At 34.2% G+C, this 135,911-nt stretch overlaps 4 protein-coding genes and 1 pseudogene across 11 annotated transcripts; 1 reads left to right on the top strand and 4 right to left on the bottom strand.

The window, feature by feature from the left end:
- Nucleotides 1-24,452: 24,452 nt before the first annotated feature.
- Nucleotides 24,453-25,530, bottom strand: LOC145800236 (uncharacterized). The gene is made up of 3 exons (XM_082889893.1): nt 25,444-25,530; nt 25,208-25,274; nt 24,453-25,120 (listed from the first exon to the last, which is right to left on the bottom strand). The coding sequence occupies exons 1-3, from the start codon at nt 25,528-25,530 to the stop codon at nt 24,453-24,455; spliced, it is 822 nt and encodes a 273-aa protein (XP_082746019.1).
- Nucleotides 25,531-53,686: 28,156 nt separating this feature from the next.
- Nucleotides 53,687-59,093, bottom strand: LOC114266983 (putative zinc transporter At3g08650). Of its 2 annotated transcripts, XR_014341856.1 has the most exons (5): nt 58,826-59,093; nt 58,215-58,278; nt 57,478-58,118; nt 56,178-56,379; nt 53,687-53,824 (listed from the first exon to the last, which is right to left on the bottom strand). XR_014341856.1 is itself a non-coding variant. In XM_082891139.1 (4 exons), exons 3-4 carry the CDS (start codon nt 57,940-57,942, stop codon nt 56,374-56,376), a joined length of 471 nt encoding a protein of 156 aa, XP_082747265.1. In that variant the 5' UTR covers nt 57,943-58,118; nt 58,215-58,278; nt 58,826-59,093; the 3' UTR covers nt 55,991-56,373. The 2 variants fall into 2 exon arrangements, 1 of the variants encoding a protein (XP_082747265.1); XM_082891139.1 differs by lacking the exon at nt 53,687-53,824 and having other exon boundaries at nt 55,991-56,379.
- Nucleotides 59,094-73,685: 14,592 nt separating this feature from the next.
- Nucleotides 73,686-97,090, bottom strand: LOC114266957 (putative LRR receptor-like serine/threonine-protein kinase At1g06840). Of its 3 annotated transcripts, none has more exons than XM_028207927.2 (21): nt 96,855-97,090; nt 95,865-95,967; nt 94,530-94,680; nt 94,200-94,271; nt 94,030-94,101; nt 93,539-93,682; nt 93,374-93,445; nt 93,170-93,241; nt 92,638-92,712; nt 91,150-91,218; nt 90,938-91,006; nt 90,479-90,550; nt 90,121-90,207; nt 89,930-89,998; nt 83,018-83,535; nt 82,554-82,712; nt 82,164-82,450; nt 77,877-77,928; nt 76,236-76,486; nt 75,117-75,251; nt 73,686-74,251 (listed from the first exon to the last, which is right to left on the bottom strand). In XM_028207927.2, the coding sequence occupies exons 1-21, from the start codon at nt 96,900-96,902 to the stop codon at nt 73,907-73,909; spliced, it is 2,922 nt and encodes a 973-aa protein (XP_028063728.2). In that variant the 5' UTR covers nt 96,903-97,090; the 3' UTR covers nt 73,686-73,906. The 3 variants fall into 3 exon arrangements, with proteins under 3 accessions (XP_028063728.2, XP_028063727.2, XP_028063730.2); XM_028207926.2 differs by having other exon boundaries at nt 96,665-97,049; XM_028207929.2 differs by having other exon boundaries at nt 96,624-96,951.
- Nucleotides 78,317-79,452, top strand: LOC114299170 (trans-cinnamate 4-monooxygenase pseudogene; annotated as a pseudogene). Its single transcript, XR_014341857.1, has one exon. The product of XR_014341857.1 is annotated as a trans-cinnamate 4-monooxygenase pseudogene (transcript).
- Nucleotides 97,091-108,958: 11,868 nt separating the features above from the next.
- On the bottom strand, nt 108,959-119,874 carry LOC114266958 (HAD superfamily, subfamily IIIB acid phosphatase). 4 transcript variants are annotated; one of them, XM_028207931.2, is made up of 4 exons: nt 119,653-119,874; nt 113,245-113,626; nt 110,122-110,334; nt 108,959-109,220 (listed from the first exon to the last, which is right to left on the bottom strand). In XM_028207931.2, the coding sequence occupies exons 1-4, from the start codon at nt 119,756-119,758 to the stop codon at nt 109,043-109,045; spliced, it is 879 nt and encodes a 292-aa protein (XP_028063732.2). In that variant the 5' UTR covers nt 119,759-119,874; the 3' UTR covers nt 108,959-109,042. The 4 variants fall into 4 exon arrangements, with proteins under 4 accessions (XP_028063732.2, XP_028063735.1, XP_028063734.1 ...); XM_028207934.2 differs by having other exon boundaries at nt 113,245-113,651; nt 119,653-119,798; XM_028207933.2 differs by having other exon boundaries at nt 113,245-113,665; nt 119,653-119,798.
- Nucleotides 119,875-135,911: the final 16,037 nt, after the last annotated feature.

Here is a 135,911-nt window from a genome sequence, read left to right on the forward strand (position 1 = left end):
GCGCAGATTCGATCCAACCGGGATGATGCCCGACTTCAACTGATCATATCTCCCCCACCCAGACCTGGCTCTAGGAGATTCTTGAGTGCAAAGTGAAGCCCCGGAAGTAAGCTTTCCGACGGTGGTGGCCCCATAGCTAAACTCTAAGTGTACAGATAGATAAGCCCGATTCAGCGAGGGCTGCTCGACTCGCTTCTACCCGGATTCATGCCGAACTTCTCCCAAACTAGTTTTCTCCTCTCCTTTCCTCTTTTCTTCAACTCCAAAACCCTAAACAAAGTGTTTTGAAAGATTTGCCTCTCTTCTAGCTGAAGAAACTGATTTTTTTTCCCTGCACATCTCTCAACACCGAGCAAACCATCAGTAGTGCCCAAGTCTTAAGGGCGGTCAAAAATGGGGTGTCTACACCACTCAATGGCAAAATTGTAATAAACTCAATCCAATGTAAATTATCATTATTTAATCTAATTAATCATACCAAAACACATTTCAATTAAATCCACCATAAAATCACATAAATCCTAATTAACATAAAACACCACTCGATTTCTGATTCGGTCGTCGATAGGACCTTCAATTCGCAATTCAAAGATAAAACATGAACAGATCATTTAATAACTAACAGATAGAAATGCATTTAAAACAGTATACTCTTGCAATCAATTCAGAATCTCAATCAAAACAGTTACTTATCATTCTCAGTCACAGTTTAGCATTAATCAAAGGTGAGGGTTGTCATAGACATCTACTATCCCTGTTTAGTTCATCTTCAACACACATGCCAATCAAATATGAATCGTACTCATCTTCCTTTCTTCTTTCATAACTATAATTAAGTGATAAAATTCGACTTGAAGCTATTTTTAATGTGTATCATACAATATTAATTTATTAGTGATATTCAACTTCATAATAATCATATCTTCATGTTTTGCTATGCAATGATGGATTTGTTTACTTTTGTTAATTTAGTGATAAAATTTGCTATACAATGACAGATTTGCTTACTTTGCCTAATTCAGTGATAAATTTTTTAATAAGAATGATAGATTTGCTTAATTTTCCTAATTGAGTGATAACATTTGTTATACAATGATGAATTTCCTTACTTTGCCTAATTCAGTGATAAAAATTGTTATAACAATGGTAGATTTGCTTAATTTGCCTAATTGAGTGATAAAATTTGTTATAATGATGGATTTGCTTTCCTTCTTCTTTCATAACTATAATTAAGTGATAAAATTTGACTTGAAGCTATTTTCAATGTGTACATATAGTATTAATTTATCAGTGACATTCAACTTCATAATAATCATATATTCATGTTCATTTGCTATACAATGATAGATTTGCTCACTTTTGCTAATTCAGTGATAAAATTTGCTATACAATGACAGATTTGCTTACTTTGCCTAATTTAGTAATAAAATTTGCTATAACATTGACAAAAGGAGTTGACTATGCAACCTATGTATATTTAAATGACATTGACAAAATATTGAAGGGTGAAGATTTAGCAGGCATTGTAAATTGAATTTGTAACTCATTAAAATAACATTTTAGTTTTTGATTTATATTAATTCCTTATTTTGTTTTTTGTTTTCAACACAGGTAATAGACGCATATGCAGAACACTTGCTTACACAAAAACAAGGAACAACATCATTCATATTCATTTTAAGTTCCCATGTAAGAAATACATAGTATTTGTCATTTTTTTTTCCAGATATTTATGTATTGTTTAATGAAAAAATTCTTTGTGATCTTCACGACATCTCATCTATGCTAGGAAATTATTCAAGAAATAAGTTTTATTAGTGTATAATCTCTGTTTGCTTAATTGAGTAATGAATTTTGCAATGCAGTGATAAATTTTGGTATAGAGTGATAAAATTTTGATCACGGTAATAAATTTACTTAATTTTGTGGTAGCAAATTATTTAAGCCTTTCTGTTTATGTTGTGTGGTTGAGCTCATTGTTGTGATTTTATAATACTTGGTTTGCTTAATTAAGTTAAAAACAAAGTACTATAATTGATATTATAATACAAGTACTTCAATTTATCACTATAAATTGCATACTTGCCACCTACTTAATTTGAGAAAGCTTAAATTAACATTATTTTTTTTTATTTATATAGTTAGCACTTGTTGACAACAAAAGATGAGGAAGCAACAAAGAGAATGCTGAACAAGTTGATGCCTGAAACCATGAAAGGAAGATACCTTCTCTTTCCAATCCACCAAAATTTTCATTGAACAATACTTGTCCTTGACATTGAAGAAGGTTCATGGAAATTCTACAATTCCATGAGACCAAGAGGTGCAATGCGTAAAGATCCATACTTCAATGCCGCAAATGAAGTGGTAAAAATATTTTCACTATCAAACTTACCATTAATCCAATATATCAATCCTGATACATGCTCAATTATACATCAAAAATTTATACAGTGATATATTTTGTCATTCTTTAAATCCATGGTTTCTCATTAATTGTTTCAACTGACTTTTTAATGAAACAATTATACAAATCTATATGTTATACAGAAAGATTATTGACAAGTACATAAACGAAGAGAAGCCAACTCTCATCGCCCCTGATAAATTTCAATAGGAGACAGAGAGAGTCATCAACAGCCCACAATAAGAAGACACTTCGTAAGTTGATCAATAACAAAACATTCTTATAAAAAAAAATGCAGCGAAACCAAATTATAATATTTTGTTTTCAAAATGTTTTTGCAGGCTTGATTGTGGAATCATTGTATGCTATATCATGAGCCAATATGTTTCCAGCAACAACATAATGTTTAATTTTTTCAAGGAAGAATGCAATCAATTGAGAGCCAATATATTAACTATCTTCTTGACTGACCAACAAACTGCTCAACAATAAATAGTTAATGAAAATATTGATGACTTGCCTTTGCAATAATCAACAGATCTGGAAGAAAATAAAACATTTTGCTTGTTTGTTTGTTACACTAATCAACAGATCTGGAAGAAAAGAAAACATTTTGCTTGTTTGTTTGTTACAGTGTTACAGTGTAACAAAAAGGAAACATTGATTCATTTAGTTGTTAGAATGTGAATACTTCATACATTTGGCTTGTTTGGCTGTTACAATGTTATCTATATTTTGATCATTTTGGTTCGTACTTTACTTCAATGAATATTACAATGCTTGGTTGTTACAATGTCAAAATTACAGACAATACACTAAATGAAAATTCAGTCTTTTTTAGCTATATTTTTACCAGATTTGGCTTTGATATCAATCTTACTTTATGCTTAACAACAGGTTTGGATCCCTTCATTTACTAACATGACATTTTTTTTACACTGATAAATTTATCACTGTTCAAACTAACAAAAATCAACAACTCTCTCTCTCTCTCTCTCTCTCTCTCTCTCTTCCTAATTCAAGTAAACAAAACAATATAAAAAATAATAAACAATTTACCTAAATTGAAAATTAAAACACAAATACTATTACATTGTCCAAATTGAAAATTAAAACACTGTTGCAGTTTGTAGATATTTCCAAGTTTGGGAATGAATGTAAGAACATGCCATTCTGGGTATACAGAGTGGAGATAAAGTTCTAACAATAAACCAAAAACAAAAAAACCGTACATACATTTTAACATTTAACTCCAAGAACCAGTTATTTATGAAGAAACGTGATCTTATTCAAGACTTGATGATAATCTGTTGCACCTAAAGCATTTCTTAGACTAAAATTTTGAACAATTTAATCTGAAAATGAATTGCAAACTCGAAATATTTTGCTTTAAAAATCCCATTGATAGTTAATTGCATAGTGGCAGTAATGTAGCACAGATTGGGAAACTTAGTCCCAAACTACCTACAATTGATTTTTCTTGAGTTTAAGCCATTGATAAATTTATCACTGTAAAAAAGAACATTTGGTTGGATATAACAGTGATAAATTTATCTACTACTTACATAAATGTAATAAACCATCAACTCTTTCCATACAGTCAGTTATAAATTTATCATTCTTAAAAATAACAAAATTCAGCAACCCCATTAATGCTTGATTGTTTCCTTCAGACAATGGTAAATTTATCACTCTTAAAAAAACATAATCCACTAACTCATTCAAACCAACCAGGATAAATTTACCACTGTATAAAACACCAAAAACAACAACTATATTTAACCAAAATCAAAGAATATAAATATGTGAAACTTAATCTTGTAAAAATATCAACAAAAAATATAATTTCCGTTCAAAAAATTCCTCAATCATCCAATGCAACTACTGAAGATGTATCTTTCAAAAAATACTCAAATATTCAATGCAAGTAACACCTCTCAACTCTCAACAAAAGTAATTCAATTAAAATCAATACAACTAAAGCAAAGCTTCTTTACATGTCTTTCGATTATCAGTTCCCATCTTTCCACACCTACTGCACCTAATTCTCTTGATTTCACCCTTCGAAGGTATTCTCTCTGTTCTTGGATGTCTAGCTGGTCTCTTACAAAGAGGAGGTAAAACAACGCCATCATCAAGAACTACATTTGGCTTCCACATACTAGGAACTGGATAAATAGAATGCGAATAAGAATCACAATAACTACAAACATGGTAGTAATCATCAAGAAAACAATTTAGATCGTTCTCATTCCTCTTTATAGCACAAAAACCATGTTGGCAAGGAAAAGAATCAATTTCCAACAATTAACAAGAACAAGACCGTTTCCCAATATCAACCATAACTGAATGATCCAATTGGATTTCATGAATATCATCACTACATTTCTTAACTATCCATGCCTTTGTATCATTAAAAGCTTCTTCCAACTTTTTCTCTGCAAAAGGACAAACAATACGATTCCACTTATTTCTAACTTCTCTCCTTTTTGAAAATTGCTCCATCAGTTTCACCCGTATAGCATTAACAAGATTAGTTGAAAATAAATAGCGCTTATCCTTAATCCATGAATTAAAAGATTCCGCAGCATTTGTGTACATTTCACCATACCTCTTGCCTTGAAAATAAGCATTACACCAACACTCATTAGGCAAATCCTCAAGAAACTTCTGAACACTACGACCACAACGACCCTTAAATTCTTCAAATAGCTCATTAAACAACTCAATAGTAGGAGCATATGCACATTTACTAAAAAGAGTGAGCAAATACTATTTAGATTCGCGACTCTTCACTGACAAATAAGTCTTCAAGTTTGTCTTAAATGCATTAGACAAAAAGAATGAGAAGAAAACGGAAAGACCTCGGCTAAAGCTTTCAGCAAACCTCCATGCCGATCAATAACAAACGCAATATCCCTTCCTGGAGTCAAAATAACAAATAACTTTGGCAAGAACCAATGCTAATTGTCATAACGTTCACTATCAACAATGGCAAAACATAACAAATATAAACCTACAAACAAAATATATACTGTGGGGACATAATTTTTGAATGACAACACGTGGCCGAGGTGTCATCGAAGTGCCAGCCAAGGTGCCATGTGTCCTGGTCATGACGCTGAGATCATCTCGGCTAGGCCGAGGTTATCTGCAAAGATATCGGAATTCGGGATAAGCGGATAAGGGACAAGAGTCTTAGAATGAGAGAGGACTTCAGTTTAGGTTAAAATAAGACTCTTAGAGAGTTTATCCCAATCATACTGGAAGTCCAAGATTAGCAGTAATCCTAAGTCCATTGAAGCTAGGCTTCTATTGGGACTAGGTTTGTGTTGGCTATAAAAGAGAGGCACCCTCATGGGTCTAAGGTATGCTTTTTATGCTCTGAATAGTGAGTTAAGCACTTTTGCTATCTTTGAGAGATAACTGACTTGATCGTCGGAGTGCCCCTTGGTGGACGAACCACCGCCGGAATCTCTTCTTTTTGTGACAGGTCGTTCAGGTAATCTATTCTGTTAGTGTTCTCTAGCTGAGTGCTTGATTGGCAGTGTGGTCGGAAATTGACACACACATATACACATTATCCGTAACAAAAAAAAAAGATTATAAAACAAAACTAAAATGCAAAGTATATAACATATAGCACCAACCATAGATAACTTTATCACTATATTACTATAACAATTCAATAGCAACATACAACATATAGAATCAATGCATAATAAATTTATCACTGTATAAATATAAAAATTTAACAAAAGTATACGGCATAAATTTATCACTAATTGATTGGCTATACTCAATAATCAACACTCTCCAGTAACAAAAATGATAAAATTACACTACAACAAAAAAGGATTTTTACGGCGCACAATGCACGCCGTAAAAACCCTTCTATGACATGCAGCGCGCGTCATATTATGACCAGTCATGGAAAGTCATTCACTTTCAACGACATGCTTCGTACGCTGTTAAAAATTATTTAATGACAGATTTTGTGCGTCGTTGTTACTTTTTCTACGACATGCTATAGTATGCCGTTAAAAACTATTTAACGGCAGATTTTGTGCGTCGTCGTTATTTTTTCCATGACTACTTTTGCACGCCGTTAATTGGTGAGACAAATAACGACACTAATTGCATGCCGTAAAATATATAATACAACGACTTGCCCAGCCTGCCGTAGATAAGTAGAACATACCACGGCGTACATGGAATGCTGTGAAATATTTCATATAATGACCTAATTTGCTTGCCGTAGGATGTGCATTTTTTTTTTAAATTCAGCAGATCCTATATTTGACCTATTTTGTACAATCTAATATTACAAACAAGATTCACAAAATATCAATCAACCACTAAAATATTATTTCAACCATAAAAATAAACTATTTCTATAAATTATAAACATTAAAAAATTATCAATATATATTCCAAACATCCAAAACCTAATTGCAAGTTCAAAGACATCCAAAAGGACTGTCCTTAAGTTCTAAATTATCCAAAAAGTTATAAATCATCCAAAGCTGCACATATATAAGTTTGTAAACATTATCCAAAACTATTCAAAAATTATAGAAATATATTCATCAAAGTCCTCAAAAACTATCCATAGATGTTAAGCCTAAAACATGGGTTGGCCAAGCAAAGTCCTCAAATGGGTTGGCCAAGCAACAGTGCTTCCAATAGCATCCTCAAGCACGAACATCTCACAATTAGGACGAAATAATAGCGCATTGACTATGACATAGTTAACCCATACTTTCCAACACCTAGGGCCAAGAGGCACGTGATGTACCAATGCTTTAGAGTCTGTTGATGCAATTGTGCCTTCCGCAACCACCACCTTTGTTCCATCCCAATTCAACAATTTGCATTTGGCATTCTCCAAGGATCCACCATTTCCAGTTTCATTTGTATCATGCAACTATCATGAAAGCAATACATAAGATAAGCTAATGAATTGAAGACAAAATTAAAGTTATTATTAATGTCATATAAAATTTATCCAAATATCTTCACCGTCTTCACTATTTTTGTCACCCTAAAAAAATTGTAATACAATGTCAAGTTATATTTGTTTACCCAAATTTAGTAGACGATGTGGGATGTATATGAAAATTTGACAAAAGCTCGAGTAGAAAAGCAAGTAAGCAAACAAAAGCAGAAGCACGAGAAAAATACAAATGAGTAAATTAATAATGCCATACAAAATTTACCAAAATATTTTGTTGTGAGTACATCCTACGTTCACCACCTCCATGCACCCTATGTTCACCTCAACCGTTTTCCTCACCCTAAAAAAATTGTAATACAATGGAAAGAAGCATTTGTTTACTTAAATTTAGAATCTTAATGTAATCCATATGCAAAATGACAAACTTGAGTAGAAAAGCAAGCAAGCAAAAGCACAAGCATGAGAAATGTGCAAGTTTACCTGGGTTTCTCCATATGAGTGTCCATTTGCCCCTTTGCTTAGCTCCTACAAGTATTAATCAATTTTTTTATTTTTACAAACTTTGTGAAATATCCTTGTATCTAAGATGGGAAACACAAAAGTAAAAAATAGTTAAATTTTATAGGAAGACAGATTTGTTCACCCAGTGCTGTAAAAATAAGAAATAGTGGATTTTCACAAGTTGAAAGTAAATGAGCTCTTAATCTTTTCCCATATAAATAACCCAAAAAAACTCACAAATTAGTCATCATGAATTTTGGTGGCTCTAATATTTTGAGTTGAAGTGAAAAATTCAACATGGACATTGGACAATGATTTCCCATCCATGCATATGCTGCTAGTAATTAATCCTATATTTAAATAAGAAGTCTATGGACTGTGTAGTTCTCTTCATAAAATTAGAAACAAGACAGAGAATTAGAAAAAACTACCTGGGTTTCTCCATGAGAATTTTTCTTGCCTGTTGCATCTTCGCTTGGTTCCTACAAGTTTTAATTGAAATTTTTTTAGGAATAGCTATGAAACATCAATATATATATATATATATATATAACATATATTGTCACATTGTTCATTTTTTTTTAACCTCATTTTGCCTTTTTCCTTTTAACATTTCAACTTTCATCTCCCAGAGTTCTTGTTCTAAGAGCAACAATTTTTGATTTAGTTGTCTCATATTTTGATTTTGGTATGCTTGTGTATCAACTTTTGATGGCAATGCATCCATCAAAATGTCTAATAGCCTGAAAAAAAAAAAAAAAAGAAACTATTAGATGGCTATATACTGAAGTATCAGAGATTGCACAAAAATGCTATGTATATATCTACCTCAAACAGAAAAAACACAAGGTAAATATGTTGTCCTCTTCAGCCATTGTGTTTTAGTTTTTTGTTGATTTATTGGCAGGCGGGGGAACATAGACCATTGGCATTTTCATCATTACTGTCCAGTCTTCAACACAATAAGTGTACAAAAGTTAAACGAAATTGTCTACTGAAGATTGTCAAAGACTGAAATTATCAAATCTGTATACTATGTCCAGTGAATTTGGAACAGGCTCAAGCACTTATCCCATTTCTGCCATGTCATGCAAGTAAAATAGTATAGAAACAAAACAAAGCATCAAACCATGTTAGAGCTGTGACATTTCAGCATGAAATCTTGATCAGCTCAAACTAGTTGGTAGCAAATCAAATATAATAAAGAAGCGATCTATATTTCTCCGTCACCATTGGTGTCACGACCCAAACCCGGCCCTATGGGTTTAGCACCGTAACCGGCCAGTAATCCGAGATTACCGAAGGCCTGCTTAACAGTAATACAGTAAAACAGAGTACAGGGCCTGGCGGAAGCCAATACAGTAAATAAACAATGTCCAATGAGCTGTGACAGTCTGTATGCCAAAAAGGCTTTTCATACATTTATACATAAACAGTACAGAACAGTATACACAATATTTACAATCATTCAGACTAGGGACTCGACCCTATATAACAGTACAGTAACACTCAGTCTATACAGAACAGTTAGACAGTATGAAGACAGGCGGGGGAAAACAAACAAAACACCCCCAAGCCATAGCATGGCAACACGGAACCTCGCAGTGAGGCACAAAGGCTGGCTTGACAAAACTGGAGTTACCCTGACGCTCCTAGCTCCGATCTGGTGCCTGTACACCTACATATATATATGAGCAGTGAGCTAAAGCCCAGTGAATAACATAAAGCGTAAAGGGGTTTAGAATGAATGTCCTTACAGTAATGAAAACAGTTCAATTCAGTCAGTAATTCAGTTGTTCAGTACAGTAAACAGTCATATGTGGTACATCCATTAGCATAACAGTGACAGTAGGTCTTAAAAGACCGAACAGTAATGATGGCCATCAGTCAGTAAACAGTAGTGGTTCCACGAGGGAACCGACAGAGAATTCTGTCGCAGTAACAGTAAACAGTAGGTACTAAGGATGCCACAGTACAGTTCAGAAATAAAGGACATACATTCATTCAGTAATACCAGTTCAGTAAACAGTTCAGTTCAGTATTCAAAAGATATCAGTTAAACATATCTTTACACAATTGTTACTCACAGAGTTCTGGGCTACAGTATGCTAGAGCGTGTCTCCCCAGTTGCCAACCCTACACAGTTCACAGGTTGAACACACACTAAGCTACACAGTTGGGAAAAATCATAACTTAATCCCTAATGCCTCGGCGTGTTCTACATCTATATCCTCAACAAGATGCCTTAAACTAGGCCTAAGAATGCTTAGAATGGGATGAGGATGCAAAGATGTACATTTAAAAGCATGTTCAGGATTTTCAGAAAAACAGAGTCCCGCTCGAGCGCAGGTTTCCCCGCTCGAGCGTACAGGCAAACAAAGGTACAAGCTCGAGCGTAAACTTTCCCGCTCGAGCGTACTGTAAAAGTACTGGATGGGTGAAATCCCCGCTCGACGCCCGCTCGAGCTTGAGACATAACTCCGCTCGAGCGCCCAATCCTCCGCTCGAGCGGACTGTAAAACAGTGCAAGATGCTGGAAGCTCGATTTTTCCGCTCGAGCGGCACTTCCCCCGCTCGAGCGGAAGACTGAAATCTGGAAATCCCAGATTCGAGCTCCAGGTTCAAAACCAAGCTCAAAAGCATCAAAACCAATCCTCTTGGGCCCATTTTCTGGAAAACATTTATAAACACATAGAACATCATGTTTCAAAGCTCAATTTTAAGAAATCAAAGCCCAAGGGTGTTTAATTCAAACTCAATTTAAACCATTTTTCAAGCACAAGATGAACATGCAAACATGCATGGATTCAAACCATTTCAAAGCTTCGATTTGATGCTCTAAGGAGCCAATTCTTTTCAAAACATGATGAAATCATGGACTACACTCAAGACATGAACATGCATGTAACATTTTGCCATGAAAACAACTCAAAATCCAACAATACTACCATGCATGCAAAGATTGGGCTTCAATTCACCATTAATGAACCAATTCATGACTTAGCTCCTACAATCTAACCTGGACCATGCAACAATCAACTCAAAACATGAACAAGAAGACAATGGAGCTACCTTTAGTCTTGTAGTTCAAGAAGGGAGCTCAAATATGCAATCTCCTTAACAATTTCTTCAATTTCCAAGCAAAACCAAGCCAGAAGAGGTGAAATCTAACTCTCTCTCCCTTAACTCTCTCCCTCTAGTCGGCAAAAGCAAGAAAGGAGCTGAGCAAAATGTTTGATTCAAGCATACCAAGGCTCTAACATGTTATAATAAGGGCCCACTAACGATGGCAATAAGGTAAATAAGGCAACTATTGCAATTAACTCATTTTAATCTAATTTAATCATACCTAATCAATTTTCAAATAATTATACTATAAAATCACATAAATTATGATGATCATTAAACATCGATCAATTCCGGATTCGGCCGCCGATAAGGCCTTCAATTAGCAGTTTAAACACTAAAATACGAACAGATCAAATAAACAATCAACAGATAGAATGCAGTTCAAACAGATGTATTCATTTAATTCAGTTTCAATTTCGGTCAGTCAGTTCAGTACTTTAGTCAGTTCAATTATCAGTCAGTTATTAGTCATTATCAGTTCCGTTTAGCAGTAATCGGTGATTATCGGTAATCAATCAGTCATTAATCAGTAAACAGTATGAGGGTTGTTACAGTCTCCCCTCCTTATAAAGAGTTTAGTCCTCTAAACTCGAGTTACCTTCATTCTGGAAGAAAACAGGATTCAATGGAAACAGTTCAGGATATCTTTTGGCCATGTCATCTTCCCTTTCCCAAGTGGCATACACGCCACCGTGGTTTTGCCAGTCAACTTTCACTAACGGGATTTCTTTGTTCCTCAGTTTCTTGATCCGTCGGTTTACAATCTGTATAGGCCGTTCCTCGTAAGTGTAGTCATCACTCAACACTACGTGGGTAGGCTCTATTACATGGAACGGATCCCGGAGATAATCTCTTAACATAGAAATGTGGAAAACATTATGCATGTGTTCCATTTCAGGAGGGAGCGCAACTTGATACGCCACCGGATTAATTTTCTCAATAATCTCATACGGTCCGACATATCTCGGCGCTAACTTGCCTTTGACTCCAAAACGAGTCTGGCCTTTCATTGGTGTCACTTTCACAAAAACGTGATCACCCACTTCATACTCTCTGTCCCGTCTTCTGACATCTGCATAACTTTTCTGTCTACTCTGTGCAGTTTTCAGTCTCTGCTGTATCAGTTTCACTTTTTCAGTTGTTTCATACACAATCTCGGGCCCAAGCAAAGGCCCATCTCCAACTTCTGCCCAGCAGATTGGAGATCTACATTTTCTGCCATACAATGCCTCAAAAGGCGCCATACCAATACTCGAATGGTAGCTGTTGTTGTAGGCGAATTCAACTAAGGGCAAGTGACTTTCCCAGTTTCCCTGAAAATCAAGGACACACATTCTCAATAAATCCTCCAGAGTTTGGATGGTCCTTTCTGATTGGCCATCTGTCTGAGGATGATAGGCACTACTCAGTCTCAGTTCAGTACCTAGTGCCGTCTGTAGGCTTTGCCAAAACCTCGATGTGAACTTCGAATCCCTGTCAGAAACAATAGACACAGGCACTCCATGCAGTCTTACAATCTCATCAATATAGATAACGGCCAATTTGTCCGCATTATAGATTGTCTTGACAGGTAAGAAGTGAGCAGATTTGGTTAGTCTATCAACAATAATCCAAATTGAATCCATACCTTTTCTGGAGCGAGGCAATCCGACGATAAAATCCATCGTGATATGCTCCCATTTCCACTCTGGTATGGGTAGGGGTTGCAATAGTCCAGCGGGTCGTTGATGTTCCGCTTTGACCTGTTGGCAATGAAGACATTTGGACACAAAGTCGGCAATTTCTTTCTTCATTCCCGGCCACCAGAAATTCTGTTTCAGATCTTGGTACATTTTCGTATTCCCCGGGTGGATAGACAATTTCGAATTGTGGCCTTCTTGCAGAACTCTTCTTTTCAGTTCAGTATCATTTGGTACACACAGTCTTTCTTGAAATTTCAGTACATTATTCTCAAATTTGAATCCCGGTCTCGGTTTAGATTCTCTTTCTTCGATGATCTTTTTCAAGAAGTCATCCAGTTGCTGTTTCTCTTTAATCTCCCCAATCAGCGCCGGTTGAGCAGAAATAGCAGCTAAGATTCCACCCTGTTCTCGTAAAACAATTTCGATTTCAGATTTTTCAAGGTCACAAAGCAACTCTTTCTGTCCTGTAAGCAAACAGGCTAAGTTTCCAATCGATTTCCGGCTCAATGCATCGGCAACGGTATTGGCTTTTCCCGGATGGTACAATATCTGTAGGTCATAATCTTTAATCAGTTCTAGCCATCTTCGCTGTCTCATGTTTAGTTCTTTCTGTGTGAAGAAATACTTTAAACTCTTGTGGTCAGTGTATACTTCACATGTCACCCCGTACAGATAGTGACGCCAGATTTTCAGTGCAAATACTACTGCAGCAAGTTCCAGATCATGGGTCGGGTAGTTCTTTTCGTGCGGTCTCAGTTGTCGGGAAGCATAAGCAATAACCTTCCCATTCTGCATTAAAACACATCCCAAACCCTTATGAGAAGCATCACTAAATACAGTGTAACCATCCGTACCCGAAGGTAGAGTCAAAACCGGTGCAGTCACAAGTCGAGTTTTCAACTCTTGGAATGCTGATTCCCTTTGGTCAGTCCAGTCAAATGATGTCCCCTTTTGTGTTAACTGTGTCAGTGGTAGGGCAATTTTGGAGAAATCTTTGACAAATCTTCTGTAATATCCAGCCAATCCCAAAAAGCTTCGGACCTCAGTCACATTTGTTGGTCTAGGCCAGTTCACTACAGCTTCAATTTTCTGCGGATCAATAGAAATTCCATCTTTGCTAACAACATGCCCCAAAAACATAACATGGTCAAGCCAAAATTCACATTTAGACAGTTTAGCATACAATTTCTGTTCTCTTAAGGTTTGCAGGGCAAGTCTCAGATGATGTTCATGTTGTTCTACACTTTTGGAGTAAATCAATATGTCATCGATAAATACAACAATAAAGTCATCAAGGTATGATTTAAAAATTCTGTTCATAAGGTCCATAAAGGCAGCAGGGGCATTCGTGACTCCAAAAGGCATAACCAAAAATTCGTAGTGTCCATACCTTGTTCTAAAAGCAGTTTTATCAATGTCTTCCGGTTTAACCTTCAACTGATGGTATCCGGATCTGAGATCAATCTTGGAAAATACTTTAGCACCCTGTAACTGATCAAACAGGTCATCAATACGCGGTAATGGGTATTTGTTCTTTACAGTTACCTTATTCAGTTCACGGTAGTCAATGCACAGTCTCAGTGAGCCATCTTTCTTCTTGACAAACAAAACAGGAGCACCCCATGGCGAAGTGCTAGGTCTGATGAACTTTTTGTCTAACAGTTCCTGCAATTGCACTTTCAGTTCTTTCAGTTCAGTTGGAGCCATTCGGTAAGGAGCTTTCGAAACTGGTTGTGTTTCGGGAATCACATCAACGGTAAATTCAATCTCCCTGTCAATCAAATCCCCTGGCAAATTCTCTGGAAAAACGTCTGGGAATTCTCTGACTATAGGAATACAGCTTATATTAACATTAACATCAGTAGATACAGTTAATACAGAACACAGATATCCTTTACATCCCTTTCTAATCAGTTTAACAGCTTTCACAGACGAAATCAGATACGGAGGAGGTACTACTCCACTCCCATTAAACACAAATTCAGGCAAACCGGGTGGACGAAAAACAACTTGCTTGGTCACACAGTCAATAGTGGCATGATATTTTTGTAACCAATCCATCCCCAATATTACGTCAAAATGATCAATGTTCAATGGCAGTAAATCAATAAACAGATGCATATCCCCAACAATGATTTCACATGCGGGGTACATATAAGCACATGTCATGGATCCCCCTACGGGTGATGATACAGCTAGCAGATAGTTCATAGGTTCTAAGGGTCTATTCAATTTTCGTGAGAAAGCATGCGATACATAAGAATGTGTAGACCCCGAATCAATCAGTACATATGCATTTTGAGTATAGATGGAGAGAATACCTGACACAACGGTCTCGGTATTCTGCACATCTCCCGGTACTAGTGCGAACACTCGGCCTTGCCTCATAGGCTCTTTCCCGGTAGCTTTAGGGTTAGGCTTTGGTGGAGCATTTGATGCTGCGCCGCTGGCTGCAGCTTTGCTATTGCCTTGAGGAGCAGAAGGGCAATCTTTAACCATGTGGCCCACCTTGCCACACCTGTAACAGGCTCCAGATAATTTGTGACAAACCCCTTTGTGCCTGTTGCCACATACAGAGCAGGGTGGAATGAACCCACTCCCTTGGCTGGGGCTAGTCATTGATCCCGTGTTCTGTTTCTTATTGGCTGGGTTGTGCTTGCCTTTCTTGAATTTGAAACCCTGCCTTTTTCCATGCCATTCAGTTGTTGGTGTTTCAGATTGTTTCACTGCTGCAATGTTCGACTCGGCCATCAATGCCCGGTCGAGAACACCCACAAAAGTCGGTAATTTCAAAACATTTATCCGGTCAAGTATTGCCACATTAAGGCCACCTTCAAATTTTCTGGCCTTCTTATATTCAGTATCCACCATATGCGGTGCATATCTAGCAAGCTCGGTGAATTTCGTCTCATATTCCGCAACAGTCATTGTGCCCTGCTTCAGCTGTTCAAATTCAGTCACTTTCCTATCCCTAACACACTGAGGGAAATACTTTTCAAAGAAGGACTCCTTGAACTGAGCCCAAGTCATAACAGTATTTGTATCACGGATCAACATCCACCACCTTCTAGCTTCTTCTTGAAGAGTGAAGGTAGCTAACAATACCTTGTTCGCTTCCGAGCACGGAAACACTTCAAATAATTTCTCTGTTTCCAGAACCCAAGCTTCAGCTTTTAGCGGTTCAAGGCCTCCCTGAAAGGATGGCGGTTTCATTTTACTGAACTTCTGGGTAAGAGCAATTATATCCCCATCATTCACATTCACATTAGGTTCCGGCTGAACCGGAGGAGGAGAAGGTGGGGGCGGTTGGTTCTGTTGTTGTTCAAGTCTAGCAGTTATCAGTTCGATCATTCTTTCCATTCTTTCCATTCTTGCCTCAGTAGATGAGGACTCAGGTTCATTTGCATTGTCCATTTCACTATAAGCAGTTATAACAGTTTTAAACATAAGCAGTCATTTGTTTAACAGTTTAACACATTAGCAGATATTCAGTCACAACATAACCACACACTTTTCAAGTTCATGAGATGCCCTAATAACTTTTCTAGGACACCCTATAGCTCATTTGGACACGTGTGTGCGGTATAACTCGTGATAAGTATCGCTCTGATACCACTCTGTCACGACCCAAACCCGGCCCTATGGGTTTAGCACCGTAACCGGCCAGTAATCCGAGATTACCGAAGGCCTGCTTAACAGTAATACAGTAAAACAGAGTACAGGGCCTGGCGGAAGCCAATACAGTAAATAAACAATGTCCAATGAGCTGTGACAGTCTGTATGCCAAAAAGGCTTTTCATACATTTATACATAAACAGTACAGAACAGTATACACAATATTTACAATCATTCAGACTAGGGACTCGACCCTATATAACAGTACAGTAACACTCAGTCTATACAGAACAGTTAGACAGTATGAAAACAGGCGGGGGAAAACAAACAAAACACCCCCAAGCCATAGCATGGCAACACGGAACCTCGCAGTGAGGCACAAAGGCTGGCTTGACAAAACTGGAGTTACCCTGACGCTCCTAGCTCCGATCTGGTGCCTGTACACCTACATATATATATGAGCAGTGAGCTAAAGCCCAGTGAATAACATAAAGCGTAAAGGGGTTTAGAATGAATGTCCTTACAGTAATGAAAACAGTTCAATTCAGTCAGTAATTCAGTTGTTCAGTACAGTAAACAGTCATATGTGGTACATCCATAAGCATAACAGTGACAGTAGGTCTTAAAAGACCGAACAGTAATGATGGCCATCAGTCAGTAAACAGTAGTGGTTCCACGAGGGAACCGACAGAGAATTTTGTCGCAGTAACAGTAAACAGTAGGTACTAAGGATGCCACAGTACAGTTCAGAAATAAAGGACATACATTCATTCAGTAATACCAGTTCAGTAAACAGTTCAGTTCAGTATTCAAAAGATATCAGTTGAACATATCTTTACACAATTGTTACTCACAGAGTTCTGGGCTACAGTATGCTAGAGCGTGTCTCCCCAGTTGCCAACCCTACACAGTTCACAGGTTGAACACACACTAAGCTACACAGTTGGGAAAAATCATAACTTAATCCCTAATGCCTCGGCGTGTTCTACATCTATATCCTCAACAAGATGCCTTAAACTAGGCCTAAGAATGCTTAGAATGGGATGAGGATGCAAAGATGTACATTTAAAAGCATGTTCAGGATTTTCAGAAAAACAGAGTCCCGCTCGAGCGCAGGTTTCCCCGCTCGAGCGTACAGGCAAACAAAGGTACAAGCTCGAGCGTAAACTTTCCCGCTCGAGCGTACTGTAAAAGTACTGGATGGGTGAAATCCCCGCTCGACGCCCGCTCGAGCTTGAGACATAACTCCGCTCGAGCGCCCAATCCTCCGCTCGAGCGGACTGTAAAACAGTGCAAGATGCTGGAAGCTCGATTTTTCCGCTCGAGCGGCACTTCCCCCGCTCGAGCGGAAGACTGAAATCTGGAAATCCCAGATTCGAGCTCCAGGTTCAAAACCAAGCTCAAAAGCATCAAAACCAATCCTCTTGGGCCCATTTTCTGGAAAACATTTATAAACACATAGAACATCATGTTTCAAAGCTCAATTTTAAGAAATCAAAGCCCAAGGGTGTTTAATTCAAACTCAATTTAAACCATTTTTCAAGCACAAGATGAACATGCAAACATGCATGGATTCAAACCATTTCAAAGCTTCGATTTGATGCTCTAAGGAGCCAATTCTTTTCAAAACATGATGAAATCATGAACTACACTCAAGACATGAACATGCATGTAACATTTTGCCATGAAAACAACTCAAAATCCAACAATACTACCATGCATGCAAAGATTGGGCTTCAATTCACCATTAATGAACCAATTCATGACTTAGCTCCTACAATCTAACCTGGACCATGCAACAATCAACTCAAAACATGAACAAGAAGACAATGGAGCTACCTTTAGTCTTGTAGTTCAAGAAGGGAGCTCAAATATGCAATCTCCTTAACAATTTCTTCAATTTCCAAGCAAAACCAAGCCAGAAGAGGTGAAATCTAACTCTCTCTCCCTTAACTCTCTCCCTCTAGTCGGCAAAAGCAAGAAAGGAGCTGAGCAAAATGTTTGATTCAAGCATACCAAGGCTCTAACATGTTATAATAAGGGCCCACTAACGATGGCAATAAGGTAAATAAGGCAACTATTGCAATTAACTCATTTTAATCTAATTTAATCATACCTAATCAATTTTCAGATAATTATACTATAAAATCACATAAATTATGATGATCATTAAACATCGATCAATTCCGGATTCGGCCGCCGATAAGGCCTTCAATTAGCAGTTTAAACACTAAAATACGAACAGATCAAATAAACAATCAACAGATAGAATGCAGTTCAAACAGATGTATTCATTTAATTCAGTTTCAATTTCGGTCAGTCAGTTCAGTACTTTAGTCAGTTCAATTATCAGTCAGTTATTAGTCATTATCAGTTCCGTTTAGCAGTAATCGGTGATTATCGGTAATCAATCAGTCATTAATCAGTAAACAGTATGAGGGTTGTTACAATTGGACACATCATTTAAAAAAAAAAAAAAGGGGTCAAAAGTTCCTTCCACAGTAAAACTTGAAATGATAGTTACCTGACTCCAGCTACCAGGTGCTGCACATAGATCCACCACATGCTTCACTCCTACAAATAATATTTGCATCAACCAAACAGCAAAAGGTGAGAAGGTTTATGTAATCATAACCAAGAAAATGGAACCACTGATGAATAGAAAACAGAAAAAAAAATATTAGAAAATAAGTTTCCATGGTTTCCTATTGGTGAAAAATACAAAATTAAAGCCTACATTTTGCACTAAGTGAAAATATTTTGTTGTTATCCTTAATAAAATATTCTCTTGGAAGAAAAGGAAGACATTATTTATCATTTTGAGAAACTACTTTTAACTTAATAAAGTACAATCAGTCCCCGTTTGTAGTAAAACTGCACTAGGGAATTCCTTCATAACGTAAAACAATTGGATAAAAAAAAGAACGGACAATGTTTGATCCAGCTAATAAAAAGAACCCAGTCCCTAATAATTTAATACCCCGCCATATTAAGGATGGAAATAAATCAACATTAGTAAGATTAGTGTAGTACCTTCAAATATGTTGAATTCTTCATCAATTTGAAGGAGCTTGAAGGCACTTCGAGCACGCCAACCCTCTTATTTTGCTTTTCGGTAGTAGTTATCCTGTCAACAAATCCACCCATTATGAGAAGTCGAACATCAGACAACCCCAGAAATGGTAAAAAAGAAATTCAAACATAAACAAACAAACTCACCCTCTTATCCCTTGATGTTTTGCCTATGTTAAAAATACCTGATTGTCTCGAGGTAGTAAACCTAAACTATAAGACCAATATTTGTACCAAAAAATAACAAAAGGGCGGAACACAATGCTGTGACAAAGCTAGCGCAATTCTTCACTTCCTTTGGATCAATCACAGTTTGTGAAGGAGTAACGAGAGAATAGGTCACAAAAACTGAAGAATTTAGATTTCCCAATCAGAAAGATGTTTAGCAAGAAAATGATGTAAAGAATAAAGTATGTTATCCTCCTTTCCTCTCTTTCAAACATAAGATATTTTCTCTCTCTCTCTCTCTCTCTCTCTCTCACACACACACACACACACACACAAAATTGAAGAATTTAGATTCCTCAATCAGAAAGATGTTTAGCAAGAAAATGATGTAAAGAAGAAAGTATGTTACAAAAACTGAAGAATTTAGATTTCCCAATCAGAAAGATGTTTAGCAAGAAAATGATGTAAAGAAGAAATCATGTTATCCTCCTTTCCTATCTTTAAAACATGAGAAATTGAAAATCCATATGCTAACAATAAATAACACAAAAAATGTTCTAATTTTTCATTAATTTATAATTCCAAATTTTACACTCTACTAAAACTAATTTCTTACCTTCATATGCATAATAGTGTTTAATTTTTTCAAGAAATAATTTCATTTTCACAATTCAACTCATACATCACATGGGTTTGCTGTTAGACATAAACTACAGTAGAAAAACTCAGCTTCCAACAAATTATGGTAAAATCCAAAAGTGAAAATATGCTTCTTTTCGCCCAGGTGAAAGCTACCTAAGGTGAGAGCTACAACAATTGTAGAAGTGTGATGGTATGTTACAGTTGAAAGAATTACAAGACTTGATCTCAAGAGTTGTATCTAGGTCTTTTGGCATGTCAATCAGATTCATAAAACACACATTAAAAAATATTTATCCCCCATTTTATTCTATTTTTCCCCTTAAACTCGAACACCCATGTGAATATTCTCTCACATTAGCAATCCTTATTAACAAGAGTTACACTACTCATATTGAATCAATTTCATACTTTCCATTAACAATAAATGAAAAATCCTAATATGACAATATTTTGAGAACCCAACTTCTAATCAGTCTTTTCTTCAAACACCTTGAGTGCATTTTGAAAATCTACCCCATCCACCTAACCAAATGAAGATCGACGAAGCATAAAACAAAAATTTTGCCAAGGAAAGACAATAGAAATGAAAAACAAAAAAACACATAAAAAAAGAACTTATAGTCCTATGAAAGAATAAAATCAAGTTTCCATGAACAAAGACAAGTCCTAATATGATAATATTTTGAGAACCCAATTTCTGATCGGTCTTTTCTACCTCAGTAACTTAACCAAACGAAGATTGAGGAAGCATAAAACAGAAATTTATGTTAAGAAAAGACAATACAACTACAAAATAGTCCTATGTAACAGACAACAATAATTTTTTATTTTTTTTTTAAAAAAAAAAACCAAATTTCCATGAACAAGGGCACCAAGAGCAAAAACAAAAATCCACAAAAAAATCAAAATCAAAATAAAAAAAAAGTGAAAAAGGTAGAGAACAAAAACCCCAAAAATGTAGATAGATATAGAAGGTGTATGTATGTATGTATGTATAGAGAGAAGAGAAGAGAAAAATAGCGACGAGAAAGGAGGAGGCGGATATAAATATATATATACCGAGAGAGAGAGAAAGAGAGAGAGAGAGAGAGAGAGAGAGAGAGACGAAACAAGGGTTTTAGGAAGAAGGAAGAGAGAGTGCCTTACAAATTGATTCAATTGAACGGATGGAATCAGAAATTGAAGCCAAGTCCAAGTCGAAGCAGATTAGAAATTGATTCAATGGAAAGCGTGATTGCTTTGTTGAGGAAGGAAGCGGACTGCATCAATCGATTGCCATGCGTCTCGATCTTCATCGATTCAATTGATTGAAGACCAAGTGTTTGAAGAACCCTTTCCCCTTCACCTGTTGTGACAACCCTCACCACTGATTACTGATAACCCTACTGATTACTGCTAAACTGAGACTGATTATGATAATTGACTGAATTAACTGAAATCACTAAACTGATTGATTGATTGTGCTAGTTTGAATGCATATCTATCTGTTGACTGTTAAAACTATCTGTTCATGTTTTAAGCTTTAAACTGCAAATTGAAGGCCTTATCGGCGGCCGAACCAGAAATTGATTAGTGATATGTGTTAATCATAATTCATGTGATTTTATGGCATATTTATTTGAAATGTGATTTGGTATGATTTAATTAGATTAAATAATGCCAAATTGCAATGGTTGCCTTATTTACCAAACTACCACCTAGTGGCCACTTTATACAAAACATATTTGACCTCAATACATTCAAACAAAACATTTCATCAGCCTTCTTGAGTCCTTAGCCAACTAGAGAGAGAGGGAGAGGAGAGAACCTTGTTTTCATCTTGAATTTGCTTGGAGGCTTAGGGGATTTGGAAGATAATTGCAAAATTGAGCTTCTAGACTTGGAGTTGGAGACTTAAGGTAGAAGATTCATCCTCTCATTTATATATTCAAGTTAGCTCTTGCATGGTCCATGGTTAATTAGTGAGCTAAGTCAAGAATTTACTTAAAAGTGTTGAATTGGAGCTTATATCATGCATGCATGTCTACATTGTTGCATTTTGAGATTGATTACATGGAATTTGGTACATGCATGTTCATATTATTGTTATAATCCATGAATTCATCTTGTTTTTGGAACAAATGGCTCATTTGAGCAAGTAATTGAAGCTTTGAATTGGTTTAAACTCATGCATGTCATGTTTGAACTATGTTCATAAAAATTGGTTTGAAATTGGATTTAATTGAACTACCTTTGGGTTTTGATTTCTCAAATTGATCTTTGAAACATGTTATATTATGCGTTTTGAAGTGTTTTCCAGAAAATTAGCCCAAAAGGATCGAATTTGGTGCTTTAAAACTTGGTTTAAGCTTGAGGTTCAAATCTGGAAATTCCAGATTTTGGACTCACGCTCGAGCGGAGTTTCTGGCACTCGAGCGTGAAATTCGTGTATCCAGCACTTTGCACTGTTTTACAGTCCGCTCGAGCGTGGTATTAGACGCTCGAGCGAGGACTTGTGTCATACGCTCGAGCGGGTATCGAGCGCCCAATCGAGCGTGATTTTTACACATTCAGTACTTTTTCAGTCCGCTCGAGCGTGAAAGTTTACGCTCGAGCGTACCCTTTTGTTTGCATGTCCGCTCGAGCGGGGAAAGACACGCTCGAGCGGGACCTCTGTTTTTTGAAAATTCTGAAAATATTTTTAAAGTGCATCTTTGCATCCTCATTCCATTCTAGGTATTCTTAGGCCTAGTTTAAGGCATCCTAATGAGGATATTGATGTAGAACCACACCAAGTCAAGATAGGGATTGAGTTATTATTTTTTCAACTTTGTAGCTTAGTGTGTGTGTTCATTCTGCAACTGTGTAGGATTGGCTTTCGGAGACGCGCTCTAGCTTATCTGTAGCCCAGAACTCTGTGAGTAACAATGTTGTAAAGATGTGTTCGAAAATGAATATTTTCTGAATGATCAATTGAACTGTTTTCTGAACTGTTTACTGTTAACTGAATGAATGTTTGTCCTCTATTTTGAACTGTATTGTGGCATCCTTAGCAACTACTGTTACTGTTACTGCTACTGTTACAGAGATCTCTGTCAGTTCCTATTTTGGAACTTATGTTTACTATTATGATGGCCATCATTGACTGTTCGGTCTTTCAAGACCTACTGTTTACTGTACTGTTCTGCTAATGGATGTATCACATATGACTGTTATGACTGAATGACTGATACACTGAATCAATTGACTGTTTTCAATACCGAAAGGACAATCATTCTTAACCTCTTTACACATTATGTTATTCACTGGGCTTTAGCTCACTGCTCATATATATATATGTAGGTGTTCAGGCACCAGACCGGAGTTAGGAGCATGGGTTAGACTCCCTTTTGTCAAAGCCAACTATTGTGCCTCACTGTGAGGTTCTGAGCCTGTCAAGCCAGGGCTTTGGGGGTGTTTTAGTTTTTCCCTTTTTGTATCTGTTATGTAACTACTGTTTAGACTGAATGTTTTTGTACTGTACGGTTTAATAGGGATGAAGTCCCTGTCCTGAATGATTGTATATATTGTACTTACTGTTTTGGTACTGATTATATATGTGTATATGATATGAAAAGTCTTTTTGCATACAGACGGTCACAGCTCATTGGACATTGTCTATTTACTGTTTTGGCTTCCGCCAGCCCCTGTACTTTGTATTATTGTTTGACTGTTAAGCAGGCCTTCGGTAATCAGGGATTACTGGCCGGTTACGGTGCTAAACCCATAGGGGCGGGTTTGGGTCGTGACACCTGTATATGTCTTTCTTCTCCATCTCTTCTTAGAAACTGTGTGTTTTTTCATTTTTTAGAAACCAACCGTTTGAAGAACCCTTTCCCTTCACCTGTATCCGACCAAGTGTTTATTTTTTTAATTTTTTTTATGAATAAGTGGCGCCACAATATTGGGTTTTGGCGCCTGAAATTTTTTGGGCATGCCATTCACGACGCACATAGTAAGTCGTAAAAGGTGACTTATTTTTAACGGCTGGCATACGCATGTCGTATATAACTGATGTATTAACGGCATGTCATATGTATCTCATAGAAAGTTTTATTATTTACGACTAATATTGCAAGCCGTAAAAAAATTATCCTTTTTACCATTAATGGCCTGCGCAATAGACGCGCCGTGGTTAGTATATTATTTACGACATGCAAAAAAAGCAAGTCGTAAAAGTGAGAAATTACGGGTTGCATTCATTGTATGTCATTGATGTGGTGCTGTAAAAAGTCAATTTTGTTGTAGTGTTATCACTGTTTTAATAATAATAACTAATAGTAGCCAATAAACAACCTTTGTGTCTTCCTTTTAAAAAAGTTTCATCAAACATCAACACAGGCCGACAATACTTGAAACCATAAATACATGCCTCAAAAGCGAAAAACAAGCATTTGAAATGTCTTCGTTTACTATCAATACCAAATTCCATATCAAAAACATTCCCCGGATTACAATCAATAATGGCATCAACATACCAACAAAGATCGTCAAATGAAGATGAATAGTCACCAAAAATAACATCCCTTGTTTTTTCAACACCCATCCAAGCTCGCCGATAAGAAACTTTTGTTCCATAATAATCCTTGAAATCACAAGCCACCTCACTAACCGATGTCAAAGCCTTATTACGAACCTCACTTGAAATTAGCCTACCAATCATACTTGAAGTCATCCTAGTATGTTTAATTGCATTAAAAGAAGATCCACACGTATGAACATCATCAAATTGTTTAATAACAACAGCTTTACAAGAATTTTCCACTCTAGCATGTACGCTCCATAACCATTCCAAATCAACCCTTCTCTTACAATGAATAGTGACACAATCCTTGTCATTCTTAACAAAATCAAAATCAAAACCAAAATGAATAGAATACTTTGACAACGCATCTCGAAATTCAATAACTCCTTGAGCAAACCTTTGACCTACTCATTTCATACAATTAACCCATCTATCGGAGAGCAAAGGTTTCCGTTGATTTGAATAAAATGAAGGCAAAAAATCAGTTTCACAAACAACACTACTACTACTACCAGCTTCACTATCGCAAATCATATAACCTTCACCCAAAGAACAACACTTAACAAAAACATCAATAAGATGAATATCACAAGAAAAGTGCGAGTCCAACCATAACCTCCAAATCCTCTTCACTTTGTAGACCATAACAAGAATGTCCAAGCATTGAATATAATATATTCAAAGAACTACCAACTGACTCACTTCACTTTGTACACAATTTATATACTAAATCCTTGAAGTTAAATCCATCATTATACTTGATAACCAATGTCACACCTCTAAATTTGCACATAAGAAACAAAGAATTTTCCATCACTATAAATCTTGCAACAAACAACAATTATATTTCAGCAAACAACTCAAACAACCTAAAACAAAATCTAATACAGTGATAAAATTATCAACCAAGTCAAACACATTCAAAAACCAACAGTGATAAATTCAACAATTAACACTACCAAAGACCAAGAGCATGAACAGTGAATAAGGCTTACACTTATTCGGCATGGTAACTCGATTTGAATCTTACCACTATATTATGCAACTTTTTTATCTCTTATTCCTATACTCACTGATAAATTTATCAGTGTTGAAAAAGTTAATCTAACAACACCCTCAAACTACTTAGTGATAAAATTATCATTGTAGAAATCACAAACCAGCACCTGTGTTCAACCAAAACAATTTCGTAACCAAAAAAATAAAAATAATTCTAATATTCATTACATATACATATCTCAAAGCTTTCAATATCATGATTAAAATACAAATTCAATCGTAGAAACAACAGAATAACAACAATATCACAAACAAAATCAAAATCACAAACTCAAACTAAAAAACACCAAAACATCGAAATTGAAATCAAAATCAAACATACCAATTGAGCTCCCTCCACAAAATCACAAATCACAAAATCTAACTATACACCAAACACGAAATCACAAAACACGAAGATTCACAGATTTATAAAAAGTAAATCACAAATCAAGCTCCCTCCATGAGATCGCAAATCGTAAAATCCAAATATACACCAAGCGCGAAATCACAAATTATGAAACTCCACAATAATGCATTAACAAATCGCGAAATTCCACAGAAATCCAAATCACAAACCCAAACCCAAACTCACATCACAGTATTTTGATGGCAAAAATCAAATAGAAACGCGCCAAAACAGGGGATAACAAAATAGGGGTAAAACAGGTACAAAAAAAAGACTCCAGGACCTATTGGTGCACAACATTAATATTGAGGACTAAGAAGGGAATAACTATAAAAAGTAGGACCGGCCAGTAAAAAACCCTTAAAATTACTCCTAAGTTTGAACTACTCCTAATATAAAAAAGAAATGGAAATCAAGTTATATAATATTGATTTGTTGAAAATCATTACAATAGAGCCATCAACGTCAATCTATAGAAAAAAAACATAAAGAAAAAAATTCCAATAATCACCACCTAACTACTATAACTTGCCAATCTCCCAACTTCTTTCTTACAATGTCATTTTTTTTTCATCCCTTAAATCTTCAAAACTTGTCTTACCTACTTCTAACCTCAAAGAAATCAACAGAATACCAAGTGTCTTGCGCTAATAATACAAATAATAATAATAAAAAATAATAATGTGGTCATATAATCTCTCATGGCGTATATCGAAAAAAATATATATATTTATGGTGCAAAAATATATTTTTTTATTTAGTTTAATGATTAAAATATTATTTTTTTCATTGGTTTTATTTAACGAAAATAGACAAATGATTTAAATTGAAAACAAATTAAAAGATTATGATTTAAACTGACAAAATAAAAAAAACTTATGATTTATTTTGTTAGAATGGTCAAACCCTAGATTTTATTTTATTTTTTGTAATTTTCCCAAAAGAAAAAAACATATTCTATGAACAAGTTGGTTAAAAATATAAGGTAGCGTTTGGTAGAGTTTTCTAAATATGATTTGAGAATAAAGCTATATTTTGAATTTGTGAGTTTTGGAATTTTGATTTAAGTGTGAAAAATTTGTTTGGTGAATGAATTTTGAATTTGGTGGGGAATTTTTGATGTGATGTATGACATTTAATACAAAAACTTACAATTCATAACCAAACACACAACTCAATATTCTATTTAAAACTTATAAAAAATTCCAAATTTTTTTTATTTAAAATATAAAAATAACAGGTGCCAATTATTAAAAAAAAAAAAATTCACTGTTCTGATCAACCGGCCGGACGTCCGATTAGCCAAAACTTTCTCACCTTAAAAAGAGTTTTCAAAAGTGAGTGTTGAATTAATTTTTAAAAACTCCAAACAAACAAAACACTCAAAACAAAGGGTATAAATATGTTTAGAGAATATAATCAAACACAGCCTAAGTTTTTCATCTCACATTTGAGAAATTATATCTCATCTTTTGAGATTTTCAATCACATAACGAATGACCTTCTCCGTTAATTAATTGTTAAGTTAACCTAATAGAGTTTATGACACAAGTAATAAATGTTTTTTAGAAATACTTAGGCCTCGTTTGGGAACAAACTTTTTTAGTAACTTTTTGACTTTTTGACTAAAATATGATATAAAACAAACTAGTATGTTTTGGATAAATTTTTTATTTTTAACGAAAAGATGTGCAAAAAGTGAAGAGAAAAGAGAATTGTTGACTTGGTATAGGTTGTTGACTTTTTAATTTTTTTAGTGACTTTTTTACTTTTAGGCTAAAAAGTAATATTACCAAACGAGGCCTAAATATCAAAAATATTATATATTCAAAAAATTTACTATGTGTGGATCACATGATTTATTTAGTAGTTCCAAAGTATCATGTAATATTTATTATTTACATTACATGGTGTTTCAAATTAATCATGTAGCGAAAAATTTTACAGGTGAGATATGTTAATTCACCTTTATTAATTCAAAAATGCTAGACCCTCAAAATAAATATATAAAAAATTCAATATAATACTCAAGGTATGAGTCCCATGTGTTGTAGTCCCACATCTATATAAATATTGTATTATTATTTTTAATTAATATATACATATATATATATATATATATTTTGAATTCCTTGTTAGGTTATAAAGAAATAACTCATTTAATATATATTCTGAATTTTCATTATCACATAAATAATATCATAGGATGATTTGAGACATCTAATAATTGTGTGAATAAGTGGTTAGTATTTTTATTCCCTAAAAGATTGGGACTAAGTGGCGGGTTTTATCATCCGTTTACTTTTAAAGCATTTGCAACTAACACACACTCTCTCTCTCTCTGTCTCTCTCAATAATCTTAAATTAAAATTGTGGTTTAATGTTGTTGTCTCTCAATATCACACTGCATTGGCATTTAATAATATTCTCATAATTTGGTGGGATTTTTTATCATGGGCCCTGCTTAAATATGGCTTAAATTATTCTTAGAAGTTGAAATTTGGGATTCGCATTTTCACAATTTTTCCAGCAAAAGGAAGAAAAATAGAAAGGAAAAAAAAGAAAAAGAAAAAAGAAAAAAGAAAGATGATGAGTCTGTATGATTTGTACTCTTTGGCAACATCAATTTTTTAACTTTTTCCTTCACTAATTTATTATTGTTATTTTCCTGAAAAATAAAAAAGAAAAAAGAAAATTTGAGAGAGATGATGAGTTTATATAATATGAACTGTTTGGCAACATCAAGTTTAGCTACATTAAAAAAAAAAAAAAAAATTAGTCCTTAATTCTGATATTAAAAAAAAAGTCCGCCAAATTTGAAAAAGAAAACTAAATTTTCTGATTTTTTTTTTTTCAAGTTTAAAACCCGTCTAGTTTAATTAATAAAACCTAACAAAAGAAATTTTGACAAAATCACCCAAGGGGCACGCGTGTGCGTGTGCACGCCCACAAAAAGGAAACAACATAAATTTCCAAAAAATTAAAAATATATTTTTTTTTTGATATTTTTTTGAAAAAATTGGAATGTTTTCATACAATTTTGCCCAACCATTGATTCAAAAAAAAAAAAAAAAAAAAAGGAAGAAGAAGTATGGGTACTATGGCGTTGTATGGAGAAAAATGATATGTTAGGTTTGATTTTGATAATTTATAAATTTTTAAAACTAAAAACTAATTTATTGTAAAATAATAATAAATGAAAAGTAATTATCATTTTTATATAATTTTATCATTTTTTAGAGTAAAATAATTATAAAAAAATTTAAAATATCTTTTTAATATTTATTTTTATCAAATTAATTTATACTTTTAAAAAAATAATAAAAAATAATTTAAAATCTAAAATCAAATGTCTTAATTAAAATTTGAAAAAGGCTAGCAACAATGAAAAGTTGTCACCAGACTTGACACAAAGGCTTTTCCCATATTAAGCCTAATTTGTAGCTTAATTCCCAAACTCGGCCTAGTTTGGACGGAATTCTCAAACTAGACTAAAGCGCTATTACAAATCGCGCTTTCACTGTTTGGAGCCCAAAATGTGATGAATAGTGAAAGCGCTATTGCAAACCACGCTTTTAATTAAGAAAGCGTGGTTGCAAATCACGCTTTTAGCATGAAATTTTTTTCTGAAGAAAGCAACCACGCTTTCACTGTGCATATCAATTTTTTTTTTTTTCCTGAAAAAAAACGCTATTTCCAATCGCGCTTTCAATGTATTGTTAAGAAAACACTATTCTGAATCGCGATTTCACTGTATTTTTAAGAAAACACTATTCTGAATCGCGATTTCACTGTTGATTAATGAAATCGTGGATTAAAACCACGCTTTTAAACCCTTTATAAAACACCAAACTTCCTCATTTGCAATCACGTTTTTTAACACTTTGGAGCCTTTCGACTCTCCTCTCAGACTCCCTCTGCTCTCGGTGAAGTTTCTCGCTCTTGATCTCCCACTCTCTCACTCTCGATCTCAGACTCAACTCTCACTGTCGCTCTCGCTCTCCCTCTGCTCTCACTCTCTGTCGCTGCTCTCTCTCTCTCCGTGGTATGCCATCTAGCTCTGTCTGTATAATCTGAATTTTATGTATTGATTTATTGTGTTTGTGAAAATGTGAATGTGTAGTTGAAAATGTGAATGTGTGTTTGTGAAAATGTGAATATTAGGGTTTTATCAGTGTGGTTATGAAATTATGAAATCATAAAATGTTAGGGTTTTGAATTGTCAAATAAGAAATTATGCTTGTGGTTTCAGAAATTAGGGTTTGGAATTGTTTGAACTCAAAAATTAGGGTTTGAAATTAGTTTATTCAAAGGAAATTAGGGTTTAAAAGGAAATTAGGGTTTGGAATTAATTTTTTTGAAAGTAGTTTACAGTCTTAAGAGTAATTTTTTCAAATTAAGAATAAAATTAAAAAATTGAAAGGAAATTAGGGTTTGAAATTAGTTAATTCAAAGGAAATTAGGGTTTGAAATTAGTTTTTTTGAAATTAGTTTACAGTCTTAAAACTAATTTTTTTTAATTAAGAATAAAATTAAAAAAATTGAAAGTCAATTAGGGTTTGCAATTAGTTTATTCAAAGGAAATTAGGGTTTGAAATTAGTTTTTTTGAAATTAGTTTACAGTCTGAAAAGTAATTTTTTTAAATTAAGAATAAAATAAAAAAAATTGAAAAGAAATTAGGGTTTAAAAGGAAATTAGGGTTTGAAATTAGCTTTTTTGAAATTAGTTTACAGTCTTAAAAGTAATTTTTTTTAATTAAGAATAAAATTAAAAAAATTGAAAGGAAATTAGGTTTTAAAAGGAAATTAGGGTTTGAAATTAGTTTACAGTCTTAAAATTAATTTTTTTAATTAAGAAGAAAATTAAAAAAATTAAAAGGAAATTAGGGTTTGAAATTAGTTTATTCAAAGGAAATTTAGGGTTTAAAAGGAAATTACGGTTTGAAATTAGTTGTTTTGAAATTAGTTTACAGTCTTAAAAGTAATTTTTTAAAATTAAGAATAAATTAAAAAAAATTTCAATTCATATAATTGAGAATTGAGAATTGAAATTCATACTATGAAATTCATGAATTGAGAATTAAGGTGGACTAACAATTCCAATTCGAGGTCCACATGCTTACATATATATGATCATTTTTGTTTCAGAAAATAAGACTGTAAACTGTATGATTGAATTCAAAATCTGAAAATTGAAATGAATATGAAAAAATCAAAAGTTCAGAGATTTGAAAAAAAAAAAATGAATTTAGTGCATAACTGTCCATAAAAATTTCAATTCATATAATTGAGAATTGAGAATTGAGAATTGAGAATTGAAATTCATACTATGAAATTCATGAATTGAGAATTAAGGTGGACTGACAATTCCAATTCGAGGTCCACATGCTTACATATATATGATCATTTTTGTTTCAGAAAATAAGACTATAAACTGTATGATTGAATTCAAAATCTGAAAAATTGAAATGAATATGAAAAAATCAAAAGTTCAGAGATTTGGTAAAAAAAAAAAAATGAATTTAGTGCATAACTGTCCATAAAAATTTCAATTCATATAATTGAGAATTGAGAATTGAGAATTGAAATTCATACTATGAAATTCATGAATTGAGAATTAAGGTGGACTGACAATTCCAATTCGAGGTCCACATGCTTACATATATATGATCATTTTTGTTTCAGAAAATAAGACTGTAAACTGTATGATTGAATTCAAAATCTGCAAATTGAAATGAATATGAAAAAATCAAAAGTTCAGAGTTTTTGAAAAAAAAAAATGAATTTAGTGCATAGCTGTCCATATAACTGATATAGGGGTATTTTTCAAAAACTCAAAATATGAGACGTAAACACCCAGAGAAGACTTCTCTTTATAATAGTACTACATATATATACACCTTTATTCAGTATTTCACTTGGTAATATCAAGGTGTGGTTGTATACTTGAGAAATGGTATTTGAATTTGTCGCCTATTATACTATATGAGAAATGGTATTTGTCACCTGATTTATTTCACTATACTATTTGACCCTCTAGGTGTATTTATTCAATTCAAGACATTGTGCATATTTAATAAAGGGCAAATTTCACTTCAATGTGCATGTGCAAACTACCCATATAATTTGGAAATAACTATAACGTTCTTGTGGTTTGTGGACTAAATGAAATATACCGTCAGACGTTCAATCCAAGTTAACATTAAGTGTGAAACATGTGCTACGTCATAAGGGGGTTATGAGTAAAGCAAAGGAGGTTAAAGTCAATTTCATCTTTCAAAAAAATGACAAATATAATATGAATTTCAATTAAAAATACTAAGTGTATGGAAAGATTAATGTTTTTTCATAAGTTAAATTTCATGAAACTAATTTCTACTAAATGAAATTATTAAAAATATATATATATATATATATATATATATTTAATTTTGACTCTATTTTATTCAAAAAAAAGTATTTTTATTGACTTCAAAATAATAAATGAGAAGATCATGTTCTCTCAAATATTTAATTTTGAGTCTATTTTATTCAAAAAAATATATTTTTATTGACTTCAAAATAATAAATGAAAAGATCATGTTCTCTCAAAATATTTAATTTGACTCGATTTTATTCAAATAAAAATATTTTGGTTTAGTTTCGTTCGGTTTATTTCACTGTATTTGGGGTTAGGCACCCATAATATGATTAAAAATTCTTAGGATTTATTTTCATTTGGGTTTCACTAAAGGTTTCCACTTAGTTGTTAACTATCTAAATCCATACTTTACGACATAACTTATTGCAGGTGTCTACATATAAGCACATAAGCACTTGTAAATTGTATGTAAGATCGGATTGCACTCTGCCCTCCAAGCTAACCAACCAAAAAAATTTAATTTTGGGAGGTGCCACATTCTTCCACAACCATTTCGAAAATCAAACCAAAAAATTTATTTTTGTCAAATTTATTTCTATTTTTTCAAAAAAATCAGAAATTAATTTAAAAAATCAAACCAAACTGCTATATCATGTATTATTTTTAATATACATTCAATAAAATTAATAATTCTTATAATTTCTAATATTAGAATAATTTGAAGACATTTCATCATAAAATACTAACATTTAATTTTTGTAATCTTGTCATAGAACTTTTAAAAATTTTAATGAGCTAAATTTGTAATACATATAATAGCATTATAGTATAAATTAAAATTTCCTCACAAAACTTAAGAAATTTTGAAAAAGTTTTTGAAATAGGTATTGAACGAAGTGACTTATCGCCACTTCCGCTTTGTGACTGTCCACCACCATTGAAAAGGAAGATCTGAACATTATGCTTTAAAAAATTTTATTTTGATTTATATAATTAGAAGTCATTATTACACTAGTTATAATATATGCATGAAAAGAGTCTTAAAATATTCTAATTAATAGCCCATAGCAATTTCGTACGTAAGAAGGACAAAAAAAAAAATTGGCACTTTGATGGATAAGCCTGTGTTTCATAATACCAAATAATTGGTACGGATGGTCCGATAGATTCACATGGATAACTATTCAAAATTTACTACATAGATTTAACCACCAAGTTAAATTTTGTCTCTAATTTTTGGCCATTATAAATTATCTTTGTAATTATTTGTTTGTTTTTGTATGTTTAAGAAAGAAAAAAAAAGGGTAAATAAATTAAATTTTTTTCTTACTTTTCAGAACGAGCCAAAATGAGTTTTTTGTTTTAATTTCATAACAAAGCCTCTATGACCTCTAAAAAGTGGACGAGGGTTACTAGTTCACATAGGAAATACCTGTTATTAAGGTCCCTAATGCCACAAGTTTGAGCAAATCAAATTAACTTATCTGTAATTGTCCATAAATCTGAAGAATTGGATCACCAGTTTTGATCATATTGAGGGAGGGAGGCCCTTGCCGCAATGGTAAGGTTGTTTTATTATACTGATAATAATATAAAATAAAATAAATCTATTATAATTCAAGTGTTATGGATTCAAATCATAGAAATAATGGCCTTGTTTGGTTTGTTTTTCATATAAAAGTTTGGAAAAATTTCTCTACAAACAAATTTTCAAGAGTAATCAAACCAAACAAATTTTTCCAAATAAAATCTCAAAATTTTGTTTGGTTACCTACTTTCCAAAATAACTTTGTCTGTCATACACATCAAATCAATCACTTTTTGTAAAACTCTCTCCCCAAAACAAATTTATGAAAGAAGGCAAACCAAATAAGACCGCATACTTTTTTTTCTCAAAAACACTCTAGAAACACAAACCAAACACACCTCTTTAAGTACTTAATAATACGCATGCATAAATATGATCTTCCTCTAAATTCTGCCATGACTGGAATCTTTGGAATTGTCCCTTTATAGATCTTGTAAATCAAAATGGGTCACTAGCTAAAAATCTTGTAGTTTTGTTATAAACAAACAAAATTGATCATAAAATTGAATAAAAATACATATATACGCATTTTGTGTACAGTTCTATATACATTTTGTGTACAGTTCTATAACCATTTTTGTTTTGTTAGACTTATTCAAAATCTGAAGTTATTGCTGCTACGTGATTCAAAATTTATTTTTCGCCACTAATTCAATAAACATTTTTGTATAGGACATGTATACATGTGTATGAATTCCAAAAATGATCATATGAACAAAGCATATCCAACTTTAAAAAGAATGAGAAAAAAAAAACCAATGACAACAAACAATTAAGACAAGAAGTATAGTTGTTTTGATGTTTTTTTTTTTAATTAAGACAAGAGAGCAATGACAACAGAGAACCTTCATGCAGAAAAGATAAGAGTCTCCACATAGGAAGTAAATAAAAACTCCACGTACAGATGAAATCTCAGCTGTTGTTTTATACGAATAAAAATAAGTGAAAAAAAAATGAGAAAATAGACACTAATAAACAAATTGAGACACAAATATGCAGCTGATAAAATATAAATTGAAGTAATGTTTCACCTCTACAGTTCCTTTAACCCTTGAAAATATAAATTGACAAAAAATGGGAGGGTTGATTTTTATAGGAAAATGTCACTTATGATATAAATGTGACTTATAAGAAAATTTAAATTGTCTCTTCACTCCCACAATTTCCTTTCACCAACTGTCCGCCTAAACAAATTCAAATAACGAACATCAAAATAAAAGCAAGTTAATTTACAAAAATCAAATCAACACTGAAATGTTATCAAAACAAAGAAGAAGAAACATGAAAAAAGAAAACTTTACATTTACCGTGTGCAATAGCATGATGTTAATCATAATAAATAATGGAAAAAACAGAACACAGGAGTTCCATAGACACGCAATTCGAATTAAATGATTTCAAGTTCATATAATTATTTTAGAAGTAGAATTCGTTATATGTATATTGTTGATATTTTAATGTTTATTGTTTCATTGAAGCAAGTATATGGCAACTGTTCCAATTGTCTTCTACTGGGGGAGAAACATAATTCGGGATCCCGATGAAGGTGTGTCATATGATGCTGAGCCGAAAAGGATATATGGGGTGTAACTTGGCACCACACTTAGCAATTTGGAGGAGATATTTATGCCCAAGATGGCAAGTTACGGGGAAACAGTCCGATTGATCTTCAAATATAGATATCCTTATCGACAGTGGCAAGCAACCAGCAAATACAAAATATTACCGATCAATGACGATAAGGCGTTAAACACCGTATTAAGTATCGGTGGAAGTTTCTAACCACCAAATTGTTTGGAAGTGTACATTGAGAAAGAGGTTGTACACAATCTTCCGAATATGACACAGATGGATTCTCATCCGTTCACTACATTGCTGACGCATGGGATTGACACGACAGCGTTTCAGTCTCCTATATACGAATCAAATGAATGTTATGCATCGGGCTACACACAGCAGACATTTCATGGGCATGGTGGAGAATTAAGTTCACGTGGTGGATATGAGACTGAATTTCACAATAACACCGAAGATGTGCCCACCTACAGCCATCATACCACTCCAGTTGAAGTTGCTGGTAATATGGTTGAAACGGTTAATTCTGTGCAATTTGCTGACAGTGACATGTACGGTCCTGATGTCTCCCTAGACAATGACGAGAATGAAATGTGTGATGAAGAAAATTTATTGGGCGGATTAGATGATGATGATGATGATGATGATGAAGATGATGCCGATGCTCCCGTTGATATTCAGAATGCCTCCATTCCACCTAGACCTAAAATCCCTTTCTATGAAAACATTCACATGGGTGGTGATTTTGACATTAGTAACCGCGATATCGTTCCTCGTAACCGAATCTGGAATGCTGAAAATCCAAAGTTGGACAAAGGGATGATTTTCGTTGATAAGAAGCAACTCGTACATGCTGTTAAATTGTACCATGCAACAAATAATTGAGAGTATAAAGTCGTAACCTCCAAGCGAGACGTTTGGGTGTGTGCTTGTAAGCACGATTGCAGATGGTGGTTGCGTGCATCTCTCAGTAGGATACATGGTTTTTTTGAAATAAAGCAGTATAGGGGTCCTCACCATTGTTTATACCCACGAATGAACATGGACCACACTAATATTAGCTCCAGTTACATTGCTTCTCATCTTTTGGGACAAGTTGCGGTGAGTATACAAAATAAATGTTTACATTTATATACATATTTGTTTGTTTAAAGTGTTTACACCAAAATAATCTGACTCATAGGTATTGTCGTATGCAGAATGAACCTGATATGCCCATTAAGAATGTCATCGAAAATATCAAAAAGACCATGAATTATATTATATCATACAAGAAGGCATGGCATGCAAGGGCAAAGGCAATTAGAATGGTATTTGGGGATTGGGATGAATCATATATGATGTTGCCTAAATTCATGCATGCATTACAAACATCTAATCCTGGCACCATCGTGCAATGGAAGCATAGATATACCGGAAGTACAACCATTATGCCCGTCTTCCACTTTGTTTTCTGGTCTTTCAAACCCGTCATCGATGGATTCAGACATTGTACGCCTATTATAACCATAGATGGTACATTCTTATACGGGAAATACACTGGTGTGTTGCTTGTAGCAACGATTGTCACTGCCAATGGCAAAGTCTTACCGCTTACATTCGCTGTTGTCGACAGGGAGAGTTTGGAGTCTTGGTCGTTCTTCATTTCAAATATCAAGGCACATATTGTCATGGACCGACAAGGAGTGGCTTTGATATCTGATCGAGCTGAGAGTATTTTAGCTGCTGTGAGGCGGCATTGGCTGAATCCCTCGCTCCAATTAGTTGGATATCATCGGCACTGCCTTCAACATGTTTGTAGTAACTTTAACACTAAGGTCAAAAATAAGGAGTTGAAACAACTTCTATGGAAAGTAGGGAGTGCTCATCAACGACGAAAGTGTAATGGTTACTTACAAGAAATATAGGCTATTGACCAAGAAGCCATCAATTGGGTTCACAGGATGAATCCCGTGGAGTGGGCCCTTTCGTATGACGGTGGATATCGGTGGGGGGTATTGACCAGCAATGATGCAGAGTGCTTCAATAGCGTCTTGAAAGGTGCAAGGAACTTACCTATCTCAACTATGGTTGAATTTACATTTCGGCGGCTCGTAAAATATTTTGACGAGATGGGAGCCCAAGCTGAAATAGATGTACGAAATGAGTTCTAATACCCTAGAGAGATGCAAAAAACTATTGAGGATGGCATCGCAAGGGCAAATACTTTCAAGTTGATATCGTATGACAGGTTAGTTTGTAATATAAACTAAATTGTTGTTATTATGTTGTGAAGTTAAGTACACCTAAAAACATGAACTTGATTAGTTGCGATTACAATTTTCTGATAGGCCATGCCGCGTATTTGAGGTGCAAACATCTTTTCGCCATGGACGAGGTCGCAATACACAAATTGTGCGGATGAATCAACCCACGTGCAGTTGTGGGAAATATGAGATACGACACTATCCATGTTCTCATATGCTCGCTGTAATGTCTGAATGCGGTGACAATCCATTCGAGTACGTTGATCTAGTCTATAGGCTTCCTGTATACATGAGGGTTTAGGAAACAAAATTCAACAATACCGCATCAAGATTATTGGGATGATCTGCAGTGGACCTTAATGCCTAATGTACTTCGTCTGCGAGAAGTAAAACGGGGTCGTGCATCTATGTCTCGTATTCCGAATGAGATGGATATATCATATAGGCGTTTGACTGCTCGTTGCAGTGAGTGCCAACAGACAGGTCATGACAGGCGAACATGTCCGGCGCGACTTGGTCGATGAAGACTATGTAATACTTACATATTGTAATAGATCATTTTTTAATTCTTTATTTGTAATAGATCATTTTATTCTTTATTTTGTAACTCATTATTTGTAAACGGGGTCGTACATTTAAATAGACCATTTTTTATTTGTAATAGATCAATTTTTTTTTGTTAATTCTTTATATATTGTAATTGTTTGATTTCCTTGACAAAATTTACAACTAACATACTAAACAAATAAATTTAACTAAATGACAATGCAAAAACATTTAACTATACCACATAGGAACTTTCCTATGTTTTGATTTCCTATGACAATGTTTAAAACATTTAACATAGTTCTTCTACATTTAACATAGTTCTTCTACATATGAACTTTCCTATGTTTTGATTTCCTATGACAATGTTTAAAACATTTAACATAGTTCTTCTACATAGGAACTTTCCTATGTTTTGATTTCCTATGACAATGTTCTCCTACATTTAACATAGTTCTTCTACATAGTTCTTCTACATTTAACATAGTTCTTCTACATTATTTCGTACATTTAAAACATTTAACTAAATGACAATGTTTTGATTTCCTATGTTTTTTATTCTCTACTTGATTGAAAATGTCTATTACAAAATTTTAGTAAAAATCACATAGTTCTTCTACCATTTTAAGATTTTAATATTTCGACTGTTGCAAGCATTGTTTACATTTGCAATTTATGAATCAGATCTACGTAATTTACAAATTTTATACTTTATTGGAACTTTTACCATTACAAAATCAATAATGAAGTTTTGTCAAATATGCCATAAATGTAATTAGCAACCTCTTATTGGAAAAAAAATTCTCATTCCATTTTTTCGAAAATATTTATGTACGAAAACTATCTACATGTTACTGGTCATTATTAAGCTTATGTAACTGAGACCCTAAAATGATTTTGTAAACGATTTCTATATTAGTTATAACATAGATAACGATAGGTTCTGTTCAATTGCTTATCATATTTAATGGCACATAAATTGATAAATTTAAATTTTAGTGAATTGTTTCCATGTTAATGGCACACAAATTGATACTTTTAAAATAATCGACCACATTTGTTTTTCAAGTCGTCATGTACGGAATAATTTGAGTTTAATTGTTATAGTTAAATTACATGCTCACCAATACAAATTTTTAAAATGTATTTGTTTTTCAACTGTACAGGCTTCATGGCACATCTACTTGATGAGGTCCCACTTTTGAGTCATCCACATCGGGCTGACAGTATATGGGAGGACCCGGTATGTAATAACGTTTGTTGGACTTCATGCTTACAATGAAAATACCCTGCATTTCGTTTTATATTACGTGATAATGCTATAATTTAAATTACTCATTCTGTTATGCAGGACCAGGCACGCACCGTGGTGACATGCCGGCAGGGAGATTCCGGCCTGTGGGAGCGTCCATTGGACCATAGAGTCTTGCAGTGTCTACTACGCGCGGGATTCTATGGTGTCTATCGTATAGGCCATATCAGACTGGACCACCCACTCATTACTGCTCTCGTCGAGAGGTGGCGCACAGAGACTCATACATTTCATTTCCCGACCGGTGAGGCCACTGTCACATTGCAGGACGTATCTGTCCTATACGGTCTACGGATTGATGGGCGAGCAGTTACTGGACCTGACCCACCATTGACGAGGGACCAGTGGATAGCCCTATGTGCTGAGCTATTGGGAGTAGCACCTACACCTGCAGACTTACAGGCAGGTAGAGTGAGGGTGAGGTGGCTGTCCGAGCAGTTTCAGGGCCATCTTCTAGATCATGCTCTAGATGAGTTAGTGCAGCGGCATGCCTGAGCATATATTCTGTGGCTTATTGGGGGGGTACTTCTCCTTGATAAGTCACAGAATTTGCTCAAGCTGATGTACTTGCCACTGTTGAGAGACATTGATGTGATCGGCCAGTACAGCTGGGGCACCGTGGCTTTGGCATGCTTGTATAGGATGCTATGTCGAGCAGCTCAGGTGGGTGCGAATCAGATCAGAGGACCCCTTGTCTTGCTACAGGTTAGTAAGAATTTTATTATATGTCAATTCATATTGTATGGCATATATCAGTATTGTAATTGCATTCAAACTATTGCAGATTTGGGCGTGGGAGAGATTGATTCGCATTGCCCCGTCTAGGCGGCAACTGGTTGCTCTTGGTGAGGTTCCTATCGGCCTGGGAGACATGCAGTTGCCGGCCGGACCTCGAGGTAGCCGGTGGAGGGTTGACATGGGGCACGAGGTCGTATCGACCCACGTAGTCGTCGTGTATAGAGACCAGCTTAACCGGATGATAGAGGGCGAGGTATCAAATTTAAATACCTAAATTTTAATTTTCATATGGAGTGTATATGTTCATGAGCGATTTTTAATAGACTTGTCGTTATTGTAGTTTATCTAGCAGCCTTATGCTGAGGTCCTCAGAACGCTCCCAGACTATTGCCGACTAGGTGAGGAGATATAGATGGTGAGAGTGCCACTCATTTGTTTTGACGTGGTTGAGTGGCATCTCCCTGATCGTGTCCTCCGAGTCCAGTTCGTACCGGATCGGTGTGACACCGAGTGGCGGTTGCATGCGACTGATAGACGTGGCCGAGCCGGCACTGTCTGGAGTGTGCATCATATGCGATACATACAGCTGTGAGATGCCCGTCGCGACAATATTGTACAGGCTTACTGGAGCGATGGGGTCCTCCCCTCTCCCAACCCTTACATGTTGTGGTATTGGCGACATACACACCTACTTGTCGGTAATCCGAGCCACCTGTCTGAGGCTGGATATCAGGGAGTTGGGCCTTCTCTCGAGGCATTGGTGAGTATCATAGTATGTATCAGATAATTGTTAATATCATAATTGATTATTTTCAGTCAACTATAGCCTAATATATCTGATTTTTTGTTCAGGTGGTTCGAGTTGGGAGGTCATATCACTTGGCTGAGGACGCCCTTTTCAGACGTGATGGACAGCCTGGTCTGCAGGCCCTTGCAGAGATCCGAGAGTTGTTGTACGAGGGGATCCAGCATGCCTATCGGGTAGATTGTCTGCATTTTGGGGACTACGGTGTACACAGTGCAGCAGCTGCTCCAGACACATCAGTCTCGTCCACGTCAGTGCCTCCCACTTCAGCGCCAGCCACAGCAGGTCCTTCGACTTCAGTCACCCCACCGCATGATACCCCATACATTTCTCCAGATTCCCCACACGTACATCCTACCTAGCATGCTGACCCTGATTGGGCACCACCCCAGTTCATGCATGATTTTGTTACCCCACCCACCCAGTTACCACCTGCTTTTCTGGGGACTACTTCGACCGCGCCCCGGTTCATGCATGATGTTGTTACCCCACCCACCCAGTTACCACCTACTTTTCTGGGGACTACTTCGACCGTGCCCATGAGTAGACATGATGCAGTTCTCACTGGCATCTCCTACGTTGACGATAAGGCCCATATTGAGCCCCTTCCAGAATGCGAGGGAGAGGCCGAGGTTATGGTCGTGGGGGACGTCGCGGCCGAGTTCAGGGTACGGGCAGAGGCAGAGGTCGAGGTCCAGCTGCAGATCGTGATACAGTTGCACTAGATGAGGGAGTTTCACAGCTCACAGCAGTATCCGATCTGCAGGTAGAGACAGGATCAGGGGCAGCAGATGCAGGAGAGGGGGGGTCACACTCACAGGCTCCACAGGCAGTTAGTGGAGGGCCACATGCAAGGGAGGGAGTGCCAGATATTCAGAGAGTCTACCGCAGGAGACCGATGAGGGAGGTCCATGGTTGGGGTTGTGGGACTAGGGGCAGGTTAGGGCATTAGCAGTTGTGATATGGACTATATAGTTTTTTTTTTTTTTTTGTAATAATTGTTATAGTTTTTGTAAATCAGACTTGTACAGCTGATGTAAATGTGTCATACTTATTTATTCGCAATTATAATTTCACAATTTTTTATTCTTACTTATTTTGATGAATCACACAAATCTGTTTCACATCTCTACCTCTCTCATTATCCGTAGTCTCTGCATTATTTATAGTAATTTACGTTTTTTCCTCAATTTTACAAATTGAGACAACCATTTATAAAATTGAAGTTTAAATAAATTTTAAGAATTAAATTATAAATCCTAAAACCTAAAATAAAACTAAATAAGGTAGCATTTGGTAACGTTTACGTTTTTGGTTTATGTTTACAAAAAAATTAAAAATTGATTTTTGTTTATTTTTAGAAAAACATAAATTACAAACGCGTTTGGTTTGAACAAAATGTTTAAACAACCCATAAAAACATAAAATAAAAAATATGTTTGTTCATGCTTAAAAAATATGTTTGTTCAAGCCTAAAAACAATTGAAACATCTCTCTTCATTGATAAGTCGTGGATAAGCATTACAAATCCATTACAACATAAATGGTTTGGTCATTCATCAAAACAATTTTATTCATTATCATCATCATCTGACATCTCAATATCAGATTCATACATAACAGCCACGCTCTAGGCGAAGTACTGGTGTGCATCATTCATTAACCCATCTTCGGCACGCTCATTTGCGGTCTTCATTAGTGAGGACCTTTGCAAACGTTGGGTCATGCGATTAACTTCGTCACGGATACGATGCAATGCCCTTTGTAACAACTGTGGAGTGTTAGTTGGCATACGCATGGCTAACCGGCGAGGAAATTTAATATTAACTTCACGACATAACTCAACGAGAACGTTTGCTCGAGTTATGCGAAATTCCCACTCAGCTCTTATGGTATTGACGGTGGCACGTGAGTAACGCAAATTTGGATTTAATGGGTATTGAAATTCATCTTCATCTCCATTGTTGAATATAGAAACCACCGTATATCTCATGATGATATCGCTCGAAATAGCTGTAAAACTTTTGTTGTGGTATGATGCGATATTTATACCATATATACACATGGTAGCTGTATGTATGAAATTATTGTAAACAACTATGACAACTATGCATCAGAGTTGTCACGTCAACTTTGATGACCTGAACAACTATGCATCAACTTGATAGGAGTTGTCACTTCGACTTTTATGAATTGCATAATTTATTGTTATTTGAAAAGAAAAAGTAAAAAAAATGTGAAAAAATATTTCAAGAAATTAATAAATACATGAAAATACAAAAAATGTATTGAATGCTTGTATTTTTTTTAATATTTTTGGTATTTAGTGAATTTTTAAAAGATTTTGTTTACAATTTTTTTACTTTTTAAGTGTATTTATGTTAGGTGTGTCTAAAAAGTAAAAAAATTGCTTAAAATATTAAAAAAATTCAATAAAAACAATAAAAAAAAACACGAAAATTAAGAAAGTAGAATTTTCTGAAAAATGAAAACAAGCAAGCTAATCAACCCACGTGAAATTATAATTTAAAAATCCAAAACAAACACCACGCCCGTAAAATTGGGTAAAAATGTATTTGACAAATATAACTGAACACAGCCTCAATTTTGACTACAATATTGCATTGAAATATACTTACAATTTCAAGTACTAAAATATTTTAATCGATTATAATATTTTGTCTCAACCAATTTATGAGCATTTCCTGTTTGATCACATGGATGCCACTGACCTTATATAGTGCATTCGGCTGCTAGGACTCCACTTTTATCAAGTCATGAACGAATCAAAGGCCTGTAGCATCGGCTGTTGTGTCGCAGATGGTGTCAGCCTAGCTACATTATTAAATGTAACTTTACCTTCTTTCAAAGGGAAGTTGAAAATTAAGAGGTTGTTTGGGATGATCTAAATAAGTGTATTTTTTGTCTTTTTACAATATTTTTGTACAATATATTTTTCTACCCATTGTTCAAACCACTTTTTCTACAATATTTTTTACTTTTATGTATTTATTAATTTGTTGAAATATTTTTTCACAATTTTTTTTACTTTTTAGGTGTATTGAAATATTTATTAATTTATTGTTATTTTGTTCTGACACCCCCTCAAAATTTATATGAATTGCATAATTCACATGGGCACAGTAGGTAGGTATGTGACTTTGTGCAGCGATGCAGTGATGCATCTGACTTTGTGCAGTGATACAGTGATGCATGTGACTTTGTGTAGTGATGCAGTGATGCATGTCACTTTATGCAGTGATGCAGTAATGCATGTGACTTTCTGACTTTGCGATGCTTGTATATGTTGTGACTTTTTTCCTCACATTACATGAGACATGTGACTTTGTGTAGCGCAACTTACATGCTTTGCTTTTTCCTCACATTTCAGAATTCATCTAAGTCACATTAATACGATTGTGAAAAGAAGCAGAAAATGCATAACAATAAAAATGGGATAACTGTGAAGTTCATTAAGTGAAAATAAGATAAAATATAGGCTACAAAGTTCCAATCGTGTTTACATATCAGGTGACCATTTTATTATTTTGGTGAAAAAAACAATGATAGTTTTATAGGTCGAAGTGAGTTGGACGGTTGTGTATTTACTTGCACTCTGTTTCATAGTTGTTTATGAACAATATTACTTTAAAACAAAGAAAATTAAAACCGTTGTTTCATTTTATGATTTCATTTATAATTTTTTTAAAACACCTATGTGTACTGAAATCGTTAATTCCAAGTGACTACTTACTGTATTACAAAAGTAAGCATGAAAAAATAGTTTCATGTGGCGATGTGACAACTCACTGCATTTTGTTTTGTTTGACAACTCACTGCTCGAATATGAAGGGATTGCATTGTGATCCTCTGGCCTACAATTATGATTTTATCTGACAACCACGTCCGTGACTACATCACAGGTACACAAAGTCACAGGTACTCAAAATTGCATGAAATGAATAACATAAAATAATATCACGTGTATCACTTCTTTCATAGTGCCCCAGCATGCATTATCGTCACCAGATCATCTCTAGCTAACCCCCACTATGATGTCTATAAATACCCCCAGTATGATGTTTGTTGAAGTCATAACAATAGTAATATATCTACAATTACTATTATTATTAATTTTTTTATTTTATGAACAATGTCTTCAAGAGGTGCAGGAAGTTCACGTCGGCAAAGAAATCCGAAAGTGTGGCTGCTACCTCCATTTACTTATGACTACAAGAGCGAAAAGTACTCGAATCCGAAGGATTATTATGCTAGTATCCGAGCAGAATGGGCGTTCAGGGTAACGGAACAAGAAGGATTGTTTAATGATCTACGTAACTTTGGGGCACTGGTACCTCATCGTCGTTCATTGACCATGGCTAGACGAAATGCGAGTGACTATGAAAAAGCAGTTAGCAGAATTAAGAAGGAGAACAACAAAATGTTAATGCGGAGATGTCGACATTTCATGCTTCAGCTAGCCACCGAAATGGCAGAAGCAAGCAACAGAGATTTGACAGTGACTGAGCGAAATAATGTCTTAAACAATGAAAAATATCTCTCTAACTACTACATGTCAGATGAGGAATGAGAAATCAAACACCATTATCTTTCATATATGTTTGTATGTATGTTGTGCCGTATCTTCGTTACTAGAGTGTAAGACAATGTTGTTGTTCATCTAACGTACAGATGTATTTCAAGTATTTGTTTTATAAACCTGAAGTTTATGAAATAACTACATTTATAACTACACATTTATTAGTTCATGACTTTGTTTATTGAATTGCAATGAGTTAATGAATGTTCTGTATTAATGAATGGATTAATGTATGTTGAATTATGTAAATACTTAAAACACATAAAACAGAACAGGTAGCTCGTTGAAAAGCTTCCCTTAACTGGGGCTCGTGAAATAGGGATCAATTTACAAAGAATTTCAATCTCCATCAGGAAAGAAGAAAGAGTCGCCTTCCAATTCCTAGAAGTCTAGTAAAAATGATGACTCTGGTAACGAATAAGGGGTTGACAGAAAACTAAACTCGGTGAAACGAACTACCGCCTTCAATAACACATAAAACAGAACAGGTAGGTCGGTGAAAAGCTTCCCTTAACTGGGGCTCATAAATAGGGATCCTCTACGTAAAGAATTTCAATCTCCATTAGGAAAGAAGAAAGAGTCGCATTCCAATTCCTGGAAGTCCAGTAAAAATGATGACTCTGGTAAGGAATGGGGAGTTGACAGAAAATTAAACTTCGGGGGCTGGACAAACAAGCTCAAAGCCAAGTAGTTGGTCCAGTTGGGGGACTAATAAAGTTCAGACAAACGAACTACCGCCTCCAATAACACACAAAACATAACAGGTAGGTCGGTGAAAAGCTTACCTTAACTGGGGCTCGTGAAATAGAGATCATCTACGTAAAGAATTTCAATCTCTATCAGGAAAGAAGAAAGAGTCACCTTCCAATTCCTGGAAGTCCAGTAAAAATGATGACTCTGCTAAGGAATGGGGGGTTGACAGAAAATTAAACTTCGAGGGCTGGACAAATAAGCTCAAAGCCAAGTGGTTGGTCTAGTTGGGGGACTAAGTTTAAAACCCAATTGGTTTTACTTGATTTGGTTGGGATGAATCACTATTTACAATTAATTATATCCAAACAAATTGTTTTCTGTACCTTTTTAAAGAAATTGACGATTCTCTTAGTATAGAAACTAGAATTGTAACCAGTTCTAATGACACTGATTTGTTATTTTTCGAATTTATACCCAAAAAGAACAACACTTCCGAAATTACTGTGTAACACTAGTTTTCTAGACAGATTTGAATGCACCAGTTTTCTGGACAGATTTGAATGCACCATGATATTCACAAACATTGGTGGCCAAGTACTCCTACCTAACCCACGTTTCACTCACAAGATTCACCATTATTTTAAAGTTGATTTCAAAAGTTGAGATTGTAAATGTTTCCCAAAATATTATAAATTGAATATTCAAAAGTTGATTTTAAAATAATTTCAAATGACAACAAAAATTCAAGTAGTCATACTTTTTAATGAAATACAAATAGTAGGTCGTAACAACAAATGATGCATAGCTAAGTGAAATACAATATTACCTACATAAGCTTCATTTTTTCACACATTGAGTAGTCAAATCGTGGAGAGACTTGTCAGTATATGTAGATGGATTGTAAAGTCATGTGACCTGGTGCACAGGCTTTGGTTTTCTCGATATTTTGCTCGATTATTTGATATACAATGACAACTCATCTCTTATTGATATATGTGGGATTCTCAATTCAGAAAGTCACATGGCAACAGTGAATTCACTGATTTACTTTACAGTGAGCATGTCCTTATTTTGTCCGTATATGCAGATGGATTGTCAAGTCATGTGACTTGGTGCACAGGCTTTGGTTTTCTCAATTTTTTGTTCGATATTTTTATTACAGTGACAACTCATCTCTACTTGATATATGTGGGATTCTCAATTCAGAAAGTCACATGGCAACAGTGAATTCACTACTTTACCTTACAGTGAGCATGCCCTTATTTTGTCCGTATATGCAGATGGATTGTCAAGTCATGGGATTTGGTGCACAGGCTTTGGTTTTCTCGATTTTTTGCTTGATTTTTTTATTATAGTGACAACTCATCTCTTATTGATATATGTAGGATTTTCAATTCAGAAAGTCACATGGCAACAGTGAATTCACTGATTTACCTTACAGTGAGCATGCCCTTATTTTGTCCGTATATGCAGATGGATTGTGAAGTCATGTGACTTGGTGCACAGGTTTTGGTTTTCTCGATTTTTTGCTCGATTTTTTTATTACAGTGACAACTCATCTCTTATTGATATATGTGGGATTCTCAATTCAAAAAGTCACATGACAACAGTGAATTCACTGATTTACCTTACAGTCAGCATGTCCTTATTTTGTCTGTATATCCAAATGGATTGTCAAGTCACGTGACTTGGTACACAGTATTTGCTTTTCTCTGTTTTTTTAATCTAGTGACAACTCATACCTTGTTCATATATGTGGGATTGTCATGCAGAGGCATCTTTCTAAAGCCGTTCATAACCAACTATATAAACGACTAAAGGTGAAAACACAACCTTACAACTCATTTTTCCCTACGAAATTATCATTCATTTGTTTTAAAAAATTAGCATGGCTACATGGTTCATGGGAGGGAGTGGGAATCGCAGAGGTGGTAGGAACTTGCAAAGGGGTGACAGTTCACGACGAAGAGGGGGAAGGGGACGTGGTGATGCTAAAGACGATTCATGAGAGGGAGTGAGAATACCTGTTTTAGATTATGCTTGTGGTTATCGTGATAGGTTTGGGAAGCGACATTTTTTGATGCCCAAGTATTATCCAGTTCAAGGAGGTTCATGTATGGATCCATCAGATAATCAACAGGATATGGTTTAGCAGACGCTAGACTTCTGAAATGGCCCGCACTATTTATAGAGCGAGTGCAAATGGAAAGATTATGTCGGGAAAATTGACTGAAGGTGCCAAAAGCACATTCTGTTGAGATCCATAAGGAAGATCCCGATAATGTTGATCGACTATGTGAAAGACTACAACGTGAGATTTCTCAAATGTGCCGTAGGTTAGCCCGCAATATGCAGCTATACATAGTTAAGAAGAATGCCCAGAAGAACAAAACAGAACCAAATGTTGCGGCTATCAAGGGTATCATGGAGGATCCTGAACTTGTCTCTGACGCTGAGCTTTCGGATTATTCAGACTCTGAGCCACCTGCCGATTTAACCGCGAATTAGGTGTTAATGTCTACACTTCGGCAATATTAGGTCATGCATTAATATGTAATGTCTGTGTTAGACTAAGTATAACTGTTATGTTATGTTTATGTTTATGTATTGTGTCTGTCAAATGTTGCGGCTATTAATATGCAATATTAGGTCATGAATTAGGTGTTTGTCTGTCTAACTGTTATGTTTATGTTTTGTGTGTTCAGTTCAGGGTGTCTAGGATGTATGTAATGTGTGTTCAGTTCATGGTGTCCAGAATGTATTTTTGTGGAAGACTTATGTCTGTACTACCTATGTAACTGAAAACTATTACATTTGCAATTTCAGTTATGTTGTTTTCATGCATGTATAAGTATTTAGTAAATTAGTGACTTCGTATATTATGTATTAAGTTTTATTACAAAAAATGTTGACAAAATTTAATTTAGGAGCTCTCGCGGTGGCCTTCGTCTTCTTGGCCTACTCCGCGGTGCTCTTCGCGTCTCACCCTTCGTCGTTGCTCGTCGAACTGCACAGTGTGTGGGTGTGCTTCGAACTGTAGAGCATGCATATCACCTTCTAACCCAAAATAAAGACGAAAAAAAAAAAATTAATTTCTTAATGAAAACGGGTACAAAACGGTTTTACTAAACTGGTTTTCTGAATTACATTCTCACCTTCTAACCCAAAACTAAGACAAAAGAATAAATATATATATTTAAATGAAAACGGCTTTAGTAAAGCCAAAATAATTTTCTGAATAACACCTTCTAACCCAAAACAAAGACAAAAGAAAAAGAAAAAAAAATTAACATGAGAACGGCTTCAGTAAAGCCAAAAAAAAAATTATGAATTACATTATCACCAAAACAATGACAACAGAAAAAAAAATTAAAAAAAAAATTAAATATAATGTAAATAAACAGTGAAAGCGTGGTTTCAATCCATGTTTACTGTAGTAAACAGTGAAAGCATGAATTTTGTAAATGAACATGATTGGCTTAATAATATCTAAATGAACATGATTTTAAAATTATATATCTGAAAAATATTATGTAAAATTAATATATGAAAAGAGGCTTTTCCCATAAAAATTTAAATGATATATAAATTGGCTTAATTCCCAAATGCTTGGTATATTTGGTTGGGATATGTCTCTCCCAGTTTGGAACTATACGAGAATTTATATATTACTAATTTATAATATGATTGTTGAATCATTTTACTTTATTGTATTTCCATACGCGAGATAAAAATTTTACTTGTAAAATACATCATAGATGAATAATTTTTAAACCACATAAATTATTTGTTCTTGAGAGAAGTTCATGTGGTGCTTTGTGATTATTTATTTATGCATTGGGATTCATATTTTTTTTTCATCCTTTACTAAGCCTTTACACCTAGTTCAAATATTCAAACATCTAATTATTGATCATGCATTTAAAATTTATGTAAGTTCTAGTTTTTGTTTCCAAAATTTTCCTACCTTTCTTAATTCTTTTGTTTCCAATTCCCACTGCATTCACTTTCAAAAACTTGAGTAAGATTAATTGATATTGAATTTAGACTAGAAAAATTGCATTTCATACAACAATTTAAATCTACACATATTTTAGAACTGAAAAGTTTCAATCATAAAAAAAAAAAAAAATTTAACATGAGAACGGCTTTAGTAAAGCCAAAAAAATTTTATGAATTACATTATCACCAAAACAATGATAACAGAAAAAAAACAAAAAATTAAAAAAAAAAAAAAATTGAACAGTGAAAGCGTGGTTTCAATCCACGCTTTCATAAATAAACAGTGAAACCGCGATTCAGAATAGCGTTTTCTTAACAATACATTGAAAGCGCGATTGAAAATAGCGTTTTCTTCAAAAAAAAAAAATTATATGCACAGTGAAAACGTGGTTTGGAACCAGGCTTTCTTCACAAAAAAATTTCATGCTAAAAGTATGATTTGCAACCACGCTTTTTTAATTAAAAGCGTGGTTTGAAATAGCGCTTTCACTATCCATCACATTTTGGGCTCCAAACAGTGAAAGCACGATTTGTAATAGCGCTTTAGCCTAGTTTGGAAATTCTGTCCAAATTAGGCCTAGTTTGGGAATTAAGCTACAAATTAGGCTATATGGGAAAAGCCTCCTTGACACATGCTTTTGTTTTGATTTTTGTTTCTACTATCGAAAGTTTGGTGAACCTCACTAAATTTGTATTTTGGTGACAAATTTCTTAATGAAATTAGAATGGTTGTTAAAAATTTCCAAGCTAATCCTTTCCAAAAAAAAATTTTATGGCCAACTAGCACCTCTCTTGATGTCAATGTCATTTATTTATTTTTGGATCCTTTTCATAGTGTCCACAAGGCTTATTTTTGGATCCTTTTCATAGGGGGTGTTTGGGAAGCCTTGACAGAGGCTATTTTAGCCTCAAACGAAAAAATAGCTAAAAAGCCACACCTACCATTAATTTTAAAAAAAAAATAAAAAATTGACTTTTGACCGGCTGCTGCAGCAGTGCAGCCTACATTGCCACCAACAGTGTAGGTTGCAGGTTTGTTAAATTACAATATTACCCCTATATATCAATTTTGGAAAAAATAAAGTCAAGGGTAAATTTGTCATTTCAATTTAAATATCATTTCAAACACATTTTTCAATACAACAATCAACCCAAAAATTTAACCCAACTTCCTAAACACACAAACTAAAATAGCCTATTAAAATAGTCAAAAAATCTCTAAAATAGTCACTTCCCAAACGAGGCCATGGTGTCCACAAGGGTAATCATTCATGACTTGATTGGTGGCAAAGGAGACTTGATTGGTGGCAAAGGAGCGTAATATGAACTTTGACTAAGGTTTTGTTTGGCAGATAGAGTTTTGGTTAAATTAGTTTTTTTTTTTAAAAAATAGACTAAAAAATTAATAAGATAAATTGTCACATTCAAGTTATAATTTTTTTATTTTTTTCTTTCACAAAAGTTAAAAAATTCAAGTCAAATAAAATTTTTAACCGGAGCTAAAATAGCAAAAAAAAAATAGAAAAAACTAACTAAAAATGCCACATGCCAAACGGCAACTTAAGCAGTCAGTTTGTTGTAATATGTGGCAAAAGAACAAAATATATATATATATATATATTAATTGTGATTTTTATTTTTTTTTCCATTCGGATCATTAATTTAATTTTTTTTTTTTTGAATAATAGTTCAAAATTCTATTTTTTTCGAGTCAAAAGAACAATAATAATTTTGAAAATGTTATTACTCCCATCAATCAGTCTATCGGTCTATATGTTTGTGTACGTATCTATCTATTTATGTGTCAATTTTTTGTCTATCTTATCTTTCTAGTTGTCCATATTACACCACCACCCGTGGCTACTTCTGGCAACGTTCTGGAAGCAATGGGGTAAAAAAGAGAGGAGAGAGGGGGAATTCCTTCTAAATAATTTTTTTTTCCTCACAAAATATTTCCATTAATCATGTTTTTGTCATCAAAACAAAAATAATTTGTGTACCTAATGTCATACACACTCACAAAAATATTTTCGCCAATTTTTCCTTTTTTATTTGGGTGAAAAATATAATTAAAGTTATATTTTTTTTATTATCGTGTTTGAATATTTATGAAAATAAAGTATGTGAGAGGGGGATATGAGTGAGATTTAATTATTTATATCTATATTTTAATGTGCAATTTCAATATTAAAAAAAAATTATAACCAATCAGTTTATTACTAAATCTTACAATTTTTTTTGTGAGAAATGAAATAAAGTTTTAACAATTTCCTAAACAAATTAACCCTTTGTTTGGAAATTGGGTTGACTTTTTAGCTATTTTATCTTGGGCTAAAAAATCTCGTTTGGAATGGATTTTTTGATTTTTTTGATTTTGTGAGAGAAAAATTAAAATGATTATGGTTTGGATGTGACATTTTGTCTTATTGACTTTTTTAATTTGTTTTGTCATTTTGTGACTATTTAAACCTCAATCTATGATGCCAAACGAAGCCTAAGAGACTAAAACGACTAATCCCAAATTTAAGACTAATATATTCAAATTGAGGACTCTAAAATGATAAAATTATTTTATTTTTGTTTTAAAATAGTGAAATTTCACTATAGTTGCACAATAATATCTTATTTTACACTAAAAATTCTAAAATTGAGTATCAAATACAAAAATTAGGTCAATTATTATGTTTGTTGGCGACTTTAATATTATTTTCACTTAATGTTGTTTATAACTAATATATATTATTGATATGTTTATTAATATTCCTATCATTTTTGGACTGAATAAAAGATTAAGGTTTTGTCTATGCTATATTCCACTTTAAATATTCCACTTTATAAGGTCCCCCCAAATCTATTAAAACACTAAAATATTATACATACAATTCATTTGAACTCTTTTATTTCTCATTTCACATCTCTTTTAACTCCCATCATTTATAAAACATTACTGATAATATATCATATCATGTATCATTTTTATTAATACGAAATTATTAACGCTACACATGACTAGACCATTGGGGAACAAAGTATAAGGGATTAGGAAGTTTGAAAGTCCGATTGCTAGTGCAATTCCCCTGAAGGTCACTCCATTGATCTCCTACGTTGCCCCAAATCCTGTAACCTTCTTCTTCTAGTTGTTCACGAATTCCTGATTTGTACACCACTGCACTCTGCCCCTTATATGCCGTACTCCTACCCCAATAGATGGCCGACCAAGAAAAAAAAACTAATTAATCAAATTATATTAATTGTACAATATGTAGCCAGATACCATGGGCACGATATTCCCTGTCGCAAATATATGTCATCAATACACTCTTAACCACATGGATCATATTTTGAGATTTCAATCACATTGTGCAGTGTGAGAGTAAGATAGTTGGAAAGAGAATCTTGGCCAAGTATCACTGCGTTACTCATATTAGACAATTGATCATCTATTCTTAAATCTCGTTGTCTCAATATACTTTCAATCATTAAATCATATTTTAATATTCACATGTTATTTTATTTTTATTTTTTTTACATAAACCAATAATTAAGAGAGCATTGGAAGAGAGGCTAAACGAATTTTGGGACGATAATACTTGACATATCAACACATGGTATTAAGAAATATGGAACATGAAGTGCATTTTATGCATGGAATACAAACTATGTGTTTGGATTTATTTAGAATTTGAGAACGAATTTATGAAGAAAAAGAAAGAGAGAAGAAAAAAGTGACAAAAAATATGATCTAAATTTTTATCACTTTTTTCTTATTTTTATTTTTTCCCCACAAATTTCTACTTTAATCTATTATCTAAATACAATTTAAAAGTCGTTAATCATAAATCAAAAAGTCATTGTGTATATATACACTACAAGAAAAAGGACATATAGTGACGTTTTTTTCTATGACGTTTTTCAAAAAGCGTCGTAAAATCTGTCCAAAATTTTCAAATTCCAAAAAAATTAAACTAAACCATCTCTCGTTTTGTGCCCCGGTTATTTCTTTTAAACAGTGGCTCAACTCAAGGCTATGACATTTGATTGAACAGAGGCGTGACTTCAGGAAGAGAGAGAAATCGAGGCATCGGATCTTTGAGGCTTTGGATCTTCGATCTCCATCAATTCTTCAGTTGTTTGATCTGAAAAATCTTGTTCTACTCGTGATCTGAGCGTATATCTCCGTGATTGTTCGAATCCCTATGATCTAAATCGATCTAGGGCTCAAGGTTAGGGTTTTCTGATATAGATTTGCTACATTCACACAAGATCTATAAAATTTCCTAGCTAAAACTAACGATTTGGAATTGCTTTCTCTCGATTTAGTTGATTTCCAGCTTTTTTTTTGCTTTTGTTGTGTTCTCTCCTTTCGATTTTGTTCCTTTATTTCTAGTCCTTCTGTAGAAAACTTTTCTCTTTCATCAGATTGAGTAGCAGCAATGGTGAATCGATTTATCTAGGGTTTCGAGTGCGGTGTTAGTGTCTCTAATCATGTACGGGACAAGCAGGTGGCGTTGGATGTGGATTGTTGGTAACAATGAGTAGAAGCTCAACGATGAAGAGATGCAGATCTTCTCTCTCTAAGATCAGATCTGTTCTCTCTCTCTCTCTCTGATCTGCTAACATGGTAATATCATATCTGCCTTGTCTCTCTTTAGTCCATTATTTTTCCTTTTTTTGGAATCTCATTTTGGCATTTCTTGCTTTCTAACTCTCCTAATAATCATTTCGGTGTAGTTCCCATGTAAATTGATAAACTTTCATCTTGGTATGTTCTCCGAGTTTCCTTTTTTTTCAAGCTGTTACACTTGGGTGGTCCTGTTATTGACTACTTGTGCAGGTAGCCAAGAAAAGAAATGCATTTCTTGATTCATATATTTAACTATTTTCTCCCTCTGGATATTGATAATATAATAAATTTGTTTGGCTTTGTTGCAATTATATGTTAATTGAATATGAATTGTTGAACTTGTTGGGTATGCTTTTTTTTGTCCCACATGGTGCATATTGCCATCATAGTACCTTTTCATCCCTCACTTTTCAGTCAGAAGTGGTTGCCAATGACCACATTTATTTACTATATTGTGTTTTGTGTTAAAATTATATTAATTTAATGGGTCCTATAACTCATATTAGTTATTAATCCAATAATAATGCATGAGATGAGATAATAAACAAAAATTGCTAGATAAGTGTGGTCGTTTTAGTATTATGAGTGATTCCTCCATGTTGGAGAAAGGCATTGTGCTAGTAGTTTCAGGTATTTGCATGTTAATTCTCTTTGGATTTGATCAGCGGAGTGTCTCCAGTTCGGGTCTGTGGGTATATCACGGGCCCATTCTAATAACAATAATCCATAAGATAATATTATACTTATCATCTTTTCATATTATATTTTAAATATCATCTCATTATGTGACACAATCACAATTATTAATGCAATGAGTCTCACCCAAACTATTCATTAATATCTAATAATTGTGATTGTGTCACATAAAATAATATATAAAAATATGATTAGTATAACATTATTGTGAAGATATATGTGTCTCACCTCAACATCAGCCTTTGATAACCAATGAATCCTTGGTTTTGCAAATTATCAAGAGTAGCCTGACCAAGCGTGGATTCATCTCTACCCGTGACAAGGAACACCTTAAATCAACTTGTTGAATAATCGTTAAACTCCAGGAATCGCCAGGCACCCTCCTCTCAAAGCCCATGTCTTAAAACCGTCCGGATCGTACGGATCACACCTAAGAATCTTATTGTCAAAATCAAAGCAACTCACGAGCAAGGGAGTTGAAATCTGACATCTTGTAATATTTGACAGAACAGATATGATGAAAAGGTGCCGGAGACATGGAACACTAGAATTTTAGCATTTGTGAAAATCTTCTGCTTTTTCACACTTCATTGACGGTGCTATACCTTTATAAACTAGTGGTTTAATATGATTATTTTAAAGATCTACCTTTTTCGTAATCTTTTTATGAAGCATAAATTTATAGAATCTCAAATACTGATACACTATCCTCAATACACATATATCTATTGTAGAAAGAGGTGACAAATTATTGCCTTAACTCGAATATGCCAAGCAAAGCTAGGATCAAAATTTTGTTTTGGTGAGCTGTTACAGTGAGCCTAGAAACAGAAATGTTTTGGGAACACAAGGGAAAGGATGAAAGAATTTGGAAACGTGAGGAAATGTACGGAAATAAAAACTAAAATCTATTATAAATTCTCAATAATTTGCATCCTGAAGTAAGAGCATCTTCTACATAAGGGCACATGTCTACAATCTGGAAATAAACTCAATACGAAAAATTGTTCAATTAATTTCAAAGAAATCAATCTTATCAAGAACAAGTGTATACGTATCTAAATGTGCAGAAGGTTACAACCAAGTAGGATCTTACATTTTTTCTTTTTTTAATAAGTGAGCAAGGGTTTAAGAAATTATTACAAACACAACTAAAATAAACACATTAATAATAAACAAAGGTGAAAAAGTTTAAAAGGCGTTGGGGGTCCTTTGGAAAAACAAGGTTTAAAGTTTTTTGAGAAAGCTTGAGAACCCTAAATTGACCCACAGACACAATGATGTGGAGTGGTTTAAAAATCAACCACCTAAGACCCAACCCCCCTGCCAGTGACACATAATTAGGGGTTATATTTTAGGGATCTCTAGCATTTCTCAAAAAATTTATACTTTTCAATTTTTAACAAGATAAGGTTCATTAAAGTTGGTAACAGAAATAAAAGTTGGCAACTTGGTAATATCATGGTAAAACACCAAAAATTAAAATTAAAATTTCTCATTCAAAACATGAAAGATTCAGTGTTATCACCTTCTTACAAACCCAAATGAAAATTCTGCCTGTCAAAATTCCAGCCACAACCCAATTGCCACTACCATGCTCTTTCCCTTCCTGAATAAGGTCAAAGCTTGCTGCCAACATCACCCCAGCAGCCATCCCATTGCATATTCCGGCCCACTGGGGATCAAGTTCCACAAAGAAGAACGGTACTGCACCTAAACCAGTAGCGGCAGCCATTGCGAGCGTGAACAATGCAACTGTGGTCACCGAGACTTTACTACTTCCAACCTTCCTTTCACCCAGCCCATTTGCAGTACTATCAAATCTAAGGGCATCGTCAGTTCCTGTGCCATCTATGACACTACCCACTGTATTAGTCAGTGGAGGAGCTCTTGACCTTGGTAAGCTTTCTGTTTCTGACTCTGCTGTGGCACAACCCTTCAGAATCACAAGAAATAGCAAAAATAACAGGACCTGTTTGAATCTTAAATCCATTCTTGTTCATATGTACATTAAAAGGCAATCATTTCTCAACTCAGGATTGTCGGATGATACATCCAACAATCTCGTCATAGAATCAACCACAATAGAAGTTGCTCCAAAGCCCCACCTTAAATCTTATTATGTAAATCCACTTTAACTTGATTTCCAGACGCACAGACCTGATTGACCTAATTTTCCAGATCAACAGAGTTTGTTTGAATATGGCCTGATTAAGGTCATTGCATTTAAATTTTAAAACGAAAACAAAACAAAAAACTAGCAACCTGTGGTTGAAAGCAAAGGCAGACTGGAAATCAGCTAGCAACCTGTAGCTGCAAAAAATCTCGGCTGCAGGGCAAAGATGAATGCATATAAGCAAAAGATCTTACAATAAATATATCATTTCAATACCCATATCACATTATTCAACAAATCCACAATTACTTTTCATCTCAGCAATCCCAATTCACATTCAACTAAAACTAAGCAGATACAAAATCTTCAAAAATCAATTCCCTATTAAAAAAAAATGGAAGAACATATCTCAACAAAGGTAGCAAAACCCTAATCATGTCAATCAGTAATCGATGTCAAACCAATGTAAGAAACCATAAAGTGAATCAAATTCATAATCAAAACAACAAAATTAAATACAATAAATAAATAAATTCAAGAACGCCACTTTCACCGACAAAATCATAGATTGCAGATGAATTCAAATCCAAATTCCGATCAGATAAAACCTCAACTTACAAACAAAAGATTGAGTCTTCAAGAACAAATTGCAAATATATAAATTAGGTAAAATTAGGAAAGGGTTCAAACAAAAAGTAAAATGGAAAGATCATACACAATAAACTAAATCAAAATTAAAATTAAAACCATTTACGATTACCTGATTGCACAACCACGGCGTGAAAGGAAATGTATCAATGGATCGAATCAAGGGGTTTGAGCAGGGGATTGGTAAAGATTGATCGATCGAATTGGACAAAATTTTGAGAAATATAAAAGAATGACTCAATGACGAAATACATTTGACTTGGTTTTTGTATGTACGCAAACAAATACTAACAATATATTTGATTTGATCTAATAAAAAATCCAAAATGTTTTTCGAAAATGTCTCCTATCGTATGGACTCGATGAGCCGATTACCAAAAGTAACCAAGTCGGCCTGCGGTCTAGGATGGGCCCGAGTCCGAGCCCAGCTCAAGATCCTGGGTCAGGACCTGAGTGATCATTTGCTCATCGGCTTGCTTAAGGTCCATTCAAAGTCCGGCTCGAGGCTTGATATTTTTTTATAGTAAAAAATAATAAAATTTTGGTAGAAAAAAAATATATATATATATATATGTTTAGGCCCGCCCAAGCCTGTCCCAAGTCCGTGCCCAGGCCCTCAACTCCCGGCCCGTCCAAAGCCTAAATACTCGTGGGTCTGGGCCTAATTTTTTAACTTGTGGGTCGGCTCGGCCCGACCTAACTTGAATTTTGGTGAGAGTTCGCAAGGCCTGACATGGGCCGGCCTGGGCCAAATTTACACCCCTAAAAAAAAAAAAAAAAAAAACCAAACTCAATCCAAAGTTGGGAAGTAGTAAGTTGAGCTGAGTAGATGGGTTGAGCAATTTATTGGGTCAAGTGACATTAAGGCCTTGTTTGGGGTATTCTAAAAAAGTCAAAAAGTCACTATCATATTTAAGTCACACGATCTCTCTACCATATCACTTCAAACCCAACTCATATTTCACAAATTTTGGCCTTGTTTGGGGTACTCTAAAAAGTGAAAAAAATCACTATCCTATTTAAGTCACATCATCTCTCTACCACATTATTTCAAACCCAACCCATATTCAACCCATATTTCACAAAAAGTCAAAAAGTGTACTTGTTTAGATCATCCCAAAGCACTCCTAAGAGATTAAATTCCCCAAATTCCAAAGATGCGAGCTCTTGGACAAAATGAAATATAATCAATTAAGTTGAACATGACAAATTATTGTAATGACCCCGACCTCCGATTAATGTTAATTCATGATTAATTATGCTTAACACTAATCTAGGAAGGATTTGGGATTGATTTGCATATGTATTGCATTATTTACGTGTTTCTATCTGTTTGCGATAAAATGATCTGCTCAGGTCCTTGACTTTAAACTGTGAATCGAAAGTCTTATCGGCGCCCGAATCAGAAATTGACTTGATTTATGTGCTAGTTAGGATTTATAGAATTTTATGGTAAATTTAGTTTAAATTTGATTTGATATGATTAAATAAAGCTAAATTATATTAGTTGGACTTATCTACCATTATGCCACTTAGTGGCTTGATTTGGAGATCAACCTTATTACACTTTGAAATATATTTCCTCAGCCATTTTCCATGTTATAACCGACTAGAGAGAGAGGGAGAGGTAGAAGGTTGAATTCATCTAGAGATTGGGCTTGGAACATAGGAGAATTGAAGAGGCTTGGCAAATTTGAGCTCCTAGACTTGGAATTCAAGGTTTAAGGTAGGGGATTTCCCTTTCAATTGTAATTTTGAGTTACTTCTTGCATGGTTCATGGTGAACTAGAGTTTAGAGTCAAGTTTTGGTTCTAAATGTTGAATTGAGTAGGAATTCTTGCATGCATATATACATTGCTAAGTTTTGAGGTTATTTTCATGAAAACTTCCACATGCATGTTCATATTATGGTTCTAGCTCATGATTTCCTCATGTTTTTGAAAGGATTGACCCATTTGATCTTGTGTTTGGAGCTTTAAATTCATTTAAGCTCATGCTTGTTGCATGTACATCATGTTCTTGAAAGTATTGTTGAAATTGTGTTCAATTGACTTACCTTTGGGCTTGATTTTACAAAATTGATCTTCAAAACATGTCATACTATGAGTTTACAAGAGTTTTCCAGAAAATTAGCCAAAAATGATCGAATTTGATGCATTGTAGTTGAGTTTTGAGCTTGAGGTTCAAATCTGAAAATTCCAGATTTTGGACTCATGCTCGAGCGGGAAACTTCACGCTCGAGCGTACATACTGAGTTCATGCAGTCCGCTCGAGCGGGGAAAGTGACGCTCGAGCGGGAAATGCGTGTACCCAGTACTTTGCATGTGTTACAGTCCGTTTGAGCGAGGTAATGCACGCTCAAGCGGGTATCGAGCGCCCATCGAGCGTGAATTTCATGCATCCAGTACTTTTACTGTAGCTTGCAGTCCGCTCGAGCGGAGTAATCCACGCTCGAGCAGATTCCTTTTGTCTGCATGTCTGCTTGAGCGTAGAAAGCCACACTCGAGCTGGACCCCTATTTCAGCAAAATTTTGAAAAGTGTTTTAAAATGCATCTTTGCATCCTCATTCCATCCTAGACATTCCTAGGCCATGTTTAAGACTCTATAGTAAGGATTTAAGGTTAGAAACACACTAAGAACTAACGACATAAGTTTTGTGCAATTAGAACGTATGTTTCAAGTATGCATCTGTTATGTGTTGTGTAGGTCACGTGCCACGTACCGTTTGACCAAGTTTAGTCTGTCTGTCTGTCTCAAGGCCCACTGTGAGTAATAACTTTGTAAAGTTATGTTCAATGTTAAGTATTTTTTGAATATTATGATACGAAGTAATTAGTTCTCTGAAATGTTATGCTATGTTTGAAATGAATGAATGGTTGTCCAAAATTGTGAAAGTTATTCGTGGCATCCTTAGCATCATATGATATTCGTCCCTTCATGGGTCATCAGGTCCCTTTATGGGTCATCAGGTCCCTTCATGGGTCATCAGAAACGTCTCTGTGCACATGAGTCATCGGAATGCCTTTAAGGCCGTCCCTTTATGGGTCATCGGATTTGTTAACGCTAATGGATGTACCACGTATGATTATATGCGAAATCTGAATATGGAAATGATTATGAATACGTATATGAATCTGTTTCTGATTTGGAATCTGAATACGCATAAGACTCTGTTTCTGATAAGAATTTGATTTCTAACCCTGTGATGGACATCATTCATTAAACCCTTTACTCTGTTATTATTCACTGGGTTTTCACTCACAGTTTATATTATGTATGTAGGTGAGCCGGCATGTGACCAGGGCCCAAGTTGATGGCCTTCCGTTCTGTTTTTGTCAGCCAACTGTTGCGCCTCCCGAGGAGGTTCCGGTCAAAACCTAATGCTATGGCTGTTTTTGTTTTCATGCTAGTCTCTGTATGTGTTGTAAAGACAGGTCTTGGGATGTACACTTTTGTAAATATTGGTGTCCTTGACTGGCATGCTTATGCATATATATAAGTTTTGAAATTTTCTGTCTCATGTACGTTATCACAGCTCATTGGACCTAGTCTATTTGGTTTTATTGCTTCCGCAGCCCCTTATTGTTTGTTAATTTATTCGGAGGCCTTGGGTAATCCTCGGATTACTGGCCGGTTACGGTGCTAAACCCATAGGAGCGGGTTTGGGTCGTGACAATTATACCGGGATCGAATCGGATAAAATTTTGATAAATAAAGAATGATCGATGACAAAATATATTTGACTTGGTTTCTGTAAGTACGCAAATAAATATCAATATTTTGATTTATAAAAAATTCAAAATGTTATTTGAAAATGTCTCTTTTCGTATCGGATTCGCTAAATCAATTGTTGTAGTGATCAATTGCGTAAATATCACTATCATATTGGAATGATGCTATGAATATACTATCTAACACACTAATTATTCAGCGGTTCCAAAACATTATGTGAATCATGCTATAAACAATTATGTAATATAAAAAAAAAATGATTCATTTTTATTAGGTAGTTGAGAAATATATGATTGTTTTTAAAAGGGTCAAATTTAATCAAATGGTACACACGGGCCGCACTCTTGAGATCAAAATTTTGGACTACGGCTAAACCAACCTCAATCTATGGATAAGAAGTAGCAGGCCGAGCTAACTAAATGGGTTGAGCAGTTTATCGAGTAACTGTCACGACCCAAACCCGCCCCTATGGGTTTAGCACCATAACCGGCCAGTAATCCGTAATTACCGAAGGCCTGTTTAACAGTAATAACAGTAATACAGAGTACAGGGGCTGGCGGAAGCCAAAACAGTAAATGAAAGATGTCCAATGAGCTGTGACAGTCTGTATGCAAAAAGACTTTTCATAACATATTCACATTCATAAACAAAACATATATACACACATATACAATCATCCAGGACAGGGACCTAGTCCCTGTTAGAACAGTACAGTACAAGTCTCATATAGTCTATACAAAACAGGAACAGAAATGGGGAAATCTAAAACACCCCAGAAGCCCTAGCTTGAAGAACTTGGAACCTCACAGTGAGGCACAGTGGTTGGCTTGACAAAAGGGAGTTTAACCCAATGCTCCGAGCTCCGATCCGGTGCCTGGACACCTACAAATATATATAAACAGTAAGCTAAAGCCTAGTGAATAACATATGCATAAAGAGGTTAGGAATGAATGTCCTTTCAGTATTTAAAATAGTCATTTGAACAGTATATCAGTTATTCGATTATAGCAGTCATAAGTGGTACATCCAATAGCAAACAGTACAGTAGGTCTTAACAGACCGAACAGTCAGTTGATGGCCATCATATCAGTAAACAGTAGTGGTTCCAAACATGGAAACCGACAGAGATCTCTGTGGCAGTAGCAGTACAGTACAGTAACAGTAAATTGCTATGGATGCCACGAATACAGTTCGCAAATTGGACAAGCATTCATTCAGTATGAAATATCACTTCAGAAAGCAATACAGTTGATCCTTCAAAAAACATTCATGATTGAATATATCTTTACAACATTGTTACTCACAGAATTTTGGGCTACAGATAGGTTGGTGAGCGTCCTCGGATGCCAACCCTACACAGTTACAAGATGAACACACACTAAGTTACACATTTAGGAAACAATAACTTAGTCCGTATCTTGACTCGGTGTGGTTCTATAGCATTATCCTCATTAAGATGCCTTAAACTAGGCCTAGGAATGCCTATGATAGAATGAGGATGCAAAGATGCACTATAAAACACTTTTCAGAATTTTAAGAAAACAGGGGTCTCGCTCGAGCGTGGCTTTCTACGCTCGAGCGAACATGCAGACAAAGGATCTCCGCTCGAGCGTGATTTTCCTTGCTCGAGCGGACTACAAAAGTATTGGATGCAAGAAATTCACGCTCGACGGGCGACGGGCGCTCAACCCCCGCTCGAGCGTGAGACACAAGTCCTCGCTCGAGCGTGCATTCCCTCGCTCGAGTGGACTGTAAACACATACAAGGTACTGGATACACGCATTTCACGCTCGAGCGTTACTTTCCTCGCTCGAGCGAACTGCATGAACTCAAAGTGTACGCTCGCTCGAGCGTGGAGTTCCTCGCTCGAGCATGGATCCAAAATCTGGAATTTCCAGATTTGTCTCCAAGCATGAAACTCAACATTTGAAGCATCAAATTCGATCCTTTTGGGCTAATTTTCTAGAAAACACTTTAAAACTCATAATATGACATGTTTCAAAGATCAATTTGCAAAATCAAAGCCCAAAGGTAGTTCAATTAAACCACAATTTTAACAAAACTTCATGAACATGATGAGTATGCAACATGCATGAATTTATCAACTTCAAAACTTCCAATACATAATCAAATGAGTCCATCCACTCCAAAACATGATGAATTCATGGACTATAACTCAAATATGGACATGCATGTGAGGATTCTATGAAAACAACCTCAAAATTCGAGAATGTAAACATGCATGCAAGATTTCCTACACAATTCAACATATTAAGCTAATTTATGCCTTAAATCACTAATGACTCATGGACCATGCAAGATACCACTAGAATTCAAGTTCAAGAAGATGATTCTCCTACCTTAGGTCCTCAATTCAAGATATAGAAGCTCAAATATGCAACCTACACTTCAATTCCTCTAAATTTCCAAGCAATTCTTAATGAACTCAAACTATCTCCTATCTCTCTCTCTCTAGTCGGTTTGTCTCTCAAATGGCTGAGGCAAAAGTGATGATAATGCTAACATGTACAAATCAATAAAAGGCTCATGAAAGTCCACTAAGTGGCATTTGGGTAAATAACTCAAGTTGATGCATTTTAACTTCATTGAATCTAATTTAATCATACCAAACCAAATTTCAACTAAACATACCATAAAATCACATTAATTCTAATTAACACAAAACACCAATCAATTTCAGATTGGGCCGCCGATAAGGCCTTCAATTTGCAATTCAAAGATAAAACATGAACAGATCAATTATCAGTCAAACAGATAGAAATGCATTTAACATAACACATTCATGCAATCAGTTTAGGATTTCATCATAATCAGTTACTTAATCATGTTTAGTCACAGTTTAGCAGTATTCAGTGGTTAGGGTTGTCACAGTCTACCCTCCTTACAAAGAGTTTGGTCCTCCAAACTCGAATTACCTTCCTTTTGGAAAAATATCGGATCCAGAGGGAACAATTCAAGATATCTGTTGATCATATCGTCTTCCCTTTCCCAAGTGGCATATACGCCACCATAGTTTTGCCAATCAACTTTCACTAACGGAATCTCTTTGTTCCTCAACTTCTTAATCCGTCTGTTTACGATCTGAATAGGCTGTTCTTCATAAGTGTAGTCATCACTTAGCACTACACAGGTAGGCTCAATCACATGGAAGGGATCCCGGAGGTAATCCCTCAATATTGAAATATAGAACACGTTATGCATACGCTCCATTTTAGGAGGAAGCGCTACTTGATACGCCACCGGATTGATTTTCTCAATAATCTCATACGGTCTGACATATCTCAGCGCTAGCTTGCCTTTAACCCCAAAACGAGTCTGGCCTTTCATCGGTGTCACTTTAACAAAAACATGATCACCTACTTCGTACTCTCCGTCTCGCCTTCGGACATCTGCATAACTTTTCTGTCAGTTCTATGCGATTTTCAATCTCTGTTGAATCAGTTTCACTTTTTCAGTAGTTTCCTGTACAATTTCGGACCCAAGCAAAAGCCCATCTCCAACTTTTGCCCAGCAAATTGGAGATCGACATTTCCTGCCATATAAAGCCTCGAAAGGCGTCATACCGATGCTTGAATGAAAACTGTTGTTGTAGGCGAATTCAGCCAACGGTAAGTGGCTTTCCTAATTTCCCTGAAAATCAAGGACACACATTCTCTGTAAAATCCTCCAGAGTCTGGATGGTTCTTTCTGACTGGCCATCTGTCTGAGGATGGTATGCACTACTCAGTCTTAGTCTCAGTTCAGTACCCAATGCTGTCTGTAGGCTTTGCCAAAATCTCGATGTAAACTTCGAGTCCCTATCAGAAACAATGGACACAGGCACTCCATGCAATCTAACAATCTCATCAATATAGATTATAGCCAATTTGTTCGCGTTATAAATTGTTTTGACAGGGAAGAAGTGAGCAGATTTAGTCAGTCTATAAACAATAACCCAAATTAAATCCATACCTTTACTGGAGTGAAGTAAACCAACAATGAAATCCATAGTGATATGTTCTCATTTCCACTCCGGTATCGGTAAGGGTTGTAGTAAGCCTGCGGGTCGTTGATGTTCGGTTTTGACTTGTTGGCAATGAAGACATTTCGACACAAAATCAGCAATTTCTTTCTTCATTCCCGGCCACCAAAAATTCAGTTTCAAGTCTTGGTACATTTTCGTATTTCCTGGATGGATAGACAATTTTGAATTGTGGCATTCTTGCAGAATTCTTCTTTTCAATTCAGAATCACTCAGTACACATAATCTTCCTTGAAATTTTAGTACATTGTTTTCAAATTTGAAACCCGGCCTCGGTCTAGATTCTCATTCATCGATGATCTTCTTCAAGAAGTCATCCTATTGCTGTTTCTCTTTAATCTCTTCAATAAGTGCCGGTTGAGCAGAAATAGCAGCTAAGGTTCTACCTTGTTCACGCAAAACAATCTTGACTTCAAATTTTTCAAGGTCACAAAGCAATTCTTTCTGCCCGGTGAGTAAACAGGCTAAATTTCCAATCGATTTCTGGCTCAATGCATCGGCAACGGTGTTAGCTTTTCCTGGATGGTACAAAATTTTCAAATCATAATCCTTTATCAGTTCTAACGATCTTCACTGCCTCATGTTCAGTTCTTTCTGTGTAAAGAAGTACTTCAAACTCTTGTGGTCTCTATACACCTCACATGTTGCCCCATAAAGGTAGTGACGCCAGATTTTCAATGCAAACACTACTGCAGCAAGTTCCAAATCATAGTTCGGGTAGTTCTTTTCATGTGGTCTCAGTTGTCGGGAAGCATATGCAATAACTTTACCATTCTGCATTAAAACATATCCCAAACCCTTATAAGAAGCATCACTAAATATAGTATAACCATCCGTACCTGAGGGTAGGGTAAGAATCGGTGCAGTCACGAGTCGAGTCTTTAACCCTTGAAAGGCTAATTCTCTCTGATCGGTCCAGTCAAATGATATCCCCTTTTGAGTCAATTGAGTCAGTGGTAGGGCAATTTTGGAGAAGTCTTTGACAAACCTTCTGTAATACCCGGTTAAGCCTAGAAAACTTCGAATTTCGGTAACATTTGTCGGTCTGGGCCAATTCACTACTGCTTCAATTTTTTGCGGATCAACTGAAATGCCATCTTTACTAATCACATGTCCCAAAAACATAACATTGTCAAACCAAAATTCACATTTTGTCAGTTTAGCATACAGTTTCTGTTCTCTTAGGGTCTGTATGGCAGTTCTCAAATGATGTTCATGTTCTTCTGTACTTTTGGAATAAATCAAAATGTCATCTATGAAAACAACTACAAATTCATCTAGGAATGCTTTGAAAATTCTGTTCATAAGATCCATAAATGCAGCAGGTGCATTGGTAACTCCGAAAGGCATAACTAAGAATTCATAATGTCCGTACCTCGTTCGAAAGGCAGTCTTTTCAATGTCCCCTGTCTTGACTTTCAACTGGTGGTATTCAGATCTAAGGTCAATTTTGGAGAACACTTGGGCACCCTGTAACTGGTCAAATAAATCATCAATACGAGGCAATGGATATTTATTTTTCACTGTTACCTTGTTCAGTTCACGGTAGTCAATGCAAAGTCTCAATGAGCCATCTTTCTTCTTCACAAATAAGACTGGAGCGCCCCATGACGAAGTACTAGGCCTGATGAACTTCTTGTCTAGCAGTTCTTGCAGCTGAACTTTCAACTCTTTCAATTCAGTCGATGCCATTCTGTAAGGAGCTTTAGACACTGGTTGTGTACCCGGAATCACATCAATGGTGAACTCAATCTCCCTATCAATCAAATCCCCTGGCAAATCATCTGGAAAAACATCTGGGAATTCTCTGACTATAGGAATACTGTTCACATAAGTTTTAGCATCAGTAGCTACAGTCAATACACAACATAGATACCCCTTACACCCCTTCTTAATCAGTTTAAATGCTTTCATAGACGAAATCAGATATGGGGGTGGTACTACTCCAACTCCATTAAACACAAATTCAGGCAATCCAAGTGGACGGAAAACAACTTGTTTTGTTACACAGTCTATGGTAGCATGATATTTTGTTAACCAGTCCATTCCCAATATCACATCAAAGTGATCAATATTCAGAGGCAATAAATCAATATACAAATGAACATCTCCAATAATAATTTCACATGCAGGGTACAAATAAGCACATGTCATAGATCCTCCAACAGGTGAAGATACAGCTAACAGATAGTTCATAGGTTCCAGTGGTGTATTTAATTTTCGTGAATAAGCATGCGATACATATGAATGTGTAGACCCCGAATCAATCAAAACATATGCATTTTGAGCACAAATTGAGAGTATACCTGACACAACGGTCTCGGTATTCTGTACATCTCTCGGTACGAGTGCGAACACTCGGCCTTGCCTCATAGGCTCTTTTTCAGTAGCTTTAGGATTGGGTTTCAGTGGAGCAGTTGATGCTGTTGCGCTTGGTGCAACTTTACTATTGCCCTGAGGAGCAGAAGGGCAATCTTTGACCATGTGGCCCACCTTGCCACACCTGTAACAAGCACTTGAAATTTTATAACAAACCCCTTTATGCTTCTTACCACATTCAGAATAGGGCAGTATGGAACCACTCCCCTGACTGGAACTGGTTGTTGACCCTGTATTTTGCTTTTTGTTCGATGAATTGTTCCGGCCTTTCTTAAACTTAAAGCCTCATCTCTTACCACGCCATTCGATCACTGGTGTTTCAGTCTGTTTCAGTGCCTCGATGTTCGATTCAGCCATTATTGCTCGGTCAAGAACATCTACATATTTCAGTAGTTTCAGAACATTGATTCTGTCAAGAATTTCAACATTAAGGCCGCCTTCAAACTTCCTGGCCTTTTTGTAATCGGTATCCACCATGTGTGGTACATATCTGGCGAGTTCAGTGAATTTCGATTCGTACTCAGCTACCGTCATGGTGCCTTGTTTTAGTTGTTCAAACTCAGTCACTTTTCGGTCCCTGACACATTGTGGAAAGTATTTCTCGAAGAAGGCTCCCTTAAACTGAGCCCAATTCATAGCTGTATTGGTGTCACGGACAAGCATCCACCACCTTCTGGCCTCTTCTTGTAAGGTGAAGGTAACCAGTAGCACTTTGTGTGCTTCAGAACACGGAAAGACTTCAAACAATTTCTCCGTTTCAAGAACCCAGGCTTCGGCCTTTAATGGTTCAAGACCTCTTTGGAACGACGGTGTTTTCATTTTACTGAACTTCTGCGTTAGAGTAATTATATCATCATTCATATTCTGCTCAGGTTGAACTGGAGGAGGTGGGGGCTGTTGGTTCTGTTGTAGCCTTAAGGCCTTAGTCAGTATTTCAACTGTTCTTTCTAGCCTTGCCATTCTGGCCTCAGATGATTCAGATTCATCAACATTTCTTGCGTTATCCATTTCATTATAGACAATTATGGCAATTATAAACATAGACAGTTGCATACTTTAAACATATTAACACATTAGAACATATATTCATGTCATGGCCACACACACTTTTTCAATGCTCATGCAATGCCCTAATCACTTTTCTAGGACATCCTATAGCTCATTTGGATACGTGTGTGCGGTATAACTCGTGGTTTAGTATCGCTCTGATACCACTCTATCACTACCCAAACCCGCCCCTATGGGTTTAGCACCGTAACCGGCCAGTAATCCGTGATTACCGAAGGCCTGCTTAACAGTAATAACAGTAATACAGAGTACAGGGGCTAGCGGAAGCCAAAATAGTAAATAAAAGATATCCAATGAGCTGTGACAGTCTGTTTGCAAAAAGACTTTTCATAACATATTCACATTCATAAGCAAAACATATATACATACATATACAATCATCCAGGACAGGGACCTAGTCCCTCTTAGAACAGTACAGTACAAGTCTCATACAGTCTATACAAAACAGGAACAGAAACGGGGAAATCTAAAACACCCCAAAAGCCCTAGCTTGAAGGACTTGGAACCTCACAGTGAAGCACAGTAGTTGGCTTGACAAAAAGGAGTTTAACCCAACGCTCCTAGCTCCGATCCAGTGCCTGGACACCTACATATATATATAAACAGTAAGCTAAAGCCCAGTGAATAACATATGCGTAAAGAGGTTAGGAATGAATGTCCTTTCAGTATTTAAAACAGTCATTTGAACAGTATATCAGTTATTCGATCATAGCAGTCATACATGGTACATCCAATAGCAAACAGTACAGTAGGTCTTAACAGGCCGAACAATCAGTTGATGGCCATCATATCAGTAAACAGTAGTGGTTCCAAACATGGAAACCGACAGAGATCTCTGTGACAGTAGCAGTACAGTACAGTAACAGTAAATTGCTATGGATGCCACGAATATAGTTCGCAAATAGGACAAGCATTCATTCAGTAAGAAATATCATTTCAGAAAGCAATACAGTTGATCCTTCAGAAAACATTCATGATTGAATATATCTTTACAACATTGTTACTCACAGAGTTCTGGGTTACAGATAGGCTAGTGAGCGTCCTCGGATGCCAACCCTACACAGTTACAGGATGAACACACACTAAGTTACACATTTGGGAAACAATAACTTAGTCTTGACTCGGTGTGGTTCTATAGCATTATCCTCATTAAGATGCCTTAAACTAGGCCTAGGAATGCCTATGATGGAATGAGGATGCAAAGATGCACTATAAAACACTTTTCAGAATTTTTAGAAAACAGGGGTCTCACTCGAGCGTGGCTCTCTAAGCTTGAGCGGGCATGCAGACAAAGGATCTCCGCTCGAGCGTGACTTTTCTCGCTCGAGCGGACTGCAAAAGTACTGGATGTAAGAAATACACGTTCGACGGGCGCTCGACCCCCGCTCGAGCGTGAGACACAAGCCCTCGCTCGAGCGTGCATTCCCTCGCTCGAGCGGACTGTAAACACATGCAAGGTACTGGATACACGCATTTCACAATCGAGCGTTACTTTCCTCGCTCGAACGGACTGCATGAACTCAGAGTGTACGCTCGAGCGTGGAGTTCCTCGCTCGAGCGTGGATCTAAAATCTGGAATTTCTAGATTTGTCTTCAAGCATGAAACTCAACATTTGAAGCATCAAATTTGATTCTTTTGGGCTAATTTTCTAGAAAACACTTTAAAACTCATAATATGACATGTTTCAAAGATCAATTTGCAAAATCAAAGTCCAAAGGTAGTTCAATTAAACCACAATTTCAACAAAGCTTCATGAACATGACGAGCATGCAACATGCATGAATTTAATAACTTCAAAGCTTCCAATACGTAATCAAATGAGTTTATCCACTCCAAAACATGATGAATTCATGGACTATAACTCAAATATGGACATGCATGTGAGGATTCTATGAAAACAACCTCAAAATTCGAGAATGTAAACATGCATGCAAGATTTCCTACTCAATTCAACATATTAAGCTAATTCATGCCTTAAATCACTAATGGCTCATGGACCATGCAAGATACCACTAGAATTCAAGTTCAAGAAGATGATTCTCCTACCTTAGGTCCTCAATTCAAGATATAGAAGCTCAAATATGCAATCTACACTCAATTCCTCTAAATTTCCAAGCAATTCTTGATGAACTCAAACTATTTCCTATCTCTCCCTCTCTAGTCGGTTTGGCTCTCAAATGGCTGAGGAAAAAGTGATGATAATGCTAACGTGTACAAATCAATAAAAGGCTCATGAAAGTCCACTAAGTGGCATTTAGGTAAATAACTCAAGTTGATGCATTTTAACTTCATTTAATCTAATTTAATCATACCAAACCAAATTTCAACTAAACATACCATAAAATCACATTAATTCTAATTAACACAAAACACCAATCAATTTTAGATTCGGCCGCCGATAAGGCCTTCAATTCGCAATTCAAAGATAAAACATGAACATATCAATTATCAGTCAAACAGATAGAAATACATTTAACATAACACATTCATGCAATCAGTTTAGGATTTCATCCTAATCAGTTACTTAATCATGTTCAGTCACAGTTTAGCAGTATTCAGTGGTGAGGGTTGTCACAGTTACATGAAGGGATTAAATTCCCAAAACTCCAAAGATGTGAGCCCTTGGAGAAGGGTATAAAACTAATTAGTCTGGATAGGTTAGGAACTGAAAAAGCCCATTAAGCAGGGTCGGGTTCCCGTGTAGATTGTCCAATTACTTAATCACATTTCTCCATGGATTGATAGTGAAATGGATGGGACAAATCAAGTCATCAAAATAATACACTTCAGTGAATGCCATCCGGATACAAAGTCAATGCCCTATCTTTAACGAGACTACACATTGGGGGAACCATCCCCTCTGGAGGAGATGATGAGGGTGGACACCCAAGCTAGAATTACATTTGTAGAGTAGGAGAGCCCAATAAATGTTATACCAACAATGCTATAGACCCTTAAAAACACAATCCTTACCATCTCTATTCACCTGTGATTGGTCCTATGATTGGTTCTAAAAGGAAAGAAAGAAAAAAAAAACAAAAACACATGATTGGTTCCATATCATTTTGAGAGTCATAGGGGTCTCCAACTTTAAAGATCTCAAGCATTTTCGAATGTCACACTATAGTCCACTTCAAGGATACACAACAGCTTGTGCACTTTTTACGTACCTTCCTCTATCATTTTTGACCAAATTTTCGACTTTGAAAGAGTTTTTCTGGCCAGACCTTGGCCGAGAAGCACTCAGTACTGTTCTATCATGCACTGCCCAAATCAAGCACAGAGCTCCATTTCTCTTATTGCAAATTTCACCCCTCACAGTCCATTTTAGTATCTGTTGTGTTTTTTATTTATTAAGAATACCCGGTAGAGAATGTTGTGATACTCTGAAAGTATTTAATAAATTTCAATTATTGATAGGATTCAATATTAATGAGATTATTAGTAGAATTGTGGGCAAATATAACGATATTATATGAGATAAAAATAAAATAAAAATAAGAAAAAGGTATTACATAAGTAAGTTATACCATGTGATAAGTATAAATTATTCTATTATGTTTTATTAAGATATCATAAAAAGAAATAATTATTTTTTTAGTGCTGCATGAAAAGAAATGAAAAGAATATTCATTAACAAAATTTGATACTCTAATGACTGATCAACGGGTAATCATCAGTCAGGAGGTAACTGTATATAAAATGTGTAAATAATACATAAATATAAAAATATTCAAGAATATGTGAAATTTTTACTTAAGAATTAACTATATTGATATCATCTCCACCTATCTATTTAAGTAGAACGTATAAACATGTAAAAAGAAGAGCAATACATTTGCATGGTTAAAACTAAAACAATGTTGGCATACAAAATAAAAACTACAAAAATATTTACAGAATAAAACTATTTTTGCTCCCAAAGTACAGATTTTGATGATTTCTTCCACATACAAAAATTCTATGAACATCAGCGAGGTGTTATGGTAGGAATGACCCCACTGACAAGATCACTTCCTGACACAATCGAAGATACATATGGATCCCTGGTTGTGAAGCCCCAGGAAGATGACGAAGCCGATTCACCAAAATATTTTAATGTGGATTTTGACGAGTCCAATTCGGTTTCTGGCATCATTCGGAGAATGTTTTCTAGCTCCCTGACCACATCCAACATCGAGGGTCGTTGTTCTGGCTTGTCCTGGCAACAACCGAGTGCCAAAGCCATTAACCTCTCAACGCATTCAGCGGGGTAAGAACCCATTCTGCTGTCTATGATCGAGAACATTGTGCCCGATTGATGAGCTAAATTCACCTGAAGACAAAGATGTTAGGTGCTAATCGATACTGATCTTTTCTGCCAAAGGGAGGGGTAAAAGGAAATAAACTCTTTGATACTTCATTATGTAAAGAATCTAATGCTTTGCTGTTTCGGTAAAAAACATTTTCTACGAATTTTTTTTTTTCAGAATATGTTTTCCTATGTATAGTTGCAACCTTGAAATAATATCTTAGTGATTGTATTATTGGTGGTGGTAGTGGTGGGAAGTGTTGTGATGAGTGGCATGGTGGTGGGGGCTGTAGGTGGAAGTGTTGGTGGGGTCGCGGCGTGGTGGTAGTGGTGGTGGGCTGTTGGTGTTAGTGATGGTGGTGGGAGCGGGGGTGACAGTGGCGGTGGTGGAGGTGGAGGTGGAGGTGGAGGTGAAGGTGATGGTGATTGTGGTATCAAAAGGCTTTTCACCTTTCAAAAGTAGAAAATATTTTTTATTCAAATAAACTTGTTTTCTGTTGATTAACGGAAAACGTTTTCAATTAATTTTTATTTTATATCATAGCGAAAATGAGAAAAAAAAAACATTTTTCAAAAAACATTTTTCTCTCAAATAAACAGAGCGTAGATGCAAGTAATATTTTCAAGAAACAAAATTACTGCTAGGGTGCATTTAACATAATTTGAAATGAAGTAAATTATTCTAATCTTTCTTGCAGCCAAAATTGGATTAGTTTTTACAAAACTTCAGTTGAAAAATGACAAAAAATTTCAAAAATCAACTCCCATGAACGATTTTTACCATTTACGAGAGTTGTAACTGTTTTACACTCCTACCTATGTTTGACATCAGTAAGCAAACACGCGAAGAATTGAGACCTCAAAGATAACAGTTTGCAAGAGAAAGTACCTCGCGGACAATGTTTTTGCCATGTGTAATTGGTTTCATTCCTGTCAAGATCTCCAGAAACACGACACCAAGGCTGTAAACATCACTTTTGTCCGTCAGTTTACGGGTCAAGAAATATTCAGGATCAAGGTATCCCTGCAGTTAACATCACATAATGAGACAGCTTCTTAAGAATGGAAACAATTGAACCAAAAGACATTTAACTATGCTAGAAAAGTTAGATCTCATGTGAACAAGTCCTCCAATCCACAAGTTAACCCTGTACCATTTCCGCAATCGAGTTTCAAAACAAATTTCAAGTATGCAAACTTCTATTCCATCTCTAATTTTTTTAATCTTTTCTTTCTCTTTGTTCTAATTTTAATTTTTGATTTTGGCTAAGTTACCCAATCTCTAATGTTGTTTCATAAATAAATAAACAAACTTCCCTGGCTACAGACTCAGGTTTTTCCTTGCACCGTGTTTGGATCATAGATTTGGATAAGAATTTAGAAAGGGAAATGGAAATGGAGAAAAAAAATTAACTTCTATCCCATTCACATTTTCATTACCTTTTCTCTTTCCATTTCCAAATTCTTACCCAAATTCATGTTCCAAACGCAGCCTTAGAGTTCAAGGCACATATAGGTGGTTTGGTTTCAAATGGTCGTCGATCTCCTTAATAGAATAAAGGAAGAGCTGAAATTTGATTGAGTCAGAAAGATAAGAGAACATTTTCTCTCAACAAACTTTGCTAAACTCCTCTTCTTGAATAGTACAATTAACCTTATAACAAAATCTCCAGAGTAGACATGATCACACAAATTACCACATTTATATTTATGAAGATGATGCGGAAACAAAAGCAACCAATCATCTTTCCTAAATTCACATGTTTTACGGCAATGACAGATATAAATCACAATCTTTCCAAATTTGTTTTGAAAACGTTGAAAGAAAGCTCTCATTTTGGCATTGATATCTTATTACAACCTAAGAAAATTAGAAACAAAGTTTATAAATACATGTATATAATTAAATATGAAAAAAAAATTCTTTATTTTTTATATGTAACAATTATTTCTTAAATTTGTTCCCAATTTTATATAATTTTAACAGTGCTGGCAGAGACAGACTTACTGGTGTTCCCTTTACAATTGTGGATACATGATTAGGTACTGTCCCTTCATCATCCATAACTGGTGCAAGACGTGAAAGTCCAAAATCAGCAACTTTAGCAGTAAGTTTGGTGTCCAGCAATATGTTGCTGGCTTTGATATCGCGGTGGAATATAGGTGGGTCAGCTTCGGTATGGAGGTAAAGGATGCCCTTGGCTGAACCCAATGCAATTTGTAACCTCACACCAAAGTTCAGAGTCTCCTTGGATTTAGCTGTTGAATTACAGAAACCATCTATTAGAGCTTAAAAACTCTTCAACAAAAACATAGCATAATCAAATTCGAACTCACCAAAAAGTTGATGCGATTTGCATGAAATTGTAAAAAGTAGATAAAATATTTTAGAAACAGATCGATGGCATCTTGCATCAAAATAACTTCACAGTAAAAGAAACCGGCAACAACAGCAAAAGATTATAATTTTTTTGTTTTGTTTTGCTTTTAATGGTATTTTTAACAATTTGGTTTGTATTGGTTTGTTCATAGTTGTGAACCCTTCCTAGTAGTCTGCTGCAATACTAATTTATTAGCTGCTTGTATGGAAAATGATGATAAGATTATAATAGATGCATAACAAGTTGAATAGCTTGATATACATTGTTGGGTCCATTTCCTAACAACTTAAACTTTTGTGATAATTGGTAACTTCACATGGTATTAGAGCTCAAGTTGGGAGAGTTCTTGGCTTCAGGTCTCTCCGTTTGCATCTCGTTTCTGTTTGCATTCTTTCTTGCACTCTTTGGATTTGAATGTTTGCATCTCCACGTGCGAGGCAGGCTTGTACATGACGGAGGGTGTTTGGATAGCTTGATATACATTGTTGTGTCCATTTCCTAAAAGTTTAAACTTTTGGCATAATTGGTAACTTGACACATTGGACTGTGTTCGATCTAAAACGTTAAGCTGCACGATTCACCTGAAGAACAATAGGTTGATTCAATCCGAATGGAAAAAATTAACTTTTTCACCATCTACAAATTGAACACCATTCAGACCCCCCCCCAAAAAAATCATATAAATTCTCATTCCAATCTCACACTATAAAAAAATCCATAGAAACTTGAATCTTCAGCAGGGAAAGAAACGAAAGAGAGAAAGAAGAATAAAAGTTTAACCATGGAACAGAATTAAGTAATGATATAACCTGGGAGTCCGTGGATCATTTGTTTTTGCATTGTCCTGTGGCTAGTCGTTTGTAGGGTCTTATTTGCTCTCTTTTTGGGATTGTTTGGGTTCAGATATGTTGTGGAGTTGGCGTGGAGCTTGGGTTGGTTGCCGGCGGCGACGCATGTGGTCATTGGTGCCTCTTTGTTTGATGTGGTTAGTTTGGTTGAAACGTAATAGGCGAACTTTTCAAGAGGTTCATCATAGCGTTTCATGGCTTGGATGGAACTTCTGATTTGTTTGTTTTTTAAGATTTTTTAGATGACATTCTTGGTTAGGAGTTGGTGTTTATCCCTTGGGAGTTCGCTACGAATTTTCTAGTTTCCGCTAGTTGTTTGAACAGTTTTGTATTCTTTGCATCATCTTGATGCTTTTTCAGTAAAATTTATCTTATTTATAAAAATAAAAAATTAAAAAAAAACTTAAAAAACTTCCTTACCAGAGAGCCAATCTTGCAAAGTGCCATTAGGCATGAACTCATAAACCAACAACTGCACGTGCACCAAGAATGTAATCAGATGAATAAATTTTTATAGTGGAATTGATCCTTGTGCATCAAAATACTGCACTAAATCATGCTATTAGTTCATTGCACAAAAAAAGTGTTAAAATATATCATCACCTACCACCTCCACTCAACTCACCTACCACACACACTCACCTACTCCCCAATCCTCTCCTATATAATGAGTACCTCACCATCTGTAATTTACACCATCTGTAATTTATACAATCAATCATACAAATCAATCAATCAATAATACATATATGTTTACATGGTATCAGAGCCATAAGATTTAGGCCTATACTCCTTTCTTTCCGGCGGGCAGCCGGCCGGCAACCTTGCCTTCGCTGCCCGCAGGAGTTTGTCAACACATATCACAAACACATACCTTTACTATTACTCACCACTCTATCATACGCCATTATTCCCTCTAACCTACGCCAATATGGATCTTCTCCTCCTAGAGAAGAGCCTCTTGGGCCTCTTCGTCGCCGTATTCCTTGCCATCACCATCTCTAAATTGCGCGGCAAGAAGTTCAAACTCCCTCCGGGTCCCATACCCGTGCCCGTATTCGGCAACTGGCTCCAAGTCGGTGATGACTTGAACCACCGCAACTTGACCCAATTAGCCAAGCGGTTCGGCCAGATATTCCTGCTCCGAATGGGCCAACGCAACCTGGTCGTGGTCTCTTCCCCGGATCTCGCCAAAGAAGTCCTCCACACCCAGGGGGTCGAGTTCGGGTCCCGAACCCGGAACGTGGTATTCGATATTTTTACTGGTAAGGGTCAGGATATGGTGTTCACTGTATACGGTGAGCACTGGAGGAAGATGAGGAGGATCATGACGGTTCCTTTTTTTACCAACAAGGTGGTGCAGCAGTACAGGTTCGGGTGGGAGGACGAGGCGGGTCGGGTCGTGGAGGATGTGAAGAAGAACCCGGAAGCGAAGACCAATGGGATCGTGCTGAGGAGGCGGTTGCAGCTGATGATGTACAATAACATGTACAGGATTATGTTTGATTCGAGGTTCGAGAGCGAGGAGGACCCGTTGTTCGTGAAATTGAAGGCGTTGAATGGAGAGAGGAGTAGGTTGGCTCAGAGCTTTGAGTATAACTACGGCGATTTTATTCCGATTTTGAGGCCGTTCTTGAGAGGGTACTTGAAGATCTGCAAAGAAGTTAAAGAGAGGAGGTTGCAGCTTTTCAAGGACTATTTTGTCGATGAAAGGAAGAAGTTAGCAAGCACGAAGAGCATGGACAACAATACTCTAAAATGTGCGATTGATCATATTTTTGGAGAGCTCGAATGCTCAACAACAATGGCAGATCTTGCAAGTAAACCAGACACGGAGGGAAGTGGGCAAGACCAAATAGAATACTACAATGATAATATTATGATAAAGAATAGAATAGAATATTATCAATGGAGATCCACCAACCCACTGATTGAATATATATATATATATATATCTATCTATCTATATATATTTGTTTAATAGCTGGCACCACACCCAACCATTTCTCTTCTTTTCTTTCTTTTCTTTTCTTTTTCTTTCTTTCTTTGCTTCTCCCACCGCCCCACTCCAACCCCTCTTTTCCTTTCTTTTATTTTATTTAACCAATTGCTGTCACCCACTCACTTCATTTTTTTTTTTTTTTTATTTTATTTTAAAAAAAAACAAAAAAAAAAACAATTGCTGTCGCCCATCCTCACTTTCTTTAATATATATTTTTTTATTATAATATATTTTTTTTTCTATCCCTACTTTTATTTTATTTTATTTTATTCTATTTTTTTTATCTTTTGTATAATACTGAAACATTGATTAAAAAAAAAAACAAAAAAAAAAAAAAAAAAAAAAAAACAGAAGAAGAAGAACTGCACACCACACTCATTTTATTCATGTTGGGGCTCACCCCGATCACCATTTTACACACACAAAAAAAAAAAAAAAAAAAAAAAAAAAAAAAAAAAACAAACCACCCACATCCACAGGTGGGATTTTTCTTCTTTACTCTGCCGCCGGTCTCTTCTTCTTGCCTCCGTCCTGGGCGGCCCTTGCCGGTGTTGCCTCCGTGTTTCCCACTCCACTGGGCATGATCACTCCCCCATACTCCTCCACTGCAGCATATGGAGGACCTCCAAATCGGAACATCACGGTGGCCTTCCGCTTCAGCTCTTTATTTTCTGCTTTCAGCACACTTATCTCTGCTCGCGCATCCTTATACATGCGTTGGAGCAGAGCCAGCTGGGAGTTTAATTGCTGCACCTCATTTGTCCTACTCTGCAGCCGGTTCGACAAATTTGTGACCGCCGTCATGCTTTTAACACATGCCTTCAGAGTATACTGATTGGCCTCCACATCCGACTGCACTGCCATTCTTTGCTCCACCGACCGCATCGGAAAGTTCAACGGAGCAAACTCCGGGGCGCTTGGTTGAGGTTCCAGTGCCACCGCACCAGTTCTCTCTCTTGTTGACTCGTTGAGGTTGGGAAAGAGGGTGAGCAGTCCACGGGAAGACGAAGACGAAGCCATTTTCTGGGCAACAGAGTGTTATACAGAATCTCTCTCAAGAAATCTCTCTCAGAATATCTCTCACAGGTGTTTTTGCCTCAGCCTCAGCCTCTGTCTTATAGCCGAGGCAGCCACGCGCATCGCGCGCCTCTTGACGCCCGACAAACTGGCACGCCTTTTCATGGCACATCGTTTGATAAAGTGGGCACGCCTTTTGATGGCACGCCTTTCGAAAGATTGGGCACACCTTTTGAGGGTGCGACTTTTTCAAGGGTCCGACAAGACTCTGTAAACTGTCCCGACATTGATTCCGGTTAGCTCCTTTATGGGTCCGACAAGACTCTGTAAACTGTCTCGACATAGATTCCGGTTAGTTTTTACAAGGGTCCGACAAGACTCTGTAAACTGTCCCGACATAGATTCCGGTTAGTTTCTACAAGGGTCCGACAAGACTCCGTAAACTGTCTTCTACAACGGTCCGACATGACCCCATAAACTGTCTTCTACAACGGTCCGACATGACCCCATAAACTGTCTTCTACATCGGTCTGACACAACCATCCAGTGTCCTCTACAACGTTATGGCACCACCTTTCAGTGTCTTCACCAACGGTCTGACACGACCATACAGTGTCTCCTATCTTTTTTTTTATTTTTATGTATTTTCTTGTTTTGCTCCTCTCTCCAAACTCAAGTTGGTTAGTTTCTATCCTCCTTGAGTTTGCGGAGGGCTGTTAAAATATATCATCACCTACCACCTCCACTCAACTCACCTACCACACACACTCACCTACTCCCCAATCCTCTCCTATATAATGAGTACCTCACCATCTGTAATTTACACCATCTGTAATTTATACAATCAATCATACAAATCAATCAATCAATAATACATATATGTTTACAAAAAGCATTTACGCATTTAATCGTCAAGCATGAATAAGAAACTAGTAAGTTCAGCAAAACTCAAACGCTGCTGAGTATTTAGTGAAAGGATATTATCTACATACACAAAACTAAATTTCCTAAATAACTCTAGAATGATTTTAAGGGGAGCATTATTTCCCCATAAAATCTCTCCATTTTTTGTAGCATAATATATCAAGTTTAAGCAAGTTTGCCTACTCCAATATTCCAAGAACTTCTATTTCCACACACCATATTATCTTAGTTCACACACTTTTTAAGTTTGGATATCAACTTCTGAACAAAATCTTATAATTTGGTTATAAATTTGGTTTGGAAGTTGATTTCTAAACCACGTAATTTTGTTTGGAAATCAACGAAAAATGGTGTGGAAATAGAAGCTCCCCAATATTCCATTTTGACAGCGTGACTATCTTCCACATTATAAACTAGAACTTCGCTTTTAATTAAATTTTAACACTCACTATGACAATCATAGTTATCAGTGAGTTGGTGTGCGCTTGAAAATTAAGAGAGACATTGACTTAAGTGCATTATGCATATGTGCAGTGTCTCTTTCATATAAAATCAACAAATAATCAAAAGACTCAAGACCGTGTAAGAAAGATTTCCATGGTTATGTCGTTTGCTGATAAACTAGTTCATGGTCTTAGCAGAATAAACTAGCCAACTAGAGCATGGGTGAATTATAACGGTCCATTTGTTTGTACGGACAAAATTTCTGAAGAAAAAAAAAACACATAAAACTTTATTGGAGTGCACTGCCCAATCAACCATACCTGCTCTCCTTCTTCATCACAGTATCCAACCAACGAAACTAGATTTCGGTGATGTAACCTAGACAACATTTGTATCTCTGTTAAGAATTCCTTTTGGCCTTGTAAAGATCCTTCTTTAGCACGCTTTATGGCCACAATTGTATTGTCAGATAAAATTCCTCTATAAACCTTCCCATAACCTCCTTGACCAACTTGAGTTGAGCTATTGAAGTCTTCAGTTGCCAACGTCATTTCTTTAAAGGTGAAGTTTTTAACACCATCAATCTTTATAGACAGCCTTGAGGAGGCTGCAAAAATTGCATTGGAGTTCATGTGACTCTCTTTTATAATTCTCAGACAATATAATTGAGAAAGAGAACCCAATTTTAGTATGCATACAAAATAACTCACATGAACGCCTTCTTGACAGGGTATGCTGGTGTCTAGCATGTCTTCTAACAACCAAAAATGTAACCACTGCAGAGATTATAACAGAAACGGCAACAGCTGCTAATACAATAGCTACCAAAACACCTTTGCTTATACCTTTCACTTGAGTCCCGAAATTCACTACAGCAACAAAAAAAATAAAAATATGAGATCACAATTCCAGGTAAAATAAACATGAATATGAAGAAATTCACATCGTATCCCCATAATTTAGGAACTCCCTATACGATGTGGCAACATTTCATCAATGCCATTAAAAAAAATACATGGCTACAAAAGAACAAATGTAGCCAACTTGTTTCTTAACATGAGAATTAGATAAATCCAACACTTCGACACATATCCACACCCAACAACACTGTACCCAAAATCAGTGGTTCTTGAACTTCTTCAACTTTGAAAAAGATGTCATCTTGAGTGCTTACCATATGAATATGGCCCCAAAAGAGTGAAGTTGAGAAGCTCATAAGGTCCAAACAAGTCACTACCAGTAAAGTTCCAAGATGTGAATCTGCCTCTAATGCGCAGAATCTCACTTAAGTTGAAAATATGTGTGTGATCATCAATGATCCTAGGGAAAAGCTTCAAATACATCCTCAGACGAGGTCCTTCTTCCCAGACAATCGATTCGATAGATAGTTGATAAGGTTCCAAGTTAAGAGAACTTGTCAAGTACGTCTCAAATTGATAAACATATGGAGAGAAATAAGAGAAACTAGGACTCTTTAGCCGATACCCAATTCTCAGAGGTGCTGCACAAGCGCACGGCATTGGAGAAACTGGCATATATTCATAGTTACCATCCACAGGGCATGCCTGAATTAGACAAACCATAGTTGACTTCGTTAAGTTCTCTGGAATGTCATTCCCTCCAGTTTGAGATCCACAGAATTGGCCTATGTTTGGTATGTTTGCATTGTTGCAGATAGGATTGCTGTGTAGCCTGAAGAACAGCTGCCAAAATGATAAGCACAGAGAAGGCAAAACAAAACATAGTAATAACTAATAACTACTATAATGATTACATCTGTCAATTCATTACTACTAGAATCACAAACAATATGAAGAAAATGCATTAAGTGAATCCAACATCTGAGCTGAAGTACTAAGATTCATAAGCACAGTAGAACATGGTTAAAAAATAAGAAATGCGGCTTCTTAGTTGGCACACCTGAATGTACAATAAATTTTATATGTTATGTTCCGTACGTGTTTTAAATTCAACAGCAATTTAGTGCCTCGATTACAAGAAATTATGCACACAGGATTAAATGTTTTCCACAAAACAAATAATTAAACAATTAAAAGCTCTAATTAATATTTTTGTAATAAGGTTCCAACCCTTAATGAAATCATACATCTCACATTTGCACATATTGAGGCATAGATTAGACAACAATCTAAAAATAAAACATTGTTTAGCATCATGAGTGCATGTCATTGTCTCACAACCTGAAATTCCATGCATATTTCCATTTTTTTTTTCTTTTTTTGATTGATGAAAGTCAGTGGTTAGTTGTTAGATTAGCATCTATGAGAGTTAACCTCTCCACCTTTGTAAAGCACCAAGGTGCTTTCAACTCCCACTTAGAGAGGGTTGAACCCATAACCTCTCCCTTGGAACTAAGCCCTCAGGAGAGTCATGGTGGCCAACTAGGATAGGCCTAGTTGGTTCATGCATGTTTCCATTCTTCACTAAGGCCTCGTTTAGGAGCGAGCTATTTTAATAATTTTTTGACTTTTGACGAAAAGATGTGTAGAAAAGTAGAGAGAATGATGTGACAACTTATAGTAACTTTTTAGCTAAAACATATAGTTGCCAAACGAAGCCTAAATTTCTAATTATTTCCTCAAAATTGATAAATCGAACACGTCTTCACTGGAAACACGTTAGAAATCAAAATTTAATGGTGTAAGCTTCTTTAAATGGATTCTTGATGCTCATGGCAATAAGTGTTAGCTTTGTATTTCCCCAAATCATATAACAAAGGGAATTGCAAGTGTTTAAGTGAAACAAAATGGAACAGACATGCATGCATCAATCCTTTAGAACACTTTTGCTAGATTTGATTGAAATAAAATAGATGAGAGAAAGATTATCAACACCATTATTTTTCTGCTGTTTGATTTAAGCAGGAGAAGCAAAAAGATAGAAAATGAAAGAAAACCTTTTAAACACTTGTTTATCCTTCCATCAAATATTTTCCTCTTAAATGGGGTCAGACCTGGGGATGGAGTTTATGATTAATGACGGGATGCACTATCTCAGCCGAAGTACAAGTATGTCGTAGAAGGTCAAATATTTTCCAATAACTTTCTCTCCCTTCTTTCTGCCAGAATGAAAAAAGAAAAAGGTCCCGAATTCGAAACCTATACCAACCTCCTTATAACCCTTGACTGAAATTGGGGGGTGAGGAGTGGGTGTGAGAATATTAGGTTTATGTATATGTGGTAGTATATATATTCTGTATATATTAGGGATTGAGCATATAATTTTGTTTCCTTTTTTAGTTCCGGGGTTTGGATTATTATATATACTGATGTATTCTTGTATCAAAAACACAAGTTGAATATACAATTCTTATTCAGAAATCTTACATGGTATCAGAGCTGGTTTGAAACCCTAGTGTTGTCATCGTCGTCGTCTTCATCTGCGACGCAACCTTATTTGGCTTCTAGGTCATCAAAATCGTGGTTCATCTGGTTCGTGGCCTCATCTCGTCCCTTCCTGGATTGATTTCTGGTTCTCCTTGCCTCTGTGTGCTTCGATCGTTGTTCTTGTGCGTGAGTTATCTCCCTCAGCTTCTCTAGACTTCGACCTCTCTCCCTCTAAGTTCTCTAGGTCAGCCACCCATTTGGTTCGTCTAGTCCTCTATTCGAGTTGACTCATCTACTAGCTCAAGTCGACTTCTGATTCGCCATCTCTCTCTTTCCCTTCAATTCACAAGGTCGTGACGTCTTTCTCCCTCAGTCTCTTTGGTTTGCGTGGTCTGGTATCTAGCTCTGTTCGTGACCTTGGTTATGTGGGTCTTGCTCTAATTCTGATCGTGACTTCGGTTCTGTTGGTTCACAAGTTTTGTGGTTATTACAATTGGACCCCTGGTTTGACTATTTTGTTCTAATTTGGATTTATTACATGTAAACCCCTTAGTCTGGTCATTATGATGTCTCTTGCGACTGATGAGTGCGCCTTTTGCCATCAAAGAGGCCATTGAAAGTATCATTGTCCCAAGAAGGGATGTCTGCCTACCCCGTCTCTTCAATAGTCTCAAAACCAGTTCCGTATCACTGTCCCAAGAAGGGATGTCTGCCTACCCCGTCTCTTCAGCAGTCTCACGTACTCCTCCTGCCGCTTATACTGCATCTGTTCCGGCTATTAATCCTGACTTGGCTTCCTTAAGTACTCAAATTAGTCAGCTTCAGCTTATATTGTCTATCTCCCAACCATCCCTATCTGCCTCCATTGTTTCCTCTCTTTATTCAAGTTTGCTTGCGTTTTCTTCACGTATCTCTGTCTGTCTAGATTTTTGACTCTGGTGCCTCTCATTATATGACTCCACATCTCTCCTTACTTGAAAATTGTACTCCCATTCCCTTTTCTATTACTGTTAATGCTGTTAATGGGTCTAATATGTCTGTTATATCTGTTGGATCTATCTTACCATCTGCTATGTCTGTTGTTTCTATTCCATCTGTCCTTTATGTTCCTCAGTTATCTATCAGTTTATTATCTATCAGTTAGCTTGATGGCTACAATTTTGATGTTATCTTTTTTTCTTCCATCTATTCTGTGCAGGATCGGATGTCCAAGCAACAGATTGGGATTGGTTGTGAAGTTGGAGACCTCTATGTGGTAGAGAGCCTACATCTGCTTATAACTACCTCTCGAACTGCTTTTTCCTCTTTTCAGTTAAATTCTTTGTCAAATCCTTTGTATTTGTGGCATTCCAAATTAGGGCATTTGTCTGCTGACCGTTTACGGTCTTTAACTCAGTCAGGTATATCGGGTAAAATTTCTCCTAGTCAACTTACCAAGTGTCGGGGGTGTAAACTTGTCAAAATGACAGCCTTACCTTTCCGTACAAGTAACTCTATATCTGATACACTATTTTCTTTAGTTCATACTGATGTCTAGGATCCTTTTCATGTTCTCACAAAAGGAGGTTCTGCATACTATGTTTCATTTGTTGATGACTGCACTCATAAGTCTGACTTCTATCAGATATATTGTACTTTTCAGTCTATGGTCACTACACAGTTTGAGTCTACTATTAAATTGTTGTGATCTAATTTGGGCGGGGAATACTTTAAAACTGAGTTCTGTGAATATTTGGCCAATTTGGGTACCATTCACCAAACTTCCTGTACTGATACACCTGTCCAAAATGGTTGAGCTGAGCGTAAACACCGTCATCTCCTTGAGACAGCTAGGTCTCTCCTTCTCTTTGCATCCGTTCTGACTTCGTTTTGGGGTGAAGCAGTCATTATTGCTGCTTTCTTTTCAACCGTATGCCTACCCCCTTCTTTCCAGTCGGTCTCCTTATGATGCTTTATTTTCTCAACTTCCTAATTACTCCCTACTTCGTGTATTTGGGTTTGCTTATTTTGTCCTTTTACCCTGTAAAGATAGGACCAAACTTAGTTCCGGTCTGTCCTATATGTCTTTTTGGGTTACAATCTTACCTAGAAAGGTTATCGTTGTTATGACCCTGTTTCCCATTGCCTGTATATCTCCCGCTATGTTGTCTTTCTCGAACATCTACTTTACTTTCAACTTCCTCCTCTCACAGCCCCAATTTCCAAAGAGGATTTGATTCATATTGATCCATTTCCTTCTAAGGTCCCTCCTGATGAGTACATCTCTGCTGTTCCCCATGAGCTTATTCTCTCTTCTCCTAATGAGTCCCTCTCCACTGACCCCCATAAGTCTGTTCCCTCCTCTCCTCCTTCTTCTTCCCCACCAGCTCCTACTCCTTCTCCTTCTCCGATTTTAGTTTATTCTCGTCGCAAGGCTCTCCCTCCACCAGTTGTCTATGCCCTTGCTACTGATCCTTTTGCTTCTAATCAAGTTTATTCTTGTCGCAAGGCTCTCCCTCCACCAGTTGTCTTTGCCCCTGCTGCTGATCTTTTTACTTTTGATGACTCTGATCTTGCTAGCCGTAAGTATCCCCCTAGCATCCATAAATAGGTAGTCAAACTTGATTTTGCTAAAACATGTTTTTTTCCTTCATACTGTACGTTTTTGTCTGTTATTCACTCTTTTTCAGAACCTCAGTCTTATAAGGAGGCCTGTCAGGATCCTCATTTGATTCATGCTATGGAGGATGAGTTATCTGCTTTGCAGAAAACGAGTACTTGGGAGTTGATTCCTTTGTCAGCTGGTAAGAATCTGGTTGGTTGCAAATAGATCTACATAGTCAAGACTCATTCTGATGGTTCTCTTGAACGCTACAATGCCCGCTTGATTGGCAAGAGTTTTTCACAGGAGTATGGTATTGATTATGAAGAGACCTTTGCCCCTATTGCCAAGATGACTACTGTTCGTACTTTGATTTCTATTGCTGCTATTAATCATTGGTCTCTCTATCAGATGGATGTTAAAAATGTTTTTCTTAATGGCCATCTCACTGAGGAGGTTTACATGCGTCCTTCTTCATTCCTCTGGACAGGTTTGTCGTCTTCAACGTGCTCTGTGTGGTTTGAAGCAATCCCCTCGTGCTTGGTATGATCGCTTCCAGGTTGTTGTCACTCAGCTTAGGTTTCATCCTTATGCTCGAGATTGTGCTCTGTTTCTCCTTCACACATTTACTGGTTTGTTGCCCTATTACTATATGTGGATGATATGATCATCACTTGCTCCGACTCTTCTGCTATCTCTGAGGTCAGGCAGCATCTCTTTTGCATCTTCAAAATGAAGGATCTGGACCCCTTGAGGTATTTTCTTGGTGCTGAGGTAGTTTCTTATCCTAAAGGCTACCTTATGTCTCAGGCTAAGTATGCAAATGAGGTTATTCACCGTGCCGGTCTTACTGACACTAAGGTTTCTGATACCTCTATTGAGTTTAATGTGAAGCTCAACACTACTGATGGTGTTCGTTTGGATGATCCTACTTTATATCGAGAGTTTGTGGGTTGCTTAGTCTATCTGACTACTTCTCGTTCTGATCTTGCCTATGTTGTTTATGTGGTTAGCCAGTTTGTTTCTGCTCCTCGCTTCACCCATTGGGCTACATTGGTTCGGATTCTTTGCTATCTCCAAGGTACTATCTTTCAAGGTTTACTACTATCCACTACTTTTTCTATAGACTTGGTGGCCTACGCTGATTTTAATTAGGCTGGTGATATTACTGATTGTAAGTCCATGTTTGGTTTCTGCATGTTTCTTGGCGATTCCTTGATCTCTTGAAAAAGCAAAAAACAAACTTTTATTGCTCACCCCACTGCCGAAACTAAATACCGTGCTATGGCTCATGCTACTACTGAGATTATTTGACTTCGTTGTCTTTTATCTGATTTGGGCGTCCCTCAGTCTTCTCCGACCTCCTTTTACTGTGACAACCGCGGTACTATTCAGATTACCCATAACACTGTCTTCCATGAGCGGACGAAGTACATTGAGATTGATTGTCACTTTGTCCGTCAACATCTGCAGTCTGACTCTATCTCGCTTCCTTTTGTCTCTTCGACTCTACAACTCGCTGACTTCTTTACCAAGACTCACACCACTACTCGATTTCAGTTTCTTCTTGGCAAACTCTCAGTGTTTTTTGCTAAAACACATTGAGTTTGAGTGGGGGTGCGAGAATATTAGGTTTATGTATATATGGTAGTATATATATTCTACATATATTAGGGATTAAGCATATAATTTTGTTTCCTTTTTTAGTTCTAGGGTTTGGGGTGTTATATATACTGATGTATTTTTGTATCAAAAACACAAGTTGAATATACAATTCTTATTCGGAAATCTTACAGTGGATTCCTCAACATTCTCCCCTTGGTTGGCTTGTAGGGTCAGGTCATAAATGGGCCCGACCTTAGGAGTTCCCGGGTCATCAAAAAAATAAAATTAAATAAAAAAATAAAAAAAGAGAAGAGTATGTATGTTAAGTATGTCTGTGATTTTTGTTAAATTTGGTCCTCATGCAACCTTAGCTCATCCTCCCAAAGTCATAGAGACCCAAGTGTGCATTCTATATAACATAAAATGCACTTCATGCATATCTGAACTTTTATTAGCAGAACTAATTTGGTTTAGTCGAATCTAAATCATTGGATTACATGGAATCTGCAGTATTAATGTACAAGATTTATAGGGGGGGAAAAAGGAACCATACCTAAGGGTAACATTTTCCGGAGGATTGAGATCTCCAACAATGTTTGAAAGTGAATTATTCTCAAGATCACTGCATATGTTTAAGTACACAGAAGGGAAAATCAGCATGCAACAGCTTTCACGAGTTCATTTAAGAAATTAATGCTAGTTTATTCCAAAGAGTAACAGTAATTTTATGCTTCAAGCTCTTACAGTAGGAGTCTAGCCTTTGCAATGAAGGACATGTTCTTCCAAATGCTAGCATGCACAGAACCAGTCAAATAATTATTCTCAAGTAACCTGTAATAAACATTCACATCGTTATCAAGTATGCATGGGAAGCACAGCAGAAAAAATAATTCACTGGAATCCTCTATTTTAAAGTAGAAAAATTCCACCCAAAAGGAAAAGCTAAAAGTATTTAATTATTTATTAAAACCCATGAAGTTTAAGCCTCACATATTTCCTCAATTCTCCAAAGAACCACATTTAAAGTATTTCATAACGATTACCATGCATACACTAGTTTGCAATAGGAAACAAAGTACCAATGAAGTATGAGGATACTCACAGTTTCTGTAGGGAAGGGAGACTTGAGAAACTTTCTGGAATAGATCCATTAAGTTGGTTATTTGACAGGTCACTGCACATGACATGTAGGTAAGAACGAATGTCTTATCATTAAAAATTCTTCAACATGTCTTTTTCGCATTGACTACTGAAATGAATTTTGAAACTTTACATTTAGATTTGACAATTTGCTTGCAATAAGATGGGAAAAAAAAGAAGAGAGAGACAAGAAGAAGTAAAGCCTAGAGATAAAGAAGGATTTGTTAACCTGTACACTTAGGGCATATGTTAAGAAGCTTAAAAAGATTTGAATTCTGAATGCAAGTGAGAGCAATAGAGAATGTACAATCTTTTTAAGCATTCTTAACATATGCCTTAAGGCCACACGTTAACAAGACCCTATAAAGAAATATGTAACCATATTCAATTATAGGCAAATCTACATTGGCCATCTACATACATTGTTGTCATCGTTTGAGAGAGCTGATTTGATGGTATGGATCCAGTGAGCCGATTGTGACTGAGATCTCTGTCACAGAAGCTCAGTTAGTAGTACACCAGCCAAAAAAACTTGATAGGAAATAAATATTAGAACATTCTATTTATCAAAATATATATATATACATATATATATTAGAACATTCTAGTGAGTTGAACAGCACTCCAACTTACAAATAGCTAAGCTTTGGTATCCTGCTGAGATCAGGTACATTTCCTTGCAAACTGCAATTTCTGAGACTTCTGCAAAGTTGGAGCAAAAGAAATAGCATAAGACTTTTTAAATACAATAAAACAACACATTGAATGTACATTTCTTTCAATTTGTATAATTATTCTCAGGTTCATAAGGGATCTGACGGGAACTGTTAGGCTACCTAACACACAACCCTCCTCTTTCATCCGGACTTGGGACCGGCTGTATAAAAGATTAAGCAATAAGCATGACACATGCGGAGTTTTAGCTGAGCATATAGCCCTTGATAGAGCTGAATAGCGAAAAATGATTCATGTAGCCAACCGCACTTGATTGGGACACAAGGCTTAGTTGGTTTGGTTAAATATAATTATGCTTCAGGATAGACGTCAAAGTAAGTACTTCAAAAGCATCCTGAAACTGAAAACTTCTATTTAATGTTTTTGGAGTAGTATGACATTGTAATTACTGCTTAAATTTATGATTCAGTGTTGTTTGCTAATGATTAATACTTTTGCACAACCCCAAAGCATACAACCAAGAACCACGGGAGACAATAACCAATTTAGAGAGATTAGCCAGGAAACAAACTTATTTCAGCTGATTAGGAACCGTAAATCTGAAGCCATTTGATTCTTGGATTCCAAAGCCATGAAGCAACCATAATTCTTAGGTCTCATGAAATTATTTAAGAATTGAAATAGGTGCTCATCTATATCTACAGAACATACAAAAAAGTCGAAGCCTCTAGAAGCAAAGGATGCCTTGTGGCATTCTGTAGCTCTTTCTCCCTCTTTAGTTTCTATCACCTCGTTGGGCTCCTATATCTATTCAACTCTATCTCTCTTTCAGCAACCAAATTATCATCGTAAAAATAAAAAGAAGAATAAGCATTCACTAATGTAAAAAACTTAAAATAAAATGACATAATTGAATAACTGTCTTATGTAATTTAAAAGCATCTAAAGTCAACTAAATACAAAACTATAAGTTCACAATAAAGGTATACCCTAAACCCTATCCCATGCCACTTGGTTAAACTTGGCCTTGTGATCATTTAAAGCATCTACAAATTTGCATGCGCATGATGTCCCATCTGCAAATTGATTGCATATTTGCTATCAGATCATGGATGCACAATTTAAGAATATGATGCATTCTTCCGCAAATGGATTAGACACACTGGCAATTTATGAACACTAATGAACCTAAGAAGATCCTATTGCGTCTCATATAGACTTTATTAAACAGCATAAAATGTATTGGCAATATATAAAAAAGATAGCATCCATGATCCATTCTTCGTAACTCAAAACCAGTCTCTCGATCATGCAAACAACTAGCTTATCAGATATGCTAACTGCTGTTATGAACTTGAGTTACCAGGGCCGCAAGCAATCAACATCTCTTCACTGAATAAAATGCGAAACAGCTAAAAAGGCAGACATTCTATAACTAGCACTTACAATTTCACTAGTTCCGAGAAGTTTCCATAAGAAACTGGAATTTTAGTCCCGTTGAAATTGTTGTTGTCAAGTTGACTGCACAAGGGAAACAGAAACATTAACAGAAGAGGTATAATTATGCCACATGATAATTTGAGTTTTTTGTCGTCGTTGGAAAATCAACATGCACCAACTCCACAATGATTCTTGGGTGGTAGGCAACAAAGAGATGAGAATAAGCCACAAGGAACTTATTATAACTATGAGAATTGAATAAGACAAAAACATGGTAAAAGGTTGGTAACAAGAGAATATACATATATTCCCAAAATATTGAGGCAAACTATTAGGCAAGGGAGAAAAATTTTAAGTGTAAATTTATAGCAGACAATAAGCCTAAAAAGTTCACTCCAGACATGCATACAAGTGCTTGGCAAAACATATTTCATGACAAATTGCCATCAAGAATGCACAATGACAACCGAAAGTGGAAACATCAAAACAGGACGATTGAACAGAGAAGGACCTAATGATACTCAAGGAAGGAACTTACAGTATACTCAAATTCGGAAAGTTCGAAAACTCTGATGGAAGATATCCAGTTAAGTTGTTATTGTCCAGAAGCCTGTGAACATTGAACCAACACAATAAACCCACAATAACCAGTAAATAAATATGAAATAATTACCACTAAAATGGTACAATTTAGTGAGAGGGGGAGAAAGAAAGAAATCAAGGAATCTGCTATACAACTCACAAGTGAATGAGAGTGGATAAGTTGGAAAGCTGAGGGGGAATTTGACCACTGATTGAGTTATTGTTTAAGTGGCTGCAGAAGAAACATACAAACAGATAAATAACAAAGCACAAAAATAAATTTCCTTGCTAAACTCGAGTAACAATTAGCTTGAAGGGCACTCACAGATGCTTAATACTGCTCAAATTTGAAAATGAATCTGGTACTGGTCCTGATATCTGGTTCAGATCTATTTGGAGTCTATTCAACTTTGAAAGATACCCAAGCTCATTGGGTATGGAACCTGATAATTTGTTTCCATTCAAGAGGCTGCATAAATAACATAGCACAAATCGTTAAAAATTAACATAGTTATATTACAGATGAAAATTTATTTATGCAAATAATTTGCAATTACCAACTGTACCTAGTACCAAACAATAATTTCAGTTAATATTCCATCGTGATTTTTCATAACATCAGTTTGATCCAATTTTGCCAGAAACAAACCTAATGTTACACAGAATTAAGTCAAGCCTCTAAATTTTCTTAAAGCTAAGCAATCAACTTAAATTTTATACCTCCCCTGTATACTCATTAATATCATTAACCATGACCAAAAAGATCAAATTGAGAAAAAAGCTTCCGAACATTCAAGTTTTGTAGATTGAACTTACAGGAGTTTCAAAGATGCAATATTTCCAATCTCCTTTGGTATACTGCCAGTTAAGTCATTCCACATGAAATCTCTTCCAAAAGAAAACAAAAGAAAAGCAAATCAGCATCAATGGGAGGATTGCATGGTTAGTGATATCTTTGTACATTAAATGTTAATGCAATGTCTCACAATATATTAAGCTGTGAGAGTTTGCCAAGCTCAGGTGCTAAACTTCCGGACAGGTTCATATTCAATAGCTGGCTGCACCAAAAATAGAAGAGAATCAAGAGATAATTAGGAGCATTTCCTACAATTTGAGGCACTATAACCAATATTAAGGAATGAAAGATCATTTGTTTTGTTAGAGGTAATAAAAAGTGATAAGGCACTATGCTGACAATAGAAAGCAAATTAAACACGTCCATATCATCAAATCTTGAACTCCTATAACAACCAAATAGGTAATGAGTTAATGACTTCTATTAAAGGAAAGTGAGAAATCCTGGAAAAGCAACATACAGCTCTTGGACATGCAAGTAACCATCAGTCATGACTGAATCAAAGCATAAAACTCCTCTCCAGCGGGACGTACATGGATCCCCTTTATTCCAATTCTTGAGATGCTTTATAGGATCAACTAAATTGCTCTTGATCGCTATTAATGCAGAGACTGCAAAGAGAACAAATCATCAGCTAATTCTCATCATAAACTAATTTACAAATAGAAGGTCCAACTATCTCTACAGCAAGCATGAAAATGGGAAAGTTGATGGTATCAGTCCCATTCCTAGTTAAATGCACAAATAATGTGAGACACACACGCACTTCAAAATATAATTAATTTTACAATATATTATCCCTAATATAACACACAAACATGCATACAGAACATATAATTGCTTCAGTTATCAATATGTTTTAAAGGAAAAAGTATAGAATCATTCTTAGTTCTATTTTGGCACTAGAAGTGAAAAAAATAATAAATTAGATACAATGACCTTATCGCATGTATTGAAATCAAAAGAGGTGGATGAAGAAGTCAAGGCTTGTAATCTGCATCAGTGCATGCTTGCGAATTAACTGATGTAGCTGGTTCAAATCACGGGAAACAATAGTTATCTAGAAAATTCTTGTGTGACTGCAAAGTCCATAACCCGCTTTCAAAGAGGGATACACACCATATCCCAATTAACCAAGTGAAACTTGAATTCAACTCCTAGGCCACCCAATAAAAAGTTCCTCTAAAGCTTCTCTAACCTATTCACCACCAAGACAGGAATGGTCAAGAGAGGAACAAAATAAGAAGGAAAAATACATAAAGTACTCTTAATTAGAGTTAGCTTTCATCAAATTGAAAGGCATTGCCTCTTCCAAACCCACGTAGTTAATCATCTCTCAAAATGTTCCACCACACTATCCCTAACCAAAATGGCCTTGAAAGAAGAGCCAATCAAAAGTTTCAGATGCAGTATAGAAAGAGAATCAATCCTAAAGCCCAAAACATTTGCCCTATATTACATGAACTCTTCAAATTAAATCAATTACTTGTATCAGACACTCAACATCTAGGCAAGAGTATGGGATGAGTTCGATACTTTCAATCAGATATGCGCTTAGCAGGCATTTCCATAGATTCACTTTTGTTATATAATAATTGCATTTAACACTATCATTAAAGCATACGTGATGCAATACTCATGAACAATGAGAACATTAGAGCATATTGAGGTTATGAAATAAAATTCATAAATAATAACTAGTATGTTATATCCCTTGGGGTGTATTAAAACTGAAACAGACCTACAACTAGAATGAATGACACAAAGTTTAAAGAATAGTACAATTAAAATTTACCTTCAGAGGGATCGGTAATTTGTGCTACGGCAAGGAGCATGAAGCAACAAAACGACACCGCAGAAAGTAATTCACAAACTCTCAATCCCATCATCATGATGCCCTACAAATTAAACGATAAAAAGTAAATCATTCCATAGGGTCATCTATCATTCCATATTAAATTCAAATCCAATTACTTCAATAGCCAAAAAGCGAAAAGAAAAGAGGACTAATTGGTCATCATGTAAAGTGCTACAAAATATGTATTTACGAATACATATTATCATCTATAGCTACATATCCATTTTCCTACAAACAATGATGAAAAGGAACTTTATGCCATATGGTCATCTATCATCCAATATTAAATTCAAATCCTCATATCCATTTTCCTACAAATAAAATGATGATGAGAAGGAAATTATCCCATACCATCTATCATCCTATATTAAATTCAAATCCAATTACTTCAATAGCCAAAAAGTGAAAAGAAAATGGGGAAATTCTTTGAATAGGTTAACATCATGTAAAGTGCTAAACATGTATCATCTGCGTCTATATATCCATATTCCACAGTTAAAGATGTGGAAACAAAAGCAATTCACAAGGAACATCAAAGTGAAGAAAACAATACTCCCAAGTCTGTGAAAAAAGCAATTAAGCAGAGATTTAATCTGGGTTTGTTTTTCCTTTGATAATTCTCAGCAACAAAACAGAGGATCAGAGTAAAACCCACCAAATATCAAACATAAAACAGAGTATCAGAGTAAAACCCACCTAATATCAAACACAAAACAGAGTATCAGAGTAAAATCAACCTAAATACTGTTCATGAGGAGTTCAAAATCAAACATAATAATCTTCTTAACACTGCAACTTGATCGGAGAAGTAACCCAGATAGATATTTGTACTGTGATAGCAGAGTCAAATAAATCCTAAAAGGGATAAACATAAAGTTCAGAGGCGAAGAATGGGAAGTCAAAAAAGTTGAAGAGTAGTGTGAATACATCAATGTAAAGGAGTTCTCGGGTAGAAAACGATTTCTGAGATGCCATCGTCGTCACGTTTGGTTGATCCAGAGATATTTGTTGTTTCTGTCTCAATGGTCATAGTCACAGAGAGAGAGAGACAGACAGAGAGACTGACTGTTTGGAATTGTTTTATTAGTGATTAATTACAACAGATTATTAGTGATTAATTACAACAGATAACAAATGTATCAAAGAAATAAATAAACTATTATGTGAGGGATTTGGCCGTCATTCATCTTGTATATAGATTCTTGGGATAATTACAAATAGTTTCATATTTTTAAGGTTTGTTAAAATAGAAAAATATATATTATAAAAAAAAAGTTTTATCATTGTAATAAAATAAATTTAAATTTTTAATTTTATCAATTTGAATTTAAATTTTTTGATTTGTTTTCAATATAAATCATTTGACTATTTTCGTTAAGTAAAATCGATAAAAAAAATTATATTTTAGCAATTAAACTCAATATAAGTGTGTATAAAATGTCAATAATACTCATTAGTAAAAAATTTATTAGGCTTAGATCAACAGAGCCTTAACACAAATTTCATCAAATAACATAATGATCAAACAATTGTATTGAAATTTTATTCTTTGAAATGACTTATTTAGAGTCAAAATAATGACAATACAAACATAAAAATAGTAAAGAGAAAGAGAAAAAAATAAGAAGATGAAGATGAAGTAAAATGATTTGAAGAAGAATATTTTTTGATAAATCCTATTTTTTAATACTTTATTTCATCTAAGTTCTAATATGATCAAATCATCATTTTTTGCATATGTTTTCTATTTTGAAACTAATACACAATAATAGTCTCTTATTTTATGGAAAAAATTTATCCCTCATTCTAAAGAGAAAATATTTCTCTTATTTCGTGGAAAAATCTCTCTATTATTCTAAGGAGAAAATATCTCCTGTATTCCATGAAAAGTGGGTGCCTAGGCCTTACACTTTTCGGGTTTGTTCTCCTCCTATAGAACCATTAGCGGCTGCGTTGGTCTGTGATTTGATTGATCAGGATAGGAAATGTTAGAACTTACGGCTGCTACATGAGAATTTTATGGAGATGGACGTGGAAGCCATTAAGCAAATTCCACTTTGCTGTCAAGGTATACCTGACATGTTGGTGTGGCACTATACAAGAAGTGGGTTGTTTTCGGTTCGTTCGGCTTACCATTTGCAAATGAGTCTTAGCATACAGAAGGGGCGAGGGCCTGGGTCCGATGTGCAACATGTTACCTGGTTTTAGAAGCGGGTATGGCGCCTCCGGATTCCCAATAAGATTAAGGTATTTGCATGGAAGTGCTGCTCCAATATTCTATCGGTCAAATCTGTACTTCGGCATCGGCATTTGATAATGGAGGATACATGTACTCGCTGTGTTGATGAGCCAGAAACATTAATGCACTGTTTCTGAGGATGTTCGATGGCGCAGGAGGTGTGGCACCAAAGCCCGTTAATGTTTGTGCTAGATAAGGGAGTTGGTCTTGATTTTATGAGTTGGGCATATGGAATTGGGAGTAGTTCTGATGCGGATACATTGGGGTTGTTTTTCGCCATATGTTGGGGTGTGTGGTCCTCTCAAAATTCAGCCATATTCAATAATGTTGATCACTCGGCGGTTTCAACTGTTCAAATGGTGTGTGTCTTGCTGCAAGACTTTAGGCAGGCATAATCCAATATTCATGGACTTCAAGTAGGCTGTGGTATGGAGAGGTGGAGTCCGCCGGCAGGGGGTTTTGTTAAGGTGAATTTTGACGGGGCCACTTTCAAAAAACAACAGTCATGTGGTGTGGGAGTCCTCATTCGTGATCAGCGTGGTGAGCCGATAGTTGCTTTGTCGGAACAAATCCCGACATGGATGGAGGCCAATTGTATTGAAGCCATTGCGGCTGTCAAGGCGCTGGAGTTTGCAATAGAGTTAGGGCTAACCAATATTTATTTGGAAAGTGACTCTCTGACTGTGGTGAAGGCTATCCGAGAAGAGAGCAATCTATGTGCTTCTTTTGGTCATTTTTTACAATGTGCCATTTCCTGTACCAAGCAATTCTTACATTTTCGTGTCTCGCATGTGAGGTGAAATGGCAACCTTATGGCTCATCACTTGGCACAAATGGCAAAGGAAGCTCCAGACAAGCGGTTGTGGCTTGCTGAGGTCCCTGCCAAGTTAGTGCATATTTTGTTGAATTAAGTTCCTATTCTGTAAGGGCGCCTTCCCTCTACCCTCTAAAAAAAAAAGAGTAAAATCGATAAAAAAAATTATATTTTAGCAATTAAACTCAATATAAGTGTGCATAAAATGTCTATAATACTCATTAGTAAAAATTTTATTAGGCTTAGATCAACAGAACCTCAACACAAATTTCATCAAATAACATAATGATCAAGCAATCGTATTGAAATTCTATTCTTTGAAATGACTTATTTAGAGTCAAAATAATGACACTACAAACATAAAAATAGTAAAGAGAAAGAGAAAAAAATAAGAAGATGAAGATCAAGTAAAATGATTTGAAGAAGGATATTTTTTGATAAATCCTCTTTTTTAGTACTTTATTTCATCTAAGTTTTAATATGATCAAATCATCATTTTTTGCATATGTTTTCTATTTTGAAACTAATACACAATAATAGTCTCTTATTTTATGGAAAAAATTTATCCCTCATTCTAAAGAGAAAATATTTCTCTTATTTCGTGAAAAAATCTCTTCATTATTCTAAGGAGAAAATATCTCCCGCATTCCATGAAAAAAATCTCAAATTATGAACTTTTATCTTTTTTATAATTTGAAAATTTTAAAATATAACCCAACAAAAAAATTTGAATGAAAATCAAAATATAATATGAATGTTCACAGTAAACAATAAACATACAACTAACTTTCTAAAAAATAAAACGCATACTAAAGTACAATGTGAATGTTCACAGTAAACAATAAACATACAATTAACCTTCAAAAAAATAAAATTCATACAAAAATACAATGTGAATGTTCACAATTTATAATTAATATACAATTAGCCTTAAAAAATAATTCATATCAATGTAAACATTTACACTGTAACGTGAAAACATAAAATAAAATTGAAAAAAGTAAAAATCGACTATTTCAATTGTTCAATGATAATAAAAATAATTGTTCAATTAACAAGCATTGAAACAAAAACAACAAACATATAATTAACTTTAGAAAAAACAAAACTTATACTAAAATCCAAATGTTCACAATTTACAATTAATACACAGTTATTTAAAAAATAATAAATAAATAAAAATACTCATATCAATGTGAACATTCACCCTTCAACTTGAAAACATAAATTAAATTGGAAAAAGCAAAAATCAACTATTTTGATTGTTCAATGGTAACAAAAATGATTGTTCAACTAATAAGTATAGTAAATATATATATATATATATATAACTAACTTTCGAAAAAACTTCAAGGAAAAAAAAAACTAATACCAAAATTCAGTACGAATGCTCACAATTTACAATTATCATACAAATAAACTTAGAAAAACTAAATCATACAAATGTGAACACTTACGCTGCAACATGAAACAAAATTGAAAAGAAAAAAAAGAAAAAGAAAAAAAGAGACTATTTCAATTGTTTAATGCTAACAAAAAATGATTGTTCAAACAACAAATATAGTAACAAATAACCAATAGACTCTCAAACAATGTGAAATGTGAACATTCACGCTAATTAATAAAAAAAAACAAAAACAATGGCGGCAATAAAATTAGAAATTCAAAAAAAACTCAATCACTCAAAAACACACAAAAAAAAATATCACCCACATCTTCATCTTCATCTTCATCTTTATCATTATCACTATTATTAACAATTTATGCAATTTTACCATTCTACCAATCCAAATCAAACCAAACCCACATCTAAAGAATATGTTTGTAACAAAATTGACTGGACATAAATAGAGTTTCGACATACAACAATGAAGAAATATAGAGTTTTGAACACAAAGCAACAATGGATGAACACAGAATTTCGAACACAAAGTGATAATGAAAGAACACAAAACTTCACCGCAACAATAGATGAACATAATATTATTACACTATCATGTGTAAACTATAATTTTTAAACCCTACCAAATAGAGAGTTTTGAAGTCCTAATACAATGAAATAATACCACAAATGTGAATAAAACTAATCAAAAAGAAAAATGTGAATAACGGTAACTACCAAAATAGAGATAATAACAAAAAAGAAATGTGTATATCTTTTTTCTATGTAATACATATCAACAATATACATAAGGGTATAATAGTCTAACAAACAATATAAATTGGGAAAAAATGACCCCATGGAATAAAAGTATAAATACATGAGATTAGTTAGGGTAATTCTATTTCTACACACTAATTCCACTCAGTTCACACACTTAATGAAAATTTTCTTTAATACAATTTTGTCCTAAAATAAAAATACCATAATACCCTCATCTTCTTCTACTAAAACCCTATTTCTAAAATACCATAAAATTAGGCTCTGTTTGGCATAGTTTTAGAATATGTTTTAAAAAATAAATAAATAAACTTCTTATTTCAATATGGTTTCATCTTTTTATGGGCCAAAAAAAAAATTAAAATTAAAAAAAATGATATTTATTTTTGTCAAATTAATTTATATTTTTCTCATAAAAATTTCAAAAATTGAAACCAAACATATCCTTAGGGTTTTAAAATTGAAAATGATGGTAATATTATAATATAGAGATGTGCACTGAAAATTTATATTTTTATAATGTGTGTATTTAGAAAGTATTCATTAAATGTGTATACTGAGAATAATTAGTGTGTGAAAATAGAATTATTCGATTAACTAGGTTATAATTTTTCTTGGTGGACTTATTAGGTTAAAACACCTCTAAATGAGATTTATCAATAAAAAAACCCTTGAAAAAAGAATCATTAAAATCACTCCTATTTAAGTTTGAACTACTCCTAATATAAAAAAGAACCAGAAGTCAAGTTATATATATTGATTTGTTAAAGACCATTACACTAGAGCCATCAATGTCAATTTATAAAAAAAAAACATAAAGAAAAAAATTCCACTAATCACCACCTAACTACTATAACTTTCCAATCCCCCGTCTTCTTTCTTACAATGTCATTTATTCTTCGTTCCTTAAATCTTCAAAACTTATCTTACCTTCTAACCTCCAAGATATCAACAAAATACCCAGTGTCTTGAGTTAATAATGCAAATAATAATAATAATAATAAATAATATGGTCATATAATATCTCATGGCGTAAATCAATAAACAAAATTATCTATGGTGCAAAAATATTTCTTTTATTTAGTTTAATGATTAAAATATTATTTTTTTCATCGATTTTATTAAACAAAAATAGGTAAATAATTTAAATTGAAAACAAATTAAAAAATTATGATTTAAATTGACAAAATAAAAAACTTATGATTTATTTTGTTAGAAGGGCCAAACCCTAGATTTTATTTTATTTTTTGTAATTTTCCAAAAAAAAAAATATTCTATGAACAAGTTGGTTAAAAATATAAGTTTTTCCTCTCACATTTGAGAAATTATATCTCATCTTTAGAGATTTTCAATCATATAACGAATGACCTTCTCTGTTAATTAATCGTTAAGTTAAAGAAATAGAGTTTATCACGCAAGTAATAAATGTTTTTTTTAGAAATACTTAAATTAACCTTTTACGAAGAATATTTTTTTTGCCATCTTACATTTCTCAATTTTTATCTTCTCTCGACTAGTCTCACTACTTTGCTAAACTATCACACCACCATGTTCGATCAGCACCAGCATCATTATTGTTTATGAGTATTTGATGTGTTGTTGATGAGGGTTGGAGAATATTGCGGTGATATAGAGAGAGAAATTTGATAATGGGTGGATAAAAATGAAGACAACATGATAATTTCATTTTAGTATTAAAAAAATATTGAGTAAATCTTTTATTATTTTGGATAATATGATTGACTTTCGTATAGTAATTTTTCAACGTTACAATGAAATTTCACTATGGCAATGAAAATTAATAATGTAATTTTACAATGACAATCATTACGAGAAAATTTTGCTGTAACAGTGAAATTTTAGTAACAGTAGATGATGTTTCACTTAAGTTTATCATTTTGGATGCATCCATTTAAATTTTTTAGTGACAAATTTGGAAGTATAGACCTAATTTTTGTATTTGATACTCAATTTTAGATTTTTTAGCGTAAAATAAGATATTATTGTGCAACTATAGTGAAATTTCACTATTTTAAAACAAAAATAAAATAATTTTATCATTTTAGAGTCCTCAATTTGAATATATTAGTCTTAAATTTGGGATTAGTGGTTTTAGGGTGTATTTGATTAGGGGGATTAGGGGGGGACTATTCGCTGTCGGGATTAGTGGTTTTAGGGTGTGTTTGATTAGAGGGATTAGAGCAGACTATCTACTGTTGGGATTGTAATTCGGGAGAAGTTTTTTATCTGGCGTTTTTTTTTTTTTTAGTCTGTGGGACATGGAATTCGACCGGATTCCTTGGTGAAATGACCATTTTGATCCTCTACTATTTAATTATGTATTATATTTAGTAAAATTCAATAAAATTTAAATGTCTCAATTTAAAAATAAAATAATTTTATTTAACTTTTTATTGATGTTTTATTTATTTAATTTTTAAAATAATTTTTTATAGATATTTTATTGATGTTTTATTTTAAAATTTTGTTTATATTTTATTTAATTTCATCATTTAAAATTTAATAGATGTTTTATTTAATTTCATTATTTAATTATTATTATTTTTAAAGATTTTTAAAAAAAAATTAATGAAAAAATAATATGTATTTTTATTTTTATTGTTATTTTATTTATTTAATTTTTTAAAAATAAATTTATTTAATTGTGAAAAAAAAATAAAATAAATTTTTATTTAATCTAGTTAAAAATAATTAAAATATTAAAGATATGTTTAATATTACTATTACTTAGTCAACAATGGAAAAAAAGTAAAATAGTCTTTTGCGCATTTATCATATCTAGTCCGTCCAACCAAATGATGGATTCACTAAAAATAGTCATTCCCAGACATCTAATCCAATGAGAAAACAAGCACGGGATACATATTTAATCCAACCAAATAATCTAGGGGATTCACAAGATTCAAGTCCGATGGATTCTAATCCTCTCTTATCTAGTTCGTTCAATCAAACACACCCTTAGTCTCTTAGGCTTCGTTTGGCACCATAGATTGAGGTTAAAATAGTCAAAAAATGACAAAATAGATTAAAAAAACCAATAAGATAAAATATCACATCCAAACCATAATCATTGTAATTTTTCTCTCACAAAATCAAAAAAATCAAAAAGTCCATCCCAAACGAGACTTTTTAACCCAGGCTAAAATAGCCAAAAAGTCAACCAAATTTCCAAACAAAGGGTTAATTTGTTTAGGAAATTGTTAAACATTATTTCATTTCTCGCAAAAAAAATTGTAAGATTTAGTAATAAATTGATTGGTTATAATTTTTTTTTATCATATTGAAATTGCACATTAAAATATAAATATAAATAATTAAATCTCACTTGTATCCCCCTCTCACATACTTTATTTTCAAACATATTCAAACACGGTAATAAAAAAAATATAACTTTAATTATTATTTTTCACCCAAATAAAAAAGGAAAAATTGGTGAAAATATTTTTGTGAGTGTGTATGACATTAGGTACAATATATATATATTTTTGTTTTGATGACAAAAACATGATTAATGGAAATATTTTGTGAGGAAAAAAACTATTATTTAGAAGGAATTCCCCTTCCCTCCTCTCATTTTTACCTCATTGTTGCCAGAACGTTGCCAGAAGTGGCCACTGGTGGTGGTGTAATATGGACAACTAGAAAGATTAGACAGACAAAAAATTGACACATAAATAGATAGATACATATACAAACATATAGACAGATAGACTGATTGATGGAAGTAATATAGTTTTCAAAATTTTTATTGTTCTTTTGACTAGAAAAAATAGAATTTTGAACTATTATTCAAAAAAAATTAAATTAAATTAATGATCCGAATGAAAAAAAAAAAAAAAATTTCACAATTAATCTTTTTTTTTTCTTCTCACATATTACATACTCTTTTAGTTGTTATTTGGCATGTGGCATTTTTAGTTAGTTTTTTTCTATTTTTTTGGCTATTTTAGCTCCGGCTAAAAAATTTATTTGACTTGACTTTTTTAGTTTTTTTGAAAGAAAAAATAAAAAGATTATAATTTGAATGTGACAATTTATCTTATTAATCTTTTAATCTATTTTTTTTATAAAAAAAAAAACTAATTTAACCAAAACTCTACCTGCCAAATGAAACCTTAGTTAAAGTTCATATCACGCGCCTTTTCCATTGCCACCAATCAAGTCATGGGTGATTAGCCTTGTGGACACTACGAAAAGGATCAGGGACGGACGCAAGATTCTAATGTCGAGGGAGTGATTATATATTCAATCAAAAAATTTGTAATGAACATGTAACTTACAATATAAATTTCTACCCAAATATTACAAAAATATATAATTAGATGTTTCTATTCATTGTATATAATTACAAAATATTATCAAAATACAATTAGATATGTTCTAGTAAATCTATATTAATTTTCAAAAAAGCAATTATTTGCTCTGCATATCTACTTTGGTATCTAAAGTTGTGCTCGAATCTTTTTTTCCCAAAAAAGAATTACACAAATGGTTCCATTACTAGCATTACCAAGTTCATAGTCCAATCCTTTTTTCCCAAATAATAAACCCTAACTCTTATCTGAGAAAGAGAGAGAGAGAGACGAAGATCATGGAGAGAGAGAGACTGTACCGGAGTACTATCGGAGGAATCACGATCTTGAATGCCAAAAGACTCACGACGGACGAGAGAGAGATTGTGTTTTAGGTTACTGGTTTTGATGATTTGGGTTCATTGGTTGTGGAATAAGAGAGAGAATAGAAGCTTCTTTGTTTTGAATAGATGATGATTGCTCTAGGTAGGCTATTGCTGTCTACATATGATTGAGACTTGTATTTTCTTGAGTAATTATTTTTATTTTTTATTTTTTATTTAGTTATAAACAAACAACTAAAAAATTTGAGCCCTAATCAGATAAAAAGGACTTTAATATATTAACAAATAAATTCTCAATTATTTTAACATTACTAAATTTAAAATAAAAAAGTAATCATACTTAAAAAATAAATTATTATTATTATTATTTTAGTATTTATCAAAAAAATAATTTTAAAGTACAAAATTTATGGGGTGACAGTTCTTAATTTTTTTACAAAAACTTTAAGGTAACGAACCTATATAATTTTAAAATGTTTATAATTTTATTATTATATCTAGGAGATTTTTTCAAAACTTTAGGGCCAACCCCTCTCGATCCATCCCTGAAAAGGATCCAAAAATAAATAAATGACATTGACATCAAGAAAGGTGATAGTTGGCCATAAAAAAATAAACAAAATTTGAAAGGACTAGCTTGGAAATTTTTAACAACCATTCTAATCTCATAAAGAAATTTGTCACCAAAATGCAAATTTGGTGAGGCCCACCAAACTTTCGATAGTAGAAACAAAAATCAAAACAAAAGCACGTGTGAAGTCTGGTGACAACTTTTCATTGTTGCTAGCCTTTTTCAAATTTTAATTAAGACGTTTGGTTTTAAATTTAATTTTTTTTTAATTTTTTTTTAAATTTAGAAATTAATTTGATAAAAATAAATATTAAAAAGATATTTTAAAATTTTTAAAATTATTTTATTCTAAAAAAATGATAAAATTATATAAAAATGATAATTACTTTTCATTTATTATTATTTTTCAATAAATTAGTTTTTAGTTTTAAAAATTTATAAATTATCAAATTCAAACCTAACATATTATTTTTCTCCGTACAACATCAAAGTACCCATACTTTTCTTCTTTTTTTTTTTTTTGAATCAATGGTTGGGAAAATTTGTATGAAAACACTTCAATGTTTTCAAAAAATATTTAAAAAAAATTATATTTTTAATTTTTTGGAAATTCTTTTGTTGCCTTTTTGTGAGTGTGCACACGCGCACGCGTGCCCCTTATGTTGTGTTTGGTTAGAGGATTTGAGAACGGATTTGAAAAGGAAAAGAGAAAAGTTAGGTGAAATGTGAATAAAATATCCTTACATTTCACCTATTTCACGCACTTTTTCCCTTTTCCTTTCCAAATCATTCTCCAAATCCCCCAACCAAACACAGCCTTAGGTGATTTTGTCAAAATTTCTTTTGTTAGGTTTTATTAATTAAACTAGACGGGTTTTAAAATTGAAAAAAAAAAATCCGAAAATTTAGTTATCTTTTTCAAATTTGGCTGGACTTTTTCTTTCGATATAAAAGATTAGGACTAATTTTTTATTTATTTATTTATTTTAAATGTAGCTAAAATTGATGTTGCCAAACAGTTCATATCATATACACTCATCATCTCTCTCAAATTTTCTTTTTTCTTTTTTGTTTTTATTTTTCAGGAAAATAATAATAATAATAACTTAGTCAGGGAAAAAGTTAAAAAATTGATGTTACCAAAGAGTACAAATCATAAAGACTCATCATCTTTCTCATTTTTTTTTTCTTTCTTTTTTCAGGAAAATTTGTGAAAATGTGAATCCCAAATTTCAACTTTTAAGAATAATTTGAGCCATATTTAAGCAGGGCCCATGATAAAACACAAAATCTGACCAAATTATGAGATTATTATTAAATGTCAATGCAGCGTGATATTGAGAGACAACAACATTAAACAACAATTTTAAGATTATTGAGAGAGAGAGCAAGTTAGCTGCAAATGCTTTAAAAGTAAACGGATGACAAAACCCACCACTTACTCCCAATCTTTTGGGGAAAAAAAATACTAACCACTTATTTTGCCATCATTTATGTGATAATCAAAATTCAGAATACATATTAAATGAGTTATGTCTTTATAACCTAACAAGGAATTCAAAGTATAAATATTAATTAAAAAAAATAATACAATATTTATATGGATGTGGGATTACAACACACAAGACTCATACCTTGAGTATTATATATATTGAATCTTTTATAGATTTATTTTGAGAGTCTAGCATATTTGAATTAATAAAGGTGAGTCAGCATATCTCACCTGTAAAATTTTTCACTATATGATTAATTTAAAACACAATATAATGTAAACAATAAATATTACATGATACTTTGGGACTACTGAATAAATCATGTTATCCATACATAGTAATTTTTTTGAATATATAATATTTTTTATACTTATTATGTTTGTTTTTTTTTTTAAGAGGGTTTTATTATGTTTGTTAGAGACCCTAATATTATTTTCACTTAGGCCTTGTTTGTCATCTCTTAAAATAGTCAAAAAGTTACTATTCTATTTATGTCACATCATCTTATTTAAGTCACATCACCTCTCTACCACATCACTTCAAACCCAATCCATACCCAACTCATATTTCATAAAAATTCAAAAAATGCACTTATTTAGAGCATCTCAAAGTTTATAATTAATATATATTATTGATATGTTTATTAATATTCCAATCATTTTTGGACTGAATAAAAGATCAACTTTTTTCTATGCTAAGGTCTCGTTTGGGAACAGGCTAATTTAGTAACTTTTTTGGCTATTTGGCTAAAATATGAGCTAAAAAAAATTAGTATGTTTTGGATGATTTTTTAGCTTTTTACAAAAAGAGGTGCAAAAAATAGAAAGAAAATAGAATCTTTGACTTTTTTGTATGAGTTGTTGGCTTTTTTACTTTTTTAGTAACTTTTTGATTTTTTGGCTAAATCGGTCGCTTCCCAAACGAGGATTAAGATCAACTTTTTTTCTATGCTATATTCCCCCCTCCCCCCCCCCCCCAAAAAAAAAAATTCCACTTTATAAGGTCCCCTCAAATCTATTAAAACACTAAAATAGTATACATAAAATTCATTTTAACTTTTTTATTTCTTATTTCACTTCTTTTTTAACTCCCATCATTTATAAAACATTATTAATAATATATCATATCATGTGTCATTTTTATTAATACAAAATTATTAACATTACACATGACTAGATCATTAAGGAACAAAGTATAAGGGATTAGGAAGTTTGAAAGTCCGATTGCCAGTGCAATTCCCTTGAAGGTCACTCCATTGATCTCCCACATTGCCCCAAATCCTGTAACCTTCTTCTTCTAGTTGTTCACGAATTTCTGATTTGTACACCACTGCACTCTGCCCCTTATATGCCGCACTCCTACCCCAATAGATGGCCGACCAAGAAAAAAAAAAACTAATTAAACAAATTATATTAATTGTACAAAATGTAGCAAGATACCATGGGCACGACATTCCCTGTCGCAAATATATGTCATTAATACACTCTTAACCACATGATCATATTTTGAGATTTCAACCACATTGTGTAGTGTGAGAGTGAGATAGTTGAAAAAAGAATCTTGGCCAAATATCATTGCGTCACTCATATTAGACAATTGATCATCGATTCTTAAATCTTGTTGTTTCAATGCACTTTTAATCATTAAATCATATTTTAATATTCACATGTTATTTTATTTTTTTTACATAAACCAATAACTAAAAGAGCATTGGAAGAGAGGTTAAACGAATTTTGGGACGTTAATCCTTGACATATCAAATCAACACATGGTATTAAGAAATATGGAACATGAAGTGCATTTTATGCATGGAATACAAACCATGTGTTTGGATTTATTTAGAATTTGAGTAGGAATTTATGAAGAAAAAAAAAGAAAGAAGAAAAAAGTGAGAAAAAATATAATCTAAATTTTATCACTTTTTTCTTATTTTTATTTTTTCCCCACAAATTTCTACTTAAATCTATTATCTAAATACAATTTAAAAGTCGTTAATCATAATTCAAAAAGTCATTGTGTATATATATATATATATATTAGTGCTTGCACCATTATCAATAATGTTATACTTATCATCTTTTCATATGATATTTTAAATATCATCTCATGTGACACAATCACAATTATTAATGCAATGAGTCTCACACGAACTATTTATTATTGCCTAATAATTGTGATTATGTCACATAAAATAATATATAAAATCTAATATAAAAATATGATTAGTATAACATTGTTGTGATGATATGTATGTCTTACCTCAAGATCAGCCTTTGATAACCAATGAATCCTTGGTTTTGCAAATTATCAAGAGTAGCCTGACCAAACGTGGATTCATCTCTACCCGTGACAAGGAACACCTTAAATCCGTCACTAATCAACTTGTTGAATAATCGTAAAACTCCAGGAATCGCTGGGCACCCTCCTCTCAAAGCCCACGTCTTAAAACCGTCTGGATCGTATGGATCACACCTACAAGTATTTGCTCCAAAACTCACTAACAATAAAAAGATTATGCGGATCCTATGGAGAGTATGGATTGACATGATATGTTTTATTAATAATATATACAAAAGAAATTTTACAAAATAAATTATTTAAATTATTAAAATAAAACTCGTGATTAATCTCAGGAGCTTGATAACGCCATATTCTCAAAAAAAAAATCTAATCCAATAAGGTCAACTATTAAAAGCTCAATTCAACATCAATATTTAGCGAATAAGTAGTGTCAATCAAAACCAAAAATTAGATTATTTTTAAATTTAATGATGTGGTAATATATTAAAATATTTAATATAAATCTTTCTCTTGTGTCTTTTCTAAGAAAAATGATATATCGTATACCCATTTTCACTACCTACTTTCTAGATCCAATGATATTCAAGAGATAATTAACTAATGATTAAAGAAGACACGAGAGCCAGAAAGTTTCTTTATATATTACTAGTGGGTGGCACACACGATGTGTGTGCAATTTAAATAAGTAGGAATAAAAAAAATAATAATGAAATTAATATTGTAATGTGTACTTAGCTTAAGTGGTATGAGTCTTTGTACTTAAACTCATGGTCATGGGTTCAAGCCTTGCCCATCTCTTTGTTTAACTTTTTTTTTAAAAATAAAACATACTGCCACATGGCATGAGGAGAGTAAAGCAAAGCAAGCTTCAGGACACCATATTATGTGTTCACTTTATAATAGTATAGAAGATAGATAGATAATTGATTGTCATATAATTAGATTTGAAAAGTGGATCTAATTTTTAGACTACAATAATAATGTGTTTTCTGTAATCATCTCATTCACATATCATCAAGTCTAGAAAGTGGATCTACAAAATAAGTTTACGTATAATTTTCTTTAATGAATATATGATCGTGTATTACCAATACTAACAAGTATGCAAATATAATTATATTCGATTATTTAAGGGCAAATTTTATTTTACTCTATGTGATTTGGATTATGTGTGGTTTACAAGAAATTTTATTTTCATATACCTATTTATATTAATGTGCATTTGTTCTGAGTACATATATTTATTAATTTAATTATTGATTATTCTTCTCATTTCACACACTTTATATTTTAATTATACCCAAACTCATATCCTTATATATACATCACACAAACCTTCCTTCCACGCACTTCCACATATTCGGATGAAAGTCCTCTTTCACACATTGACGAAACAACGACACAATGAAGGCCCATGGACCCATTGACCTATGAGAGACAGAGAGTTGCAAATGACAGAATTAAAGAAGAAAAGAAGAGAGAGGTGGAGATTGAGGAAGGACATGGTCATTGAATGAAAGCCATGAGCATGTTTCACAACCACCATGAATGTGTATGATAAGCTTTTCTTCATAAAAAAATCTCACTTCTTTCTGGCTCTACTTTTTTGGGTCCTCTACTATTTTTGTTTTTCAGTCACCATCTTTGCTTTCTCAAAAGATAAATAGAGAGAGGAGAGAGAAAGGTTGAGAGTTGTTAGTAAGGGAGTGAAGGCACAGAATTTGAGAGTGACAGAAGTGGATACTATGCCCGCTAGGGTTATGATTATCTCCTTCTATTCTGTATGGATATGTATGTATGATTGAAATATGTCTTTGTTTTTCTTTCTCTGAAATCAAAGATTACTAGTTATAACCACTACACAGAGTAGGTAAAGATGAACATGAAAGGGATTTGAAAGAGATTTTTGATGTGATAGAAAGAAAACAATAATTTGGTTTTAGCTACTGTATAATTTCTTATTCTTGTCCCAACAAGAAGATTTATTGTCTTTTATATTTTAAACAAGAAAAAGACTGAGGCCCCTTTCAAACCTTTTGATTGGTTAAAATTATTATTATTATTATTTTTTTTTCTTCTCTCCCACTCACCAACCCCCACGTGTGTGTGGGGTGGTGGGGTGGGAATATGAAGGGGTCCTAATCACAGCTCTATTTTAAATTAGGGTTTTTTTACTAAAAAAAAAAAACAGCGCTGCTTCAAACCCCCAGTGACGTGGCGCGTTGCCATTCGCTGAAAAAAAAAACAATTTTTTTTGGGGCCAATCATGGGTCTACACGCACGACCCCCCAGTGATCCCCACTGGGAGTCTTAGGCATTTTTCAAAAAAAAAAATGTACACTGATATATTTTTATTTTAAAAAGATGTGTATATAGAATTGAAATATAATATTAAAAGTGTATTTTGATATCCATTATAGTCATTTTATTTTAAGGTATAATTATGATTAAAATAAAGTTTCATTAAATGTTTGAATTGAGATAAGTAGGTATATGAAAATTGAATTTCCCGCGGTTTATCCCTACGTTGTGTTTGGTTGAGAGATTTAGGAAGAAATTTGGAAATAGAAAGGGAAGGAAAAAATTGGTGAAATGTGAATAAAATATACTTACATTTCACCTAATTTCACATACCTTTCCCTTTTCAAATCATTCTCAAATCCCTTAACCAAACACAGTGTTAACGTTTGGAAATGACCATATAATCCCCATGTGATTTATGGACTGAAGTGCACCATTAAATACTGTTAAACATTCCGTCTAACTTAACAATAAGTGTGAAACACGTGACAAACATAGTGAGACTTATATGCTCATTTTTAAATTTCAAGAGGGTAAATCGTACATCTAAAAAAAAGGAAGGATAAATTGCACATGAAGTAATGTACAGAAAATTAAAGTGTAGTTATTTTAGTATTTTTCATTAAATCGTTAAAGATTCTAATAATGTATTTTAGTTCACAAATTATAACACAATTATGTAACTATTTCTAAACATTAAGGAAGTAAACTTTACCTAACCCAAACCATATAGAGTAAAATGAGGTTTGCCAATTAAACAACGGGAATAACATGACATACCCAAATCGCTTTCCTTTGTAGTAAATCAAATTTGAAATGCAGGTGTCATCAACGTCCAAGATCCAAGCATCCAATCCATCATTAGAGAGATCCACACCATCAAGATAACTAATGACGTGGTCTATGATGAAATTGATGTCACGATCATATTGGCCACCGATCATGTAACTCTCAACGTGTCTCAAGCACTGAGTTGGCACAGTGCGCCATGCACGCACGTTGTTAGCCTCCACGGCTAGCCTCCAGCTCAGGCAATAGCTCGCACCCTCTGGCCCGTCGCTCGGTCTCCAGTACTGATGGCGGCTCGTGCAGACCACCACCGAGTTCGAGACCATGGCTAAGAAGAGGACTAGTAGTAGTGGTCGAATTCGCTGCGTCATTGCTGAAATCATGTATATGCGCTAGGCCTTCAAATGAAAATCTAGGACTAAAATCATATTAAATTATATATATATGTATGAATAATTTAAAAAGAAATAATTAATTTATATATTTTCTTTTTAATCCAATCACAACACATTTATATTTAATCTCTTAAATAAATTTTATATAATTCTATTTCTACATATTTTTATTATCCAAAAAAAAATAAAAATAAATAATTAGATCGATTTTTAGTTTTATATTCCTAATTCTCTTTCTAATTTCACTATTATTTTTAATCAAAATGAGTGTTTATTTTAGAAAAAAAATTGGTGAAACATCCCTTCTAACTTTATATAGCAAGAGAGGTCAAAATGTTTTTATTTTTTAGTTAAGGTACCTCAGCATTCATTGAATTCATCTCTTCAAGGAGAGGCAATGATGGATCTAGGGGGCAGCCGCACCCTCAAAAATTTGAAAAATATAATATATTATATTAAAAATTTTAAAATAACTTCAAATTATAGGAGTTTGTATCCTCAAATTTTTTATAGATAATTTTAAAATTATATAAAGTAATCTCTAATTGTTTAAATTATAGAGTAGTCTTCAGAGACATAATTCTAGTTCGGTCCTTGAGGGGAGGTGTTGGATATTCGTATGGCTTGTCTTTTGGCTGATGCTTATCATCTCTCCGATGTTGAGATTGAGAATGACAACAGATCAACGACCCTCCTCGGTGTGTTCGAGACTGTACTTCCATGGGAAGTGGCTATCATTTTAAAGAATATCAAATTTTTACCGGCTCTTTGGTAATTTACTGTCACGTGGAGCTCCAGGTCAAAAAATTCAGTGGCAAATTGGGTGGCGAAGGCTGCTCTCGAGGGCTATTTAGGACCTAACTGGGTTTCATCGCACCCAGCTCCCCTTGCTTCTCGTTTGGCTTTATATTGCTCTATATTGCTCCTCTTTCTTTGTAAGCCCTCGGGTGTATTTTTGCGTTAAAAAAAAAAAAAAAAAAAAGTTTCTCAACATTTTCAAAAAGAAAATTTAACTAAAATAAATTTTATCCAATTCAGAAATTTTTTAATTTTCACAGAAAAATTTTAAAATTTTTCTGATATAATCACAGAGAAATTTTGAAATTTTTCTATAAAAATTAAAATTTCTCTTAGTCGAGGCCAAATTTTTTCGAGTCAAACAAAATTCTTCTAATTCAAATTTTATCTGTAAAAATGTTGAGGGACCTTAACTATTATACAAATATTGTATATCCTTTATCTTGTAAAATCTTAATATCATGGACCTTAAAAAAAAGAAAATGTTTGGGACCTTCTTTGGGGATGACCCCCACACCCCTAAAGTAATTCTGACCCTCTATGTATGTGTGAGACTCACTCATGTATGTGTGGATTCCACATCATGAGTGGTGCAGATTTGTGGGGGTCTTGTGAGAGTAGGAGTCTCAATCCTTGCTCTTAAAAAAAAATCCCTTTATTTTATATCTTATAATTTAATATATATTATATAAAATCATTATATAATAATTAAATTTTTATAGCACTATAAAATTAAAATTATCAAAATCAACAAATAATTTAACTAAATTTATTATTTATATGTATTCAAGTAACACTTATATGGAACGATAAGGCTAAGACTATTAAAATAGATAATTTAAATTTAAATTTTATTTTAAATTAAATTTAATATTATTCTTTTGTAACTTATATCATAATATAAAATATTATTACATTAATTAAAATTAATTCTATTGTTATTTTATGTCATATATCATATATTTAGTAGTGATTTACATAGTCCGATTTGATATTAATTGATTTAAATAACGGAACTCAATACTTTTTGTTAAGTTTTTAGGAGACAAATTGACAAATGCTAAATGCTAAATAGTATGGGGTAATATTTTAAAAAATAATAATTTATTGAAAATGATTGTGTATATTTAAGGCATCTATTAATATTTCTTGAATAATTTTTAAATAGAAAATTTGAATTTATAATATTACTGATAATACACCTTCATAAGCTCTACCAAAAAAGATATACAAAAATAATTTGGCTAAAATAACAAATTCATGGTTATTATAATTTGTCACATAATTAATTAGAACTCATTTGAGAACTAAAATTATTAAGGTTATAGAGATTTTGTGTCTGATTTCCTTTGAGTATATTGTTTATGATTTGAATTTGTAATTTTTTATGCATAAATGTAAATAACTCTTATGATCTTACTAATATAAATATAAATCCTATCTTTGAGTCAACCCATCTTAAACAATTTTTTTGTGTAATAAAATGCTTAAATATTGTCATATAAAAGTATTATAATTGATCATAATTAATCGGCACTTGAAGTATAATTAAAGACCCGATGCACCACTTTAGATATAACCAAAAATATAAGAAATTAGCAAAGAACTTTTCGATTAATAACAAAAATAATATACAATGAGTTACAACTACGTCAAAATTTGTATATTATAAAATTTTCAGTTGTTTTTGTTTTATTCTTTTTTCTAAAAATAAAATAAAATTGATAAAAGTGGAATTCATGATTTTTGATTAATTTAATTAACACAAATGAGGATTTGATTTTCAGGTTGAGAATACACATTTTTTGTTTTAAAGTTTAAAAGAAATTATTTTTATGCGTCTTTTACATAGAATTACACATATGGTAACAAAATTTTTTATTAACCATTAACAAATCTATTTGTATTTGACTTTCAATTATTAAAATTTTCTAAACATAAAATTTCAAAATCAATTTTTTATTTTAATGAATCACTTACTAATTTTAATATAATAATAATATCGTTGACACGTGAGATCAATTATATCATGTCACGAAAAGGGCATGATATAATTTCTGACTGGTAACCGGTCACCCAGGGGTCAGGGCTCACAGGGGCCGTGATGACATCTCAGAGCCCATTTTTTCTTGATAAAAAAAAAAAAAAAACAGAAAAGGTCATGGTATAAAATACACATTCATAAGAGGCAATGATTGATTTGTTGTACCGTGTTTCATTAAATATTTATTCGCCATTAAGGCTTTCGTTTGCCAAACCAGCTAAAAAACTTAGGATTAATTACGTTTTTTATCCCGTTAGTTTGATCTAAATTTCACTTAAGTACTTATAATATTAATTTGGACAATTTGATTCTTATATTTTAAATTTAATTTTAATTTGGTCCTTAAAATTAAAATTAATAATTTTATGACACTTATCAATTTGGTTATTCCGTCTAAATTAAGGGTTAAAATTAATTATTTTGAGACATTTGTCAATTTTTTAAGGTGCACATGTAGACAAAATTAATAAAAATGTAAACAAAAGAACCAAATTGAACTAGATTTAAATGTAAGGATCAATCTATAAGTGTAAAAAGTGTAATTAATACAAAAATTTATATATATATATATATATATATAATTTTTTTAATATAAATTAGTGTCAATTCCTTTTCTCCAATGTAGAAGAATTTAAGGGAAAAAAAAAATCCTAAAAAAGTTCATTAGAAACCAAAAAATAAAAGCATAAAAAAAAAAACTAATTTTTACTTTTTTTGGGGGGTCTTTAATGGACCTTATTCAATTTTTTTTAAAAAAACTTTTTTGATTAATCTAATTGAGTACATCTAATTGAGTGCAATCTGAAAGTCAAAGCTTTTAAATTTCGTTGATAAAAAATTTTATTAATGATAAAAAAATCACAAAAAAATCAATCACAAACCCTCATTAATGATATGTAAAAGTGAACATATTACAGAGATGTTAAGGTAACGTTTGATAACGTTTACGTTTTTTGTTTATATTTATAAAAATTTTATAAATTTATTTTTGTTTATTTTTAAAAAAATATAAATTACAAACACGTTTGATTTGAACAAAATGTTTAAAAAAATTTAAAAACATAAACTAAAAAAATATGTTTGTTCAGGCCTAAAATATTTATATTTATTTTTATTATTTATGACAATGCAATCACGCACATTATAATTGAAAAAAATTAATTAAAAAAAATAATTGAAAAAAAATCAATTTGAAAAAAGATTAATAGAAAAAAAATTATTTAAAAAAATAATTAATTGAAAAAAAATTTATTTGAAAAAAAAATTGAAAACTGAAAACGTAAACTAATTTTTTGAGTTTACATTTTTTTCTCAAATTTATAAATTGAGACAATTATTTATAAACCAAAAAAATTACTAAACAAGTTTTTATGATATTTTTTTAATTTTTTATAAATATAAATTAAAAATTAAAAACGAAATAATTACCGCACAGACCCTAAGTGGTTCAAGAGCATTGTTTCACACCATACAAATTGTGACATTTGTCATATTAAAGAGACAAAAAATGACGAAACCCATTATTTTAGTTAATAAAATACATATGCGCTATTTAAGGGGTTGTTTGGAGTGTCTTAAATAAGTGTATTTTTTATCTTTTTAGACTAAAAAGTTGAGAAAAAAAAAATAAGATGTTGGGATTAACTTTTTGACTTTTTATGAAAAAATGTGTATTAAAAAATTGTATAAAGAAGTGTGTAGGAGAAGATGGGAGATGTGTGTTGTACGTACAATCTGCACAGCCGGATTTATGATAAAAAAAATATTGACTACTTTTCGGGCATTGCATGGACGGTTTTGTTTGGCCCGTGAGGGTCATAACGGGTCCCATTTTGATAATATGAACAGTTCAATGTGTAGAACTCGTCGAGTACTATATGCCTATACAAAATCACGTTGATCGGATATCGATAGCTATTTGACCAGATTTGATTTTTTTTCAATCGTTAATTATAACACCATTCATTTTTTTATACAAAACTGATTTGATCATATAGTTATCGATATCCGATTAATGTGATTTTTTGCAGACATATAGTACTCGACGAGTTCTACACATTGAACGGTTCAGATTATCAAAACGGGACCCGTGATGGCCCCCCACAGGCCGAACAACAGTGTGTGAAAATTGCATCCAAACTGTGCAATTTTTCTTCACAATGCTGCACAGTGCTGAACCGTTTAATGATTGCTGAGTTGTATGAATGTGTGAAAAATTAATTTTTTAATATTTTTTTTGGTGAATAGTAATAAATTTTTAACTTTTTAAATAATTTTTTAACTTTTTTATTTTTTTAGGGAGATGCCAAACTTAACCTAAATCTATCCATCAAGCCAACAATAATTTCTCCATATCACATGGGTGGCCATCGATTGGGTCAGGCCACACTTGTACTATTTTAATAATACCATTTTGTGTGCTGAAGTTCATACCTTATGAATTAGATTGGATTAGAGTGGACTGGAGAGGAGTTAAAACTCTTTTGTTAAAAAAATTGTGCAGTTCGTGATATGTAAGTAAGTATTGAGTATAATTAAATAATAGGAAATCTCACATTTCGATATTGGGAAATGTAATCGGATTAGTGCAAGATAAGAAATATTCAACTAATTATCTCAGTTTATCATTTTTATTAGTTAGTAACATCATATATCATATATAATAATGTCATCATTATACTCAATATTTGTTTGTAAAATACTTGTAAAATTGTTAATAACGGGTAGGAAAATGCTATAAATTCTAAATTTTTTACTAAATAAAAGGTGAAAGGCCTCACATGAGTGTAGTAGGGTCCATAATGTGAGGCCTTTGATAATTTATTTGGTAGAAAATTTGATTTCTCTAACGAGTAAATTAGGAATAAATATGGTCATAATATGATTATTTAATGAAATTTTTTTCAATGTGATGATGGAATTGAGATGAAAGAATACCGAGAGACAGAGATACAGAGAGGATATATATATATATACAACTCATTTAGTATGAATACGTTTTGAAGATTTGTCACATTTTTTGTAAGATATTGATTTTGATTTTTTTTTTAATTCACTTTGAATTGCCTCCATATAATTGTCGATTTAAAATTTCATAACTTCTTTTAATTTATAACAGTACACTTATCGAGTGAGCACATCTTTATATATATAGATACATACCTGCAGAACACACTATGGGAGGAGAAGAGGAGGTCTGATCTTTTGTTGATGGATGGATATGGAGTTGTGAAGATATCCAGTGGCTGTGATGGAAAGGAACAAACATAGGCTTGAGGAAGTTCAAACTTAGTACGTTAGTTTCCCTTGGAACCTTAAAACCAAAGGATCCAATTTATAAGCACAAAAAAGGTCCATAAAAAAAATGTGACAAACATATCTTTTTATGGAAAAATTTACAGAATATAACACTGTATTTATTTTAATGGAGTCCACATGCTATCCACATGCTATTATAATAGAAAATTTTAAGTGAACAAAATCTGAACATAGAATCTAATTATGTTATTGGATTCGTGCACTTTGAAAAACTTATTAGAACGAACCCTAATGTTATGTTCCAAAAACAAAAAATATATATAAGTCTATTTTTTAGACTCATTTTCTAAATCCAATGATGTATGAATAAGATAATTGATTGATAGTTAGGGAATATTTAATTATCACCCAATATATCACTGGGTTTAGAAAATAAATCTAACTTTTTGGTCTGAATAACAATGCTTTATTTTACATTATTAATAATAAAATTAAAAAATTTACCAATTATATTAGATGGAATATCTATTAGAATTTAATTTGAATAATAAAAATTACAATTAAACAATAAAATATAAATGTCATAAATTAATAATTTTAATTTTATGTTATAATCTATCTAATCAAATATGCCAGAATGTTTCTGTACATTTGTATCCATGGATTTGGTTGAGTATGTGAAGTCAAATCGAAGTGGTGAATCCACAACTTTACAATGTATATGGTTGGGTCTGTATATGGTCGGCTTCTCTCTCCCACCTCTCCACTATATATTATGCACTTTTCTTTTAATTACTAGTCAATTTGGATGATGATGGTATGTGCATTTGTGCAAGCATACAAGAGAAAAAAATGGTCAAAGGATTTAGATTTAGATTTAGATTTAGATTTAACTACTTTTATGGCCTCGTTTCGAAATCTTAATTTTTAATTAAAAAATTAATATAAATTATCATATTATTCTTTTTATTTTTGCACATATCTTTTTTATTTTTTTTGAAGTAAAAAATTAAAAAATTACTGCAAAACTAATTTTGAAACACCCCTAAATTCAAATAGTTGATTGTCCAAATTCTAGTGGATGCACACAACCAATCAAATTCTACTTTTAGGCAAACATTTTTGGAGTGGGTGTCTTTTTCAAATCTTCTATTTTCAAAACTACTTTATTTTGTTGCCTCCAAGTAAACTGCTATTGAAGAAAATATATTCTTGAATATAATATTATTATTTATTGAGAGTTCAATTTTGTTCACACACCTAATAATATGTGAAATTTTTACCCAAATGATAATGATGATTATAATAATAATGTGTGAATATTGATTAAAATATTGAAGATTTTCACTTTAAATAGAATCCATCATATATTTTAACTAATATATTTGATTTAACCAACTAAACAGATATGCGAACAAAATAGTTTTTCATGAAGGATAATCTTCAAAGTGATTCTTTGCCCCTTTTAGATCATTGTGGTCTCCAAATGGGTCAGAAATTAAGAACCATGAACATTGATCACTATAAGGAATATAATATATTTATATATATGTTACGCCAATTGAAAGAAAGGCACATATTGTGTATATATTACTTAATTGCTGATAATAATAAATTAATGAAAAGAAGAAGAAAAATTAGTGGCTTCATCATTAAGTATTTAATTAATATATAGATGTGTCATATAACACAAACATAGAGGTGTAAAAATGGCCCGTGGTCCGTGGGCAGCCCAAAATCCGACCGCAGCTTGAGATGGGCCTGGCCCGTTTAGGCTCGCTTGGGCCCAGGCCCAAGCTCCTAGGCTAGGGACTGGGCCATTATTTTGAAGCCCGGCCCGGCCCATGGGCCCAGCACGTGGCCCAATCCATCTGCCCGCTTAAGCCCCTGTGTATTTTTTAATGAAAAATAATAAAATTTTGGTAGAAAAAAAAAATGTTAGGCCCGCCCAAGCCCGATGCCAGGCCCAAGGCCCGAATATTCCTGGGCTTGGGCCTGGGCTTAATTTTTTGGCTCATGGCCTGGCCTGGCCTGGCCCGGCCGGAATTTTGACAGGAGCCTGCAAGGCCCAACTCGAGCCTGAATGGGCCAGACCGGGCCAAATTTACACTCCTACACAGACACGGGTGAGAAAAAAAATTAAGTTCATAAAAACATCTTGGCTAACCATGCTGCCAAGCAAAGTGACCAACACCATGAGGGAATGGCAATAATGAATGCATGCTAAGCTGAGTGCACAGAGATCTGAGCAAGGATCCTCTCTTTGGCTCTCTATTTGGTGGGTTATTAGATCTATTTTTAGGCTCAATTTTGATAATTCAAACCGTTCATATTTTAAGATTTGTCATATATATATACATGTAAAAAATCAAGTTGATCGGATATCGGAAGAACTAAAAATCATTTATTAAAAAAAAATTAATAAACAGTGTTATTGTTTAATAAAACTTTTAGTTCACATGGTTTTCAATATCTGATCGATTTGATTTTTTACAAGTATAATATACATGACAAATCTTAAAATGTAAACAGTTCAGATTATCGAAATTAGGCCCAAGAGTTGACTCAATAACCCACCAAGTGAGAAGCTAAGCAGAGAATCTAAGGAGAAGATACTTGTTCCGGAGATCTGGCCAATACCAATTATCATGTTGACGTGGTGAGTTCTTAGTGGAGAATGATTCAACTATTTCAGAATGTTGGTGAAAACCTTCCCAACCATGTGGGGTCACCATTAATACTGTATTTGGTTGAAGGATTTGAAGAGAGATTTGAAAAGGGAAATAGAAAAATTAGGTGAAATGTGAATAAAATATACTTACATTTTACCTAGTTTCACACATTTTTTCCCTTTCCCTTTCCAAATCTCCCAACCAAACACAACATAAAAGAACAAGCATGTCTAAGTATGACTTTAAGAGAAAATTGTAATAAGTAACATAGACACTTGATCTATATATGAGGCTAAGGCCAAGTTTGGCATATAGCCAAAAAGCTAAAAAGCCAAAAAGTTACTCAAAAAGTTAAAAAGTTAACACTATTCATCAAAAGTCAACAATTACGGTTGCACAACTCCCAATTCGAATTTTACCCTACAAATCAATTTTTACAATTTTTTATTACACATTTTTCCATAAAAAGTCAAAAAGTTAACCCAAACATCCATATTTTCAACCTCAATTTTTTAGTCCAAAAAGACAAAAAGTGCACTTATTTAGGACACGCCAAACAAGCCCTAAGTCAAATTCTTTATAAATACGAAGAGCTCAACACAATAAAGGCGTGCGAAAAATTATCTAGTACTTACAATATTTCTTATCTTCATCCACCAAAAATTTATCTAAATTAGGCATGAGAGTGTCTTTCAAGCCATATATGACAACGGTTAGTTTACTCTAATTGTTTGCTAAAGTGTGCAAGACATTCTTTGGACTTTAGGCAAGTGTAGAAAAAAAAAATGTGCAAGATTTATAAATTTGATGGTTCACCTGATTCGTGTATGTCATGGTTATTGATTGTGAATTATTTAACTGGATATTTAATTCAAAACTTTATACAATTAATTTCAAAGAAATTTTAATTTTAATCATTTGTTGTTGCCATCATTATACTGATATATTTGAATGGACTATAACCTTTTATTTATCAATTTATCTATGTTATATCTCGAGACATAACCTAAGTCTAACTGAATTGAAATAGTGAAAATAATAATAATAATAATTAAACACAAAATCTATTTAGTGTTAAGAGATCTTTGTTTTCCATAATTCCATTTACGAGACACAAGAGTGGTAGTTCTAGCTAGGTGGATATATGGTGACTTCTAAGTTGGACATGCACTCAATTGATTAGTCTTTGAAATATTTGGCCTCCTCCCATTTTCTAGCTGTTAAAATCTAATATATAAAATATTTTCCAACTTGAAAACACCTATGTGAGGATATGACATCATAGAAAATAAAAAAAATTGAAATGATACATTCTTTTAATTTGGGAGTTCTAAACAAAACTGTAATGATTTGGCAATGAAAGAAAAAAAAAAGACACAAATATCACATTATTGTGAGGCCCACACACTATTAAAGCTCTCTAGAGCTCCCAGTCTTTTTTCATAATTTTTTTTTATGAAAGTGCTAATTAAACCAATCAGATGAAAGTCATGCATGCACATTAATTAGTGACGTCATCAAATCCATTGGAAAAGAGCTAGCCATATATATGGGAGTCCGAATCCTCTGCTGTCTTTCCTTACGGTGGGTCCTGCGGCACCCTAAAACGATATCGTTTTGGGGCAAAATTTCAAAAAAAAATCAAAAAACAAAAACTCATAATCAAAGACGAGAAAGATGGGATGAAGGAAGGCCAGTGAAGGGAAGAAAGTAGAGCCGTTCTCTCTAGATTCTAGAGAGAGAAAGCTCCTCTTACGGATTATGGTGATCTGCGTTGAGCTAGTTCTTCTCATCCTTGAGTGAGAGTGAGCTGGCGAATAAATTCAGAGATATAGATGTTGTTATTACAACAGATTTGTGTGATATATATAGACCTGTTTATGTTTCCAGAAACTTTCAAAGCTTTGAGGTCTCTATTTGTGTAGGTTGTGAGGCTTATGAATGATAAATGGTTGGGATCATTTGGATCCTTTTGTCTGGTTGTGGGTCTTTCTTTGGGCTCATTATTTGCGAGTTTGTTGTGGTTTGTCATAGCGATTCTGGTTTTGACCCGTCACTTGTTGTATTTCGGACTTGGGTTTGTATGGTTTTGAATGGTGATTCATATATTGTTTCCCTTGTCTCCCCTCTATTTTGGTTATTGGATTGTAGTTGTGTGTTTGGAATAGGTTGGTTGCTTGTTTTTCCAAACCTTTGTTGCCTAGATTTTTGTTCCTCCGTGCGAGCGGCCATTCTTGCACTCGAGCGGGCTTTGCAATCTTTGCTTCTTCGCTCGAGTGGCACTTCTCACGCTCGAGCGGGCTTTGTGAACTCTCAGTACTTTACAGGTTTGCAAAACTACTGAAAGAGTGTTTTCTACTCTCTAGTGGCATTTCCTACGCTCGAGCGGGTGAGCACTTGAGCGGCCTTTCCTGTACTCGAGCGTTAGTTTGTTGTCTGCAAAACTTCTGGATGTGTGTTTTCTACACTTGAGTGGCAAATTCTTGCGCTCATGCGGTGAGCGTTCGTTGTGTTTTGGCGCTCGAGCGACTTTTATTGCACTCGAGCAAAATAACTTTTTGTGTCTGACGCTCGAGCGTCAACTCTTCCTCTTGAGCGGATTGTGCGTACATCAGATCGTGAAAATGACATTTTATATCACTTTTTTATTCTTTTCTCTCTCTCTAAAACTTTCCAAAAACCTAGATCTTGACTCTTTCTCTGAAACACTCTATCTCTCTACATTTTGGCCTAGATCCTTTGGATTCTCTACTCTAATGTGTCACGACCCAAACCCGCCCCTATGGGTTTAGCACCATAACCGGCCAGTAATCCGAGATTACCGAAGGCCTGCTTAACAGTAATACAGTAATACAGAGTACAGGGGCTGGCAGAAGCCAATACAGTAAATAAACAATGTCCAATGGGCTGTGACAGTCTGTATGCAAAAAGATTTTTCCTTCAGATATACACAGTCAGACAAAATAGTATATACATATATACAATCATTCAGTACAATACAGTCTATACAGTCGGATAGAACAGATACAGAGACAGACGGGGAAATTAAAAACCCCTAAGCCATAGCATGACAGACTCGGAACCTCGCATTGAGGCACATAGGTTGGCTCGACAAAACTGGAGTTAATCCCGACGCTTCTAGCTGCGGTCTGGTGCCTGTACACCTACATATATATATAAGCAGTGAGCTAAAGCCCAGTGAATAACACAATGCGTAAAGGAGTTAAGAATGAATGTCCTTACAGTAAAGAAAACAGTCCATTAAATCAGTATTTCAGTCAGTACAGTCATATGTGGTACATCCATTAGCATAACAGTACAGTAAACAGTAGGTCTTAAAAAACAGAGCAGTAAATGATGGCCATCAGTCAGTAACAGTAGTGGTTCCAACGAGGGAACCGACAGAGATCTCTGTAGCAGTAACAATAAACAGTGGGTGCTAAGGATGCCACAATACAGTTCATAATATAGGACATACATTCATTCAGTTAACAGTAATCAGTTCAAAAAGCAGTACAGTTCAATTGTTCAGAAGATAATCATTTTGAACATATCTTTACACAGATGTTACTCACAGAGTTCTGGGCTACAGTAGAGCTAGAGCGTCTCCTCAGAAAGCCAATCCTACACAGTTAACAGATTGGACACACACTAAGCCACACAGTTGGAAGAGATAATAATTTAATCCCTAATGCCTCGGTGTGTTCTACATCTATATCCTCAACAAGATGCCTTAAACTAGGCCTAAGAATGCCTAGGATGGGATGAGGATGCAAAGATGTGATCAGAAAACAGTTTCAAGATTTCAGAAAAACAGAGTCCCGCTCGAGCTCAGGTTTCCCCGCTCGAGCGGACATGCAACAAAGGTACACGCTCGAGCATCAAATCTCCCGCTCGAGCGTACTGTAAAAGTACTGGATGGGTGAAATCTCCGCTCGACGGACGCTTGACGCCCGCTCGAGCTTGAGACACATGACTCCGCTCGAGCGCCCAGTCCTCCTCTCGAGCGGATTGTAAAACAGTGCAGAGATACTGGATGCTCGGATTCCACGCTCGAGCGTCACTTTCCCCCGCTCGAGCGGGAGTGCAAAATCTAAAAATTCCAGATTGCACCTCCAAGCTCAAACTCAAGCTTAAATGCATCAAAACCGATCCTCTTGGGCCCATTTTCTGGAAAACTCTTATAAACTCATAGTTAAACATTATTCAAAACTCAATTTGAGAAATCAAAGCCCAAGGGTGTTTAATTCAAACCCAATTTCAAACCAATTTCATGAACATGGAGAACATGCAAATATGCATGAATTCAAACCAATTCAAAGCTTCGATTTGATGCTCTAAAGAGCCAATTGTTTCCAAAACATGACGAAATCATGGACTTAAACATAATTGTGAACATGCATGTAACATTTTGCCATGAGAACAACTCAACATCTACAATACAGACATGCATGCAACGAATGAGCTTCAATTCAACAACAATGAACCAAAACATGACTTAGTTCTACCATGAAGCATGAATCATGCAAGAACTAGCTCAATGACAACAATAAGAAGATGAGTTTCCTACCTTAGTCTTATATTCAAGGTTTAGGAGCTCAAATATAAAATCTATACTTCAATTACCAAGCAAATCTTCAAGTCAATGCACAAAATCAAGTTGGATCACTCTCCTAGTTCACTCTCTCTCTCTCTCTCTCTCTCTCTAGTTCGGTGTTTCTTGAGGAATTGAGCTGATGAAATATGTTTGTGTGCAAGTGCAATGAGCTCAAAAGTGGCTAGATAGTGGCCACTCTCATGGCAAGGGTGTAATTAAGGCAAACTATGCTATTTATCAATATTTAATTTAGTTGAATCATACCTAATCAAATTCCAGATAAATATGCTATAAAATCACATCAATTCCAGGGATCACAAATCATTAATCAATTTCGAGTTCGGCCGCCGATAAGGCCTCCAATTTGCAATTTGAACATAAGAGCACGGACAGATAAAATAAACAATCAACAGATAAGATGCAATTCAAATAGATGTACTCAATCACTTCAGTTTCAAATGTCAATCAGTCAGTTCAGTATTTCATTCAGTTCGATTATCAGTCATAACTAGTTTAGTTTAACGGTAATCGGTGGTTATTCGGTAAACAGTGGTGAGGGTTATTACATAATGTCTTTGAGAAAAAAGTTAGAGCATTCCAAGAGCTTTATTTTGATTCGATTGGAACTTCGTCTCAGCATTGTTGAGGGTTCTACTTTGCTTTGCTTGGTCTTCTTTTCTTGAGGTAGGGATTTTTTACAGTTTAATATGATTTTTAACTTAGTTATTTGTCGTTGTGTAACAATGGTGGATTTGGGGGCAATGTGAACAAACCTAGGGTTTGGATATAAAATGAAAAAAGGGGTTTTTGGTGAATGAGGGATAAATGATTGTGGGGTTTGAAAATGATGTTGTAGGGTGTCAAAATTGTTGATTTTGGTACTTGGTTGAGACTTGGGAAGAGAGGGAGTTTGCCCTAAAATGATTATGCTATTTATTTTGTATAAATAAATGAAATTGGTGTTGTAAACATGAAATTGGACGAGGATTGAAATACATGATGGAATTGAGTAGATGATACGCTTCATCTTTGGAAATTTTAAATAAATTATATGTCTTGAGATTGTATATCTGTTTAGAAATAACTGTATTGGGCTATCGGTGGAGGATAGTTATGATTGTTGTAAAAATTGCATAAGGAGTAGGTGAATTAAAACTAATACACGGTTGGTTATCATTGAATATGATCATGTTGTAAATACATTGTATATGTATGATTGTTTGGGAGGAAAAATGAGATGTACTCCATGTATGATTATGTGTTTAAATACATTATATATGTATGATTGTTTTGGAGGAGAAAGGGGATGTACTCCACTGTTTGGGAGGAGAAAGGGGATGGACTCCATTATAATTAAGTTGACCGGAGTGTTCTGGGTGAAAGTCCTGAAATTTATACAAGGGTGTCAATCTTGCGGACAAAATTTTCGTAAAATGGCAGATTGAAGTGTTTGTGTGTTAATGGTGTGATTGTAGAACTATTGAGTTGTAGTCTCATTTGGGCTATTAAAAAATAATGAAATTAGCTTATGTATTGAAATGAATTGAATGAAAATGAAATGAAATATGGACTTGGTATTCTATAACCACTACGCCAAAACAGGGCATTAACAGCGGTTTTTTTAACAGCGGTAACGAAAGCCGCCGTTAAAGGTATTATTAATGGCGGTAATGAAAACCGCCATTAATACCGCCGTTAGCCGTTAATGATTAACGGCGGTTTTGTTACCGCCGTTAAAAAAACCACCACTAAAAGTGTCTTCAACGACGGTAATGAAACCCATTTTTAACGGCGGTAACGAAACCGCCGTTAATGCCCACTTTTAACGGCAGTAACAAAACCGCCACTAATGCCCAATCATTACCGCCGTTAATGACGACGGTCTTTGCCGGCGGAGCTCCGGCGAAACTCCGGCGTGCTCTGGCAAAACTTCGGCGAGCTCCGATGAAACCATCTACAATAAAGTAAAAGTAATGTTTAAATATTTATTTAGGGAATATATTTCATGAAGAGTGGCTATGGCAGAGTGGTTGGTGTGGGTAGATGAGAGATCTTGGGTTCAAAACTTGGGGAGTGCAAGAAGAAAGAATTATTTTTTGAAAAATTTGAACCTATTTACGGCGGTAAAAAACCGCAATTTTTAACGACGGTAATTTGCTTTTTTACGACGGTTTCATTTTTTCCGACACGCGCATAAACGGCGGTAATGAAACTGCCATTAATACCGCCGTTAAAGGCTTTAACGACGGTTTTACAGCCTTTAACGGCGGTAAAAAATCGCCGCTAAAATCCAATTTTGGCGTAGTGAACCATACAAAAATATGAATGTTTTATCCTTGGCATTGTATATGCACATTGTACTTATATCTTCGTTAAATCTCATATATTGTGTTAGATTATTCCTATTAGACTGTGGCTTACCCTATTTGGGAAAAATATTTTTAGGTAATGATGGCATGCCTCCATCAAGGCAATAGCATTGGAGGGACTTTCGGGAAGCAAAAACTTCTTTTTTTTGCTTCACTTTTTGTATAGCCTCGGGCTTAAATTGTATGAGCTATTCTCATTTTTGTTGTAACCAAGCCAAGACTGGGAAAGGTGTAAGCCTATAGGGCATTTATTTATGCTAAACTCTTTTGTACTATTAACATTATGAAATGAAAGAACTTTACACTCTAATTCTTTAGTTATTTATATATATTTGGGCTGAATTTATGGTCTTGTTTTGGGGGCGTTACATTTGTGATGGAAGTTCAACAGGAAGACCGTGAAGGCGTCTGGTCGGTTGTGGCGGCAGAGAGAGTTTTGCTTTCATGTTACCTTTGTGTTTCGGTTTGTTTAGCGGAGTTCATGGCAAGTTTTCGGTAGTTTCACTGGAGGAGTTCAAGGAAATGTATGTCTGGGGTTGTTGCCATGGCTGATAATTTTGAGATATATATATATACACACATATTAACATTTTGAACATCCTAAATGATAAATCAAAATTTACTAAAAATTAGATCAATACATCTCTCAAAAGCTAATTTATTCACATCCCTATAGATTAAAGGCTTGATAAAATATTTGAAAACAATTTCATGCAAACCCACTTTGTCTGCTCCAAAAAAAAAAAATAACATTTGCAGAATTGTATGAATGAAATTGAAGGATTCCAAAAATAGTTCAAAATTGAAAAGATCCACCATCTAAGTAGATCCATTGTGTTTTTGTATTCTCTCCTCCTTGATTATGTGAATCCCAACTCCGACTAGTCCAAATCTGTTTCAACAGACGAACAAACGAGGTCGTTGGCGAAGGCGGTGGGCGGGCGAAAAGCGAGGGTTGTGACCGTGGCGAAGAAGCAATGAGAGTTCGCCAACGAAAGAGAAAGAACAGAGGCTCTGTTTAAAGAGTTGTTCTTCTTCTCATCTCTCTCTTCCTCTGTGTTTCTTTCTTCCGTCCCTCTTTGTTTTCTCTAATTTTGTGTTTTTGTTTTTTGTTTTTTTTAAATTTTTTCCCAAAATGACGTCGTTTTGGGGTGCCGTAGGGCCCATCGCAGGAAAAGGCGACAGAGGATCCGGACTCATATATGAGGAACATACAAAATCCTAAAGGAAAATGTAATAATTTTAAAGCTTCGTTTGGTTTTAGATTTTTGACTAAAAAAGTACAAAATGATAAAATTTATAGCGATTCCGATTTTGACCCGACTCTTATTGCATTTTGGACTTGGGTTTATAGTTTCTGAATGTTGTTCATTATCGTTTTCCCCCTTAATCCCCCCTTAAGTTTGGTTTTGGATGGTAGTTGTGTGTTTGGAATAAGTTGGTTGCCTCTTTTTTTTTTTCAAACCTTTGTTACCTAGATTTTTGCTTCTCCGCTCGAGCGGGCTTTGCAAATTTTGCTCCTACGCTCGAGCGTCATTTCTCGCGCTTGAGCGGGCTTTGCGAACTTTCAGTACTTTGCAGGTTTACAAACTACTGGAAGAGTATTTTCTACGCTCGAGCGGCCTTCTTTGCACTCGAGTGTTGGTCTGTTGTTTGCAAAACTACTGAATATGTGTTTTCTATGCTTGAGCGGTGAACATCTTGTTTATTGTGTCTTGGCGCTCGAGTGGCCTTTATTGCGCTTGAATGGAACAACTTTTTGTGTTTGACGCTCGAGTTTCAACCCTTGCGCTCGAACGAACTATGCGTATATTAGATCGCGAAAATGACTTTTTACATCACTTTTTCAGATCTTTTCTTCCAAAAACCCTAAGTTGAGACCCTCTCTCTCTAAAACTCTCTCTCTCTCTCTCTCTCTCTCTCTCTCTCTCTCTCTTTCTCTCTACATTTTCACATAGTTCTAGTAATTTCTCAACCCATTCACCTTTGTTAAAAAGAGTAAGTACCTCAAGATCTCCATTTTGATCCCAATAGACTTTGGTTTCGGCATCTTTAAAGTTTTATCCTTGCTTTTCTTGACTTGTCTTCTCTCTTTGAGGTGGGGACTCTCTATACCTTAATATGAGTTTTAACTTGGTTATAGGTTGTTGTGTGAAAATGGTTAGATTTGAGGACGTTCTGAGCAAACTTAGAGTTTGGGTTCAAGTTTGAAAAGAGGGGTTTCTATGTGGGTGCTATATAAATGATCATGGGGTTCGGATATGAGATCATCTTGTGTTAAAATAGTTGATTTTAGCCTTTGGATTAATATTAGGAAAAATGGGAAGCTTTGCCTTAAAATGTCTTAAATAATTATTTTGTATAAATAATGAAATTGGTATGAAAAAATGTCAAATTGGGAAGATATATACATGAATGGTGTTGTTGGATTTATTTAATCACTCACCTATGGAAATTTGATGATTTACCTATTATAAAGATTGTATATTTGTTTAGAAATATATGTTTTGGGCTATTGGTGGAGGATAGTCATGATTGTTGCAGATATTGTATGTGGGTTAGGCGAATTGAAACTAATTCCTTAACCATTATCATTGAACATAATTATGAGTGATATACATTGTATATGTATAATATTTGGGAGGAGAAATGGAATGTATTCCATGTTTTGAGGAGAAGAAAGGTAATGAACTCCATTGAACTAAGTTGGCCTATGTATCCAGGGTGAAAGTCTCGAAAACCATTTGTATACATGGGTGCTGATTCCCGCAGACGAAATTTTCATAAAATGGCGAATAGAAGTGAATGTATTTGTATGATGATTTTATCTGTTGAAAACTTGTGAGGTGAAACCTCTGTCGATGGGTTAAATACAGTGGATGTATCTATTGAACCAGAATGAATGAATTGAGACGCGAGTTTGACAAAACATGGTTGTGGAAAGAGTTACACAAATTTTGTCATAGAATAATGAACATGTGCATCATACTTATATCTTGTTAATTCTCACACATTGTGTTAGTATGTTCTACTGGGCTTTAGCTCACCCTACTTAGGAACCATTTTCAGGTATTGGAGACATGCCTCCGCCGAGACAATAGTTTGGGGAGATTTGGAGCAAGAGCTTTCTTTGTTTTAATTATCTTGTATAGCCAAGGGCTAAGTTGTATTGAGTTAGACTCTTCTTGTTGCTGTAACCAAGCAATGTTTTGGAAATGTGTAAGCCCGCAAGGCATTTATTTTGTTGATTATTAACTGGTAGTACATGCTATAGATTCAGGATGAACATTTATGAATATATATTGCATGTGTTATCTTTTGTAATACAAAATCTGATGAATAAAAGCATATAATTTCTATTAACATTATGTTTTAAGGATTGGATTTATTGTAATAATTTGGGGGTGTTACAAAATTGGCTATATAAAATAATAAGATAAAAGGCCACATCTAAACCATAATTATTACACTTTTTCTCTCACAAAAGCCAAAAATGCCAAATCAAACGAGGCTAAAAAAGTTCTAACACCAAAAAGCCAGTTAAAAAAGTCAATGCCAAACGAAGACTAAGAGAAATATCATATCAATAAAAAATAGAGTAAATATTTATAAATTGGTGGATTTTTTTTTTTTTTTATCCATACCTAACATAGGTGAGACTTGCACAAAACTAAATTTCTCACAAATTTATAATTATTTTTCAACATTATATTTACTCAGTTTTTACTCAAACCAAGAGACTTTATTTACTCAAAATTTTAAAGCTTACCATGTGGTGGTGACATGTAATCCTCCAAATTTATCACTTTGCCACACACACACATTTACTCATATGAATAAATTTGAGTGCATAAATAAATTTCACATAATATATTGCTCTATTTAAATTTACACTAAAATCTGAATTTGATTGTTGTAATATTTTATATCACATGAAACATTTAATTAAATTTAAGTAAAAATATGAGTAAGTGATGGAGATGACCTTGGATGAAACATATATGAGTGGGATTTGGCCAACTTTTTATTTAGAAAATAAACCTTAGAAGGCAACATATATATGACAAACAATAGTGGTACATACAACAATGATACATTCCACTAATTTGGGAGCACTAATGGACCACTAATGAGGTGAAAATTTAAAAAAAAAAAAAAAAAACTTAAGGCCAAAATATCACATCAGTCAGTGAGACCCACTCTCTAGAGCTTCTTTAGTGCTCCCAATTTAGAGCTCCCAACCATTTTTCGTGGTACATATATGCAACCAATGAGATCATGAGATTCTCTCTCCATCTTTCAATTAATACCATCCACCCATAATGTCCACTTGTGTGTGTGATACATATATGCAAGAAAGGTTCACATGCATTGCACCACCTAAATCTAATCAAGAACGTTCAAGCACACTCATTTTGCTTAACTTTGAGCTTTGACTTCAATTTATGGTTGCTAATTGCTTTGCCATGTTTTGTGGCAGTGAATAAATTGCAAAATCTTTACACCACATACATTGTACCTTTTGATGAATTCAAATTCCACATGTGGAACAATAATACTCAATACAAACTAAAAGAAACACTAAAAATTTAAGAGAGTGAGAGTGCCTCCTCTCCCATCTTTGATCAGAGTGTATGCCCACCTCCGATCTATCTTGATAGCTAATATTTAATTTTAATTTTTATATAATAAAAATTATGGTAATCGAACATTGATAGTTATTTGATCGAATCACATTTATTTAAAAGAAAAAAAAAGTTTGTATAATTTTGAAAATAATCCATCTATTTTTTAAATTACATTACTATAAAAAAATAAATATTATTATGAAAATTAAATTACAAATTTGTTTAGTATTTAAGTCTAATTGAGCTAATATTTTAGGGGTTTTTAGTTTGAAGTCTCTGATATTAAGATTTTATAAGATAATATGCAACATGTTCATAGTAGTTGGGATCTGTCAACATATTCACAAAAAAAATTCTCTTCACAAAGAAATTTTTAGCTTTTCATAGAGAAACTTCTTTTTTCATAGCTCTTCAAAGAGAAATTTCTCTATGATGGGCTAAAATTTCTCTAATAATATTATTGAGATATCTTAACTTTTAAGAAAAAAAACATATTAGACCTCTTTGATTACCTAAAGTTGGAAAGAGGGATGTTTCACTAATTTTTCTAATATTTTATTGCAAAAAAAGAAAAGAAAAGAAAAGAAAAGAAAGAGTATTGACATAGGAGAGTCGAGGGAGAGTAGATTAAAAATAAAATGGGAACTTATCAATAGGTCCCATACAAAAAATTCAGAACTCATCTAATTTTAAAACAAAACACTTTCACCAATTAGTCCTACATATTTTTAATTGTTACTAATTTTTTTTATTTTTTATTTTTAAAGACGCTGCTACATTTCACCAACGTCGGACTTCCGTTAGACAATCATTGAAGACTCGTCGGAATGTTCTATATCACTGGGAAGTCGCTGGAGTATCACTAAAGATTCACAGGAGTATCGTCGAAGTGTTCTGAACATCATCGGAAGTTGCCGGAATGTCTACAATATTTATTGGACGTCAAGAATATCGTCGAAGATTCACTAGAATGTCCAGAATATTGTAAAAAAAAAAAGAGAATAAATTGAGAAATTAGAGCGGAAAAACATAGCAAAATTCGTTAAATATTGATAAATTGAAAGAAGAAAAAAAAAAAAAAAAAGCGAGAACAATGGGAAAAAATATATGTTATTTTAATTTTTGTAGGGTTTAATCAAATAATTTTCAATATCAGTGGCGGAGCTAGAAAATTAGGTTAGTGAGGGCACTTATTAATTATAATTTTTATTTAAAAAAAATTCATGAGCAACATTAAGATAATAATCATTTTATAAGATAAATTCAAACATAAAAAATTACATATTCATTATTAACAAGAACAAATCAAAATTCTATAATAGTGTGGAATAGCTCGGTGTGAGATGATGATATAAGTTTGCAATTTTAGCACAATAAATTATGGATCAAAATTCCTAATTTAAAAAAAATAAAAAACATCATTTATAGCACAAATTATTATAAAATCTATTTAATTTTTATTTGAAAGAAAAATATTAAAGAAATGACATTGCTTATAAATGATGTATTTTGAGTAAAAATTATTAAACAGTCTTAGAATATCATATGACGTTACCTACGTGATACTCAAAGTATAGAAAATCACAAATCGCACTAAGTAGTATGTCAACTACTTAAAAATAATGAGTTCATTATATCTAATCTATAATATTTTTTGCTACACTATTGATTTAAACTACTACATAAATAATATCACATAGTGTTCCTAAAGTATCAAATAACTGCTTGTTGTGAATAATATAATAAATCATTAACCAAAGAACATGTTAAGAAAAAAGAAAAAAAAGGACCGAGAATACATTTTATACATAAAAAAAAAATAAAAAAATTACAAAACTGAGGGGGCCATGTGACCCTTCTCGGCCTATGCTACCTCCGCCCCTGTTGATCAAACTGA

Source organism: Camellia sinensis, chromosome 10, assembly GCF_055761805.1.
Source record: "Camellia sinensis isolate YWXY chromosome 10, ASM5576180v1, whole genome shotgun sequence".
In the NCBI taxonomy this organism is placed as follows: Eukaryota; Viridiplantae; Streptophyta; class Magnoliopsida; order Ericales; family Theaceae; genus Camellia; species Camellia sinensis.

Bases quoted from the DNA above. Each gene is read 5' to 3' on its own strand.
- LOC145800236 (XM_082889893.1), bottom strand. From the start codon at position 25,530: ATGGAAAATTCTTTGTTTCTTATGTGCAAATTTAGAGGTGTGACATTG. The intron at 25,275-25,443 runs GTATATAAATTG...GTTTTTGTTAAG, and splicing joins GATTTAACTTCAAGGATTTA to TGTTGTTCTTTGGGTGAAGG. The intron at 25,121-25,207 runs GTGAAACTGATT...TGAAATGAGTAG, and splicing joins TAGTAGTAGTAGTGTTGTTT to GTCAAAGGTTTGCTCAAGGA.
- LOC114266983 (XM_082891139.1), bottom strand. From the start codon at position 57,942: ATGGATTTAAGATTCAAACAGGTCCTGTTATTTTTGCTATTTCTTGTG.
- LOC114266957 (XM_028207927.2), bottom strand. From the start codon at position 96,902: ATGGCATCTCAGAAATCGTTTTCTACCCGAGAACTCCTTTACATTGAT. The intron at 93,446-93,538 runs GTGAGTGCCCTT...TTTCTTCTGCAG, and splicing joins TTGAGCAGTATTAAGCATCT to CCACTTAAACAATAACTCAA. The intron at 93,242-93,373 runs GTGAGTTGTATA...CAATGTTCACAG, and splicing joins TTATCCACTCTCATTCACTT to GCTTCTGGACAATAACAACT.
- LOC114266958 (XM_028207931.2), bottom strand. From the start codon at position 119,758: ATGTTTGTTCCTTTCCATCACAGCCACTGGATATCTTCACAACTCCAT. The intron at 113,627-119,652 runs GTATGTATCTAT...ACATGATTTCAG, and splicing joins TCCCATAGTGTGTTCTGCAG to CAATGACGCAGCGAATTCGA. The intron at 110,335-113,244 runs GTATGTCATGTT...AAATACTTGTAG, and splicing joins TACAAAGGAAAGCGATTTGG to GTGTGATCCATACGATCCAG.